At 55.5% G+C, this 134,639-nt stretch overlaps 5 protein-coding genes and 1 long non-coding RNA gene across 9 annotated transcripts; 2 read left to right on the forward strand and 4 right to left on the reverse strand.

The window, feature by feature from the left end:
* Positions 1–4,402: 4,402 nt before the first annotated feature.
* On the reverse strand, positions 4,403–25,135 carry GGT7 (gamma-glutamyltransferase 7). Of its 2 annotated transcripts, none has more exons than XM_009098777.4 (15): positions 24,827–25,135; positions 21,868–22,094; positions 20,613–20,764; positions 19,275–19,389; positions 18,702–18,769; positions 17,986–18,059; positions 17,356–17,549; positions 15,647–15,734; positions 14,478–14,605; positions 10,805–10,893; positions 9,899–10,042; positions 9,271–9,388; positions 8,632–8,769; positions 7,515–7,614; positions 4,403–6,585 (listed from the first exon to the last, which is right to left on the reverse strand). In XM_009098777.4, the coding sequence occupies exons 1-15, from the start codon at positions 25,002–25,004 to the stop codon at positions 6,422–6,424; spliced, it is 1,977 nt and encodes a 658-aa protein (XP_009097025.3). In that variant the 5' UTR covers positions 25,005–25,135; the 3' UTR covers positions 4,403–6,421. The 2 variants fall into 2 exon arrangements, with proteins under 2 accessions (XP_009097025.3, XP_018779344.1); XM_018923799.3 differs by having other exon boundaries at positions 22,611–24,960.
* A 3,581-nt stretch (positions 25,136–28,716) lies between these two features.
* Positions 28,717–34,773, reverse strand: RAB5IF (RAB5 interacting factor). Of its 2 annotated transcripts, none has more exons than XM_030232828.2 (4): positions 34,590–34,773; positions 32,949–33,052; positions 30,983–31,119; positions 28,717–30,460 (listed from the first exon to the last, which is right to left on the reverse strand). In XM_030232828.2, the coding sequence occupies exons 1-4, from the start codon at positions 34,716–34,718 to the stop codon at positions 30,399–30,401; spliced, it is 432 nt and encodes a 143-aa protein (XP_030088688.1). In that variant the 5' UTR covers positions 34,719–34,773; the 3' UTR covers positions 28,717–30,398. The 2 variants fall into 2 exon arrangements, with proteins under 2 accessions (XP_030088688.1, XP_030088687.1); XM_030232827.2 differs by having other exon boundaries at positions 28,717–30,436; positions 30,990–31,119; positions 34,590–34,769.
* Positions 34,774–38,225: 3,452 nt separating this feature from the next.
* Positions 38,226–47,019, forward strand: MYL9 (myosin light chain 9). The gene is made up of 5 exons (XM_030232609.2): positions 38,226–38,351; positions 39,289–39,363; positions 44,748–44,951; positions 46,022–46,183; positions 46,324–47,019. Exons 3-5 carry the CDS (start codon positions 44,768–44,770, stop codon positions 46,494–46,496), a joined length of 519 nt encoding a protein of 172 aa, XP_030088469.1. The 5' UTR covers positions 38,226–38,351; positions 39,289–39,363; positions 44,748–44,767; the 3' UTR covers positions 46,497–47,019.
* Positions 47,020–52,280: 5,261 nt separating this feature from the next.
* On the forward strand, positions 52,281–58,994 carry TGIF2 (TGFB induced factor homeobox 2). Its single transcript, XM_050982262.1, has 3 exons — positions 52,281–52,322; positions 53,125–53,360; positions 56,662–58,994. Exons 1-3 carry the CDS (start codon positions 52,289–52,291, stop codon positions 57,196–57,198), a joined length of 807 nt encoding a protein of 268 aa, XP_050838219.1. The 5' UTR covers positions 52,281–52,288; the 3' UTR covers positions 57,199–58,994.
* A 2,631-nt stretch (positions 58,995–61,625) lies between these two features.
* Positions 61,626–121,241, reverse strand: DLGAP4 (DLG associated protein 4). Of its 2 annotated transcripts, XM_030230910.2 has the most exons (10): positions 120,251–121,241; positions 113,438–113,655; positions 110,457–110,571; positions 106,475–106,721; positions 69,665–70,026; positions 68,279–68,370; positions 67,456–67,865; positions 65,612–65,703; positions 64,319–64,471; positions 61,626–63,241 (listed from the first exon to the last, which is right to left on the reverse strand). In XM_030230910.2, exons 1-10 carry the CDS (start codon positions 121,199–121,201, stop codon positions 63,026–63,028), a joined length of 2,856 nt encoding a protein of 951 aa, XP_030086770.2. In that variant the 5' UTR covers positions 121,202–121,241; the 3' UTR covers positions 61,626–63,025. The 2 variants fall into 2 exon arrangements, with proteins under 2 accessions (XP_030086770.2, XP_030086772.1); XM_030230912.2 differs by lacking the exons at positions 106,475–106,721; positions 110,457–110,571; positions 113,438–113,655; positions 120,251–121,241 and adding an exon at positions 99,196–99,420.
* Positions 96,491–99,161, reverse strand: LOC127060290 (uncharacterized). Its single transcript, XR_007779175.1, has 2 exons — positions 98,523–99,161; positions 96,491–96,654 (listed from the first exon to the last, which is right to left on the reverse strand). It is a non-coding gene; the product is annotated as an uncharacterized LOC127060290 (long non-coding RNA).
* Positions 121,242–134,639: the final 13,398 nt, after the last annotated feature.

The following is a 134,639-nucleotide window of genomic DNA, read 5'->3' on the forward strand; positions in this document are numbered from 1 at the left end:
GACAGAAAGCTCTTGCCTGGCACTGGGGAAGAAATGACACACGTGGCAATTCCTATTTTAGGGTAGGAAAACAATCAAAAGTCCTTTATAGGAAAAATGAAGACTGTTCCTACAGAAGCACATGTAATTCAGTAGCTTGAGCAGGTTCAGTGGCCTGAGGAGGGGTTTCAGGAGAGTGTGTGCAGCTGGAGCCAGCCCTCACATCCACCCTTGGCTTCCTGTGGAATACTGCTGGAAAAACAACATGAAAAAGGGAATTCTTTTAATTTTATTTTTTTATCTTGTAAAGCCTTTTAAATATAACAAACCCACATCTCATCGGGCATTATTGCTTGCAACATAGATAAAAACACTTTTTATGAATTCACATATAACTGCATTCCCCAAAGCCCACAAAAAAAAAAAAAATTAATGTCATGGTCAGCATAGGATTTCTCTGGAGCATTTCCTCCGCTGGTGTGCCAGGGCTGCGGGCAGAGTGCTGCTCCCTGGCTGTGCAGCTCCCAGGCTGGCACAGGGTGAGGAATCCTTCACTCCAGGACTGCTCTGCTCCTGCCTTTTTGTGTCTTCCACAGCCCCTGGGGAGCAATTCCAGCACTTCTTCAGTGTGCTGAGACAAGGGCAAAGTGCCCCAAGCCCCCGAGACCCTCTGGGATGTCAGATCTGAGGAGATGGGGATCAGTCCCAGTCAGGAACATTCCATTCATCTGATCATCCCTGGGACTTTCCATTTGCCTTCGTGTGGGTAATTCCCAGGCTTTGCCTAGCTCTGCTCCTGGGTTTTGGGACTGGCTGGAAACACAAGGAAGCTGAGTGAAAATTTCTTTGGTACCAAGAATTAACCTTTCTTTCCCAAGTGACTTCATGTTTTCCTTGTTTCTTGAGAGTCTTCTTAAACCAGCTGCACTGAACTTCCTTCTCCAGCCTCATCTTCCCCAAAAAGCAACCCCTAACACAGAGACATCATAGTGCTGCTTCCAAAAAACTTCCAAAACTTCCCACTCCTGTTGCTATTCTTGTCATACCAGATTGTCCCTGAGATTCTTGGCTTGTTTGGCTTTCTGTATTATGCACATTAGTACCAGGCACTTCTGAAATCCCTCAGCAAACAAGAACAAGCCAAATGCTATTTTCCAAAACCTTCTTTTCTGGAAGCCCAATACTCAGGTGTCCCACCAAGATCTGCTCAAGCCATCCAAATCCTGTGACTTTCTGCTCTGGGATTGAGAGATCCCACAGGGACAACTTCCCTGTGCCTAATCACAAAGGGAGTTTGCAAACAAGCCCTCCCCTCCTTAGCAGCCTGAGGCCTGCACATCCACTTCACTCTTCAGAGCAAGCTGCTTCCCATGGCTTCTGATGCTTCTGCTCACTGCTGGAAAAGACCCAAACTGCTTCAGTGTCCACATAATTAAAATTAACCCCAGTTCTCTTAGAATAGCCTTGTCACAAGGGTAAGGAAGCAAAAAGAAAGGAGAGCTGAAGGGACACCAGGGTGACAGGACACAACCAAAGACTTTTTTGAGGCATCTCTGCTGGAGACTGGCAGTTGAAGGACCCCCAGGTACCCTTGGCACCTGTTGGCAGAGGGGAAAAGGGGACGCTGTGATGTGGAGGGGCGAGAGGGAAGAAACATGGGGCAGCTCCAGACCTACCACATCACATCCCTGCGGCAGAGTGTGCTGCAGGCTGAGCTTACTACACAGCCTGGTTGTTCCTGGGTCTGCCCAGGCTCTGTTCAGCATAAACAACACAGGAGAAGCTGTGGCTGCCCCATCCCTGCAAGTGCCCAAGGCCAGGTTGGACAGGGTCTGGAGCAACCTGGGATAGTGGAAGATGTCCCTGCCCAGAGCAGGGGACTGGAACTGGATAGTCTCTAAGGTCTCCTCCAATCCAAACTATTCTGTAATTTTTTTGTGATTCTGTTTGTGGAACTCATCCAGGAGCAGACACTCAGTTTGTCTGGGATGCTGAAGCTTTGCTGCAAAACAATGACACAGAATGATACCAGAGCTCCTGCAGGGAAGGAAGGCTATCTGCACCAGAGACAAGTGTTTAAGCTGCCTTATTGTCCACAAAAGAGCACAAATGCATTTGATACCATGACAATCAAAATTGTACGTTTATTTACACGCATTTTCATATGGCAATATTTTCAAATGACAGTTATTACACAGAAAAATGACTTGAACAAAATCATTTCCCCTCTAACACTGGTACAATGCTTACTTGGAGAGAAGGAAGGGAGATGTGCTGCCCTGCAGTCACTCTCACTTTGGATCTGGTGTTTTGTTAAACTGTGAGTGTGGTGAGACAGAGAGGTGGGCAGCTGGCCACAGATGTGACAGGTGGGGCAGGGTTGCACAGGAGTTCATCTCTCCTCCTCCACTCTGAGGACATGGAAAGGTGGAACCTGCTGCCTGGGGAGTCCTGGCTGGGCCAGGAACACTCCTGGTGGGTGGAGGTCCAGGCTGCCCGGGAGCTGTTGTAACATGGGATGTTCCCCACAGGCAGCCAGGGTCAGCTCTGCCAGGACAATCTGCACCTAAAAATGCTGTGACCACTGCTGAGCCCTTCGAGGGCAGCACGTGTCAGTGCTTTGGTGCTCCTGCTCCACCTGCCCTCTACACAAATGTGCTTCATTTCTAATGGTGCCTGCCTCTCTGAAACCAGCTCTGCCTGCCAGAGCTTTCCTGAGCTTTTCCCTGCCTAGGGGCCACTTTCCATCACCGAGCTATGGAAGAGCTTTCCAAAACCACTGGAAATGCCTGGGTGCTACAGGAGCTCTTCCTGCTCCATCTGATTCTCTGCAAAACTTTACCTACCCCTCCGTGGTTTGGATGTTGATAAAAGAGACGCAGGTTTGCTCGCAGGGTGTTTGCCGAGGCCTGACTGTCCTGTCTGCCCCGGAGCAGCGCTGTCTAGCCGGGCAGCAGCGGGAGGGGACTCTGAGATGATCCAGGCGGAGTCTCCAGCGGGCACCCGGAAGGTGACCAGGCCGGCCGGCACTCAGTGGCACTTCCAGACTTGCCTCCCCAGCTGAGGAACCCCTCAGGTGACACTGCAGAGCTGCAGGACGCTGGTCATCACCCCTGGAGACCGGCATCGGGCCCTGCTGGTCCAGCAGCGGCCACTCCGTGCCCTGCCTGCCCCGGCAGTGCCCGCTGCCCCGGGCGCGGGCAGGACGCGCTGCTGGAGCTGCTGCGCTGAGGGAGCAGCCGCTGTGCCCAGGGCCGCTCTTCAGCCGTGCCCGGGGCTGCCTTGGCCTGTGCCCAGCTCCAGCAGCAGGGAGCGGCCACCCCGGACAGCGCAGCAGCTCCTGCCCCGCCCGGAGCGCCGGGAGCAGGGCAGGCTCCAGCCCCGCTCCGTGCCTGGGCTCCATGCCTGGGAACAGAGGGGCTCAGCCCAAAGCCCAGAGCATCCTCATCCTCATCCCGCTGCAGGAGGGCACTGCTAGTCCCTGCTCGCCCCCTCGGGCTGTGCCCGAGTGAGCAGCAGCCTCCAAAGCCAGCAGGCAGGTTGTCACCTGTGCTCGAGAAGGAAAAACATGGATAAACTGCTGCGACTCAATGGCAGAGCCTGGCTCCAGCTCATCCTCGTGTGAAATCAGCACACACTGACGGGGAGCACTGCAAACCTGGGCAGAAACAAGCTGGCCACATTCCAGATCATAATTTGTCAGCTTTAGTAAAGGCATCTTTAAAAAATTTATTTACTTTGTTTGTGTTTGTTTTGTTCCTTTTAAAATAGTTTTTGTTTTTCCCAGCCCCTTTGTATTTTGAGTTCTGAGCTCCTCACTAACACTTCCATGACAAAGTTTCAGGACAAATTCTGCTTCAGAGCTGTCAGATGTCTGCAAGGGCCAGGCTGAAATCAGCACAGGTACTCTGCACACACACACCTCTGCAATACAACCCTTTATTTCACAATGCCCATCTCACCTATACCGAGGGAAACATCAAGTATTTCTTGGTACCTCATGTTAAATTTATCAGATCCTAAATTCATTAGATGTTAAATTCATCAGATCACAACAGATGGGCTCAAAATACTAGAGACACTAGGCCAATTAGCAGATTAAAGGTGTCCATATTGGATAAATCTGTGCTATACTGATGCTGCTTTTAAGCAGGAAAAAAAATAGGGAAATTATTTGGAATACCTTTACTTCTCTTAGCTGAAACCTAGGGACATAGGTCTCATCTTCTAATTATTTTCAATTTTCTCTTTTTTTTTTTTTTGCAATGCAGGCCATGATCAAGCAGAACACTTCAGAACATGCTTTATTTTAAGATTCTGGATAATTGCAGTGAAATTGTAATTTGGGACATAGGAGTGCCCTTCTGAATCAAGACCAAAGTCTTTTACTCCCAAACATATACACAGCATCCAGCACCAGAAGTTGGTGAATTCAGTTAATAAGGAGAAATTTAATCTTTCAAAGTGTTTTGTGACATTTCATACAAAGTTCGAGCACATATTTTGCAGCTGTTCACAGAGAACCTCCATGCCCAAGGGACAGATCAGGGCTGGGACAGACCAGAAAACCCCAGACCATCTCCAGAGAGGTTCAACCCACAAAACTGCCTCCTTCCCTTCCCATGGAGCTTAAGAGGTCTGCTCCAAGACACATTTACAAACTCTCCATCCTTGGTCAGTGACCAACTCTAGCGCTGATGACAGAGAAATAAATAAATAGATTTGGTGTTCCTGTGGTGAAGAAAGTCTCTTCTTGGTGGCACAGAGCACGTCACAGATATAACATTGTGCTTCATTGTGCTTCTCCCATCCCAGCTGAGGGCACAGATGCACTTGGTCCAGGAAATGCTGCTGATGGTGCTGTCAGTGGGAGCTGCTGTGCTCCTCTCATGGGTGGCTGCACTTCAGCAGACCACGAAAACACCTCTGTTCTCACTCAGCGCAACATGTTTCACTGGGATCCACAGCTCCCAGGAACAATTAGTCCAATTATCTGCCCCGTGGCCTCGACCACCCCAAAACCAGCCCATGACATCAAGTGCCAGAGGGTGGCACAAACAGGGTGGCACAGGGTACTGGGGAGGAAGGTCAAGGTGAGTGGTGTGATCACCAAATCAAAGAGCAACACAACCACAAGCAGACATACATATATAATATGTACAGTGGCCATGGGTGCATTTGCACCATGAAGGCAAACATCACATTTTTAGACCACAGAAATGATCAAACTCTGTTTTTTTAGTGCCAGGTGTCTCTTAGCCAGCAAAAAGAACAGGAAATGTCCAAATGTGGGCTGAATAATCTGTTGCAGATGTCAGCTGGGGTATTCTTCCCTTCTCAATTTCAGACATGAAATGCAAGAGTATTCTTTTATTTTCACTACATGCGGTGGACAGAAAATTATCTCAGTAGTGTTTTGTCTGGTTTCTACTTTTTCTCTCACTCTCTTCAGCTTTTCCAACAGATTCACTAGGATTAAAACACAGAGCTAAGGTACAGCCATTGAGTCAGCAGAAATTCCCAAGCCTCTCTGTAGGAATGACCCAGGCTTTTCGAACAGACTGAGATAACGCAGTGGAAGGAGAACTCTGAACCCACCCAAATGCTCTCCGTGTGGTCTTCAGTCTGTGATCTGTGGGTTTTCACTGTTGAGTACTGCTAAGAATCTCCAAAAAGTGTCTAAGAAAGTTAAACCTGCTACCATTGATCTGAAATTCACTAATGAGGAGGTTGAACCTCTGTAAGAAAACTACTGGGGGGTGCACAAGTTGTTAGAGGAAGAAGTTGTTAGAGCTGGTGAAAACCATTGCTCTAGTTACAAAATCAGACTGCCAGTGAGTCTGCACAGCAACTGGATTGAAAATATTTACTGCCAAAATTCAAGGCAAGTAGTGATGTGGGCACAGGAACTTCCCTGGGACGCTGCACGCTGGCAAAAATCAGCTGGCCCAGATGGAGTGTTAGACGACTCCCCAATATTCCAATTGCAGGCACCTACAAACACTACATCAGGCTGTATTAATTACTGGCTTACACTGGAAGCAAAGAAGGAGCTTGGGAAATTCAGGGAGATGGGGAAAATCATCATCAATAATAACAGCAGCAGCAGCAGCTGTTTTTTCCCTTGCTCATGTTCCTGATCCCTAAAAGTAAGATGCTGGCTAGAACTGGGCTTTGGAAAGACTGAACTATTAGCAAGACTGCCAAAAGAAAAGTGCTCCTGCCACTCCTGTAACAAGGCTGGGGCTGCTTGCAATCCAAATGATTGAAAAATAAAAAGAGAGCTGGATGTTGCTGTTGCTGGCTCCTCTGATGCTGTCAGGGTGGGGAGTGAAGAACACCTTCCCAGCAGTATGGGGGCTGGAGAAGGGGCCACTTTGGAACATGCACATCACAGGGTTGTGTGTCAGCCTTGGCCACAGCACACGGCCCCTGGGAGCTGCTACAAGATCGTGGCTCCAGCAGCATCTGCACTCCTGGGGTCCTTCAGGCCAATGATGAAACTGTTGGTTCTCCTGGCCCCGTGCACCAGGGACACCACTGGGACTTTATCCACCTGATGGCCCCTGGCCACAAGAAATTCAATATCTTCTTCAGGAAAGTCACCTGCAGGGATTTGAAAAGAGAAGTTGGTAATTAAAACCAGTGCTGCCTCTGATGCAAAGGTCTAACACTGCTGGGGCCTGCAGTGGGGGGAACCTGCCTGCTGCTCCTTCAGAATGTCCAAACTCACAAATGAGGATCTTGTGAAGTTTCAGATTTAATTTCATTTTAATTTCTAAGTCTGCAGGGCATGCTGCAGGACAGATCCTATTATGATTTTCCTCTGAAATGGGAAAGCCCAGAAACTTTGGCTATTTGGTGTGGAATGAGAACCAAATTTCACTTATGGTTGGCTCTGGTGAAGTTTGGGGCAGTGTGAAAAACACCAAATAGACCAAGATTTACAGCGACAAGGACTAGAGCTGACAGTACAGACTGCAGAGTGCCAGCACTGATGCTGTGTTTCCAGCACTGCAAAGCTACAGCCCTTTCCAAAAGCCTGCCTTCTTCCCAGCTGCTGGAAATAAGGGACATGGACTGAAAAGTGAAGGAATATAATTTATGCCAGTGGGAGTAAAGTGCAGGAAGCTTTGAGCACATGTCTGGGTGAAGTTGAGGCTGCAGTCTTGCTGAGTCGGATATTGTCCGATCTCCAGAAGGATTTAAGGACAGGACAAGGCCACTGCCAAGAGATGAGCTGGGACAGAGAGAGGGTTGGGGAGAAGCACCTGAAAGAGCTTGGAGAGGTGGTGCCACAGGGGTCAGGAAGCATTTCCAGGACAAGAGGGAAAGGACATGGCTCAGCAAAGGCTCCAAGCTTTGAAGAAATTGAATTCTGATTTTTGTCTTCCCCAAAACGCTCCACACACCTAGGGACCCTAGAACATGGTGACCTGTGGTGCTTCCATTGCACTTTGCTAGGGAAATCCTGCTCTCTTCCTACACTTGCTGGATTTGTGTCCATTTGTGTCCCACCCACTGTCCATACTCACTGTCAACCTGCAAGGTGTTGGACTGAAGCTGGGGGTGAAGTCGACCAAGTGACAAACTTTCACTCAGATTCTTGTTGAACGTTAAAACATTTACTAAAACCTGCAAGAGCATAAATTATCCTCAATAATATAAAAGCTCTGAGAATAGGAGAAGTCAACTTCCTGATATTCCCCCAATTTGGTGGCTCCAACATCTGCACATGCAGCAGGCAAAGGAGATTTTGAACCATTTACTGAACTGCATGAACTGCTGCAGGGCTGTGCACACACTAACAGGTCCTTGGAATGTGGCCTGTTTGCTGCTGCTTGTAAAGCAGGACATTTTCAGGATAGCATGGGCTTTTTGTCACATAGTTCCTGCTAAAGCAGCAGAGTTGTATGTCTGGAACATGATGTAAGCTCTAAAGAAGTGTTTGTTACAGCCAAAAGCTCAGCATGTGACTTCTCCAAACAAAGCACTAGGAAGCAGTTCTTGGCTTTGGTTTTGCTCTTAAGAATGCCTTCCAAAAGGTAAGGAAATTGGGAGCCATTCTCAGGCTTTTCAGCAATCCGTACATGCAATCAAGCTGTTGGCAAGTACCTCACCTCCTTACAAATCATAAATTAAGAGGAACTGCCCAATTTATATTCAGTGCTGAGCTGGAAGAATTCAGTTGGGAATGCCCTTAAAGGAGCTTTTCATGTAGAAAAGGGTTATAGGGCTGCCAGTTTCCAGCAATTTGCTGATTAAAAAAATGCGATTTGCTGAATTAAAAAATGCTCCTTTTTTTCTTAATCATCCCTAACATGAATTTTGAACAGGCATTAGAATGAAAAAAACCATTATAGATTTTGGCAAAATCATTAATATAGATTTTGGCAATATCTATAATATATCTATAAAATTTTGCTTCTCCTCTACAGTTATGAGTGGTGCCACCAGGAACGGTGCAAGAAAAGTAAACTGGTAACCCTTAGAGATTTGAAATAACGCAAGTGTGGAACTGGTGACATCAAAGACTGAACCAGTAACCTGTGGCCACCAGTTTTTACCCAGCCTGGGACAATTAGGAAGGGAAAGGAGGGGACCCTACTCAACCTTGAGTGAGCAGCTGACCAGGGAGGACAGAGCACCCACCTGGACGATGCTGCTCAGGGCTCTGTCCCCGTGGTTGGCTGCCAGGCACAGGTAGGTGCCACATATCCCCTCTGAGGGCCTGACGATGGTGGGCAGCAGGAAGGACCGCGGCCGCTTCCCAGGCCGAGGGAGGTTTTGCTGCAGTTGAGAAAAGTTGCACCAAAAAATGTCAACAAGCTAACTCTCCCACAGAAGGAACATGGAGCTCATCACCCTCATTAAAGAAGCGGGTTTTACAATGGGTAGGGCAGCCCTGGAAGACACCCGTGCAGGTCTGCATTTGTTCCTTCCCAAGACCTGAAGATGTTTTCCCTGCTACTTGTTACTTTTTAACCTGAAGAGCAAATATTCATGAAGAAGCTGCTTAATATAAGTCCACATTGTTACTTAAAGTGCATCTAGGCTGCAGGGAAAGTAGGTAACGGTGTTGTTTGATAATTCTGCATTGTAAGAATAACTGATGGACATGGACCCCTCTGTTTTCTCACTTTCAGTGGCTCATAGAATGAAAAATAGCAACTTTCTACAGGCTGCTGTCTCTGTTATTAATAAGGCATTAAATAGCTCCTCTGTTGTGAAGATGAGAATAAAACTGGAAAAAGAAAAGGTAAATAAAGAATTTGTCATGTCATTCATTACCGGCCTGGGAATGGAGTGGTTCATTGTGCTATTTTGCCAGGAGAAGTCCAACATCTGGCTGTTCAGAAGGATTCCAGAGGGTGTTACTATTCCACTGCCAAAGGGACGATTCAAAGAACTGAAAAGAAACATAGGAAAATTCATTAAAATCATCCCAGAGATTTTTGTACACCTCGAGGCTTTCAGGGCTCCAATTTTCTGTCCCACCTTGTCTTGACAGGGATTCTTTGATGGCTCTCTAGGGCTGGTGAGACTGAGGAGAGACCAATGCACTTAGGAGCAGGACACAGGTATGCCACAGCAGTCTGTCCCTCCCCAGGTTTGAGGATTCCCCTTGCTGAGATGGATCTGCCTCCATCAGTCCTACATTTGCCACCACCTCTCCCCAGGGAGCAGATCCAGGCCACTGCAGCCATGTTCCATTGCCAGAGGGCTCTAAGGCTGCACAGGGCAGAGCAGCACCAGCCCACACATCTCACCCCCACTCTCCCATTCCTCTGCTGCAGGACTGACTGGGACAGAGCAACCTGGCTGATCCAGGTCTGGTCCCACCCTGTCCTGCTGAACTTACTCCCTCCTCCCTGCTCCCACCCCGAGCTACAGAGGAGGGAAGAGGCCAATCCTTTACCTCACCACGGCGACAATGAAGTCATCGGGGCCCATGACCAGGACCTGGCTGGCAGCAGCCCCGCTCTCCAGGGGGGAGGGAGGCATGGACAGGAAGGACTGGGAGTCATTGATCAGCTGGCGCAGGGAATTGGCTTCTGATTTACTTCAGCAAGGAGGGAGGGAGAGAGGAAAGCAAGCTGTGAGCCTGGGGAGCTGGAGGTGTCCTGGTGTCTCACACAGCTAGGGCCAGGGTCCCCGAGGGGCTGCACGAGGACAGGGGGCTGTTCTGGTTCACCCTGAGGATGGAAGGGGTGACAAGGTGGCTCAGTCTGCACAGAGAGGCACTCAGTCTGCCATGAGCCTCCAAAGCCTCTGTCTACCCCTGTTTGCCCTCACCAGAAGTAAACCCCTCCTCACTGGCCAAGGTGACAACCCCAGCTAATGCCAGGCTTCAGCAGGAGGACAAGTCAGGCCCAGCCCAAACACCAGCCATGGCTCAGCCTGGCTCTGAGGTGGGAAGCTGGGCTCAAACCCCAGGCTGGCCTCTCCTGCACAGCAAGGCCCCGAGCCCCATGGAGGGGCAGGGAGAGGCAAGAGAGGCAGTGTGGCCATGTCTACAGGGATGACTGTTTGTCTGACCCACTCAAAGGGAATGTTTAGAGTTGTGCCAAAGTGGGAAGAACTCTCAAGCTCAAGCTGGCTCCAAGAAAAACCTGTGAGTGAGGACAGCCTGTGACCCATCCCCAGAGCCCCGTGCCTGTGGTCAGCTGTGATCTTCTAAAAGAATGAGCCCTGGGAGGACACGCAGGGTCTGACCTTTCCTTCATAAAACAGAGGAAGAAAAAGCTCAGGGCACAGCACACCCAGGAATGGCACCCAACCTACACATCCTGCAACTTCAGCTGCCTGTCCTCCTCAGACATACCTCACCATGCCTTCTGCTGTGTGAGTGACAGACACGTCACCAGATGGGTCTCCCAGGTTGCTCGCCAGACTCAGGGCTATTTTTAGTGTCTAAAGAAAGAAAGGAGGAAAGGAGGAAAGGAGGAAGAGAGGAAGAGGGGAGGGGAGGGGAGGGGAGGGGAGGGGAGGGGAGGGGTAGGGGAGGGGAGGGGGGAGGGAGGGGAGGGAGGGGAGGGTGAGGGGAGGGGAGGGAGGGGAGGGGAGGGGAAGGGGAGGGGGGTGAGGGCTGAGGGGAGGGGAGGGAGGGGAGGGGAGGGGAGGGGGAGGGGGGGGAGAGGGGAGGGGGAGAGAGGGGAGGGGGAGGGGGGAGGGGAGGGGGAGGAGAGGAGAGGAGAGGAGAGGAGAGGATGAGGAGAGGAGAGAGAGAGGAGAGGAGAGGAGAGGAGAGGAGGAGGAGAGGAGAGGAGAGGAGAGGCAGAGGAGAGGAGAGGAGAGGAGAGGAGAGGAAGGAGGGAGAGGAGAGGAAAGGGGAGAGGAAAAAGGGGAGAGGAAAAAGGGGAGCGGAAAAGGGGAGAGGAAAAGGGGAGAGGAAAAGGGGAGAGGAAAAGGGGAGAGGAAAAGGGGAGAGGAAAAGGGGAGAGGAAAAGGGGAGAGGAAAAGGGGAGAGGAAAGGGGAGAGGAAAAGGGGAGAGGAAAAGCGGGAGAGGAAAAGGGGAGGGAGGAAAAGGGGAGAGGAAAAGGGAGAGGAAAAGGGAGCGAGGGGAAAAAGGGGAGAGGAAAAAGGGGAGAGGGGAAAAGGGGAGAGGAAAAGGGGAGAGGAAAAGGGGAGAGGAAAAGGGGAGAGGAAAAGGGGAGAGGAAAAGGGGAGAGGAAAGGGGAGAGGAAAGGGGAGAGGAAAGGAAAAACATTTATGTGGCCCTGGAAATACAACTTCTAATACTCCAAACTAGAAGAGGTATCGGGTGTCCTGGTGTGTTGGCCAAAGCTTATGGAGAAAAAATACCAGAAGTCTGGGTTCTGGGAATACAGCAGTGCAAAGGGCTGCCACATGTGGGTATGGGAACCAAGGAACCTCAGTCCAACATGGTAAACTGCTGGAGGAGCCAAGTCAATCCAGCCATATTTGTACAACCACAGAATGGTTGGAATAGAAAAGGACCTTAAAGTTCACCACATTCCATCTGCCTGCCATGGGCAGGGACACCCTCCCATGTTTCTCCAACCTGGTCTTGAATGCTCTGAGGGATGTGGTAGCCACAGCTTCTCTGGGCAACCTCTGCCAGCAGCTCACCACTCTCACAGGGAAGATTTCTTCCCTATATCCTCTCTAACCCTGCCCTCTGGCAGTAGGAAGCCACAAGTGCAACATCCCTGGCAGGACCTGATGTCCAGCTCAGTGGTTCAGCCTCACTGCCAGCCGGCACACAGGATGTTTAGGATGCCATTTACCTTCTCTTTCCATTCGTGAGTGGTCCCCACAACAGACTGAATCCCAAGGGACAGAGGTGCTGGGCTTGCTGCTGCCTTTGGACCCCAGCTCTGCTGGCCCAGCACCAGTGCTGAGCAGAAATGAGCTGTTCTGCCCTCCAGCTTCTGCCCAGCTCCTGGCTGTAAACCATCCAAACGGCTTGAACAGAAAGCATCAGTCCCAACACACGTCAGGGAATGATGGTGCAAAAGTGTAGCAGACACAGGGCCTGCTACGGCTCCGTGGAGAGATGTTTAGAGATAGGTATTTGCTGAGTCATAGGAATTGTACCAGGAGTCCTCACTCTGGTCCTCCTTATCTCTCTGTGACCCCATAGGCTAGTTTCCCTAACCCTTGCAATTGGTCAGTTTTCAATCCTCCCTAACCCTATAAAAGAGGCTGTCTGGGCCCATTTTCCCCAGAAGAGCAGCTTCACGACCCTTCGCAAGACCCTCAGAATAAACCATCGTGGAATGCTCTTGGCCGCCTTCTCCTCTCTCATTTTGTCTGCCTTCCAGGAGCCACGGCCAGCCGCAGCCCCCACAGCAAGCTGAGAGCTGAAATCACAAAAGAGCTGACTTTTACTAAGAGCTGAAATCCCTAAGCTTGCTAGGGGTCTCGGCTGTGCGGCTGTCTGGCCTAAGGCACACCAGCCTCCAGAGGGCTGAGGTGTTCGGCCTTGGGCCGCTTGCCTGGGGCGCTTACCCTGCGGGGAACCAGCTATCCAGCTGAGAAGCTAGCCCCTGTGGCTCCATTCATTTTACACAAAAGGAAGAAGAGATCTGGTTTCTCAGACATGCAGAGTCCTGCCTGAGCCAGTCCATTGAAAATGGGAAGATTCAATTTCAAAGGACATGGTTTATCCAGCCCTGGGACCACAGCATAGCCAGGGCAGAGCCATGAGGAGAGAGCTCCTCCTCAGCCAAGCCAGCCTTGAGAGAAAAAGGCTGAGCAGAAACACACTCAGCATTCAGCTTGCAGGTTGGGCCATGGTCACTCAGGATCCAGAACAGCCCACTGCCCTGCAGGCAGCCAGCAAGATGTGACTGCTGGTCTGGAATGTGCCACAGAGCAACAGCTTCTCCTGGGTTACCAGCTGTGTGGCGAGCAGAACATGACAAAGCTCTGGAGAAGGCAGCATTTCCAAGGAGCAGTGTCCTGACCATCACAGCATGACAGGGGGACAAGGGCTTGGAGGCCAGGGAAGTGCTCCATGGAAACAGCAGAGCACTTCCACCCCAGAGGTTGGGGACCTCTTAACCTTGGTCCTGGTTGTCCCTGGGCTGGATACCTGAAGCTGGCCTAGCACTGAACCTCAGCCACATGTTCAGCTGTGGGACCCAGGCAATCAGGGTTACACATCTCCTGAAGTGACTGCCTTGGAGCTGGAGGTTGTTGCTCCAGGATAACCAGCAGGTGAAACTCTTGGCAGAGGAAACAGATTCACCCAAAGCTTCCTGAAGAGAGCTTAAAAATTACTCAGGTGAGTCAACCTCCTGTGCCTCTGCACAGTGTGTGACATCTCCAGGTGCTGCATTTTTGCTGAGACACTTCCAAGCACCCATTGTCCTGTCTGCTACAAGAGTGTAGTTAATTCCGCAATTAAAATTCCAAGCTGATAAAGCTCAGCTGTGGATCTGTAAATTCCCAACTCATAAACCCCATCTGTAAAACATCAAAGACCACAACTCTGCTTACATATCAGGAGACAAAGCACTTGCTCAACCTCCTGGAAAGCTGCAAGGTTTTGGCAGGAGAGTCCTAAATACTGGAAAAATTCTCAGAGATCAGGAGTTGGGCAAAAATATAAACTTTTTTTAAAATGTGAAGTATTGGGTTAGTTTTCCTTGTCATTGCCATGTAGAGGCTTTTCTTGCGGCACACCTTGCAGTGCCCTCAGGTGCTCTGCAATGGCCAGGACCACTGCAGCTAAGAGGTGGAGGAATTGATGGGACCACCCTCAGGTGCTGTGGGGTCATTCTGCAGAGATGACTGTATACAAGAAAAGGACAAAGCCACAATTTTTTCTGAAAAAGCTCTTCCTAGGCAGGAAAGATCCTCCTGCTCAGACTCTGAAACAGTAGCCCCACTCAGTTTTACACCTCAGCAGTCTATTTGCTCATTCTCCTCTGGGAATAACATACAAACATTTTTGTACAACCACAAAATAAATAAATCATTCTCTAGCAGCACAAGCAATTCAGCCAAATATTGAACCTCCTCTTACCTCCACCATCCAGTGCAAGATATTCCCTCTGGATCCTTGCCTTGTGATGTTAAAGCCCTCAAGGATGTTCAGTGCTGAGATCAGTGCAGGACCGGCATGTGGAGGTGGGGGGGTGAAAACAAGGTGCCCTGTGGAGGGAAGAGAAGAGGAATGAAGCTGCTGATTTTGTCAGACACCATCCAGTGAGAGCACTCACCCATGAGGACAGAGAAACCCTTCCTGATTCAAGGGGAAATAATAGAAAGCAACATGATTTGAGAAGGGTTTCCCAGAACATCCTTGTTGTATTTTTCTGTTTCTTCATGAAGGATGAAGGAAGCCCAAAGAGGGATGCTTTTTTACCTCTGAAATTTAGTTCTCATTAGTTGGCTGTCAGTTTCTAGACTGCAGTATGGAAGAATGGAGATGGAATTGTAGAAAACCAGAATGGTTTGGCTGGGAAGGGACCTTAAAGCCCATCCAGTACCATCCCTGCCATGGGCACGGACCCCTTCCACTATCTCAGGTTGCTCCAAGCCCCGTCCAACCTGGTCTTGGACACTTCCAGGGATCCAGGGGCAGCCACAGCTGCTCTGGGCCCTGTGCCAGGGCTTCACCTCCCTCACAGGGAGAGATTGCTTCCTAACATCTATTCTAAATCTCTTAGTCTGAAATCATTCCCCTTGTCCTGTCACTCTCTGCCCATGCTAAAAGTCACTTTCCGTCATTTTTTATAAACCTCTTTTACATACTGGAAGGCTACCTAAAACATTTGCAACATTACAGCTCTAAGGAGGGTAAATACAGGGACTGCTAGAAAATATTGACATTTTAGAAACTTCTTGCATAAAGTTAGCTTTTTTCCCTTTGGGAACTGTCTTCAGCTGTAGGTCCAGCTTCTATTGAGATGTTGCAACAAGATATGACCATGTTGCATCTTTAGACCTCCAAGGGAAAAAACATTGCAAAGTGCTGAAAATCTCCTGAGCCACCCATGATGCATCAGTGTCAGCAGGGAGTAGCAGGAAACTGTCTAGAAGGCCTTTCTGCAGACATTTCAGCACAGCTTTGACTTTCTGCAGACATTTCAGCACAGCTTTGACTTCAACTTGTTCAATGCTGCTGCCACCCCTTGCAAGCTGAAGAAAAGCTTCCCCTGGAGCTTGCACGGCTCCAGGGTGAGGGTGTACCTCGATAGATTGTGTGCACAGGGTCCTCCACAGTGACACTGTAATTGCTGAAATCCTCCTCCACCAAGACTCCTCCGTAGCTGTGGACCTGCATGAGAGCAAAGCAGCGCACACTGAGCAGCCTAGGCCAAGGCTCTGTGCAACACACCCTCACTGTCAAACACACTCCACTGAGATCCCTGAGCAAGTGCAGCTTCCTTGGGGTACCCTGGAAATCTGTGCTTTCACAGCCCTGGGGACCTGGCTCACTGTTCAGCACAGTAGGAAGGCTCTGCACTCCACTCCAAAAGCTCACCCACCCCAAGGGTGCTCCCAGGACATTCTGTCTGCCCAGGAAGATGGGGATTGGCCCTGCCCTGCAGCCTCCCTGCCCTGGCTGGCAAACAGGAGTGTGCTAAGGGGCACTGAACACTGCCAGGATTATGGGTCCAGGAGACAAGGAGCTTGGGTGCTGCAGGTGGCCATCACTAGAAATATCAACTAAAAAAATCACTGTTCTCACCCTATTTGAAATTATTTCATCTGACAGTGGGTCTGCTGTAGCCTTGGTTTTCCTGTAAGATTCCTGTCAGAGGTACAATGTACCAGGGTTGGCACAGGAATGATGGGCCATTCCCTCCATTGCAGGTCTTCTGTGGCTGAGTCATGACAGAGATGAGGGACGTCTATCAAAGGGTGGTGGGGCACTGCCCAGGCTCCCCAGGGAATGGGCATGGCACCAAGGCTGCCAGAGCTCCAGGAGTGTCTGGACAATGCTCTCAGGGAGAGGGTGGGATTGTTGGGATGCCTGCATGCTCTGATCTCCAACCCAGCTAGCTTCCTTGGCAGGAAAACTCCTCTGGCAAAACTGAATCATTGGAGCAGGACAGCTAATGCAGGGCATGCTGTGGGCCACAATGTCAAGCAACCCCAAAGCTGCTAAAGATGTCTCTCCTACTTGGGATCCCTGTTTCCTTCCCAGAGAAAAGGCTGGTTGGACCCCAGGGCTGTGCTGTGCTGAGCCAGGACATGGCTCCCCAAACCCAGCCATTGGGCAATGGGGCACAAGGAAGAGAGAAAGGGGAAGAAATCCCAGTCAGCCACACACTGCCGACATCCCAAATTCCCAAGACATCGCTATTTTGCACCTGTGCCTGGAAGTAAAGAGTGGGTGTTTTGGAGCTGTTGATTTCACCAGATGGATGCCCTCCCTGTGCTGGAACAATAAACACTTTGTGAAGGCAGCACTTTGCTCTGCAACCAAAGCTGGAATTGTGCACTGAATCCCAGAGCTTGTCAGGATCTTTGATATGGCAACCCTGGGCCTTGCTTCCCCACAGGGAATTTGTGCTTCCCTGTGGCAGCCCCCAGGTCAGGGCAACACAGTGACAAAGCAGGGTTTAGCTGTGGAGATGCTCACAAGCTTGGGACTCCTCCTGCTCCTCATCCCTCACCTCTGCTGTAGTTCAGGTGAATTGTAGATTTCCAAACACAGAGCCCACAGATGTCTGAGGTTTGAGTGGAATGAACACATTCCAGATTCTTGATGAGCTGCTGAAGGAGCACCACTTGAGCCACGGTGGCACAAAAAAATGGTGCTCCAACAACCCCGACTGCAGCCACATAGATATAAAAGTTGTTATGGTTTGTTGGGGGCTTTTACCAGCAGAATTACTTTGTCTGTTCTGGCAGCCCCAGGCCAGCAGGTGCCAGGGGCAGTCCTGGCTCACCTCAGAGATCATCTCCTGGGTCAAGTTCCCACTGTAGAAGGCTGCCACCCCTTCTGCCCCCAGCAGCTGCAGCACGGCCGCCAGGTCCAGGCGCTGGACGAACATCCCAGGCAGCAGGGGCTGCCCACCTGGCAGGAAGAGCTCCTGGAATCGCTCAGAGTAGTTCAGGTCCTTCAGTTCACTCAGAGCTTTGGCTGCAGGTGAGAAGAGGAAGGACATCCAGAAAAAGCAGGGGTCAGGAAGGCACAAAGGACCTGGAGTCACTGTGCACCTGATGGAGATGTTGGAGGCCTGCTGCTGCCTCTGGCCCTATTGCAAAACTAGAGGGGAGCTGGACCACTGGTCCTTTGGAACTGGGAAAGAAACCCAAAGAAACCCCAGAACCCTTCCCTGCCTAGCCCTGGGCACTGCCCATGTGGCTGCTCTGCCCTGGCTCTACCCAGCCGTGGCAAAGGGCTCTGGTTTGGCCGCCACCATGCTGTCCCTGGCAGACTGTGGCTCACGCATTGCTCAGCTCCCAACACCATCCAATCTCCACGTCCACAAAACCCTGATTTCCCATGACTAACCCCCTGCATCCCCAGCTGCCTTGTACAGTGAACTGCCCTGAGCTGCCCATCAGGTACTCACCCAGGTCATGTGTGACATTAAAGCCATTCTGGGCGACACCAGCCGTGAGGCCCAGCAGCTCGGACCAGGGGAGCCTGCCAAGGGAGAGAGGACAAGGAGAAACGGGCCTTGGAGGGGTGCAGTGGGGCAGGTGGTGGAGAGCTAGCACAGGGCTTGGCTCTGCAGTCAGGGGCTCCTGGGGTGTGGGGCCAGCAGTGGCCAAAAGGAGCACTGAGCTTTCAGTGTTTCTCCTTAACAGGATCATGTCAGTGCTCCAGGATGTGCCCCAGAGAGGAATGGCAGTGCATGGATGGGGGAAGGGCTGTGCCAGCAGCCAAAGCTCAAGCCAAGCTCTGGTCGTGAGCAAGTCATTCAGATCCCTCTGTATCCCAACAGAGCACCAAGGACGGGCACACCACTTAGGGTCCAGCCTTTAGCTGGACAATGCAAATGCACAGACATGGGAGGCCATGTGCTGCAGCTCTGACAGAACATTGATTGTACATCTTCTTAGCCGACAGTTCACTTTGCAGAAAACATGACCAAGCTGAATTTTTTCTTTTGTACATGAAAAATAAGCAAAAAAACCCACATCTCTTTCAACACAAGCCTCTAAGTACTTCTTAGGTGATAGTTTTGACTGGTGGTTGAGAACATGGTCTGATGGCAAGGGCTTGTGCGCTCCCAGCTTCTCACAGGGGCCCCAGGGCACAGCCTGTGCCAGCTTCATGTCTTACCTGCCATGTAACTGGTGTGCCTGGTGCATTCCTAGGATCATGCCTGGTACCCCTACGAGCAGACCTGGCTGTAAAACAGGAAAGACAAAAAACGAAGAGAGTAGTCTCCTTTCCACTAGGACATGGGACATGGTCCCCAACTGCAACGGGAGGTGCAAATCATGTTTACTTTGCAATTATCTGCATAGTTAGGAGAGGGGAAGAGTCTGTAGCAACACACTTTACTATGGAATAAAAGGTTTTGGAAGGAGAGTGACAAATTCAATCTTGTTATCAACCCAGTTTGGTCAGGAGAGATAACTCAGCAGAACAACCTGGGATTATGCTCCTTCCTGGGGCTCTTGTCCTCCCAGCGCCCTGCTGCCACAGAGATGTACCTCTTTACTCCCCAAAGCTCTGCAGGCATTTCGGGGCTGATAAATAAGTGGTTTCCCTAGATTCCTCATGTCTGTAGGGCTCAGGATCTCCCATGACGAGAGAGACCTCTTGCTGCTTTGCTGGGCATCTGCCCCTCAGCCTGAAAGCTGGAGGGATGAGAGCTGGAGACAATGGCTGCAGGACACTGGTTCTCACCTTGGTGTCCTGCTGCAGGTCCCCTTCCAGTGGGATACCCACGGGAGCCACCTCACGGAAGTCGATCACCCAGCTCCTGTTCTTGCGGATGTCGTGGACCAGCATCACCCCGCCCCTGCGGTGAGACAGGGTCAGGGCATGGCACCGGCTGCTCCTGCAGCAGTCGTGGCCGCATGGATTGGGTGGCATTGAGGCCAGGGTGGCCCAGTGAGACAAGGGGCACTGTGCCAGGTCACCAGCCTCAGCAGGGCCACGGGGTGGCTGGAGTAGCAGTGAATGCTGCTGTCCTTGCCTAGGGCACACACCAGGACAGCCAAGGCAGGGTTGGTGTGGGACACAGGCAGCCCTGCGCTGAGCCTGGTGAGGCTGGAGTGGTCCCTGCCTGCCTGGTCATGGAGCCACTGGCTCTGTTCCACTGCCAGGCTGAGACCATCTGGGATTTTCTTTCTCATCTGAGCAGTTTTGCAACAAAAGAGGGTGTTTGCTTACAGCCACAATGGGTGGTGCAGCTGGAGCAGTGATCGGGTGGCTTCGGTTTATACAATGCTGCTGAGCCCTCCTGCAGACCCAGGAGCGCCAGGCTCATGTGGACGCCACCCTGGGAATGAGGGCTGGGACAAGGACACCCCTCCCTGGCAGCTGCCTGGAGCTGGGCTTGGACCTCAGCCTCAGGAGCAGAGCTTGTGGAAGGCAGGACTGCGGCTCTGAAAGCACTGGGGCTGAGCCCGGGGTGTTTGTAGCTCCGGCACAGCTCCCATGGCTGGGGGGCCATGTCTCCCTCTGCCCCTCACCAGCCCTCTCGAGCCTGGGGCTCGGTTGCTCTCTGCAACCACTACAGTCAAAACAATTCCCTGCCTGGGGTCTCTGTCCTGTGTTGACAGCACAGAGCACAGGAAAGGTCACTGTGACAGATGTGGACACATCCACTGCCTGATGTCAGAGCCCTGGCACCACACCCTGAGCCTGGCACTGTCACGGAGGCATTTCTCAGCTGCAGAGGGACTTTTTACAAGGGCAGATGGTGACAGAATGAGGGGGAATAGCTTTACACTGAGAGGGGGCAGGTTTGCATCGGGTATTTGGAAGAAATATTCCTCTGAGCAGGAGGTAGGGAAACCAGGCACTGGTACAGCCTGCCTCATCCCTGGCAGTGTCCCAGGCCAGGCTGGACGGGGTTTGGAGCGACCTGGGATAGTGGAAGGTGCCCCTGTCCATGGCAGGGGGTGGGACTGGATGGGCTATAAGGCCTCTGCAACCCAAACCATTCTGGGATTCTGTGAAACCACTCCATTGGGGACAGCCGAAGAGAAGAGCAGAGGGCGAATGCCCCACACTTACCCTCCCAGCCCCGAGGTGTGGGGGTTGACGATGCCGGCGCAGAGGGCCGAGGCAATGGCCGCGTCCACTGAGGAGCCATGCCTGGCCAGCACGTGTGTGCCCAGCGCCGTGCAGCGTGCCGCGTCCGTCACCACGGCGCCACGGTGGAACAGCTGCGGGACAGAGAGGGCACAGCTGGGCACTGCTGCTCCTGCCCGCCTCTGCCCCCACCAATGTGGCACTTGAGGCCTGGGGCCGGAGCCAGGGCCGTGGCTGATCCAACAAATGCCAGTGGGCACCGTGTGTCCCTTGGCACATCCCCGCTCCAGGGCAGCTGCAGGCAGCCACAGCCACCAGTTCAGACAGCTTTCCACATTTTGTGTGCCAGGCTGGGGGGCCATGTCTCCCTCTGCCCCTCACCACCACAGAGCTGTCTCTGTGTTGCAGCCAGGCAGCCACCAGGAATGGGGATAAAGCTGTAAAGGATGAAGCAGGATCCTGAGACCACAGCGTGTTCTTATCCTTGTGCCAGAGCTGTGCTAATGCAGTCCCATGATATTTTAAAGAGTTGATTTCATCCCTATGGACAAATTGCAGCATCTCAACGAGAGCCAGGCTGGCCTGGGGACATACAAAGACAGAAGGGCCATGACTACATATGGAGATGATGATGGTGACTCCTGGCTACTGTGACTCTGACAGAGGTTCTGCAGGAGGATCCAGTTCTAAGGCCATATTGTCTTGGCTGTGCAATCTAGCACTGGGCCGTGGGACAGATTAGCAGGAGGTTCACCTCTGTTTTCAGCTACTTCCCTGCTTAGTCCTAGATGAATCTTCCAGAGGTGAATCTGGGCACGTATGCCCATAATCCATAAAACTCTGTCCACATGGACAAGATGCCTACTGTTTAACTAAGTATTATTTTCTGAAAGCACTCCCATCTGGTTCAAACCACAGCTGCAGTCACAGCAGTGGGGTTTTCTGTTCCCCCCCAGCAGCACCCCTAAACCTGCCTGACACAGCCCCCGCCACTTTGGCCATGGGGCAAGCTCTGAGAGTCTGGCTCGGCTCTCCAAGCACAACCTCCAGGTGCAGGAAAAGGCTTTCAAGCCAATTTGGGGTGGAACCAGCAGGAGACTGAGCACACAGGGCCTCACTGACACCAGCCATGGCTCCCCAGTACTTCCCTTGCCAAACTGCAGACCAGGAGGAAAGTCAGGGAGCTCTCCCATCTTTGGAGCCAAAGCCCAGCCATAAAGCCACTGTTTTGTCTTACCTGAGGGTCCCCAAAATAGATCTGCATGATGAGGGCCACAGTGACACCTGTGGCAAAGGTCAGGCAGGCAGTAATGATGACAGTCAGCCCATCCTGCCGGCAGCTGCAGTCTCCTGAGAAGGGGTCCTTGCTGGTCTCCTGCAGAGGGGACACGTCCTGGCTCCCCATCTCTGAGGAGGACGAGGGCAGGCGCTGGAGACGCGCAGATTTCAGGAAGGAGTCTGGGTCTTTGTGGGCAACAGGGAGAAAACAGGTGTGAGTTATTGAGCAATTTGGGGCTCTTATTGCAGTGTTTACCCAGCACTAACATTACACTGAGCCCCTTCCAGCACGGCTATCACCTTCCCTATTGATCCCAGCTCTCAGGAGCCTTTCTGGCTCAGATACTGCTTTGAGTCATTTTACTGATCCTTTTCTTTAGCTCTGGTTATTCCAAACTGACTTTTCTGGAGATTAAGAGAGACAAGAAACCCTTGAATTTTTACTCCATTTTGGTCCATTCATCAGCCTTCAGTGACAGGCCCACTCTTATGCTCTATTTGGAGAGGTTCTTAACACAGCAAACAAGTCTATGAAATGCAGCAGGACTGAAGAACAGGAAATTAAGATATGAAAAAAGATGCAGCAGCTTTACTTGGAGCTGTTTGAGCTAAAGCACCTGAGGCAAAACAGAGGTAAAGCAAAACATTTGGCCTGGGAAGAAAAAAATCCCTCTAGGGAAGTGAGGGCGGAGAGGAGCAAACCTGCAAACTGGAGGCCTCAGAACATCCACTGGCTCCTCTGCAGGAAGGACTCTGATTTAATTCCTTGCTTCCTCTGGCAGATGAGGCCCACTGTGAAATGAAGCCACACACTGGACGTCCAGCTCCAAGATGGCAAACCAGTGGGGCAGGGGTTTGCTGGGCCTCAGCAGGATGAAAAAGTCTCTTTTGCTCTGAAAGATGCCTTGAATCTCTGAGAGTGTCAGCTGCTGCCCTTGTGCTGGGAGGACACCAGCTAAGGATGCCCTGCCCATCCCGTTGCTGCCAGGCACACGGAGCTGCTGGGGCAGCTGTGAGGTCGTGCCCATCCCTCGTGGGCCCTGAAGGGGACCAAGTAGCTCAGGGCATCATCCAGGGCTCTTGGAGGAATTTTTTCAGGGGCCGCAGTACTCTGTGCATCCATAGTGGAAAAACAGGCACCAAGTGGAAAAGACAAGATGAGAAACTTGTCCCTCTGTACAGATGTTTCCTGGGCTTGGAAAAGGAGAGGGGAGCGAGCAGGAAAGCCCATATCCCCCATCAACTGCCTGTCTGTCTGCTCTGGCAGATGCTGGGTATCACCCTTGGCACTGCTAGCCAGGCCTTGTCATGGCATTAACCTGACCTGGCTGCAGCTCTCCTGAGGCCAGGGAGGGAAGGAGTTTTAATTTCAGTGATGCTACAACCAGGAGTAAACTCCCACAGCCAGGGAATCTCCTCAGAATGAATTTAATCTCATTTGTGCTGTGGTGGTTTATAAGTGGGATTGGGAAAGGCTCAGCTCTTGCAGCCTGAGCCTCTGAGCACACACTGAGCCCCTCATGGGCTCGTCTGGTCAGAGTGAGCTGGACTGAGTGGGAAGACTGGCTGGTGGCCTCAGTGGGGGCCACAGCTGGCCTGGCAGGGGCTGCCATTGGGGTGGGATGTCACAGCCCCAGCCCCACCTGCGGGGAAACAGCAAGGAGTGAGCTGGACTCCAGGACACCATCTCTCCGCTCTGGTGACAGGCCAGCTGACGAGGAGACACGAATACCTAGGAAGCAACTGTAGAAGAGGGCAGACCACAGCCCTCCCACCATGAAGCACCTCCATTCTCTGCCACAGACATCCTGGTTTTAGTCTCTGTAATCACTAGTGTTGCATAGGGACAGCAGAGCTGCGGTGTGGGTATGGGAGCAGCTGGAAGGGGTCACTTGGGAGCAGAAGCAGCCTGCACAGCCAGTGCACAGCTGCCCACCCCAACACCAATGTGCATGCTTTGAAAAAGAAGCCACCAAATCCCACTTGGCTTCCGTGGGGCTCTGAAGGAATCATGGCTTTATGGGGGAGCCAATGCTTTGGAGAACCAGGGTCACCTCAGGTCTGGAGTTGCTGCAGAGGAGACAGCAGAGACTGGAGCTGCTGGTGAGCTCTGCAGGTGCTCCTGCGACAAGTGTCAGGAGAGCAGAAGCTCTCTTCTCCGGCCACCCCACCTGTAGGTGTTGGCACTGCCAAAACTGCACCAGATTCTAGCTGTGTGACAAGAGGCCTCGTGCTTCCAGGAGAGCTGCTCCCACACTCACGCAGGCAGTGGCTTTGCCTTGACGGTCAGGAGAGCACAGGGTGGGAAAAGGCAATGGGAGCTTCACCCGTGGGCATGAGGGGACAGGGCAGAGGGCAAGGAGAGCCTGGGGCTGTGCAAACATGGGGTTGGGGGCTTACAGGCACCCGGACTGGGAACCAGCCCCAGGGGGAAGGGCAATACCACCGGAAGAAACACGACACGGGGGAGAAACAGCATTTCTCTCAACTATGGAGGAGGAAGCAACCAGTTAAAAATAGGCAGAGGATTTTCTCACAGATCAAACTATCACCTGACTTTATTCCAGCTGAGCACCGGAGGGATGAAGCATCCCGGACTGAGGGATGTGCAAGGAGCACCCCAGGGCGGGGGGATGCTCAAGGAGCACCCCAGGTGGAGAGATGCTCAAGGAGCATGCAAGGAGGCCATGCACAAGTGGTCCAGGCTGGAAGGCCAAGCAGGCAGTGGGAGAGAACATTCCAGGCTGCCCTGGGAGGCTCTGTGCCGAACCCCCGGATCTCTGGCTGCCTTGCGGCCCTCAGGGTGAAGGCGGGGCCGGGGCGCAGGGACGGCGGGAGCCGGGGAGCCCCGCTCCGAGCGCGAGGCCGAGGGCCGGGGGTGCCGGGGGCCGCGAGCGGGCTCTGCCGCCGCCCCTCACCCGTGTCCTGCTCGCCCAGGAACGCATCCTCCTCCTTGCGGGCGCGGAGGCCGCTCTCGGCCGCGCCGCCCGGCTCCTCCTCGGGCAGCCGCGGGAAGCTGGTGATGCTCATGTAGTCCACGGGCGAGCCGGCGGCCAGGGCCCGTTGCCGGCCCGGCACCGCCTCCGGCACTGCCATCGCCGGGTCACCCCGAACCGGGTCACGCCGAGCCGGGACACCCGAGCCGGGCCGGGACCCACAGCCGCGCCGGGCCGGGCCTGGCCCACCTCTCCCGGTCAAACGGAGCCGCCCCGCGCCGGCCGGGCGGGGTCGCCGGAAGGGGCCGGGCTGAGGGGCGGCTCCTCCCCGGGGCTGGGGCGCTCCGGCAGCCCGGGCTTGTCCGGGGCGCTGCCGCCGCAGCCAGCACCGGTAGGCGGGGTCGGGCGCAGCTCCGGGCGGAGGGGCCGGGCCGGGCCGGGCCGAGCTCCGCTCCAGTCGGGGCTGCTCCGTGGCCCGAGCTCCCCTCCGTTCCTGACCTACACAGGGGGATCCGCCCTGGCCACACCGCACCAGGCGGGTTCCGGGCCAAGCCTCCGGGGAGCTGGATCTGAAATTCCTCCGTCCGCCTCCAGAAGGCTGGAAGAGTTTTCCAGGGGCTGTGCATGGACATTATGTCGCTGCCACAGCCAGCCCGTAGTAGGGGCTTGCATGTCACCCGTTGTCACGGAGCAAGGGACCACCGGCACCCGGTGGGACCATCAGCAAGAGATGCTGTGACATTGCCCCAGAGTGGCCGGGTGTCTGCTCTCCTACAGTCTCCTTCCATCGCTGGCTGCTCGTGCGTGTGGCCCTCTGAGTTGAGAACTGGATACCGTGGTTCCCTCTACAGCACAGGGGGTTTGGGTTGCCGTTTGCAGGTGCAGCTGGCCAGGCTCATCTGGCACTGGTGGCTCCCTGCTCCTGGCTCCAACAGCACTGGCACAGATGTCAGGAGGGGCTGAGGCCGCTGGGCAGCACAGGGAGCCAGCACAAAGCTGGGGAGAGACCAAATGAGGGCACAGGACCAGCTATGCCTGGGGCAGGCCTGAGCTGTGGTTACTAACAGCTCCGGTTTGGCAAAGAGTTGTGGTGGACTTACATGGGTTGAGGGGCCTGGGTTACATGGATGTTTCTGAGATCAAATTAGCTCAAACTTTTAAATTTTCCCCTGCACTTCTTCCAGAGATTGACCTAAAAACCACCAGTAAAATAACTGTAATACGGAAGATGTTATTTTTCTCCATGGTCCAAGTTTGTGAAAATTCCTTATGCCTGCAACAACGCTGGCCTCTCTCGACTTGACACACAAACTTGTCTCTTTGGCTGCCAGATCTGAAAAATCCATCTACTGCCCCAATGTATCCTGGACATCTGTTGTTTTGGGAGGCAGAGCATGTGGAGTGCTGTTTCGATCTGGGGAGGTCACCTGACAGGTATGTGTCCTACTTTCTCATCCCCCAATGAGCCAGCTAATCCCCTGCATGAGCAGCTCCACTGGCTCGGTGCTTCTCAATGCAGGGATTTGTAAATCCTCCTATGCTGAGGCACTGGCAAGGTTTTGGTTATGCCTCCAGCAGTCCGAGGGCATCATGACCATGGCCAGCTATAGTAAATAAATAAATAGGAATAGGGACAGGAGTAGGATAGTTTGGCTTTTGCAAACCAGTCTCAGTCTGCTCCACTTTCAGGCATCTGTCCAGTCTCCCTCTAGCAGCTGCAGGGGTTTCTTCCCCACCACTGCATCTTCAACAAGGTCAGGAGCTATGTCCATACTGCATCCTCCTCCACCCACTGCCTGGCAGAGGATCAACCCACCAGCCCAGCCTCTGCCTCTGGTGTTTAAGACAAACCCAAACCAACTGGCTGTGGCAGAAGCAGCCACCTCAGCCCCTCTGGCCAGTGATGTGCCACCTGCCTCGGTCATGTCATGGCTGACCAGCCTCTGGGGGTGTGGTGGGGCAGAAGGTCAGAGCCCCAGTCAGGGAAGGTTAATGTGGCTCTGTCCTACCACACATCAGATCCCACAGGCTCTGGAAGGAGCCACACTGGGGAACAGTGGAGTTGCTCCTCAGAGCTGCGGGTCAGCACAAAGCTTCTTGAGGCTGAGAGCCCTCAGCTCATTGCAGAGGGATTGTGCATTCCAGGGGACTCTTCTGAAATCTTGAGAATTTGTACAGTCAGGTGGTTCCAATTTTACTTCACAGCACGAATCTGTATTCATATGTTGGCTGAGGTTTATTTGGTTTATCTAGTTTAATTGGTTTATAAAAGAAGTTTATTTGAATATATTGTCTCAATGTTACAAGCTTCGTGACACCTGTGGGCAGCAGAAAACCAACAGCTGTGAGCAATCTTTGCAAGCTTGGAAATAGACCTAGGGAACTGCAGAGTTATGGTGACACCCCATGAAGAGGACAGAGGCTCCCTGGGGGGTGCTGCCACCCCAGCAGGCACTGCTCAGTGCCCAGTCTAGCTGGGCTCTGACAGCTGGGATTGGCAGGACTTGAGATGCCTGGAGGCACAGCCACCCTCCAACACCCTTTGGCACCCACCCCAGTGGGGTTTCTCCCTTTAACACCCACTGTAACTTGCATTAATTTCAGCACATTAAGTGCTTGGAGGCCAAGGACACCAGAAACTCCTTTACCATTCCCACCACACAAAGCACTGGTTGCTTACCTCTCAACGTTAGGCCAGGGGATCTCTCTCCCTCCTGACAGGGGCTGGCTGCTCTTTGCTGAAAGCCAAGGTGAGGTTCTGCAGGTCTGCAGCTTAGCAGGGAGCTGCACTGTGGGCAGTGCAGCCTCTGTGTCAGCTGCATGAGGATACAGCTGCTGCTGGAACTGTGTCACAGCAGCTGGGGCTCTCACAGCACAGCTCTCCAGTGTTCTCCTCGAGCTGAGGCTCTGTGGTAGCACTGACCCCCACCAGCCATTAACTCTAACCCACCAAGGAGTGCAGAGTGCAGAGCACTCTGTGTGCCAGTGCAGAACTGTGAGGGCAGGGGTGCTGCCCAAGCCCTGCTCTCCCACAGCATTCCCTGCTCCTGGCAGCTACTGCTCTTCTGTCTTCCCAGCACCAAACCATGCTCTCCGCTACACCATTCCTGTGTCAGCCTCTCAAATCTCTGCAAGTGCTCCCTGTATTTACAGTTCTCATTGTTTGCAAGATGCTCAGGTCCCTTCTGCTGGCTGCCACATTGCCTTGAGCTTAAAATTAACTTCTTCCTTCATGAGCAGGCACCAAAGATTTAGTTCTCCTGCTGACCAGCACAGGGGATACCAGCTGCTAGCCCCTGAGGCACCCCTTAAAACAGGAACCTGAAGAGAGAAAAACTTGCAGCTGGGCAAAAGCAATCAGTAAATTCTTTACAAGGAGCCTTAAAGATACCATAGGCCAATGTCTGTTCATGGTCATGATCCTCCTTGGCTCAGGTTCAGCTTCCCGCCACTGGAACTGCACTGAGCTGTCCAAGGAACTGAGCTGGTGGGAGCACAGGCAAGCAAGGAATAGAGCAGAGGGTCAGGGAAGCAGCTGTGTATTCTCTCTGCACAAGGTGCAGCAGTGCTCCAGGTCCTGCTTCAGACCACAACTGAGCACTCTGGAAGGAGCACTGGCTCAGTGTCACAGGGCAGGGACAATCACTAAAGGAGCAGAACAGCTTGAACAGGCAACACGGCTTAGCCTGCTTAGCTGAAGCATGGATCTAAGCATTAGCTACCACTGCAAATGCTTCTGGCCTCTTCTCAAAGTGCAGCACAAGAGATCTAAGAATCCCAAAAATTTTACCAAAAAATCCAACTCTGAAAGGAATCCCACACTCCCACCATTTTACAAAGCATCAAAGACCAGAGGACACAGAAGCTGCACAGTGGATTATTCAGGCAACATTTATTGGAGCATTTCAGGTATACAATGGTTTTACTGACGGCTGTAAGCAGCTAAGATGCAGACAGATGCCAGCAGGAAAGGGTAACCTAGAACTAGCAGGCTATGCAATTCTCATGGGAAGTTAATGATTTCAGCTGATAGGAGAGGAAAAGAAAGTAGCAGACTAAAAGTTTGGACAAGTCTGGGGATAGGGAGGAGAAAATAAAGAAGTTTTTGTGAGATAATTTACTTAAATTGGCCACTCACAAGTAGCAGAAGCTGTCTGCTATTGCACTCTTCCCTTGGCATCCCAAGGACCTAAAATAACCAGGGCTGTTTCTTCACCAAGAACAGACAGATTTTCCCTGGTAAGAATGGAGACTTGCTCTGGCTCAGCACTTGGAGATTGAGATCCCTGGCTTTGCACTCCCAATGAGAGCCAGGCTGTGGCACTTCCACCAGAGAGGAGGCAATGCAGGCTTGCAGCAAGAGCACACTAAACTACCAACCCCTCACTATAAGGCAGCGTTAGGTCAGGACTTTTTTTGGGTGCCTGAGCTGTTTAGAGAAGCAAGAACCACATGGCAACAAGACTACAAGGTCCTGTGACAGTAACAAGGACTGTGCGTGTTTCCCAAGAACTATTTCTGAAAGACACGTTCTTAAAAAATACCTTAAAGCAGAGACTCCCCATTGCATAAAAAGGGCATGACCTGGGAGGGACTGAGCTATGAAGTGATCAAGCACCTCCCAAACCACAGGTTGTATACTCTGCCCAGTTTGCAAGTTGGTACTTCTGCATTTAAGATAATAGCTGCCTCAATTGTGTTTTAGTGTCCTGCATTTATGAACAAAGAGCAGTTGAATTCAAGAGCTTAAAACCAAATTGAAACACTAACATTTAACAGGGTATCTCCAGAATGACTCCTTCAAGACTACGAAGCTCTGAGGTATGTGATGGCAACTTGGTATTCAGGCTGGCAGAGTGCAGTGGAGCTTCTAAGCCTCCTGAATACATCTTGGTTCACCAAATGAATCAGTTCTTCCTTGCAAAATCACTTAAAAATTTGTCTTCGGCAAAAAGCATTTAAAAATTCAGATCAACAACTGATTTGCAAGTAAAACAACAAAAAAAAATATTAGAAATGGTAACAACACAGTCTGTTTAATCAAATCAAATCTGGTTACTGCAAAAACATGCTAAGGACAGCCACCAGCTCATGTCCTGGGTGTTGCTGTGCCTTCTGCCCATGTACCTACAACTGCTTTTGAAACACTGTTTGTCTAAAGGACAACCGTGGAAGACAAGTCAGGGTTTAATGACAGATATCAAACAGTAGGGCATATATACATTAAGTTAATAGATTCAACCTTCAGCACAGGAGTTTGATAAGAGTTACTGGCTAGAGTCACAGAAAGTTCCAAATCTGAACAGTCTTGAACCACTTCAAAAAATTCCAATGGCTTTTTAATAGTTCCAATAATTCACGGGTATATAAAACGGAGACAGGCTTCTCCAGCAGAAGAGTTGGGGCTCCTCCAGGCTACCCAGACCACTGGTACAGAGGAGAGCTGGTTTGACTTCCCCACTTTGCCACCAGTCCACTAAAGACTAGGATTTATTAAAACCTTCTCTATTTATTGACAACTGATTTAACAGGCAAATGCTGCAGACTGTGTCAGTCATAGTGGATGGCAGTATAGAAGATTATCCAAACCACCTGTGGGGAGGAAAGGAAGGGAAGGTTATTTGGATGCCTCTGGAGAGGTGTCAGACACAGCAAACGAGCTTCAGGCCCTGCTCTCAACAGGGCACTGAGTTCCAGCTTCGAGGTGATCTTGGAGAGTTTTAGGATCACCACTTGCCCCAAATGGTGGCATTCAACTTGTCTACCAGCCTGTCCACATTAAAATCCCATCACAGCCCCTCCAGGGATTTAGAGGCACCAGCTAATCAAGTGATCAGACACTTGGGGGAGGGGAGTAAGGGAAAAACAAAGACACCCAAAACACCAGCCCAGGTGTAACTAGTTGGAGATGGAATAGAACTTCACCAGGGTATCTGGGACAGAGGATGGGAGTGGTTGATGCATCCTTTACTTCAGAGAAACCCCAGGTGTCAGCACTGTGTTTCACAGGCAGCAATCCCAATCACTGGCATTTGGTGCTAACACATCTGCCTTCTCTCACCACTTCCCCTGCTCTCTTCCCAGGTCTTCAGAATGTGCACCAACACAATTCACAAATCATCTCAGAGATAGCAAGATTCATTACCAGAAACAGTGCAAAAGATGTCATGAATCCCTCCTTCGTTAGCTCCCACGTCCCACCATATTCCTCCTCATCTATCTGCTGGAAGCTGCTGAAGTAGAGGTACAGAACACCAGCATTGATCAGGCAGAATCTGCAGGGAGAGGTTAGGAAACATCACTGCAGTGGTACAGACTGTAGGCATCCCAAATGCCATACAGTGAAATATCTCCCATCCACAGCAGAGAGGAAGCAAAGAGGAATTCTTTTCCTGCAATGCTTCCCAGGCAGCTCAGTCACTTCCTCAAAAGAGCCCCTCCAGGTGAGCTTGCCAGGTTGGGATGAAGTTCACTTGAAAAGGCACAACCTACTTCTAGTAGGGCTCAAGAGGCAGAAGTCAAAAGCTGGAAGTATCCTCAGATCTGCAAACCTGCAGGTTCTCCTGTCCTGCAGATTGACAGCAGCTCTGCCTCCACAGAGAACCTGGGTGTGCTTCTTCATTCTCAGGCAGCTGAGAGGGAAAACTGTCACCTCCATGCTCAGGGTTAAATCTCTGTGAGCATCCCAGGACTAAACAGGGAAGAGATAAGGGCTACAGAGACTCAATAGTCTCAGAGCCTCAGCACTAGGGTTCAGTCTGAAACACCTCGGTGCTCTCCATCTGTGCAGAGCAGAAAACAAACTTGACCTTCTGTTTGACCTTCCCTAATCCTAAGGCAGGTTTAGCTTTACACCAGCCCAGCTTGGGGCTGGGACAGGTCCGTGTCCTGCAAGGAAGGCTGTGTAGGAAGGGTGGGAATGACAACACACACACAAAGTGGGCAACCAGCAGCAGCTGGAGCAGCTGTGTCACTGCACAGCACAGAGAAACCACACACACACTTCCAGAAACTTTTGGTTTTCCACTGTACACCAAATCCTTCTGTTTACATTTAGCACAGGAATGGGCTTAGGTGCCTGAAGGTGCCTTGTCAATTAATGGTGACTAAGTAAAAACAATGAACTGTTCCTGGGGGCACTTCAGATCGAACTGTTTGTTGTAGCTAACCTGGTTCCTGCTGGAGCATCATCCCTCCCTCTTCTTGCCAAAACCAGAACATTTGGGACGAGGGACAAGATGACAACTGAATTTTGCCTAAGAAAAGCTGTGAGGCTGGAGCTTGACTATTAAGACCTTGGCTAGGCAGAGATATTTGCAAACAGAGGCTCCCCAGAGCAGATCCAGCATCTTCCCAGAGCAGATGCGCAGAGAGCAGGACTGTGTCACCACCTCTGGCGGCCCTTGAACACTTCCAGGCATGTGTCAGGACCAAAGAGGTTTTTTCTCTTCATAACTCACTGTAGCCCTCAGAAACCTCTGGGGAGGTGACCTGGCTCCCAGGGATTCAATGCACACACTTCCCCTTCAGGCACTGCCATCCCCACCCCATGGCTGAAAAGCCATGTCAGGAAGACAGGAGTACTGCCGAGCTCTGCTGGTGCCTCCGTGCCAGTGCCACCGTGCCTGCTTGGGACCTGCAGCCTTTCACGTTCTGAGCAAACCTCTTCTTCTCAGAGCAGCTGCCCCTGTCTGCTGACAGAGCCTCCTGTCTGAGCAGGGCTCAAAGAACAGGACATGCACACCTTCCCCCATGGATGCTCCTTCCTGAATGATCACAGCAGGCTCCCGGCCCCTCCCACACTTGCAGGGCACACACCAAGTCAATTGAAATGCTAGCTCCCTTCTTCTGCCATTTAATAGCAAAACAAATAATAATGTTTAGAAGTATTAATCAGGCTGAGGAGAAAGAGACTGATGGACATGTTATGATTTGGGTGAATTTCATGGCAACCAGCAATGGAATGAAAGGCTGGCTGTGAGACACAGAGCAGGCAGAGCCTGCCTTCAGCCAGCCCACTGTTCACAGCACAGCCTCAAACAGGCTCCCAGGCCAGCCCAACCGTGGGAATGTTACAGGAGACAGAAAAGGAAATGAACCTTACACTGCTATTCCCACGAATCCCTTCAGTGGAACTACTCCCCAGATGATTCCCAAAATAACCGCAATGATCTGCCGGAACCAGTAGATCACATCTAAAAACTCATCCTGAGGAGACAAAGCACAAGAAAAATGTTGGCATTTATTATGTTTCTTTTTTTTTTTAAAGCACCACACAATTAACAGGTGAAAATTCAGCATTCTGAACACTTAGTTCCCCACTCAGACTATAAAATATTGCACTCAGAACAGATAAAGCAGCCTGGGACATTGTGCACCCTGGACTTCTCTGCTTCCACATTAAACACACAGCTCTGTCCTCCAATGGGCCAACTGCAGAGGCCAAGTCTCTAGTCCCCTTATTTACTAAAGGTGCAATAATAATCGCCTGGAACAAAAGTTTAAAGAACTGTTTATGCTTTGAGAGTGTTCTACCCACGTTGGCCCAGGCCCTCCTGCACCCAAGATCTGTCAGGGCTCAGGACAGCTCCAAAGCAGAGCTGTACCTCACTCGTGCCACAAGAACTCCTGTGCTTCCTGAGCAGCAGGGCTCTGCTCATTCCTCTGTCCAAGGGTCACACTCCTGTAGCTACTGTAGCCTAACAGCAGGGCTCAACACTTTAGTAAGAATCACTTCTGCTCACATCTCTTTTCCCAGCCTCCCCAGGACTGGGATTGTCCCAGCATCCCCCCAAACACCAAGGCCTCTGTGATCCCCCAAAGCCTGTGGGATGTGCCAGCTGTTCAGCCCCTCATAGAAGATGGGAATCCATGTAAGATACAGACATTTCTTCTGGTCACTGCACTTGACAGGCAGCTCAGCCTTCAGTTCACCTCCTACTGTATCAAAACATTGGCACAGCTGTCCCTGCTCCCCTGCTGACTCTGAAATTCCAGCTCCATCTGCCAGAGGTGAGGGGGCAGGGACATACGAGCCCCACCAATTCGGGTAGCCACAGCTAAGGAAAAAGCAACAGAGATTGCTGTCTGACCCCAACGGAAACAGAGCGTTCCCCTTCCCCACGCCAAAAGCAAAGCCAGCAGCAGGGAGCAGAGAGGCCGGAACCCGCGCTGTGTGCCCGGGCACGGCAGGGCTCCAGCAGCTCCGGGCACCTGGAGGCTGTGTTGCTGGGAGGCAGCACGGGTCAGGCACCGGGCGGAGCCCTGCAGCACATGGCACACGGGCACGGGGAAATTCGAAAAGCTGCTTCTGGTGTTCCTTGAACCAGACAAGAGAAATTTTTATTTAATTCGAGAAGAGTGTTAAACCACAAGCCAAAAGTAAGGGAGGTGTCTCAACACCTTGTTTCCCTTGGCTCCACGCCCAAAGAGCAAAGAGCCAAAGAGCCGGGCCATGTGCGGGCCACGGGGGATCAGGAAACAGGGCTCCACTCAGCGCTGTGTCCCGCAGCACCCCACCGCGAGCACTCACCGCACACACGCCCCCGCCGCTCCGGGCACGGGGCGCTGCCAGCCCCGGCACGGCCCGCCCGCGACACCGCCCCAGCCCTCCGGTCCCCGCAGGGGCTTCAACCGTGCTCAGGGACGGCGGCTCCTCCGGCACCCCCGCGGGCCGGAGCCACCGCGCCGGGCGGTCCCAGCCCCCCGCTCAGGGCCCCCTCCGATCCCGCCGCCCCGGTCCCACCTTGTCGTGCCAGGCGGAGTCGCTGCGCAGCGCTTTGCCCCACACGGAGCCGCGCCCGGCCGCGCCGCCGTTGGCCACCGCGTGGTGCTGCGGGTGCGGCGGCTCGTCCCGGCGCCGCCCGCCGCTCATCCCGATCCGCCGGGATCCTCCGTCGGGATCCGCCCGCCCGGCCCGGAACCGGCCCGGCCCGCGCGCGCCGCCAATCGCCGCGCGGGCCCGCGGCACGTGACACAGGCGGGGCCGCGCCCTACGGCGGCCGAGAGGGGCCGAGAGGGTGCGGGGGTGGGGGTAAGTCAAGTCAAGTCTAGTCTAGTCTAGTCTAGTCTAGTCTCGGCCTGGCAGGGCCATTCCCCAGCGAAAGGGCCAGACAGTAGTGCTGGTGTTGCTGGCTGACAGGGGGACAGCCCTTGGCAGCCCTGCACGGCCACCGGGCCTGCAAACAGGCCGCCCCGGGGGATCCCGGTGCTCAGCCAGGCTGAGGAGGCTCCACAGGGCCGGGGGGTTGCGAGTCTGTAGGATACACAAGGTGGTGCAGCTCCTTACCTGGTTACTCACCTGAGCTTAGAGCTCCTGAACATGTGGGGGCTGTGGGGAGAGTAATCACAGGTGCAGCCCTAAAGATTTGACTCTTTTTCATGTTCTTGCCTTCCAGGAGCAGTGGTACTCAGACCAGTTGCACTTCTCCTGGAAAAGCATCCAGGAATTACTCCTGCATGCTGTGGGCAAGGGTGTGTGTGCTTGGCTCTCACTCTGTTACCTCCTCAGCGTGTGATTCTGTGGGTAGAGAGGGGCCTTAGTGACAATATTCCAGCTGCCCCGGGCAGCTGAGTGGTGCTGGTGGGGCCACCCTGGGCACTGCTGGGAGCCTTGACTCCTGAGGGGATCCTCACTGGTGCCAGTGGGGCTGAACCCTGCCGGGTGCCCTGTGCGGAGCTGTTCCTCCCTCCCCTGCTGTGCATATCCCACTGGGCACTGGCACACCATGAGCTCCACTGCTCCTTTTTCCCAGTAACAAGCCCCAGCCCGAGGTGCTGCATTTCTTGTTGTCCCACAGGCCTGTAAACACGATGTGTTGAGCATCTCCAGAGCCTGGCTGCAGCTCCAAAGGCTTCAGCAGCCTCTGCTTTGCTGCCAGCAGGACCTGGAGCCATGAGTGCAGGCTGAGCCTGCATGGGCTGTGTGGGTCCAGCACGGAGGGAACAGGCTGAGGAGTCCTTGTCCCACAGCTCTGATCACTTCCAGCCGGGGATGTAATTTAAACACAGATTATGCAATGTACTAATGGACTTATGGAGAAGTATCTTGCCCTGCTCCTGCAAGGCCCTGATTACCTCCAGCCCCTCGGGCATTTGCCAGAAGCCAGAGGCTCCTCCAAGCCAAGGAAGCCTGGCAGCATGGCCAGGAAGGGGCCAGTGTGGGGTCATCGCTGTGTCTTTGGCAGCTCCTTTGGCAGGGCCAGGCCAGATGTGTCCTGGCTCCAGCCCTGCTCCCCAGACACTCCTCAGGTGCTTGGGGAGAGTGGAAACAGTGTCCCTGTCCCCACTTCACAGGGATGGAAATGCCTGCATGGTGATGACGACCTGGGTCAGGGAACTGACCTAAAATTCACACTCTTTAAAAAAATGGCCTGTTTTACTCCATTTCCATTACCTGATTCTGAGAGAGAGAGAGAAGCAAATTAAATTTGGGCTTGAAAGAGCCAGAGGGAGACAGGAGAGGTGCCAGAGGGCACAAACAGGCCCTGGTAAGGGATGTGTGTTGGCAGACACATGGAAGGGCTGGATGGGGCTCAGAGGACAGCAGAAGTGGCCCAGCTGCAGAGGCTGCAAAGCTGGAGGAGCTGCTGTGTGACTAGAGCCACCCCTTCCTCTTTCAGGGGCTGGCTGGACACTTGTCCAGAGAAAGCAGCGCTCAGTGAGGGACAGCAGCCACCCCAGAGGGGCTGCAGGTGGGTCCTGCTTCTGCTGGGCTCCTGGGAACACCTGGACCCTGCTGAGGCTGGGCTTCTCCAGCACAGAAAACTCTGGGACCAGCCACAGGGTGGCAGCTCAGGCCGGCTGACTCCCGACTGGGGTTTTTTTGGTGTTTTTTGTATGGGTTTGGTGGGGTTTTTTCTTTTTTTTTTTTTTGTTGGTTGTTGGGGTTTTTCCCCCTCTTTTCTTATATTTTTTATTAAAAAGACAAACTTTCTGGGGCCTCCCTGTCCAGCTCACAAGCATGACAAAGGTTCTGTGCTTTCTCTGGCATGTCTCCACCCTGGCATAGCATCCAGCAGCATTTCCAACTCTGCTCGTGCATTCTGCTGGCTTCTGAGCCTGTCCTTCAGAGGGGCTGCAGGCAGGATACCTTCTTCCAACCAAGGGTCAGGAACCTCTGTGACTGCCCAGGGGAGGCAATGCCCCTGCAGATTTCATCCAAGCAGCATGGGGACACAGGTAGGATGTCCCCAAGTCAGGCAGGCTCTTGGCAGAGCAGGTCACTGGCCTTCTGCGCTGGTGGGAGCAAGCTCCATGCCTCAGGCAGGGTCTGGCCAGCCTGCTAGAGGGCACGGCCACTGCTTTTGTATCAGGTCTGAAACTGGTTTTTTTTTGGCTTTTTAGCTGTTGTTTGCAGTAATGGCCTGCAGGAGAATGGCAGCTGAAGATTAATTTGTGTCACTGCTCGTTTCTGTTCTTCATTTGTGCCACTGCAAGTGCAGCCTGTGTGCTCCATGCTGTCCCCTTTGATCAGGGTCTGGTCCTCAGCCTCATGTTCCCATGTCTCTGTGGGCAGCGATGGAGCTCCTGGGAATGCTGAAGCTGGGGAGTCCTGCTCTGGCTGCCCACTCAGGGCTGGGTCCCCAGAAGAACACTCCCTCTCAGAAGTACTACTCGTGTTTCCCTCTTCCACCTTCCTGCTCCTCTTCAAGCTCAATTCTGCCCTTGCTGTTGTGGGACCCCACAAAACAGAGGTAAATCTCTGGGATGACGTCTGGAGGGGCATCACCCTCCCGAGGATCCCACAGGACCAGGAGCTCCTCTTGGTGGCTGCAGGACTGTGATGAGGCTCTGAGTTGCTGATGGGAAGGAAATGTGAACAAGAACTGCTGCCCTGGAGAGGTGTCCCAGGGTCAGCATGAGTCCTGCCTCGGGTGGAGGAGCTCCCCATCCCTGTTTCTCCAGGTTCTTCATCCCTGCTTGGGAATGGGACAGTTCCCCAGCTGTCCTCTGCCCTAAGCCACTTGTTACAGACCCTTTGAGGGGCTGCTTGACCCTTCTGGCCACTGTTCCCTTTGCGTGGCCGCCCACGGTGCAGCCCGTGGACACTGAAAGGCCGCTGGCCTTTCCAGGGACCCCAGAGCGCTCTGGTCCTGCAGCAGCCCCGCCAGCAGGGACCTGCCCCGCCGCAGCCAGAGCTACTCCAGGGAGCTCAAAGAGCCCCGGCCCGTGTGCCCCTGAAAGTGCCACCCGCAGGGCGCGGTCCCTCCGTGTCACCTGGCTTCGCCCTCTGGTTGGCGGTGCCCGGTGCCGCCCGGCGCTGCGCATCCCCCCGCGGGACGGGGGCACGCGTGGGCCGCCGCTTTCGTCTATATAAGGGCGTCCCGCCGCCCCGGCCCCGCGGCCCCAGCCCCGCCGCATTCTTCTGCCTTGTATGGGCCGGGCCGGGCCGGGCCGGGACCCTGGACCCGCCCGCCCCGCGGAGCCGCGTCCCGCAGTGCCGCGCAGAGCAGCTCCGCACGTCCCGCAGCTCCGGCAGCGCCCGCGGCTCCCCGCTCCGGGACAGGTGAGGCGGCGGCACCGGGACTGCCCGGGACGGGAACGAGCGGCCCCGGGACGGGAACGAGCGGCCGCGGCGGAGAGAGAGGGGAGGGATGGAGCGGGAGGGATGGAGCGGGACGGAGCAGGGGGAGCAGCCCCAACCATCTCGGGAGAGCAGGAGGAGCTGGCCAGGCTGCCTCGGGGAGCAGAGGGAGGCAGCCCCGCCGTTCCTCCAGCTCTGCGGTGCTGGAGCTGGTGCCGAGTTCAGCCCTGGGGACGGGTCGAGGCGGCAGGAGGATCTCCGGTGTGCCCTGCCGGGCATCCTGTATCCAGGCAGCCTCTGGCCAGGCCCAGCAGAAATGTCCCGGCACGGGCAGATGGGGAGGGGTCCTGAGCCAAGCTGAGGGTAACTGTCTGCAGTGCTTTGGAGCTGGGACACCCCGGCTTCCCCGGGATGGCGGAGCTGCAGGAGCAGATCCTGCTGCCCGTGGCTTCACCCACCTTCTGATCTCTGAGTCTGTTCCAGTCTGGAACATCTGCTTTTCCTCCAAGTCCTTTTGCTGATGACCAGGGCCAAGATCCGGATGCAAGCGTGATGCTCCAGATATCTCCCCAGTGACCTGGGAGCCACTTCAGGCAATAAACTTCTTTAAGGCAGAAACGCTTTATTTAGCTCATTTCCTTCAGCATTAAGTGCAGAGGGATGTTGTGTTTTGTTTAGTCTTTCCCATGAAAACTTGAAGCCCTCTTGGCTTCCCTCCCAGCATGCTCTTTTGGTACAAAATGTTTCGACTGTGATAATAGCCAGGCAAGCTCTAAAACATGGATGTGTAGGAGAAGGCGGCTGCCGGAGCTGAGTTCTTTGGAGTGGAACATCCCCAAGTGTTAACAACCACCGCTGCTGACCAAAGATGGTTGGATTCCTTCAGTCGCTGGAATTTTTTTTCCTCCCTCCCTGGCAGGCTCTGTGCCGTTGTAGGAGGAGTTTGCGGTCACCTCCCCGCTCCGAGGCGCTGCGGCCACATTCTCCCGCCGAGGTGAGCCCCTTAATTCCCCTGGGAAAATAGCAAACTCCGCCCGGACACGTTCTGCTGACTGCCCGAGGCCATGTGGACCTTGTGCCTGTGGTCCCTTTCCCGGCCTCCCCGGGCATGGGAAGGGGCTGGGTGCTTTGCACACCGAGGGGATCTGTGCCAGGGCTTCTCCTGGGGAGCCGCAGAACCTGTGCTTTGGAAGGGTTTGCGTGCGTCACATGGTGAGCTCCTTGTCTCCTACACTTGGTGGGAAGCAACTAGTGCAGAAACCATCTGCTGAACTTGCAGCTGAGCCCCACAGCTGTGCGTGGACCTGGCCAGGTCCCCAGTGTCCGGTGGGAGCTGGGGGAGGGCTGGGATGAGCTCTGCTCCCCGGGGCTCTCTGCACACTTTGCTCTGACTGATGCTGCCCTGGCCCTTCCTCCCTGGCATCGGTGCTGGTGGCTGTGGCTGGACTGGAGACACAGCCCAGGGCTCAGGGTCTGGTTTCCTCTCACCTCCAGGCTCCTTTTCCCACATCTCTAATAAGGCCATAAAAGGAGCAGAATGGCAGCTGCCTGCATTCCTGCAGTGTCCAGTGGGCTGAGGATATGTCCTGCAGCTCCCGGTGCCTCTGGCTGGCAGTGGGGCTCCCCTGGCACCAGAAACCCTCCTTGGTGAAGCTGAGCAATGTCACATCCCACAGGCATTCTGAGCAGGGCTGTGCTGGAGGAAAGGGATGGTTTAACAACAAAAGAAGCAGGGAAGATGAGCTGCTCCATGCTCCCTCCCCCAGCGTGACACCCGGTGAGCAGCCCTGAGGCTGCGAGATGTGCCTGTGGCTGGCAAAGCTTTAGGGTGGAAGGATGTTCCCCCCTCCCATGCCAGGGGCATGCACAAGGCACCAGCTCACGCTGCTGGCCCTGCACCACCCTGGAGCAGGGGTGGGAGCTGCTGCCTGTGCAGGACTGCCAGGGGACTGCACGTGGTGGTGGGAGCCAGAGCTTTCCCAGCAGTGAATGTGGCTGCTCGTGGCTTGCTGGTACTCACAGCTCCCATTGGGGAGTGGCACTGGGCAGAGGTTTGAGCACAGTCCCCCCTGAGGAGCCCCTGTCCTGCAGGAGTGTCCCTAGGGACAGCCCAGGCTGCTGGAATTGCTCTTTACCTCCCTGGCCGAAAGCATCCAGCGGAGGCACATCGTGCCAGGATCCTGGGAGGAGCTGCTGGAGGAGATGTCCCTGCCCAGCTGTGCCAGGGACGGCAGGGCAGTCCCACTGCAGCCTCCTCAGCACGCCCAGAGGTGGCTCCAGCTGGAGCAGCTTCTGAACAGCCCCCCCGGGAAACCCTTAGCAGCATATCCTGGCAGATCATAGCTTCAGGATCCATGTGAACACCCCAGGGACTGGGAACAGGCTGCTGCCACCTCTGCCAGAGGACCTGCCCTGTGCTCTGCCTGCCACTCCTCCTTTGAGCCACCTGGCCTGTCGCAGCGCCCTCAGCCTGGCGGTGAGCTCCTGCCGGGACAGTGAGCTGGGGCAGCACGGCAGGAGCTGCAGGGGAGGGTGGAAGCAGGCAGGAGAGGAAGGATGGGGCTGGGACGGGCTGCCTGCCCTGGTGGCACTGCCCTTTGGCTTGTGTCCCTTTGGGTTGTCCCACCCTCCCCAGCACAGCCAGGAAGCAGCAGAATGGAGTTGCTTGCTTGATTTTTACCAAGGAGGAAACATATGGCAGTTTATATTTCTGATAACTGTGGGTCCTTTCCTCTTTCAAACGAAACTATTTACTAATTTATGAGCTCTTTAGGTCAGCCCCATGGTCCCTTGGGTCTGGCTCTCAGATGGGGAGGCACAAGCCTGGCAAGAGATAATTTTGTCTCCACTGCAGGAGGCTTGGAAATTGTTTTGGCAGGAGCAGTGGCAGAGGGACAAGGGAACAAGGGCAGCTGTGACAGGGTGAATTGGGGACCAGATCAGTGTGTGGCTGTCACCCAGCACTGACCTCCTTGGCTCTGCTGCCCAGGACCCACAATTCCTGGGCTGGGGCAGTGCTGGGATGGGGCTTTCAGCAGGGGGTGCTGGGAGCAGGACCTGTGTCCGTGCCTTTCCCTGCTGTTGAGGGAAAGCTGGAGCTTTGGTGGCTGTATCATTTGTCTGAGCTGAGGCCAGCCCAGCTTGCAGGGCATCATGGCCAGGCATTCCCTGCAATCCTCCTGAAACTGGGTTTTTGTGAATCCCAGATAGCATGGCTACCAGGGGAGCGTGGCCATCAAGCCCTTGTGCAGAGCAGGGACTGCTCCAGCTGAATCGGGTCTGGCTGCAGATCCCTGCACAGAATCCATGCACAGGAATCTTTCCCCACACTGACCCAAAAATCTCTTCCCAAGTCCCAGCCAGCCCAAGGCAGCTGTCAAACAGCAGAGATAGGATGACTGAGCTGGACCTTGGGACTGAGCATCTTTCCAGGGCACATTTTGGATCAAACTGCAGATCCATGTGCTGTCAAAATTGTACTTAGTCCTGCTGGAGAGCACTGTCTCTGTGGAGATGGTGCCAAGCTGTGCTGCTGCTAGTCACAGTCAGGGCAGGGTAAATATTTGTATAATAATAATTCATGTGGTGAGAGCAAAACTCCTCCTTATTTCTATAGTCTTCTGCTAATAATTCTGCTAATAATTGGATGTGTTTTGAAAGCTGAGCCCAGAGCCGTGGGCCAGCAGCAGAGCTTTTATTTCTGGCTCTGACTTGGCCTGGTGGTGTTGTGTTGAACTGAGCTTCCCACTGCTGTCATGGGATGTCATCGGCCCTTTCCACCTGGGGGTGTCACTGGTACCACCTGGGGGTGTCACTGGGGCTTGGTGGTGCCTGGCAGAGAGGGGCTGCCCTCCTGCAGAGCTCTGTGGGGCTGGAGGAAGCAGCAGGCAGAGATGGACCCGGGGATGAGGTCTCTGACTCAACCAGTGTGGGCCCAGCTGGGCTGCCAGTCCTGCTGCCCCCCCCTGGCTGGCTAGTGACAAACATCTGTTTCCCTGGGCACTGGGAAAGGAGGGAGAGTTCAGGAGATGTGGGGTGGTTTGGTGGCTGCTCTCAGGGGCTGAGGTCAGCACAAGGGAGGGGGCTGAGAGAGGTGTGGATTCCATCCTGGAATGGGGGGCATATGGAGGATAAGGGAGGACTCCTGGGGACATGGGGCATGTTCCCTGCAGATGAAGGGCCCTGCCTGGGTTCTGTGGGTGCTTCCACAGTGGGATGGGAGCCCTGTCAGGATGTAGGAAGAGTGCCCAGCCCCTTCTGAGCTTGGCTGGTCACTATGGTGTGTTGAGCTGCGATTTGGCACTGTCTGATGCCCTTGGAACGTCCTTGCAGCACAGCCCAGCTCTGGGAACCTGGAGACCACAGCAGGCTGAGGACAAGGCTGGTGGTCCCCTGTCCCAGCCCTTACCTCTGCTACCCCTTGAGAGAGTGACAGCAGGAAGGGGAGACCTGGAGAGTGGGTCTGCTAAGGACCCAGCTGGGAAGCAGATCCCAGAGCAGCCCACTCAGGGTGTCCAGCCCAGCAGGGGTAGTCCTGCTGCAGCTCACTGGGCTGTGTCTCCATGAGAGAGGATGTGGCTCCTGAATTGCTTCATCCCTGGGCCCTGATGAGGAGCCCAGGTCCTGCTGCCCACCAGGCATGGGGCACACAGAGCACAGGAGTGATTCTCTGCTCTTCCACTGTGGAATCCTTTCATGATCCATTAATTTGCTGTTGCCCCAGCAGCTGCTGCCCAAGCCAGACACTGGCCAGGAGGAGAGCCAGGGCTGTGTGTGAGGGAGGAATGGCTGCAGCACAAACACGAGGGCTCAGAGCACTGTCCCTTCCCTGGGCTGGCCTTGGGCTAGGCTGTCCCACAGGACCATCCCAGCCTGTCCCACAGGACCATTGCAGCCTGTCCCTCAGGACCATCCCAGCCTGTCCCACAGCACCATTGCAGCCTGTCCCACAGGACCATCCCAGCCTGTCCCTCAGGACCATCCTAGCCTGTCCCACAGGACTGTCCCAGCCTGTCCCACAGGACCATTGCAGCCTGTCCCACAGGACTGTCCCAGCCTGTCCCACAGGACCGTCCCAACCTGTCCCACAGGACCATCCCAGCCTGTCCCTCAGGACCATTGCAGCCTGTCCCACAGGACCATCCCAGCCTGTCCCACAGGACCATGCCAGCCTGTCCCCCAGGACCGTCCCAGCCTGTCCCACGGGCCAAGCTGGGCTTTGCTGCCATCCTGCTGGGCTGAGCCCAGCAGGACACCACCAGCCCCTGCTGGGAGCCCGAGGGGGACTGCGTGCCATTCCAGGCTGGGAGTGGGCTCTCAGCTCCATCCCTGTTCCTGCTGGGGACCCCAGTTCCAGCTGGGCACAGCAGCCCCCACCTTGGAAGGACCAGGTTTTCCTGCTGTCATCCTGCCTCAGTGGTGCTTGGGGTCTGCATGGTCCCTGTGCCATTCCCCATGGGACACCCCAGCCGTGTCCCCAAAGTTGGGTCTGTCCCACTGCTGCCCTCCCTTCTCCTGGCATTCATTTCCTGTAACAGCACCATCCTCATTGCCCTGGGGCTCTTGGCTCCTCTCCTGGCTCTGCAGCCTTCTGAGGTCTCCTCTCCCCTCTGCCTCTTCCCGTGGGCTCCCTGGGCAGGGTGGGGGTCACTGGGACAGGGAGAGCAGCAGCAAGAGGTCTTTAACCCACCAGGGGTGGGAGGGAGGGAGGGAGGGATGGATGGATGGATGGATGGATGGATGGATGGATGGATGGATGGATGGATGGATGGATGGATGGATGGATGGATGGATGGATGGATGGAGGGAGGGAGGGAGGGAGGGACATGGGAAGCAGTGGTATGTGAGGAATGTGCCTGGAGCAGAAAACCCCCTTGTGCTGGTTGCTGGGGCTGCTTTGGCACTGTGACACACAGGGCACAAGGGTGACCCTGGCAGCTAGGCTGGGCCTGGAGAGCCTGCCTGAAGCAAGGGGAGGTGGAGAGGCACAGCCATGGTGACTGAAGTGCTGAAACCTCCTTGCCCATGGCCCTGGGACTAGCACCCAGCTGGGTTCTGGGCTGGGCATATCTCCTGTGCCCAGGTATGTAGAGAGGATAGGCAGCAAGGGGGTTTGGGGGCTGCCTGCAGCCCTGGGTACGGTCCTGGTGAACTGCAGTGAGCACTGCCTGCTCTGTGACTGCCCATGCAACTTGTCAGAGCTCAAGTCCTGCCCATCCCCATGTCTGACCCTGTGTCTGTCTCATCTCCCTGTGTTGCCCAAGTGTGTGACAGCTGGGGAAACTGAGGCACAGCACCGGCGGTGCTAGGGGAGGTGTGTCCCTGCTCTGGCCCCCTGGCTATGCCTGTCCCCAGCCCTCCTGATGCTCCTGCCCCCAGGTACTCCCCCATCCACCAAGATGTCCAGCAAACGTGCCAAAGCCAAGACCACCAAGAAGCGCCCCCAGCGCGCCACCTCCAACGTCTTCGCCATGTTCGACCAGTCGCAGATCCAGGAGTTCAAGGAGGCTTTCAACATGATTGACCAGAACCGAGATGGCTTCATTGACAAGGAGGATCTGCACGACATGCTGGCTTCCCTCGGTGAGGACACCCTGCCCCCGTGCCCCTGCAGGTCCCTCTGCTCCCGGCACCAGCTTGGGAGCAGGGAGAGCTGCAGGGTGGCCTCATACCCACACCCAGGGTGACCTCATGCCCACACTGGCTGAGCTGGGATGTCTCAGAGCCCAGGGTGGGATTTCTCTGCTCCATCAGCTGATAGAAGGGGTGTTTGTGAGGTGTCCGAGGGCAGCAGCTCTGTGTGCTGCTCACAGGTGCACTCACCATCAGGGAAGAGAGCCTCGGAGCTGGAGAAGCTCTGACCTGAGAGCAATCACCAGCTGCAGCCATGGAGTGTTTGAGTAGTCTCACCCCAGCATATCACTGGGGCTGTCCAATGTGGAACAAAGCCCTCCCGTTGCTCTCAGCTGGGGTGACAAAGGCAGGTCCCCATGCTGGTGTGATATCTGGGCTGGTTGAGACTTGCACATCTGTACCCACTCCCTGCCCCGAGCCATTCTCCTTTGCTGCAGATCATGGCTCCCTCCTCCCACCCCCAGTGGTACCTCCACTGCACTTTGGGAGGTCTGTCAATGATTGACCTGGCAGCCAAACCTGTTCTGGAGGTCCTGCCTGACCACGGGAGGGATCTCCCTCCTCCCAGGGGGCTGGAGCTCTGGGAGCAGAGAGGGGCCAGCACTGGGGGCACAGTCCTCAGCAGAGCAGCTGAACCATCCCTGGTGCACCCACGGTGGGAGCAGTGCTGGGGACATCAGCAGAACAAGGCTTGTGTGAGGACACTGCTGGCCCTCTCCTCGGAGCTGTCAGGGGGATGGGAATAGCCATGGGTTTCATTCCAGTAACCCCCAAATTAATTACTGCACTTCCCCCAAGGCAGAGCTTGTTCCCAGGTGTAGATGAAAGCATCAGGAGAGGTGCTGAGGTGGGAGCACTGGGCACTGCAGAAACTCCCTTCCCAGGTTTGTGGGGTGGGTGAGCAAAAACCAGCAGATCAATTTGCAATGGATAAAAGCCATTCCAGCTGTTTGCACTGGCTGACCCCCCGGGAGCTGGGGAGCAGGGCCCTGCATCCACTCCCTGCCTGTGTCCCTCAGGGAAGAACCCCACTGATGAGTACCTGGAGGGGATGATGAGCGAGGCACCGGGGCCCATTAACTTCACCATGTTCCTCACCATGTTCGGGGAGAAGCTGAACGGCACTGACCCCGAGGATGTGATCCGCAACGCCTTCGCCTGCTTCGACGAGGAGGCCTCAGGTAGAGCCCGGCCCCTCTGGCACAGCCAGCACGGGGCTGGGACAGTCCCCAGGCAGCTCCAGAGTGGGCGAGGTGGGCGAGGCGCTGTGCTCAGCCCTCCTGGTGCCCCCTGCTAACGCTGCCCCCCGCCCTCCTTGCAGGCTTCATCCACGAGGACCACCTGCGTGAGCTGCTGACCACCATGGGGGACAGGTTCACTGACGAGGAGGTGGATGAGATGTACCGGGAGGCGCCCATTGACAAAAAGGGCAACTTCAACTACGTGGAGTTCACCCGCATCCTGAAGCACGGGGCCAAGGACAAGGACGATTAGAGCCCGCGGCCACTCACCCCTTCTGCCCCGTTCGTTGCACATCCCCTGCCCCTTGGCCCCATTGCTGCCCCACAGCAGACTCCTCCCCAGGAAACACCTCCCAGGACCATCACCCTGCACCAGGACACTGCTTGGAGGGGATGCACTCCCATCACTGTGCTGCTGTGTGCCCATACAGCCTTCCCCTCCCATCACCTCTCCCACCCACTGGGTGCCCCAGCCTTGCTGTGACCCCCTCCCCGCCAGCAGCCACTGACCCCCTCAAAGCCACCATGCCACTGGTCCCGGGGCTGGGGTGAGCATCCCCTGCTGACCTGCAGGGATTTGTCTAGGTCCAGCCTTAGCGAGCCCCATTCAGGGCAGTAGCACAGAGGAAACCCCCTCTCCCTCTCCTCCCACACTCCCCCTTCAGGAAAGAACCCCCTCTTTGTTCCTCCTCCCTGGCTGTTTTATGGCTTTAGAGTCTGAGATCTGAGGATTCAGGAAGCTGGAGGGGTGCATAAAGCCTGACGGGTGTGACAGACGTGTGCTGTGTGTGGCTGCCCGTGCCCCCTGTGCTGTGCCCGGGGCTTTGGAAGGTGGGTTGGGCACTGCAGCTCCTCAGCCTGCTGCCCTTGTCAGCCAGGGCCCCTGGCAATGGGGCAGCCTGGTTTGGAAGCCAAATAGCTTTCAAATGACGTAAAATCAGCTTGAGCATCATTTTCTGCCTTAGCTGGTGGGCTGAAGGTCATTCTGCTCAGTCCCTGTGTCAGGATGGGCTGAGACGCTTGGCAAGGTGCCAGCCATGCTCCCCACATCAGATGGCCCAGGATCCTAGGGGCTTGGCCACCCTTCAGTGTCACCCTGCACGGGTGGGGGAGCAAAGGGACTGAGAGGATAAGAAATGGGGAGGAGCTCTGTCCCCTTGGTTTGGTTATTTGTCAAGGGTGTGGAAGCATGGGGTGCTCCCACCTTGCGAAGCTGTGGTCTTAAAATGCTGCTTGAAGGCTGCCCTGGAGGGAGGTCCAAGTTTCCAGCAATTCTTTATTTAAAATGGGGGGACAAACCTACAAGACCTGGTGAGGGCACAGCGCACGGCAGAGATGCTGCCAGTGCTGGGAATGCTTGGGTAGGGTCTGTGGGAGCTCCATGGGCATATTCTGGGCTCAGAGGCATCAGAGGCACTCCAGACCCCAGGTGATGCTCTCTCACCTGGGAGATGATCCAAGAATGAAAAGCTTCTTGGTCTCAGTGCTCCTATTTTGCAGGCACTACCAACACCAGGAAAAAGGAAGTAAATTGTCAGATGTGAAAGGGTGACCTGTGATCTCCAGGGAGTTCCCCAGGGTCAGGGCTTGTGCTCTGCAACAGCAACCCCAAACCAGCCCAACCTCCAGCCTCAGGGGTACCAAGCTTCTTCCATAATTCACTGCTGTGCCAGGGAAAAACTACAGTTCTCCTACAGCCAGAGAGAATTCCCAGGCCTGAAGGCTTCTGGAGGCCTGGATGCTTTATAAAACCTTCACTGTGACACTGAGCAGTGTGAACATCCACAGACATCACTTTGGGGCAGAGGAGCTGATGCTGGAGCTGGGGACAGATGGGCTCCCAGGGCAGCTGCATGTGGGGGTGCTGTTCAGCCCCTCTGACCCCCAGGGATCCCCCTGTGTGAGCAGCTCAGATCCTGGCAGTGCCAGGTGCGGGATGGACTCATTGCTGCTCGAGCTGGGAGCTGCCACAGCTCCAGCCTGGGGCTGTCAGAGCTGCTGTCTCAAGCAGCTGCCAAAACTGCTGGGTCTGAGCTGCCTCTTCACTGGCGGAGCTGTGGTGGCACCGTGGGACTTTCAACCCTGAGGCAGCAAAGCAGAACAAATTTGTTATTGGACACTGAGGTATTTATGGGAAGAGTAAATAAACTTACTCCACTGGCACAGGTTTCCCAGAGCAGCTGTGGCTGCCCCACCCCTGGAAGCGTTCAAGGCCAGGTTAGAAAGGACTTGGAGCACCCTGGGGTAGTGGAAGGTGTCCCTGCCTGTGGCAGGGGGAGGAATGAGATGGGATTTAAGGTCCCCTCTAACCCAAACCATTCTGGAATTTGATGAATCTATGAAACTCCAAAAGTATCTAGGCTCATGCGAACCTCATGGAGTTCAGCCAGGCCAAGTGCAAGGTCCTGCACCTGGGTCAGGGCAGTCCCAGCACCAGCAAAGGCTGGGGCTGGCTGGGTGGTGAGTAGCCCTGGGAGAAGGACTTGGGGGTGCTGCTGGTGACAAACTGGGTGTGACCTGGCCATGGGCACTGGCAGCCCAGGAAGTCACCTGTCCTTGGGCTGCATCAGAAACAGCAGAGGCAGCAGCTGCACCTGACCTGACTCGTTTCAAAGGTATTTTAAATAGCAGCAAAAACAGGACATTCATTTCAGAAGCGTTCACTTGGGGCAGGGGGACACCAAGTTAGGTGAACCTTTTGGTCAGTCTAGAAGAGCTGCTCCCAGTGCAGAAGTGACTCCTGAGCTCAGAGGGCCCCTCCTGTGTGTCACTTTGTGCCCAAGGCCCCCGGGGCTGTCCCTGGCCCTATCCCCTCTGCAGCCTCTCCCTCAGGTTTTTATCCCCATGGATGAGATTCCCTGAGCCTGCTCTGCTCCAGGCTGGGCAGTCCCAGCTCTCTCAGCCTCTCCTCATGGCAGAGACGCTGCAGTCCCTCCATCACCTTCGTGGCCCTGTGCTGGACTCTGTCCAGTCTGTGCCTGTGTCCCGTACTGGGCAGCCCAGCTCTGGGCCTGGTCTGTGACAGCTCCCAGTGCAGCCCAGGACCCCCTGACCCCAGTGTTTGCTTTTCTCAGTGCTCTCAGCAGTGCTGTGAGCTCCTGGTGTCCCCACACTCCTCTTGCCATGTCCAGAGATGTAAATTAGAGGAACATCAGAGAGGAAAAGGGTACAGCAGTGCCTGCTGAGAGGGTCTGTCCTGCCCTAAGGCCTCCAGGAAGGAATCAGAGCACAGCTTCCATGTGGGAAGGGGCAGGAGGAGATAGAGGGACTGCAGTGCCCACAGAGGGGCTCCTTCTCCCAGGACCTGGGTTTTTTTTCCTTCTGGGGGAATCCCAGCCTGCAGCAGGTCCAGTGGCCCTGAGCAGGGAGCAGGGCCTGCTGCTGGAACAGTGGCCCCAAAGGCAGGGTGGCAGCAAACAGCCAGCACAGCCCACCACAAATCCAATTTGCCTTGCTAAAAATGCAGATCTAAGATCAGAAGGTGGGCAGAGGACGAGAGAGTATGGGGTGTCCATACCTGGGAGGCTGGCTGGGGATTCCAGCATCCCCCTGGGACTCCAGCATCCTCCTGGGAATTCCAGCTTCCCCTGGGAGTTCCAGCTTCCCCGGGATTTCCAGCATCACCCTGGGGTTCCCAGAATCCCTCTGGGTTTCCAGCATTCCCCCTCAGGCACTTGTTGGCCGATTGTTGTTCAAATTGCTGAAGTTTAGCAGTATTATAATGTCAATGGGCCCGGGCAGGGCTCGACAAGGACAAGCTCCGAGTGGGAAGGACAGGGAGATGCACCTCAGCCCCTTCCCTGGCCCCTCATCCCAGAGGCTCCTTACTCCCCATCAGCCGGAGCTTTCTGGGATGCCAGGCTGGCCTTGCCCAGGGATTCGGGCCCCTCCCACACTCCGCTCAGACACCCGATGGGATTTTTCCAAAGTTGCTTCCACACTACCAGTCCAGGGAGCAAAGGCAGGTGGAGGGACCCGGCTGGTGGTTCATGGCCCAGCCCTGGGGGGTGGTTGAGCTCAGGGACTGTTTCCTAGTTGTCTCAATTCGGTGGAAGACTAAACCAGCATTTTCCAAAAGGTGGGAACAAAAGCAGACTGCTCAGGAGGACAGTCCTGCTTGGGCACGGTGGCTGACCCCCGGGCAGTCCGGGGGTGTCTGGGCTGTCACGGACCCGGCTTCAGAGGGAGCAGAGCGGGCAGGATGAGCCCACCCCTCCCAGCGATGGCTGGGGTTCACAGCGGGCAGGAGCCAGCCTGTCGTGGGAGGAGGCCGGGGGTGCTCCCTGCCCGGAGTGACCCTGCAGAGGGTGGGAGGTGCTGCCAGGGCTCCCCACACCCACCTGTGCTTCACCAGCCCTGTGCCTTGGCATTAATGCAGCCATAGCAGCTTGGGGCACAGTTCCACTCAGGTCATGGAAGATTTAGAAGCAACAAAATAAATGATTTAATGAGTTCTCCTTTTTCTTTTGCTGTTTATTCTCTTATTGCACCACATATCCTGCTTTTCCCAGACCAAAAACAGCCCATAAAAGAAGGGGGTTTGTAGCTTTTTTCAATACATGAAGGGATTCCCATTTTTCACCCTGCAAGCAGCAAAGAGGGGAGGGAGGGGAGCTGCAGCACAGAGGTGGTGGAGCCTGGGAGGGGAGAGCTGCCCCTGGGGCAGGGTGACATCAAGCCAGGGGTTGGTGGGGAGAGGTGGAGCAGGACGCGGTGGGGTTCGGGGTGCTGTGCCCCAGCAGCACACAGGTCCTGGGGGATGCCCATGAGAGGGCTTGGCCTGGCAGGGGTGAGCATGGATGTGCCCAAGACAGGGGAGGGACAACCCAAAAAGGACATTCCCAGGAGATGCCCCCCAAGACAGGGGGCTCTCAGCGGGCAGGGCTCTGGGCTGGCTGCAGGACAGGATTCCCATGGTGGCACTTTGTCCATCACAGGCGCTGGGATGTGGCACCACTGCTCAGAGCAGCTCCTCTCTCTTCTTCCCACTGATGAAGGCACCGCTCCAGGGGACCCCTGATGGACACGTCCCCTTGGGCTCCACGGAGCACCTGGCAGAGGGTGACCGTGCAACCCAGCCCCACAGCACACCGGGGCACACAGCTGTGCTGGGGAGTTCTCATGCTCATCACATCCTGGACCAGCAGCACATAAATGGAGCAATTTGGTCTCCAAAACTCCGAAGATGACCTTGGGCTCTGCTGTGGTCATGGAGAGGCACAGGGAGAGCAGAAGGGCTTCCAGAGACCTTGGCCAGCCTGATGGCCATGGCACAGCCAAGGGCTCCACCTGGTTCCTTCTCGGTCACCATCTTTGCTTGGAAACACCTTCTTCTGTCATGGGAGCAGTGATGTGCTGGGTTTCCGATTTCCCATCTGGTAAAGACCAAACGAGGCACTGGTGGAACTTCAAGGTGCTCTTAGGTCCCCAGCGTTGTCACCCACACCTGCCCCTGCAGCTCCTGTCCTTGTCCTTGTCCCCTGCCCACAGACATCGGTAACCCCTGGGGCCCAGCTACAGGATTCAGCCAGGGGGAAGGAACTTGTGCAGTGCCTTGTGGGGCACCCCTGCGTGGATGTCCCTGAGTGGGAGTTCCAAAGTGTGTGTCCCTGGGTGGGTGTCCCCACGCTTGGCCGTCCCCACGTGGGTGCCCGTGGCTGGGCCCCCGTGCGGGTGCAGCTCAGCGGGGCCGGGCGGGTGCGGGGGCTCCGGGGCTCCCTCTGTCCCTGCCCCCTCCCGCCGGGGGCCGTGTCCGGCAGCGGGGCCGAGCCCGGGGGTCCGCCGGCGCCAGGTACCGGCCGGGATTCCGCGGGGCGGCGGGGGGGCCCCGGTGCCCGGTGACAGCCGGGGGCGGGCGGGCCGGGGCCGGGGCCGGGGCCGGGGGCGGGGGGCCCGGCGAGTTCCTGCCTCCTCGGGAACAAAGGGAACTCTGTCTCGGCATCTGTCACCGCCGCCCACCCAAAACTTTCCGCCGCGCCCGGCTGCCCGCTCGCCGCCGCGGGACGGCCCCGCACCGGCCCCGGCACCGAGACCCCGGCGCGGCCCATGCGAGCGCCCAGGCGGCGGCGGCGGCCCGGGGGTGAGCGCAAAGATGGATCCCGGGGGGCGCGGGGGGAGCGGGGCGGCCCCGCGCCTTTGTGCGGGACGGAGCGGGACGGGCCGCGCCGGCGCTTCCCGAAGTTTGCGGGAGCTGCGGCCGGGGGTCCCGCCCGGCCCCGCTGCAGCTCGGAGCTCCGGCGGAGTTTGCCCGCCCGGGGACGACTCGGCGCCGGCGGCGGAGTGCGGGGGCCGCTCTCCGGCTTCTCTCTGCCTCCGCCGCCCGGGGGGGCCGCGGCCGCCCCTGCCCCGCTTTGTGTCGGCGGCCCCGGCCCCTCGCTGCCTGTTGCGGCCGGAGGGGCGGGCGGCGGGGCCCGGCCTCAGCGCCCCGCTCAGCCGAGCCCCCGGCCCGCAGCGCCGAGCCGAGCCCCGGCCCGTGACAGCCGCCCCCGCTTCCATCCCCGCCGCACAATGACCCCGCGTGGTTCCTCTCCCACTCTCCAGCTCCGGCCTCTTTCTCCTGCTGAGATTGTTTTTGTTTTTAACTTCCCCTCCTCCACCCTACCCCACGCTTGATTTTTTTTCCCCCCTGGTGCGGTGCCCCCCGAGCCCCGTGCGTGCGCTGAGATCCTCCGCACCCCTGGGTGCTGTTTGGTGCCCCTGTTGTCCCGCCGGTGCCGGTCGTTTGTCCCCCCCACCCCGGGAGAGTCTGCCTCGGGATTCCCCCTCATGCGGGCCCGGAGGGGGTGAGACCCCCCGTTGGAGGCGGGGGGAGGTCGGTGGGAGGCCCCTTCCCCTCCCCCGACCGGACACCGCCTGAAGCTCCCTTTGGTTCCCCTCTCCAGGCTTCAGCCAGGGGGGTCCCGCGGGCAGCTCCACCATGTCGGACAGTGACCCGGGGGACGAGGACGGCGCCACATCCCCTGACCCCTCGCAGTGCAAGAGGAAGAGAAGGGGCAACCTCCCCAAGGAGTCGGTGAAGATCCTGCGGGACTGGCTGTACGAGCACCGTTTCAACGCCTACCCCTCGGAGCAGGAGAAGCTCAGCCTCTCGGGGCAGACCAGCCTCTCCGTGCTGCAGGTAGGAGCCGGGCCCCACCCGTTGGGGACACCGCTGGGGACACTGCCATGCGGTGTGGGACAGGAGAACCCCACCGAGGATCCCAAAGATCTGGGCAGGCTGGGATTATTCGCCACAGAAGGGCAGAAAGGAAGTGAGGGAAGGGATGTTTAGGAAGGAAAGGCACCTGTGTGAAGGGAGGGTCTTTTCTGGGAGAGGTCTGAGTCCTGCGGACCAGCTCTGCTGGAGCTGGAAGATGGAGGGACTGCAGTGAGAACAGGCTGGATACCACATCGTCAGCAAGAGATGCACAGGTGGGAAGGTTTTGGGGGATGCTACTTTATCCTGTTCCCCTGGACACCCCCAGCAGGATGACCACCCCCTGCACACAGAGCTGGGCAGAGGACAGCTCTGGGGCTGGGCAGGGCCAGGAGTTGGACTTGATTATCTCTGTGGATCCCTTCCAGCTGAGGATATTCTGTGATTTTAGCCAGAAGGGAGAGGCTGGGCTGCGCTTGGAGTGCCCTGGGCTGGCTGGCCCACCTGGTCCCAGTTACACCAGCTGCATTAAAAGGAGTCCTGTCCAGGAGTCTCCCTGTCCTGCTCCCCACTGTGGGCTGATGTTCTCCATGTGGCACCAGGGTGGGTGCCCAGGCAGGAGCCCTGGACAGCAGTGGGGGTGAGCAGAGCTTGTCCTTCCCACTCTGGTGTGGTCCCTACTGTGTTTGGGGTATCTGGGAGGGCCTGCCCAGCTGCTGGCCCTGTGCTCCATGCTCAGGCCTGGTGCCCTGGGCCCTGTCCCCCTCTCCCAGCCTGACAGGGTGTGGGCTGCTCTCTGCTCTCTGGGTCTGGGCTGCAGTGGGGTGCCGGCAGCAGGCAAGGGCCAGTGGGTTTGCTCCTCTCCTGGAGCTTCTTCTGTACCTCTGGCTCCTCTCCCCGTGGCTCAGCACAGTCCTGGCCAGCTGTCCCAGCCCAGACACTGAGTGTGGGCAGGGGCTTTCTGCTTGCCCTCTTCCTGGGCAGTAAGGCAAACCTGCTCTTTCACTTGAATGCATTTCTGTGAGTGCTGGCTGTGCCACAGAGCCGTGTCCAGCAGCTGCTTGGGGACAGCCTGGAGCCCCTGGCTGGGCTTGAGGCTGAGAGTGGGGGAGCAGCGACAGGCCTGGCCTGTGGGAACTGGGCTGGTGCTGGCCCAGGTTGGCAGTGCCTGGCACATGGGGGCTGCCCCAGGGCTCGGGCGGGACTGGCAGGTGCCTGGCTGGCAGTGCCCTGAGCCCCGTGGGACCTGGGAGGGGTTGGCACCCGAGTGGGCTCGTGTTGAGGTGTGGCCCTGCTGTGTGCAGGGCCACACCTCAACACGAGCTGTTCTTTACCCCATGTGCCCCCTTTACCCACTGTGCAGGGGGTCCCAGCACCATGGCATTCCCCAGTGCCAGCTTGAGGGGCTGCAGAAGGAACCCCTGGGGTTCCCTCTGCCTGCTGGGGTGGAGGCATGGGACACCCTGTGGTCTGGCTATGGGGTTCAGTCTGTGATGCTGATCTGGCCCCTCCAAAAAGCCTCTGGAAAGCAGGGCTCTTCCACAGCCACTGGCCAACCACCCCCCAGTTGTTTATTTGTGCACCCCCTGGCTGCTGCAGTGGCCTGGGGAGCTGGAGCCGTGCACGGCAGCCAGGGATCAGGGAGAGCAGGAAGCCCTGTGCCTCCCTTGCAGGAATTCCAGCGCTAGGAAAGTGGCACCTGTTCCCACTGAGCCTTCCTGGACAGCAGCAGCTTTCCCGGCCTGTGCCCTGCTGTGGGATGGATGGGCTTTTCCTCCCTGTGGAGGAGATGCTGCTCTCACAGTGCAGGGGGACAGATGCTGTCCACGGGACAGAGCAGGATGTGCTGATGGGAGGAAAAGGGATGGACTAAACCCAAGAAACTGCTTCAGAGCCAGAGCATGTCCCAGCTCTGTGACAGTGCCTGCTGTCACAGTGGCTGTGTGTCCCCATCTCTGTGCCCCGTTCTCCAATGGGAATTGAATGCTTGAAGGAGCATGGTGGTGGGGACAGGCAGGATTTTGGGGGTTCTCAGCACTGAGGAGTTGGGCTTTTTGTTGGGAGGCCATCTCTCTGGTTGGGGATCACAGTGGTGGATGGCCAGGATCATGTCAAGGGGACCCAGCTAAGGCCTGCAAGGGAGGGGGTTTGGAACAGAAAAGGGAGTAGGACTGGTGTATTTGGGAGTTTTAATGCCAAATATTGTCGTAAAGAAAAAAATGACAACTGAGATCTTGCTGTGGTTGAAGTTGTGGCAAGTTCTCTGTCCTTGGGGGAAATATTTTCCATAGCTGTTGATTTAGGAAAGATCAGACTTTTTTTTCCCCTTGATTTATTCTCTTCTAATTGTTTTCTAGGAAGAAGGCAGTTATTTAAATGCAGCATTTTATATGAAGATGCTGAAACAATCCATGGCCAAGGCTCAATAACGGCCAAGGGCTGCCAGACGTGCAGCCTCCATGCTGTGCAGTTTGGGAGAGCCTTTAGCATGAGTTGTGACACTGCTCATGGCCAGAGGCGCAGGAAGGTGTCTCTGCTCTCCCATTCCCGGCCCTGTTAGGAGCTGCGGGGCTGCAGCTCCATCACCTGATGGCTTCTAGGGTTTTCCATCTGTGCTGCTCTCCTGCCATCCATCTGCTCTGGCAGCCTTGGTGCTCCTGTCCTGGTTGGCAGCAGTGTGGAAATGGGGCTGAGCTCCAGGATGGGTCACCTGGAGAAGGAAAATCTGTCCCCAGGCCAGGGACCTGCAGGGAGACTCCAAGCTGGCTCTGTGCAATGCAATGGGCTGGGGCATGGCAGGAGCTGTGCTGTACCTGCCTGCAGTGGGGGCACAGCACTGAGCCCCTCCTGCCCTGGGGGCAGCTCTGCTGAGAACCCCCGCAGCTCCTGGGGCTCAGGGCACGGCTGCTGTGCCTGGGGATGGCTCGACCCAGGGCAGCGCAGGCTGTGCCCATTCCTGGGCTGTGATGGAGAGCAGGAGCCGTGGGGCACGGTCCCGCAGGAGGGCTGGCAGGGCCAGGGGCAGCTGGGCCAGGGCGCAGGGAGGAAGGGGCTGCCCCAGGCAGGTGGTGCCAGGCAGGAAGCAGTCGGTGTTGGGGTTTCCGTGGGTGCCAGCACTAGTTGCGTCTCTCTGGAGCTGCACGGGAAGGAGGTGCGGGGCTCAGGGGGGACCTGTGGGAGTCCGGCTGTGTGGGAGCCTCTCGCCTGCTCTGGGGGAACTGCTGCTGCTTTGAGCCGGGGCTGCAGCCCCCGGCTGAACCTGCCGCGCCCTCTCTCCTCGCAGATCTGTAACTGGTTCATCAACGCCCGGCGGCGGCTGCTCCCCGACATGCTGCGCAAGGACGGCAAGGACCCCAACCAGTTCACCATCTCCCGCCGCGGAGGCAAAGCTGGCGACGCGACTGTGCCGCGGGGCGCTGCTGCTGGCCCCGGGGTGCTTGTGGTGCCGCCCACGGGCGCCTCCAAGGTGCTGTCGATGTCGGTGTGCCCGCAGGTACTGTGCCACCCGGCGCGGGCGCTGGCCGTGGTGAGTGCCCACAGCCCCGAGTGGGAGAAGCCCCCCGGGCCCGAGGCCACGGCCAGGGCGGGGCCCGGCGGCAGCACCCTGACCCTGCTGGCGCGGGCCGAGGCGGGCAGCCCCACACCCGGACTCTTCAACACGCCGCCCCCGACGCCCCCTGAGCTCTTCGGGGACGACTTCAGCAGCTTCCAGCTGCTGGTGGAGGTGGCCCTGCAGAAGGCGGCCGAGCTGGAGCGGCAGCGGCAGGGGGGGCAGCTGCCCCTGGCTCCCCACGCCGAGCCCCCCGGAGCCTCCAAATAACCCCGGGCCGGGTCCTGCAGGGTGCCCTTCCCAGGGGTCCGACCCTCCCGGCCTCTGCCTCACCCCCACGGCCCATCCCAGGAGCGGCTCCTGCCCCCGGGGGCTCTGGTGTCTCTCGGCAGCCAAGGCGGCAGAGGAAGGCCGGTCCCACCCTGCCATCCTCCCCTGGAGATGCCCTGGCTGCTGAGGACGGTGCCCCGGCGTGTGCCCAGAGCTCAGCGCTGGCAGTGCCCTGTCCCTGCCGCATGGCCGGAGCGGGCACTGGAGCTCCCCTGGAAAACCTGCTGATCTCCTCCTCTCCTGCAAACAAGGGTCCAGCCAGCACCATTTTTTCAGGAAGACAGAGAGAACCTGTTTTTTTTTAATGCCAGTGTAAGGACTGTGGCTGAAGAGCTTTGTCTCCCAAATCTCGGATCCTTTCTCCCTGCCACCCTTTCCCCCCGGCCCCCTTTTTGTTTTTGGGGGCCTTTCTGTTTCCCGGTGCTGGCCTGCCTTGCCCAGGGAAGGGCAAAGGACAGATGAACTGGAAACATGGAGTCTGTGGCATTTTAACATGGAAAAAATAGGACCCTCCTCTTCCTTTTTAGGTTGTTGTGGATGCTGCCAGTAGAAATCTCTATGGTGCTGTTTAGCAAGTTTTTTGTTGAAACATTTTCCCTTTAATTGTGATTTATTACATGATGATTACTTTTTTTTTTTTTTTTTTTAATCTGTAAACATTTCCACACCTTCCCCCTCGAGTTCATGCCGAATGTGTGCACGCTGTGCCCGGAGCAGCGAGCCCTGGCAGAGCTGAGACTGTGAATTTTGTACCCGACTTCATTTCCTTTTTAATTTTATTTTTTGTTTTTCCATAAAACCTTTGGAAAGAGGCGTGGTGCGGGCACGGCCATGTGCGTCCTGCAAGTGCAGCGCTGGGCGGGCGGAGGATGGAGATGTCGCTCCCTGTCCCCTCCCCTCGCAGCGTGAGTGTGCGGTGCTGGGGACCTCTAGTGACAAACTGGCGTGAGCTGGGATGGCCGGGCCTGCGGGTGTTCGGGGCGCCGGGGCAGCAGCTCCTGGCTGGGTGTCGCTTGCTGTCCCCGGGCTCTGTGTGGGGCAGGAGTCCCTGTGGGATGTGGGTCAGTGGCTGTGCCCTGGCCCGGGCAGTGCCAATCCACTCGGTAATTAGCCCGATGCGGTGGTGACTGCAGGGGGTGAAGCCGCAGGACTGGGAGCTCTGCCGGGAAGGGGGAGAGCACCGGAGGGGACGGCACTGGAAGGGAAAAGCACTGATTTGGGGGACTGGTGAGTTCCCGCCCCCCATTTCTTCAGAGGAAGGTGCCCGGGAGGGGCTGCTGTGGGAAGGTTTTCCAACAGCATCACCTGGGCAGGTGCCCTGTGCAGTGCTGGGGGGCACCGGGGCGGGTGGGTGCCCATCATGTGCCTCTCACCCCCACCTCCATTTTCATGTCCAGCCTTCGTTTGCCCTTTGTCTCCTTCCCAGGGAAAGTCCTCAGTTTTGGGACTCTCACCTTGTCGCCCCCCTGCAGCTCTGTCCCTTGCCCTGGGGCAGGGAGAGGCTCTTGGGCCTCCTGCTCTCTTGTCCCAGTCAAACCCGAGTGGTTTCCTTCCCCCGAGCTGTGCCTGTGCCAGGGGCTGGTGCTGCTGCCCTGGGATGGAACACAGAGTTGGGAGGCCAGGAGTTACTGGAATTAAATTTATGGAGAAATAACAAACTACTGTAAATATATTTTTGTTTGTTTTTCTATTGTCAAATAAAAGTTTTTAGTTTTGGTTGTTATTTTTAAATATGAGCTGTGTCTCACAGTGAGCTGTGTCATTTGTGGGTTCTCCACCCACAGGAGAAAGCCCTGGGCCACCCTAGAACAGCACACTGGTGTCCCGCACTATCTACGGGCTTTGTGCTTGGGGTTAGAGATGTGGGATGGGGCACATTCCCATGGGGAGTGGGGGGCTGGAGCGAGAGCAGGGTCTGTCAGCCCAGCTCGGGGGTCGGCACTGTGACAGGGGGTCACAGCTGGGGACACTACAGCTCTGCTGCCCCTCATGTGGCCCCAGGCAGACCTCGTGGCTCCTGAGCTGCACACGGGGGTCTGTGCCTCCGGCAGGGCCAGGAGACCCCCGGGCAGCTCCAGCAGAGAGCAGCAGCTCCTGGGGGCTCAGGGACAGCGAGCTGGGTGGAGGTGCCGAGGGACAGCCTGGGGCACAGGGGGAGGCACCGCCCTGACCTGCCCCCACACCCACCTCCAGCGCCTCCCAGGGCAGCAGCTGGTGCTGGTGCTGGTCCTGGGAGCGGCCCTCCAGAAGGGTCCCCAGCCCTGCAGCCCCCCCAAGGCCCCGGGCTCTGACCCAGGCACACTCAACAGCCTCATTAATGTGACACTCCTACTTCCCAGGGTGGTTTGGGTCGGAAAGACCGTAAAGACCATTTAGGCACAGCCCCCTGCCTGGGGGCAGGGACAGTTTTTCCACTATCCCAGGGTGCTCCAAGCCGTCTAGCCTGGTCTTTGATTCTTCCAGGGATGGGGCAGCCACAGCTTCTCTGGGTAACCCATGCCAGGGCCTCCACACCCTCCCAGGGAGGACTTTCTTCCCAATATGCCAATATCCTTGATCTCTGATAACGTGAAGCCATTGCCATCTCTTGTCCCAAGTCCCCCTCCAGCCCTCCTGGAGCCCCTTTAGGCCCAGGAAGGGGCTCAGGTCTCCTCGGAGCATTCCCTTCTGCAGCTTGAACACTCCCACCTCTCCCAGCCTTTTCTACTTCTCCAACTACTCCGCCACTGCCAACCCTGCCCCAAACCTCCCCTCAAGTGGGTGGGGCTCCGGGACCCTCCCTGGCAGTGCTCCCCCATTGCTGGGGCGAGGCTGTGCCCAGAACCCCGCACGCAGCGGAGACCGCTGTGCATCCCCGAGGGTCCGCAGCCCGCGGTGGTGCCGTGAGCCGTCCTGGGGTGGCCCCGGGGACAGGCGCTGTTCCGCTCCGGGCGGGGACCCGGCAGAGCCAGCGCCGCGGGGCGTTCCCGGGGACTGGGCCCCGCGCGGAAGGACTTGGGCCCGAGGAAGCCGCGGGAAGAGCCGGGAGCGGCTCCAGGCGCCGGAGAGCGCGGGGCTGCAGCGCCCGGCCGAGACGGGGACACGGCCACGGGACAGAGGCAGGCCCAGCGCCCTCCTGCCCTGCCCGGCGGAGCACGGCGTGGCACAAGGGGAGGCCACGCCCACCGCCTCCCAAGCCCCGCCCTTTCCCACAGCCTCACCGCCATTCGTCTCAGCAGCACGTACTGTGCGGTGATTGGTTGATAAGACTCGGAAGTACTGTGACGCAGGGCCACACCCCTAGTATCCACTGGGGGCGGCCATTTTGTTTCATCCGCCATCTTATGGCAGGGCGCAGCCATTTTGTTAAACGTCACGCCGCGTTGTGATTGGCAGGCAGCCATCTCGTGACACCACCATCCCCACGTGATCTCAGGCCGTCCCGTGATTGGCTTCCCGTGTACTTTGGGCTCAGAACAGGTGAATACAAGGAGTAGGCATGAAATTATTTACAAAAGGGGTGTTAAATATCTGTAACAAATAATTCTCAAATTTATAAAAGGTGTGTCTAAATATGTATAACACATTTTTGTACACGTGTTACACTTATTTATATGTATATGCATATAGAAGTATGTAACTCTACCTCTGTATTTGTTTATGTATTTTAATACATGTAGGGGAATTTAAAATATTGTATTAATTATAAGATACAAAACCATACTAAAATTAATTAATTTTTACAGCTTTATAAATTCACTTACATGTTTAAATAAATGCACATATATACACAAATCCATATTATTTAAGACTACAAATATTATGAGCAAGCCCAGCCCAGGGCAGCAAAGAGAGCTTGACCACTCCATGAGCAGCAGCAGGGAACAGTAAATTATAAAACAAATCACTTAATCCCCACATCTCCTTGGTGTTCCCAGTTTCTCTGCCAGCGACCCCTAAAGCTGCATCCGCCCCAAAACCTGACAGTGCAACCCAACAAAGTCTTTGCCCCCATGGAGTCTTTAGGTTTGAGAAAGGCCTCCAAGAAGAGTCCCAGCTGCTGCCAAACCCCGCCATGTCCTCGCCCCCACCCCCACCAGGTGCCACCTGCACAGACCCCTTCCAACACCTCCAGGGCTGGGACTCTCCCCTGGCCCTGGGCAGCCCTGACCACATTTTCCATGAAGGACTTTCTCCCAATGTAAACTGCCCCTGGAACAACCTGAGGCTGCTTCTACTTGTCCCCTGGGAGCAGAGCCTGACCCCCACCTCCAGCTCAATTTGAATCCCAGCACAGCCAAGCTTCGGGAATTCCATGGCTGGGGCAGAGACCTCAGAGCAGTGTTCATGGACAGCCCCTGACAGCACACAATGGGCAGCAGGCATCGTTCAGGATTTCACTTTTATTTATTTTTTGCCTTCCGGATCACCAACACTCTCACTGAAACCACTGGGATTCCACCTCCACCCCTGTGACAGTAGCACACAATCTCCCAACTTGTTCAAACGTGAAGAGGGAAAAAAAAAAATCCCCAGCAAGATCCCTCAGGATGGGACAATAACCTTCTGTGTGAGAGGGTGGCAAAGAATCAGGGGGTGGCAGCTCTGGCTTCAAGGAACCAGATCGGAAAGGAGACCTACAAAGGGGAAGAAAAAATGGCCTAAAAAATATTTAGCAATCCTTCCTCTACCCAGAGAGCAGGGAGATAAGGAAAAAATAGTCATCTGCTTACACACAGGGTATATATTTTTACACACACTTGGACACACATCTAGATATAGTACATGTAAAAATATATGCTATACATCTGCCCACCCTCGTGGTGGTGTGGGCAGGATCCGTGTGTAGGAATTACTATACAGGTACTACTAAGTGTATATGTGCATATGTACACCCTCCTGTCTCCTCCTGGACACGCTTACCCCACAGCCCCCGCTGCAGCAGCTCCTCTCTCCACCAGCCGGCCAAGGACAACGGTGTGGGAATGGGAAGAGGAGGCAAACCATAGTGATGTGGCTCGTGCTCCTTCAGCTCCGCTCCTTTACCCGGAGAAAGTTCCGGCTCTCGGGATCCCCTGTGCCAGGTTTATTGCACATTTTGCTTCTGGGCTGCATTTCAACCCCACATTCCACAGCCCTGGCGTCCTCTCCCTCCAACAAACTGAGGATAGGGCCCACTGTGCCCGTCCTCCCCCACCCCAGCATCCCCATCCAAGAACACAAAGCCCAGCAGGCTGCTGGCTGGAGAGGTCAGCAGGAATGACACACTACAGGTGTTCTCTGTGGGGACAGGGGTGTCCGGACAAGGGAACCGAAACCATGCAAAGGGTGGGAGAATGGGAGCAGGAGGAGGGAAAAATAAAGGATGAGAAGGGCAGAACAGATCTGAGGAGGAGGAAGAACGCAGCATGGCAAGTGCTCAAGGCTTCATGTTTTCTTGTCCTCTTCTTGTAAACAAGCTAATAATTCTCGTGAGACAGAACAAGTAAAAAGACTGAAGTTCCAAGTCAAGGGGCTGGAGTTCCCAGGAGTCTGTCCAGTCCATTCAGCAACACCACAGCTGGGGAGAAAACGAGGGGCATTTTTTCTTTTTTTAAATTTTTTTTTGTTTGTATTTTTTTTGTTAAAATTTTCATTACTTAAAGCTGAGAGAGAAAAAAGCCAACTCAGGAGCCCTTTTCAAGGATGGCTCATTGTCTCTAGACTGAATAAATCACACTAGTTTTGAGAGAACCTTTTTTTTCCCATTTAATGACTTATAAAAGCCGCGGGCTGGCCGTGGCTGGGCTCAGAGGCGGGTCTGGGCCTCGGGGACGTAGATCTCGATGCTGTCGGCGCTCTCGGTGGCTGAGTTCTGCCGCACAGAGGCCGCGCGCTTGGCCGCCATCAGCCGCTTCCGTGCCTCCTGCCGCTGCTTGTCCGAGTCAGAGCCTTTGTCCCGGCTCAGCTGCGATTTGGACTTGGCCGGCTTCTTTGGCACTGGAGGGGGTGGCTTCTTCTCTTCCTTTAGGGAGACAGTAAGGAAAGACCCACACCTGATACAAATGTGTGCAGCTGGGTGCTGGCTCAGCCCTGGGGGGGCCTTGCCCAAGGGACTGCGATGGTGTCGGGGAGAGCAGCTCTGCAGCCAGACACCCCTCAAATCAACTGCCCTGTTTCTACAAGGAACCATTTTGCATTTCACGGAATCACAGAATGTCCTGCACGGGAAAGGACCCACAATAATCATGGAATCACAGAATGGTCTGGGTTGGAAGATCATCCTGTACCACCTCCTGCCATGGCAGGGATGCCTTCCACTAGACCCTGTCCAACCTGGCCTTGGACATTTCCTGGGATGGAAATCCACACTCCAGGGGCTGATGACCCACAACCAGGATCATCAAGTCCAACCCCTGCACGGACACCTGTAGGACACCCTGTGGCTGGGAGCAGTGTCCAAACACTCCGGGAGCTCTGGCAACCTCAGGGCTGTACACATTCCCTGGGGAGCCTGAGCAGTGCCCAGCCCCCCCTGGGGAGAAACCTTTTCCTGTTATGCACCCTAACCCTCCCCTCCATGCAGCTTCCATCATAAGGGGTTATTCTGGAGTGGCCTGGAGTTCAGAGACTGTCTGGTTCAGCTGCAGCTCAAAGCACAGCACAGGCAGCACAAAGACACAACTTGATGTGGAACTGAGAAATTTTAATAAGCCACTGTACCCTGAGCCACAGTCCTCCCTACCCTTACTGGCAGAGACAGGACCCCACCTCTCCTGCATTTTACAAAGGTTCAAGTTGTTTTTCACATTACTTGGGCACAAGGGATAGTTAAATGCATCGACACAGTGCTAGGAACAGTTGAGGCCCCTGCACCGCTCACCACTCTGGGCTCTCTCCATCCAACACATTTTCCCCTTGTACAAAACTGTTCCAACTGTTACTCAAGAGGAATGGCCTTGGTGCCTTGCAAGGCTGTCAAATGAGAAGTGCAGGATGGCAAAAGCCCTTGGGAGCATCTGCTTGTAGACAAAACCAGACCTCAGTTACCCCAAATGTGTACAACAAAGTGCTGTGGCCACTCCTCAGTGCCCTCGCTCACCTTTCTCTCCGGTGTCTCTGCCAATTGCCAGCTATTAGCTTTGAGGTGGTACAGCTCGTCAAACTTCATGCTGATGTCTTCAATGGACAGCTGGAGGAGATCCCAAAATCCAGCCAAGTCCTGGGCTGTGGGTCTGGGATTGGCATTAGGGTTCTAAAAGGGGAGAAGCATTAAAAACACCATTTCAGAAAGAACACACCCAGCAGAGCAGTGTGCACAGGACCTTCACCCTTTTTATGCCTGACTGCAACCAAACCCAGTGAGAACACTGGGTTTGACACTGGCCCTGAGCATGGACACACAAAGCCATCATTTACAGCCCAAATAATTTCTGCCAAGCTCAGGAAGCAGGTCCTGACTGCACTCCTCCTTACAGCAGAGTAATCCTGAACCAGACACCAAGTGCTGGCATTAACCCCACAGCAGGAACCTCCAACAGCAGGTGCCCAGCATGGCAATCAGAGTGACAACACTGGTTTCTTACACAGAAACCCCCACTTCAGGGGGGGAAATAATGGAAATGGATACCCAGCTCTGATGCCTGGATGCGCAGCACTCCAAGGAGCCAAACTGAGCTTTCATGAGCAAAATTATTTTGCTACATGTCTGCCAAAACAACCTGAAAGCATCAGTACTTCTCAGGCTGGGTTGAAAAATTTTAAGTAGCTCAAGTTTCTTCCAAGAGTAGGATTTTCCCAGTTCCCAGACAGCTGAACCACCACCACAGACCCTGGAAAGCATGGGATCAGATCCGAGCAGCTCACACAAAGCTCTGCTGGTGCTGCTGCTCAGCTGGGATCAGCACTTTACCGCCTCCTGCTCCTCAAGTCTCTCCAAGATTATTTTACATCTAAAGGGGAATTCACCTCTGAGGAAGTTTGCAAAATCCATATTACCATAAAGCTTGAGGGGAAAACTAAACCACAGATTCCATCAATCCCCATTAGCCAGGTCAGCTCTGAGCAAGGGCAAAGCCCTGCATTCCCTTCCAGAGATCAATTCCAGTGACCTGGGGACAGTGTCACAGCCACACACGCAAAGGGAGCATGTGTGGTCAAGAGCAGACCTTTCAAACAGTCTCCCCTATCTGGCCTAGCCTCAGGGGTTTGCCTCAAAAAGACCTTCAGAAGCAGGAGGCACCTCTGTGCTAACCCAGCCTTCCCCCAGCTGGCACTGCAGGCTGTGGCCTTGTTTTCACAGGGACTGCAGCCTGTTAACACTGACCAAGTCCTTGTAGTGCAGTTCAAAGAGAGGAATCCTCTCAGAAACCAGGAAAAAGAGATCCAGACTCACCAAGTTTTGCTCACAGAGGCCGTGGAATTGCTGGAACTTCTGTGACATTAGTAACTGTGCACTGCCCACTGCACTCAGGACTTTTCCTAATACTGTGGGGGACAAAAAAAAAAAAAAAAAAAAAAAAAAAAAAAAAGGAAATAAAAAGACCTGAATTGAACAGACTATTCATTGTAGCAATGAGTTCCAGCATTTCTGGAGCAAGGAAACACTGGAGTCATCAGAAAAGGAGTTTCAGAGATTTCAGAGATCCTGAAGGTACCAACTGCTCTCACGAACAAGATGTTTTTGCATTTGTCTGCCATTGCTCCTTCTGGCCAAAAAAGACCTGGCTGAGGACATTACAATATCCAAGCTGGCAGGGAGCTCCTGAAACTGCCCTCAGACCCTCAGAGAACCACCAGCACCACCTCAGTGAAGCCTGCTGGCACCTGCTTAGAGATCCCAGCCTGCTCTCCCAGCCCTGCCCAGGGGAAAGGTGACCAAGCTGACGCAGGGACCACTCTCCAGCCTCCCTGTACCAGCACGGATTAACACACAGACCAGGGCTTTTAACATCCAGGACTTTATGCTGCTCTTAATGGGTTTTCCAAGCAGCCTCTGGGCATGGACATGTTCCTCTGCTCATTAGAGGAAATACAGTCTGAGCTTTTCCTTCCCAGAGGCAGGTTCAGAGCCCCACGTGCCTGCAAGCTGCATCACCAACAGGGACCACTGAGTCCTGATCCTGCTCTGCTGCTGACCCTGAGCCTGCTCAGCAGATCCAGGACGGATGAGCACACCCTGGGCTCTCCCACCCACCAAGACTGTGGTTACACAACCAAGCAGCCTGCTCCTGGCACACAGAACAATGCCATGCAGATCTTCCTGTCTTTCCTTGCTACAGGTCAAGCCAGGCCAGCCCCGAGGCAGGGAGATTCCCTGCCAGGCAGCACCTCAGGGAATCAGATTAGGGATTAGCTCCTGGAGACCCAGCAGTGACAGTGAGCTAAAACTGAGCCTCACCTTTGTTTCACCTTTCTCAGGTTTTAAATCCATCAAAACCAGGCTCCACGCAAAGATCCTGCCCTTTGCAGCCTTGACATCCACTCCTGTCACTCTGCATGCACCAGAGGCAGGATCCCCACTGTAAAAAGCCCAGGTTTTGCCAAGACATTTGAAAATAGAGGAACAAGACCAGCTGGTACTGAACCACATAAAAATCAACTGGCCTCATGCTCCCTGTTCCATGCTTTTGGTGTGCCCAGCACAAATTAGTGAGGCTTTCCCATGTGAAGAAACCTCTTCCTTGATTTAAAGACCAGTTCATCAACTGAACTGAGCAAACAAGGTCCAAAGTTGTGTTACTTCTGCCCCCTGCCTCTTTCAGAGTAATGGGTAAGGCAGGGAGAGATCCCACAGCCTCCCTGAAAGCTTTTTCCATTTGACCTTTTTTAAGACTAAATCCATTTAAGCTTTTAGCAGTTTTGAGTGGTCAGAAGCCACACCATGCCCCATACATCTTTTCATGCTGCATCACAGCATTATGTTGTACTCCATTTGCTACAGCAAGCTACATTACCCTTTCCAAGGAAAAGGCATTCCTTATCTCATCCTCATCTCCATGCTCTGGCTCTGTGGGCTGTCAGCAATTTCATAGAAGCCCAGAATGGTTTGGTAGGGAAGGGACCTTAGAGCTCATCTCATTCCATGGGCAGGGACACCTTTCACTAGACCAGGCTGCTCCAAGCCCTGTCCAACCTGGCATCAGACACTTCCAGGGATGGGGCAGCCACAATTTAACTGACCCAATACTCAGCTCCAACTCCTTCTTGAGGGAGGAGCTGCTGGGTATCACCACCCACCTTCCTCAGAGAGATTGTTCTCTTTGGTCTCCTGGTCCATCTGGCGGCACCAGCCCTCCAGGCGCTCGGTCTCTGCCTGCAGCAGCTTCAGGAACCAGAAGCCGTCCCGCCGGCAGGGCCCTGCCTGCGCCGGCTCCGACGGCGACGTGGAGGAGCTCTCGAGCCAGGGGTCAGGAGGAGGGAGAGAAGAAGGCTCCAGGGCTGGGTCGTTGTTTTCTCCATAGGAGAGGTTTCTCTTAATCTGTGAGGGCTTGGCTGGTTGCCTGGTGGAGGCATCAACACCAACAGTGTTGTTGTGCTGAGGGCACTCAGCGAGGCTTCTCTCAGATGATTTACAGCTGGAATTATTGGGCTCCTGTGTGTCAGAGTCTGTGTCCTGTTTGGAGGACATGCTGCGAGAGTGGCTGTTTCTGCAGGGATCAAAAGCCATCGTTCAATAGCAGGGCTCAGCCTGGCTGGCCTTCCACACCGACAGCAAAATCCATGGCCACAGCAGAGCCCCCCCGTCCCTCCTCACACACAGACACACCACACACTCACACACAATTACAAGGTTGCCTGCTTACTGCAGCCGCCGTTCAGAAGAGAGGGCTAACGTATGACTATAATTACAGCTTGGAATTTTTTAATTTTTGATGTAATTTCAAGCTCCCATTGATTTGGCTGTTAGAGAACAAATGCTTTTTGCAGCAGGTGTGCGGGGCTCTCCGTGGGCCCCATTCAACACCACTCACTGGCACAAAGCAGGGAAGAAGGTCTAAGCACAAGTGGGGGAGGCACAATTTAAAATAAAAGGAAACTGCACAAGTTGCGTCTCACTTACCGCCACTCGTCCTCTACCTGTACCCCGATGGACTGGAATTTGGTGGCTGGTGGAGGAGGCTCCTCTTTTGCCACTGGCTGAAGGCAGTCAACCTTATTGAACAACAAAAAAAAAAAATACAGACAAAAACAGACAGAAAAACTTGTGGCTGGAATCCATGTCAGTAGACCAGGAGTGTGCACACACAGAGAGCATGCTGACACCACATGGGAGGGCTGGCTAAGGACAGGCACAAGGCTACTGCTCAGCTCTGCTCCCACCTCAGGAGCAGGGCTGTGTCCTGCCAGGCTGCTGCCACCACCTCTGCCAGGAGCCCTAGGCTCTGCATGGCTGGGGCTGTGTCCCTGTGCCTGTGGCATCCCACACAGTCAGGGACCATGGCATCTAAGGGAGGACAGCAAGGTGATTGAGACTGACAGTAAAGCCTCTCTTCCAGGGATTCACACCCTCCATGGCTCTGGATAAGAGGGTTAGAAGGTTTTAGGAAAGAAATCCAGGTGACTTAAGAACCAGCTCAGAAAAGGAAAAGCAGTGGAAAGCAGTCAGACTCTCCAGTGTGTTTCCCTCCCCTCACTGCCCACCAGCCTAGCTGAGAGCCCTTCACTGTCACCTGTACTGAGTCAGCCTTGCTGTAAAGCTGATGGAGCACTCATTCAGCACAAACACAACAGCTCAAAGCTCAGATCCTGCACTTGGAGCTGCCCAAGTTCCCCTCTGCTGGTAACCAGCACCTGGGACAGAACCAGAGCTCACAGTCACCTGTGACCGAGAAACGCATCCTAGAGGAGAGCACAGCCCCAGAGGATGCATTTTGCTGACTAAAGCACCAATTTACACTACTCAATGGGCTCTTGTTTCACTGCTTTATCCACGGGTCATTTCCACCTATTCCCACAGTTAAATGCTTCCAGCAAGGGAAGGGAACCTGCTGGGAACATGGGGTAGCAAGGAATTGCACCCTCCAGCCTGCAGCCCTGGGACCATTTGGCACTGCAGCAGCCCTTCCCACATGGACATCGAGCAGAACGGACCTCTCGGGGGAGAATTGTCTCTACAACCACGAGGGACAAGGAGCAGACTGGAAGCAACGCAGAGTACAGGGAACAGACAGACCAGCAGCAAAAGGCCTCTTCAGAGGGACTCACCCAGTTAACATGGCCCCTCTGCTCTAGAAAACATTTTAAATTTCTACTAAAATAGCTTAGTCCTTTCTGGGCTGTTAAGGAAAGTGCTGCTGTCTCTCACCCTGGGAACACAGGCAAGGCAGTGAGTGTCCCTTGCTAGTCTAAGTGAGCTCAGATGCACACCTGGTCACAGAAAAGACACATGCTAAATGGATGGGGCAAGGACATTCCTTGGGACAAAGGAAAACAAACTATTCCATACTTGTATTCCTATAGATGATAACTTTCTTTTGGGGATATTCTCCACTTTAGGCTCTTCGTTAGTCAGAGTCCCTTTGTCACTTTTCAAAGTTGCATTTTTCTGAGGTAACTCTGGAGTGTCTCTGGCCGGAGTCACGACGCTGCCCCTGGTGACGCTGGGCGTCCTGGTGCTGTCCAAGCTGTCTGAGGAATTGCTGAGCCCCGACTGGCTGGTGACCTCACTCTTGTGGTCCTGGCTGTCCAGGTAGGTGTCCTGGGCTGACTCAGTGCTGCTCTGCACAGTGACAGAGATGAACGGCTTGGACGTGGTCCGAGGTGGGACGGGAGGTGGAGTCTTTTTATATGCCACTAGGCATGATGAACCTGCAGGGACGGAGGGGGACAACGGAGAACACAGGAGACAGGTTGGAGGGAAAGAGATACAGTGGAAGAGAGAGAAAAAGCAGGTCAGTCACGACATCCAAGAGGAGCCTCCGAGCAGCAGCTGGAGGCAGAGGTGCAGAACCAGCCCACAGGCAGCAGCTCACGCCAGGGACCCACACCAAAGCATAGGGGAAGCGAAGGCAGAGCCAGAGCTAGCTTACAAAAGAAGTCAAAAGGAATACCATGATGTGTGGAAATGTGGAAATGGAGAGGAGGGACAGAAAAGCCTCCCAAGAATGCTACAGGATTTGGCAGGTGTAAGCCTCCACAGCTGGGAAATATTCTTTGGCTAAACCCTATGTTTTAGTGTCCTAGTACAGCCAAGTGTCTCAGCTCTTTGTCCCATCAGTTGACGAGTTTCAATATCTGGATCAGGGTGATGGTTTTTCCTATAAAAATGGAAAGAAGCCATAAAATTTGTTAGATGTTCATGGCAGGAACACACATTTGAAGCCCCTGACAAGCCCAGCTGCTCCATGCCAGAAGAAAAGACATTGTCTGGATGCAACAGCCCAACAGTGGTGAGGCTGCTACTCCATGGCCCCAGATCCAAGTGGCAGCAAGGCTGGAGACATGTGCCCAGAAGACACAGAACACACATATCCCACCTGATAGACAGGGATCCACTTAGGGATAGATACATGGCTGGCCACACAAACCTGGACAGCAGCCACAGCCCCAACCTGCTCCTGTCTCTGGCTAGCCAGGATGGAAGTCCATCAATGAAAATAAATGTAAAATACAAGTAAAATCCATGTGGATGCTGCAGCAGCCATGTTTAGGCTCTCAGTCTGCCCAGGATATAAAAGCCCCTGAGGCCACAGTCCCACTCCAGCTGCTGTGCATGCAGGACAGGCTGCACTGGGCAGGGCATGGCCAAACACACTGAGCAGCCACCTTCCTACACACACCTGACCCCCTTTCCCCTCCTAACCCTGCACTCAGTCTTCCCCAGGTCACTAGACTTCCTTTCTTATCCTACCTCTACCCTACCACTAGACTCCCTCTTCTTATCATTCCTGCCATTAAGTCCTGTGCAATCCCAAACTGCTTTTCCGCTGCACCCCATAATACATCCCAGCCCTTGCCAGCAGCCTCCTTAGTCCCAGAGATCTGCAGTTACTCCTCACTCCACACCAGCCTCAGCATTTCCAGTGGAGCCAGAGCCAGTTCCCAGCATCCCTGGGAGCCACATTCCCTGTGGGGCAATCAGAGCTGCTCCAGGAGCAGCTCTGATTGCTTACTTACTTAGTGTCTTACTGACACTATGGGGACATGCCTGCACTTACACATCCCACTATTTACCATATTAAGAGCTAAAGCTCCACTTCAAAGGAAGACCTAAAAGGGAGGAATTACAGAGGAGGAGATCTGTGTTTCCAGCAGCATTTCTGTGCCCAGAGATGCTGAGCAGCACCATAATGATGCTGCTGGCAGAGGAGAAGAGAGAGGCCTGTCCAGGGCTGCCAACCCAGCTGCCTCCAGCCTGGATCTGCACAGGAGCTCAGAAAGCACCTAATGCATCCCAGTTTCCTTAAGCCACTACACCAAGTCCAGCACAAACTGAGCAGCATCCTGATGGCAGGACCCATCACCCTCTGCCTCACGCGGGTGAGGGGTGGCCACAGTCCCCCTGCCAGAGCTGCCTGACGTGGAGCATCACCTCCAACAGCAATTCCTTGGCCCAGTCTCATGGCCTGACTCACACAGCCCATCTCAATGGAGCCGTGTAGGAGCAGCCTGACCAGAGCATGGCAAAGGCACCCCTGGATCAGCTGTGCCTAACCCCAAAACAACAGGTTACTCTGTTACTGCACCAGGGCTACAGCAGCCACTGGTCAGGGCAAGCCAGAGCCACCCCACCTGGGAGAGGTGAAAGCATGTCACATGTCCCTTCAGTTAAATCCCTCCACACGGCCCCTATTCTTCTCCAGGGACAGTGCCCAGGGTGCCCTGCTACCCATAGCCCCTGTGACACCATCCTGCTTGGAGCTGGACTGGCCACAGCCCCCTTGGTGGCTCAGCTGGCACGGCCACCAAGAGCCCAGCCCAGCTCCTCAGTTGCTGTGGGCACTGCAAGGGCTGGGGCTGGGGCAAGGACACTGATGGTTACGGACATGGAACAGCCTGGCCAGGCAGAACGAGGGGAGGGCACGGCAGCACAGAGCTCCTGGGGCAGATCAGTGGTGTCCAGGGCCAGTAAGCCAGACCCAAAGTCATTGTCCACCTACCAACAGACAGCACAGACACTGCTTGTGCTGCTCTGCTAAAGGGGGAACCACAGGATCCCCTTGGCATGTTCCTGGGATCCCTTCGTGCCACCTGGCTTGGCTGAAGGGCAGCACAGGCTTTGCTGGAAGGGAAAGACCCAGGACCAACAAAACACACCCCTTCTCCTGTATCTGTGCTCAAAGGGTGCACTGCCTGAGCTACTAAAGCAAGTCTAAGGCTCTAAGAAATATTGCAAATGACAAACACAAAAGGATCAGGAGCTTTGAACAACTGGGGATGCATTAGTTAGTGCAACTGCAAATTAACACCACTGAAGCCCTCTGCCAACATAAAACAGGACTTCTGACTGCCCAGCAATCTCAGAAACCACAGCTTCTTAGAAAGGGCTTCACAAACCAAAGGCAGAGCAAGCCCATCCAGAAGAATCTGTCCTTGGCCCCCAGCACAACACTGAACTAAGGCTCAGTGCTTCCTGCATCTGTGGGAGGAGACAAACGTTGAGGAAGACAAGAACACCCCAGTGCTTCCACAGGAGAAGCAGGCAGCATTCCCTCCTGGCTCTGAGGCCAATCCCACCAGTCAGGAGCATTCCAGTTGCTGACTTACCCCTCCAAAGGGCAACAGCTCAGCAGCCATGATCTGCTCTGGATTTGCTGAGGTCACAGCCTTTTATATTTTAAAATCAGCTTGTGCTGCAGTGTAGAAGTACAATTCCTGTGGGCACTGGAGCAGGATCATCAGCTCAGTTTGCTTGGGAACATCATCCCTGCTCCAAAAAGGTGTGAAACAACAGGAGAACATGGAAGTCATGCTTAAGCTTCCAGTTTTGCAGCACTAGGCTCTTCCTGCTCACAGATCTTCTAAGGCTTATTTCATCAAGCAGATGGAATTCACAGCATGCTGTGGATGACTGATATTGGGGAGGAGGATGTTTGTTTATAATCTTTCTTCTGTAATTATTTTTAGAAAGCAGCATGTTTCCAAATTAGCACCTTTCACCTGCCCTCAGGGGCTTGGGCAATGCCCACAGATGCAGCCCTGGGCAGGGGAGCTGTTTGCAGAGCCTTATACTGGAGAGTCCTCTGGAGCCTCAAAATCCAGCTGGGCATGCTGGGCTCCTCTCCCTCCCTTTCCAAAGGTGTTTGCTTCTTGGAAGACTAAAAGTAGAGCCACGAGAGAATGTGAAACCCAGCCCCAGTTCCCCCCCACCAGGCTGGTACCTGCTCAGTACCTGGCAGCACCACCATGATCACAGCCAAGGTATCTGCGGGCAGATTTAAGCACCACAATTGCCCTCAAGTGCCAGTGTTCTGCTGCTATTGCTGATTCAATACAGCCTGGTGACATTTCCAATCCTCCCAGTAACTTCAAAGACCTTCTCAAACCATACTTATTTTTATTAAATCACTTCAAAGGCCCCAGCCAGAGTCATCTGTGAAGGCAAACACCCCTGCCCTCAAACATCAGGGCCGGCTGCTATCCCTGTTCTGCTCCATGCATCCCCCTTTCCCCTTGGGAAAGGCTGGAGGAACAACATCATTTCCTCACACAGAAAGCAGAACACTCTGAAATAATCTCTCCTACAAGGCAAACTCATTTGCCTTTTAAATAAAACAGCCATAGAATAATCTTGCAGCAAATGGCATCAGTGGCATTATTCCCTTGGAGATCCCAGCTGCAGGGCTTTGGGCTGGCCTTTGCCACAGGGTGTCCTGGCTGGAAGGAGCTGCTTTGGGAGGCAGTTTCAAACAGCAAAGGGAACTGGAACAGCTGCATTCCAAGTGACCTGACCTCTGATTTTCATCAGCTTCAGGAACACTTCAAGGATGGAGCTGTAATGAACTGTAGGATGTTTTCTTTGTAGAGAGTGGCTATTTCCTCCTGAACAGCATCAATTCACTGGTGAGAGAAGCACAGAAAGGAGAGATGTCATTCCCGAGTACCCCTGCTCCCACAGAGGCTCCTCTGGGAGCAGCCTCCACCCAGCCGTTGCTGCAGCTCCCCTGGAAGAGCTGGTACCAGGCTTGCACACTGCCTTTCAGCAATCTGGCATTTTGGTACACAGAGAAACAACTTCTTAGCTTTAAGCAAATGGCCTCCTCCAAGCCCTCCCTGAGCAGCCAGAGAGGCTGTCCCAGCACTATCAGACCTGTGCCAATGGTCTTTGCTGCCCAGCTGGCTGGGAGACACCTCCAGGTGCTGCTTGGAAAGGTTTGTTACCCCTTGCTCCTGTTCAGGTCCTGGCCACAGCACTCCTGCACAGCCCAAAGGCTCTGCTGGCAGGACAGTATTTTATCATCCATGTATCCATCTGGTACTTGGTGTCAGGAAAAAAGGGACTGCCCTGCACTTGCCTGACCACTCCAAGTACAGCACGTTCCTGTGCATCAGTGGAATGAAAGTACTGGACATATCTGCAGAAAAAGGACCTCAAACTCAAGGGAGCATCTCTCAAATGTTCCAGTCAGAAGCAAATGCAGAAGCAAAGGCTCCCTCTGAATATCAGCTGTGTGTCTGTAGACTAACAGTAGAGCTCTCATCCAGAAATGCACCACAAAATGCTCTGTACAACCATTTGTGCTCTCTGATCAGCCTTGACAGAGATGCCCTCAGAGAAAGCTGTAGCCCTGCTCACCTCAGAGCCACCACACAGGGTGCCCAGGGATGCCTGGGGCAGCCACAGGGGCACTCAGGACTGCATGAGCCCCAGCAGCCAGCTCCAATCACAGATCCAACCACAGACCCAGTCCCTGTACTTTGGGAGGCAACATTTCACCAGAGAAGGAAAGGCTGAGGGCTGTGAACTCTTTACATGAGGGACTTTGGATTTTTCAATGATTAAGCATCACAGAGATGCTCCAATTCGGAGTTCCTGAGCACAGAAATGATAATAAGCACTGATACACTGAGAACTACTAGACTGGGAAGGCAAGGTAGGTTGCTTATTTAAATAAAAAGCCTCTGACTTGTAGAAGGTCACCAATTTAAAAGAGGCAAGAAGCAACAGCAGACACCCCCCAAGAATGCTGGGGTTAAAAATAGGGTACCTCACACTGCTGGCTCCTGACAGATCTGGCCATCTCTCCTTTCAGCAGAGCCTGCTGCAAAGTCAGCAGGGACACAGCGGATGCTGCAGGGGATGCCAGGCACAGGCATGCCCAAACCCAGCTGCAGCAGCTGACACTGGGGCTGCTGTGTGTGCTTCAGGAGACACTGTCATTTCTCCCCACCCTCCCCAAAGTCATTGTCAGGGGTTTTTAAGTGAGTTGAAGCCATGGTGAGCAGCTCCACCCTGCTCCAGCCACACATATAGCAAGTGTTCCTTCTGTGCTGGGGGCTCAGACAGGTCTCCAGCCCAGCCAGCACAGGGCAGCAGCCCAAAGGAGCATTCCCTGCCTCTCCCTGCCCCGGGGTTAATTCATCAACAACCACCAAGGCCCTCAAGCCCAACCATTCTGCCTCAGGGAGTCACCAGGTAGGAGGAGAAAAGCCATGAGCCCGGACTCTGGAGGAGCAGAACTGCATCTCTGGGTGAGGGTGCCTGATCCCTAGGGATGGGTGCCTTGCCAGCTCAGTGCCCATTCAGTGCTGGCACACACTTCTTCCACAGAGGGGCTGGGCTGAAGGGATGCTCCGGTTCAGCTCCTCTGCTCTGTGCTGGGCCTCAGGATGGGCTGATCCCCTCAAAAACCCTCACTAAGGGTGAGGGCTAAGGCTTTTCACACCAAAGAGGTGAAGCAGCACAGACAGTGGGAGCCCTGGCATCTCTGATCAACACCACACCCCTGGTGTGCACCAGGACCCTGCACCAGCCCTGCCAGGTGGGCACAAGAGAGTCACCAGTGACTCCTCCTGCTGCCACACCCTGCCTGGCTCCTCCAGCACAGCCAGGGCTGCCAGAGGAGCTGAAAGCCCACCCAGGCAGCCTGGAGCTCAGTCCTGGTGGCCAGGCACAGCCCTTCCCAGGCAGACCCCTGCACACGGGCACCCTACAGCACTGCATGGTAGGCAGAGGCCATGGGGGCAGGGCCAGTGGAATTCTGATCTCCTGGCAGGTTTTGTAGGAGTACAAAGCTCAGGCAACAGGAGCCCAGCTGGGCTTTAAGGCCACACCATTTCTCCCTGCTGGCCTTTGTGCAGAGGATGCAGAAGTGGGGTCTCACAGTATTAAGGAGCCACCAAGTTGTGAGACTCTGGACTTGCTGCACCACCCAGCAGCCTGTTTGCTACAGACTCCTCCTCCTCATTCCAGGCCCTCCTCACTCACAGCCCCAGAGGGTTCTGACCCTGGCCTAAGCCCTGCCAGCACAGGGGGAGGGAGCAGATCCCTGGCTGCAGCAGTAGGGACACCAGGATGGAGGGGCTGGAACCTTTCTGTGCACACAACTGGAACATGGGACTAGGGAACACTGAGAGTTCACAGTGCTGCTTTTCCTGCCTCTGCAGAAGGGCAAGGAAGCCCTGCAGATACCCTGCCTACACATCTGCACAGAACAGCCTCAGCAGTCCTCTTCAGAGGACCATCAGGAAGGGTCTCAGCTCTGAACCATCCGTGCCAAAGAGCATTTCTAGAGAGAACAGGCACTTCCATCAGCCCCTGGCATTGGAACAGGTCACATGGACCTTCCTGCAGCCAGTGGCAGCTAAGAGAATGCAGGACTGGACAGACTGGAACACACAGCACCTCACAAAGCCTGCCCAGCAGCTCAGCACCCACCACTTCCAGGAGATACGAGGACCACTTCAGAACTACAAGGACCACAGCGCGTCAGCCAAAAGCTCCTAAGACAGTGAGACAAGCTGTGCTGAAAGGAGCTGCCACAAGAGCAGCAATCCTTTCTGCTGATGCACTGAAGCACCATCCACTTCATCTGCCTGATGCAGGGTCCTGTGCCTGTAGCATCTCATCCAGCTGAGGCAAATAAAGCTCAGCAGCAGCACAAGGAAGTGTCCACTGGACTCAACCACACACACAGGTGGTCAGTGCAGCAGCACGAGCACACAGTGCCCAGGGCAGCTCTAACAGCATCAGCCAGCAGCTCAGAGACAAGAAAGACCTGCTAGCACAACAGGAGAGGGAAAACACAACTGAAGATATGTAGAGATTTGCATTCCAGACAGTATTTCCCAGGAGTGGCACTTATTGCAGGCAGGGCCCATCCCTCCTTGCTTTTAAACACTTTTAAACACTTTTTCAATATTCAGTGGTAGTCCCAAAATGTCGATTCTGTCACTATGGGACTGCAGGGTCTGTTCTGGCAGCTGCACTCTGCAGCCTTGTGTCTGGGCTGGTTTGGGCTCTGCAGGCTTGAGTGTCTCTAGGACATGCCAGACCATGGATACCAGATAGAGAGGGGAAGGGAACTGGGTGCCACAGGATTCCTGTCCCACAGCAGTGACCAGTCCCTGCATCCTTCTCCCTGTTCAATGCTGCCCTTTCTGCATGGTTTGCTCAGGGTTATCCAACACAGACATGAAATTAGGGCATAAACGTGAACCAGACAGGAATTAGCCAGTGCCACCAGGTCACAGGCTGCTCCCCTAACCCTCCTCCATGTGGGACGGCTTCCAGCTGCTCTGCAGGGAGGAGGGGACGCTTTGGGAGGAGACACTTAAAGAATGATGGCAAATCCTCCATGCACCCAGTACTGCAGCCACTCCTAGGTGCACCGAGGCTATTAGCATTAATCATCCATGTTTAATGTAATTAGGGAGGTCTTGTTAGTTTTTCTCTAAGCTAGCAGTTTCTAGAATCTCCTGCAGAATAAGTTCCACCAGCTAATGATGCACTGCATGAAATATTCTCTCCCTTCACCATCACTTCACTTCATGCACTGCCACATCACTTGGAGGATGGCATATGTAGATGCTTTAAACTCGCTTCCCTGCCACTCCAGAAGTCCAGGGAATCTCAACACACCTCCTCAAAGTCACAGCCAGTCAAAATCCATATGGCCAGAAATGGCTGGAAACCATGGCAAATCAAATATCTTCTTATCTGTGTCAGAGCTCGGCAGTTAAAACAAGCTATTTTAGGTTATGCTGATTGCTGAAGCCCAAATCAAGTCACTCGCAAGCATCTGCTCACGTGTCACAGGAGACACATCTCAAGCTCTCCATGCACAGGCAGCGAGATGCACCTTGAACACAACAGTAAGTGCAATATCCCATCTCAGAAAGGTGAGTGTGCCAGTCCAGCATGGCAAAACAGCACCGAGACTCCCCACACGCCTCCCTCTCAGCCCTGGGACCTCCCCAAGCCCACCAGGAACCACTATGCCCAGGACTTTTTGACAGCTCCAGGAATGGGAGTTGCTGCCCGACAGCAGAATCACCCCCAAAGCTCTGGGACAACCAAGCCCACAGCAGGGTCCACGGAAGGTTTTGCAAACACCACCCAGCTGCTGAGGCATTATTGGCACATTCCCACTTCTGGACAGTCCTGGAAGCAGGGTGGAGGGGTCACCATCATTTTAAGTGTGCCACTAAACACTGTTCACAGAAGAGCTGGCCAAGAGGGTGCTGAAAACACTGATGGCAGCCAGCAGCTTGTCAGCACAGAGTGTGATAACAGGAACAGGCCTGTGCTGATGGCAGCAAGCACTGAGCTCCCCAGCACAAATGGGGCTCCCAGGGAATTGCTGCATCTCTGAGAACACAAGCAACCAACAGTCCTGCAGCCTACCTAAAATTCTGAGAAATTGCCACCATCACTGCCAGCAAAACCCCCCCTCAAGGTAAGAATTAATTTCTCCATCACTTTGTTCAGCATCAGGATTTTTATCACAGTTTTCAGTTACTGTATCCCAAATTTTACCCGATGCAGGAAATCTGCTACTCTCCCTTGCTCACGGGAAGATATTCCACTGTTTTAGGCAAGGACAAGCATTAAGTGATGCCACCAGGAGCAGCAGAGGTGGTTTTCCCAGGACATTATGAAAAACCCTCCCTCCCCACACCCAGATGACAAGGGATTCTTTGCAAGCTGAAAACAAACCCCACCCTGTAGCCATAGGGCCAGGGAAAGCACAAGTGTCAGCAGCTGAGGAGACAGCACTGAACAGCCTCTACACCTGGGAGACAGGAAGGCATCAGGCTGGACTCATCTCACAGTGAAAAATTCCACTCTTTAGTCAACACTCTTTCCACTTGGACAGTGGCTGTCAGGCAGCCAGCACCCAAGATTTACATCTTCAAAGCTACAATCATCAAGAGGTTTTAATAGCCAGATTCAGTTGAAGCTATTTCCTCCCTTAAGTATGTACAAACCAAGATGTGGCAACATTATGCTAATAGTGAAGAATCAAAGTCAAAATTGCTGGGAAACTTCTGTTGGCTGAGGCACAGGACAAGCTTTGCATGTTAGAGATACTCCATATTCTATTTCACTGTTTAACATGGCATTATCCATAAGATTAAAAAACAAATCACATGAACAAACACAGAAAAGGCTGCAGCAGGCTGCTCCCTCTCCATTAGCATTAAATTTGACAGTGGTTCAGCTATTGCAGCACAGTCTGGTCTGGTCTGAAGAGGAAAGGAAGTCCTCAGACTCAGAGCAGGCAATTAAGCAAATATTCCAACCTTTTATTCCCTTTCGGTAGGGTGCTAGGAAGCTTTAGAAAGTTGTGCTCATTGCTTGGATTGCCCAGGGCTCCCACCTGAACTAACCATGGACTCTGCAGAGCACAGAGATGTCCTCCCTGGTGACAGAGGCACACAGAGGAGCAGAGCCATGTGTCCCCAGTGCCACTGCTCACACTGCTCTCCCAGAGGCCAAGAGTCCCCAGCTCTGAGCACCTGAGAATTTCAAGTATCACAAGCAGTCCCTGAACAATGAATGCCCCAAGGGAGGGGGTATCCAGAGCAAATCCAGCACTTTCTGCAATGCCTCATTTCAGGAATTGAGCAGGCACTGACAAAAGAGCCACTGTGCAGCCCCAGCTCTGAAATCAGAGAGCACAGCAGACCCCAGGTGTGCATGCAGAGCCTTCTCCTGGGGCTCCAGGACCTGTGACCTACAAAGCTCCCAGCCACCATCAGGTCCTCATCTTCACAGCTCGCTCTGCTTTTCCTGCAGGCTCCAAAGCACCACATTCCTGGTTCACAGGCCTCAAGAGTCCCCATAAGCTTTCAAGTTCAGAACCCAGACCACCACTTAGCCACAAGTATGGGTAGCAGGTCTGGATTCAGGGGTGCAGGACCTGTTTGCCCACGCACCCGGCCCCTCCAGCCTGCAGAACCTGCCATGAAGGAATGCCAAGGATCAGAGACTTTGCTAGGAAAGGGACACAAGGGAGAGGCCAGAGCACAGCTCTGCTCAGCACATCCAGTGAACAGACTCAGTTCTAGGCCACAGAGCTGAAGGCACTGGCTTAGTCATGCTGTTCCCATGGTACTGGGACCTACTCCCTTTTGTCCCCTGTCTGGAATTCAGGATGTGACAATGACTCCCTGGCCTTCCAAGGAGGGTCATCAGTAAAGCCCAGCCTCCAGCAACAGCATTAAACGTCACAAGAGCACTCCCTGCTGCTTTCAGGAACCTGCTCACTGGGGAACAGACCATTCTCCTGCCTTGGCAGTTATGTGCCAAAAGCCTTCTAGGCTTCATTTCCCACCTTACTTATATTTATTCCGGTTTCCAAATGAGTGATCTCCTCTCCCTTCACTCCTTTCAACTTAGCAGTTATCTAACTCCAGCTACAAAATAAAAACCATCCACACCAAATTCAGAAATCTCAGGGTGTTCTGCAGGATATTCCAAAGAGCTTCCTCCCAGGCACCTTTTCTCCTTCCTCCCTTCACCTGTAAACACCGAGTACCAAACAGCAGGTGAAGAGGTATTTTGGCATTTCCTGATCAGTGGCTCAGCACTGGATGGTAGAGGGTGAATGGCAGGATAGGAAGCAGGTAACAAGTGATTTAGAGTGGCTTAAGAAAGGTGATGAGAATGATCCAGGCAGATCATGTTTTGAAGGGGCTCCTGAAAGAGACAGTTAACCAGAGGCGTCTCTGGAAGAAGCCACTCCTTGCTCAAGCAATAGAACCTTCCCACAAAACAGTGCTTACTTGGTCTCCCAGAGCCTTAAGAGCCTCCAGAGCCTGCTGGAAAACACCAGCCCAGCTATTCCATAGTCCAAGGAGCTCCAAACAGATCAAGAGCAACCTTGAAAGAAGCCTATCCACAAAGCTCTCTCCTCCTGCTCACCTTCAGCTCTCCCTGCCAGAATGTTCCAGGTGCTCTGAGGCACCTGCACCCACAGCAGGCACCACAAGGAGCACTGGGGTTCTCAGGGATGCAAAGCCCCTGCTCCAAACAAGCCCCTTTGTCAGTTTTGAAGTGACCGAGCCAGGAAGCACAGTGGGGCCACAGCAAAAATGTGGGATCTGCTGTAGTCAGTTTAACAGAAAACATCAGTCCAAGGGACTTTCCAGATAGGAATTTATGGGGCTTTGGTTACAGGCCTTCAGAGCTACAACCCTGCCTAAGAGCTGTGTGCCAGCCTTTGAAGGCACTGAGAGATTCAGCAGGCTGGTGATGCTTAACCATGTCCATACCCATCCCTTCCCTTGCAGCTCCAGCTCCAAAGCACACAGGGCAAGCTCTTCCTGCAAGGGCAGATGGAGGCAACAGATCAAACTTCTCCTTGCAGACACCTCCTGACCCAAACAAGGCCAAAATGGTTTTGGAAAGAACCAGCTCAAGATTTCTGACTACCAAGAGCTGACACACCAAGGAAAAGAAGGTGCCATCAGTTTTCCAGGAAAAATCCCATCTCTACACTTCTCTGAAAATCCCAGCCAAACTGCAAAGATTGCCCAAGGCTGGAGTTGTTCCTCCACTTGGACATCTCCCCACACTTGGCCTGGGAACAATTTTAGACTTGGAATGCATTACTGCATTCAAGCAGCCACTCCTTGTCATGCCAGTCTCCAACCCCCAGACCAGCTGGAGGATGAAATTCCTAGGAGCAGTGAAATGCTAATCTTTGGATGCAGGGCTTTCCAGGGCAGCCATCAGCTCGGCCTCTGCTGTGGTCAGCTCCAAGGCATTGCTGAGAACAGCTCCTGTGACCTCCCAGGACAGACTGACTGTGTCAGCTACTTGGGGTGAGTCCAGCAAGTGCCTTCACCTGAAGTGGCCTCGTGAAGTAAGAACCACCAGCCAAAAATAATCCAATGGTGAGCACCAACACAGCCCCAGAGCAGCACTGAGCTTGTGGGATACAAGGGTGGCAGCAAGGAGCAGGTCTCCAACTGTCTGCTCAAGGGGTTTGTTTGCCAGGAGGAATCCTCCATCAGACTATGGCAAAATACTCCAAAACATGGTGCCACTGTCGGGGCACGTGGCTGGGAAGGACAGGAGGACACTGCTCTGCCCTTGTCACTGCAGGGGGAAGCACAGAGCATATCCAGGCACGGACCCTCAGAACACATAGTGGTCCCAGTGTCACCTGTACAGGGACTTGGGGTCACTTCTAATGTGTGGGACACCATACTGGGAAACAAACCCACTGTATCCCTGCTGCTACATTTTCCTGGAAAGCACTTTCAAGGAAACATTGGGGTTGTTTATGTAGCAGAGGCCCAGCTGAGGATGAAGAGCTGCCCAGTCATGGTTCTTGGATCTGGGCCCCATCAAAGGCCTCAAAGACAGACACAGCAGATACTGACTGAAGATGAAGGTCAGTGGAACAGGATGACTCCCCAAGACAATTCCTCTGTAGGGCTCTGGCAGCCAGGCAGGACCAACACTGTGAACTTGCTGTCAGCAAGAGACTGATCCAGCAGGGAGAAGTCCAGTCCAGTGCTGGAAAGAGAGAGGGCTTGAACTCTCACTGCAGCCCAGGTTACTGGAGACCTGGAGCTCATACTGCAGGAATAACTGTCCTCTTCTATACACCTAAAAGTCTGCTCTCAGCTCTGTCACTATATGATAGCAAGTGAAAAAAAGTCCTTTATCCAACATTCTTTCCAAGGCAAAAAACAGCCACAAATGCTTTTGAAGATTAATGGTAAACTGAAGGAGGCAAAGAAGTGGGACATCAATGAATAAGCGCATTAATTTTCACATCTGACTTCTCTTGCTTCCAATGGCACAGAGCTGGTGAAGAGCTGGCAGATCCTGGACCCCAGTCTGAGAGGGCTGGTGCATCCCAGAAACGTGTGGGGCCCAAACCCCTGCTGCCCTGCAGCCACTGCCCCACAGGACACCCACACTGCTGCTGGGTGGGGCTCCTCCTGCTCCAGGGGCATCCCAAACCCCCTGGAGGTGGCAGCTGCTCTGGGATCAGCCTCTTGTGGCCTTTCAGGGAGGCAGAGCAGCTTTGCCAGCCCTGCCCACAGTGGCCATTCTCCAGATACTATGGCTGGTGCCCCCAGCAGCACCATCACACCAATGAATCCCCTTCCCAGGGGTGTTTCTATTCCTGTCCCAGACATGCAGCAGACACAGGATGCCTATGAGATGACAGCAGACAAGCTTCATACCTACAAGCCCAAGGCCTGAGTTGGGGAAGACAGCTTTGCGTTAAAGCAGCCATAGGGAAAAAACCCAACAACCCCCTTTTAGCAAGAGTTTCAATACTAGTCTTTAGCTGTAACTATGACACACAGCCCAGCTGAGGAAACAGAACAGCAACACATTATTTTGGATACTGCTTTGTAAACAGATGTGTGACCAGTTATCTAACTGCGGGAACATGGACGTGAGTAGGCTTGGAGGGAGCAGCAGAACACTTGCAGGGTTATTTCACTGCAAGCTCACAGCAGTTTGCATCATCTCCATCAGGAAATTTCCATGGACTGCAATGTCAGCAGCTTTGCTGCAACATGCTTGGGAGAATCTATGAGGTGCCACCTCCCTTGGGTACCACAGGACTGTCCCCTCCTACTCTGGCCACTTATAGACACAACCAAGGAGACAGTTACAGGAGGTATTTCCTCAGCTAATTGCTAATTACATTAATTGACAAGATATCTGACTCAGCTGCTCTAGAGCCTGGTGGAAGCTGGGCCTGCTTCTCCCTGTAGCAGGAATGCATTATCCATGGGGACAGGGTGTAACAGCAGTGAGTCACCTCACAGCCACAGCAGGCCACCACAACTGGTGCCACACAGCGTCCTGACTGCAGGAGGATGTGTCTGCCCTGGCAGCTCCCAGCAGGCAGGCAGTGCTGGCAGGGCTCCAGCACCAGCACAGGTGTTCTGCACAAGGTAACACAGGCAGCATGCCTGTGATGGCATCCATGGACAGAGGACAGCAGCCAGAACTGCTGAGCTCAAAGGAAAAATGGAAAAAATAGTCCAGGATTAGGGTGGCACAATACAGAACATAAAACTGTGCCTGCACTCTGCACTGCCACACAGTGTCACAGTCACGGCGGCAGAGCTGAGAACTGCAGAGCCAGGGCCCTTTTCCCCCCACCTGCACCTGACTCCCCCCAGTGCTGAGCAGCCCCTGCCCATGCCCAGGTGCCAGACGGACACATAGCCCCCCCCCCCCCAGCCATGGGGGGCTCAGGTCTGAGCTCTGTTAACATCCCACTCATGCAGGACAGAAGATGCAGGTAACTTCTGGTTTCTCTAGGTCTGGAACCCCACCAAGCATGCTCCAATTTACAATACAAATATCAGTACTGTGTTAAGTACCAGCTGTCCTGAAAGCCAGGATGACATCCCAAATCCAGCACACCCTCTCAGGCTGCTCTCTGGCAGGACATGTGCCTGGCACAACAGTGTCTCCCCCAGGACTGTTCAGCTGGAGTGTTCAGAAGTGCTCCCTGCTCAGAATTCAGGGAGAGAGTTCAATGCTATGGCAGTGCTGAAGGAAACATCTCGATACAACTCTGCTGGGAGTTTTGGCTAAGCTGGTAAATCTCCCACAGGGGCAACAGTGCACACCAGTTCTGCAGGCACAGATATGCACACAGCATTTCGGGGAGTGGTCAAGAATGGACTGGGACACAGTGTCCCATTCTAAACTAAAAATAGTCTGGAATTTGTCTTACAGACTTCAGTCTGAGCTTTCTCTTTGCTCACCTCTGCCATGATTTTGTAGCACAAACATGATTTAGGGGAAATTTTAACAGGGTAGGAATTCACATGATCTCTGGAAGCCCTGCCTTAGCAGGCTGCCTTTTCTTCCTTCAGCTGCATCCCAGAACGCCTGTGCCCCGCGTCCTCAATACATGGAGCACTCTGAACACAGAGGAAGGCACAACAGCACTTCCTAAAGCTAGAGAGGGGCTCTTGTGACTAAATGATCCTGCACTTCCTCATCCAGGCTGTTATCAGAGGAATAATGCTGTCAGGAATCTAAGCAGAGAACTGCTTTATGGTTTGATTCAGCAGCCCCTGCCAGAATGAACCACTGTGCTTTAGGCTTTGGTTCTTGCACACCAGATGCCAGGTTTTGAAACCCTCAAGTTTAGATTTCCCCATACACCATGTATTCTCTGTAAGGGTCAGAACAATCCTTAGTTACTGTTAGGTGTAAGAGCCATAAAGTGCAAAGAGCAATGCCAAGGAACAATAATTGCTTCTGCAGTATGGGAGCTCTTGGCCTGGCTGTGGCAGGTTTCAGTCAGACTTTGTCCTGCCATGTCCCACGGGCATCCCCCTGGATGAGGGATGTTGACCTGCTGGCTCCCTGAAGGTACCAGGGAACAAGAAGACAAACTGAGCAAACAAGAAGGCTCAACCTGAAACTCTGGAGAGAGAGCACACCACAAAAATTCCCAAACCACTACTAAGTGTAGGTTTCCCTCCCTTAAGATGACCCATCCCTGTTCCCCTTCCAGCCAGTAAGTACTGTGGGGATCTCTGTGCAGCCCACCAAAGTGAGCAACAAGCACCTGCTGCCCCTCAAGACCTGAAACAACCACAATACCAGCACACACCATAATGCAGCTGCACTCTGAGGAGCAGCTGCAGAGCTAGAATTACACCACTTGAAGAGTCATTTCCCATATGAGAACATGGGCCCAGATTTTCATGCCTTGGTGCCTAACAGGATATCAGGGAGTAGTTCAGAGGTGTTAAGCCCTATGCTTTATCAATACCAGAAAAATCAGACCTCCCAATCAGAAACTCCTTACTAAGGAAATTCACCCGCTTGTCTTATCAGTGAGAGTTCACCATAAAGCCAGCTAAGAAGTTTATTCACAAATCTCACCTGCAAGAAGAAAAAGGAGTTCTACCTTCAGCTTTTAGTTACTGGAACATGCAGAAACTGTGCAGAGACCAGAGCTCCCACATGCTGAAGTTCCACTGCAGAACATGCAGAGTTCCCCCTTCAGCAGCTCCCTGCTGGACTATTTCCTTCCTACAATTCTCACTGTAGCTACTTGAAAACCCTAACTCTGACCTTCCCTACTTATGAAATGGAGGAAAACAGCAACCAGGAGTTCAGAACTGCAGTCAGTGCTTCCCAGCAAGAGAACTCCGCTTGCAGCCTTCTGAGCCTGTGCATTGGACCTTGACATTACACAAGGCCAGCTCCAAATCCAGGCAGCCAAAAGAACCATGGTCCAAGAGCAGGGCCAGGTTTGGCAGGAATCAGCTGTGGTCCTGATGGATGGCTCAGGGAACCTCAGCACAAGAGGCCAATTGAACAGCAGCCACTACCCCTTCAAATAAAGAAACCTGCGGGTAACCTGAAGGCAAGCACACAGAGAACGGGCAGGACAGCTGAGCTCAGGTGTGCCCATGGTGCAGCACAGCACACACAGGTATTCCCAAACCAGCACAGACCAGCCTCCCCCTGAATACATTCCCTCTCCAGGAAAACCTCAAAGGACTTGGAAAACCTGGGCATGGGCACAGGTTATGGCTTCTGGAGCTTACTCAGAATCCCAGAAAGATCTGTCTGGAAGGAACCTTAAGGGTCATCCAGTCCCACTCCCCTGCCACAGGCAGGGACACCTTCCACTAGCCCAGGCTGCTCTGCGGCCAGCTGTGCAGGCTTCCCAGTTTACCAGCCATTCCCAAGTTTCTGGCAATCCTGCCAAGAGGATTAAGCACCAGTCAGCCCAAAGAGAGTTAAACTGTCAGCTCAACTTTCAGCACCAGGAGCTCAGAGGTGTCTGACAGCACTGCCAGCTGTGCTTCCCTCCGAGCTCCAAAGTTTCTCACAATGTTGCACAACACACAGTGCAGCAAGTCTGCCTAAAATATGCAAATATTACTGACACACGAGTGATTCACAGCCTGAAGTTTGTCACTGGCTGTACAAGGAGATCTTTAAGACTGAAAAGCAACCAACTGCCACCCTTGGCCACTCTGGGCTTGCCCCACACCAGTACACAGAGTCAGGCACAAGTGCCTTGGCTCACTGACCTATCTTCCTTCTGCTGAGGGCTTAGAGAAGCACAGACAATGCAAAGAGCAAATGCATTTCTCTGCAAAGCACCAGGAAGGACTCTTTTCTTTTACTGACCAGTTACCAAGAGGCAAAAAGACACCAAGGGAAAAATCCTGCCCTGTGTTGCAGCTTGTCCAGATGGGAACCTGAGGCTTCCACACATTCAGTAACTTCACTTTTCTACTCATCTGCCAGCTCTGCAGCCTCTCCTTTTGTTTGCTTTGAGCACAAACCCATATTTGTTAACCTCCATCTCTGGGTGATGCTTGCAGGAGCCATCACCTGTATATGAGTACACAAGGCCATGGCTGCAACAGGATCAGGCAGCTCTGGTTTCACGGCCTTTATCTGAGATCACACACAACAATTTGATGCCTGCTGCAAGCCAGGACCTGGAGACAAGCAATCTCTTGCCTTGCAATCTGAACAAGCACTCAGTGTCACAACGCTGAACCAGCTCCTGCTGCAAGAATGAAGGAAACTTCAGTGGTGGGAAGATGCCCAGAGAGACTTGTAGCAATTTGCGCTACTTTATCTTTCAGGCAAGAACACCATTTCCCTGTATCTTGGATATTTTTGCAGTTTTTCTGTAAACACTGTCAGTGTCCACTCAACTCTTCCCTTTTAAGTCTGGACACTGTTTACCACCCTGTAGGTGACCCGCTTCTACAAAGACATATTTTAAAGGTTGTTTGAATACCGGTCTGAAGTTCAGAGAACTAAGCAGAACACCATATTCATTTGCAGAATGTTAGGTTTTATGATTCTGTTCCCATCCTCAAGCACTTAGCCTGCCTTGGTTGGCACCTCAGGTTTTCCTTTTCTTTTTACAGAGGCCAACTGAGCTCACCTGAGGGCTTTTCGGAACCTGCAAGTCCTGAGGGAAGGGGTTTGGCACAGGGGAAAGGACATCAACCAATGCATTTGCAAGGGTAAAACACTTGCACTGCAGCCCAGGGGGGTCTGTGCAGCCCTGCAAGGAAAAGCAGATAACAGCTAATCCTCTAGGGCTTAAATCTGGGGGATAAGGAACTCCACACAGTCCTATTCTGAGAGAATAAACCATTTCACAGTGACTTGCTCATGTAATAAAGGAATTTGATGAGGTTAACTGTTTAGACAAGTCCATGAGTAAGGACAGAAGCAACCTACTCATAGCCTTTCACGGAAATCTCCAAATACTTGGGAAGTAGTTGTTTTGCTGTATTAAGGGAAACTTCTTCACCCTTCCCCATGGATGTAGTTCACTACACACATTGAAAATGGAAAACATGCTACAATATAGCTAAACCTACAAAGCATGCACAGTTTGTAGGTGAGGTTTTAACTCCTTTCCTGAACAGCCTCTGTCTGTCCACTGCAGCCACAAACAATGTCAATCCCAGACCTTCATGCAGTTCTTTTCTCCTCTACAGGAACCTGAGTCCTGGAAGTCAGAGTCAAGTGGCCTTGGAATGGCCTTGCAGCCACCAGGACACATGTGACCAGCGTCAGAAGAGAATGAAAACATCTCCTACCCTCTGTTTTTTAAAGCAGTGCTGGTTAAAAAGCAGATTTTAGCATCTTTAGCCAGACACCAGCTGCTTTAAAAACAGCAGCAATATAAATTAATATGATTCAAATGCAACTGGCCTTTCAGTAATTTTTCCCTTAAACAGGATGCATATCAAATGTTTCAGGGGAACAGACAAGGTGAAAAAAACCTTTGTCTTCATGCTAAGAGCTGTTGTAGCCTTTAGCCTGAAGACCCAGCAACTCAGAAGAAAAATTAGGAAAAAAAAAAAGGATGAGTCTGTCAGCAAAACTGCTGGAAAACAGTTCTGATCTTTACAGGAAAACGGCCAAAAATTTCTCTCACACTGAAGAAGTCAACTTGTTTGAGCTTCCACATTACACAAAGTTTTGTCCTTTTTGCCTGAATACAAGGTTGCTTAAAGCAAGCAAAGCTCAAGGGAGCTGATACACTTGCCAAGGAAGTGTCAACCCTGAGAGATGACAACCTGGAGCAGTCCCAGCCAAACTGTGCAGGTTCCATGCTGAACAGTGGGAGGAGGACACAGCACCCCAATCTCACCCAGAGACACCCCACAAACAGGGGAAATCTGCTTGTCCATCCCCCAATATCAAACATTACAAACAGAACAGTTACAGGTATCAAGCTTCTGTGATGGGTATGACAAAGCCCTCTAACAAATACAAGAAATAACTTGAAAGCATCAGCTCCCTGCTTGCCAGGCGAGGCACTGACACCACCCTGCCTCCCATTAATCAGGAGGAAGTTAGTTAATATTTGAGTAGGCTATTACAGCTCAAGGCAGAGGAGTGAGTACACCGTGCCATGCTCTCATCTACACTCCTTACAAAACAGTTAAAACAAGATAAAGCTGAACACAGCAAAGCAAAGACTGTACAGGGCAGGATACATCCTCACAGTGTTTTGGTGACAAATCATGGTATTTCAGGAAACAGGAAGTTCCCATGGTTTTGGCAGAGTAGAATTAGGCCATGAAATAAGCCCAGTTCTCTGTTAAATCCCTGCCTCTGCTGAGCTCACACAGACCATGCTGGCTCTCCTGGTCTCATCACCCAGCGCATCCCACTGGGTGCTTTCCACAGAGGAGACAGCTGTCCCAGGAGTGATGGAAAGGCAAGAGGCCCCCAAAAAAGCTCATCCAAGTCACACCCTGGTGAAACACCAGCTTTTCTAACTGATGTCAGAGTTGACACAGCTCGGTGCACCTGTCCCCCAGCCCAGCAGCACCATGCCCAGGGTGTGGCCCAGTGCGTGCCTGCATTTTTAGCACCACAAGCATTTGACAACAGGGCCCACAGCACAGCGACTGTGGACATTTGGGGCTTCCTGGCATTAATTTAAGTGAGTTCAACAACACAGGAGGAGATGGAGACAGTTTTGAGAAGGAGGGCATACGAGATCTTTTCTGCCACCACCACTCTGGTAACAGCCTTAAAATCATACCTGTAATTCAGGCTCATTTCAAAGCCCCCTATCTTCCCTGAAGTCTATTGAGCTGTTCTGCTTTCTGCTCCAGCTATTGATTACTGGGGTGGATGGGGTGAGGGGGAACATGAGCCACTGCCTCCCAGCCACTTCTCAGTGATGCCACATCTTGTGACATCACGACTGTCTCCATGGTGACACAGCAACACAACTGAATTGAAACAGGAGGAGGCCAATTAGAACAAGAAAGCTCTTTTGTGGCTGGAACCATAGAAATGAGCAAAAATAAGAGAAACTGTTATTAAAAAGACAAGGTTGTAATAATAAAAAGCTTGCTTTTAGCTTGCTAGGTGAGCCCCAAACCATATCTATATGTAAAATCCCTTCTAGACCAGGAAATCCATGACACCACTAGCTGCATTCCCAGGTCCACAGAACATTGAGCACAGCCTGGATCCAAGATATCACTTTTTCATCTCCCCTCTGTCGAGTTCTCCTCTCCATTGGAGCCTGCTCACATGTTCAGGAGGCTGCTCAGCCCTTGAGCTCGAGCAGAGCACCCAAGCTGAGGTGCCTTTCAGCCTCCACAATTAGCACACACGTGTGCGTGTGCAGGGGCACACACAAAAGAATCCAACCCCAGGCTGCCAATGCACAGTGACTCAGCCAGCGAAGGCTCCACCCTCAGGGATGAAGCACACTCAGGGTTTGGAATGGATGACATGAACAAGATCTGGACTCTCTAAATATCCGATTTATTTTCAGCCTCCAAATGAGAGACAGACACACAGGAACATCTCAGCCAGAGCCAAGTCCGACTCCGGCTGATCCGCGCTTCCCATCCTACAGCGCAGGTTGGCCAGGAAGCACTTGCTGCAGTCCCACAGATGAGGCAGCTGCTCCATTGCTCCAGAGTGGCCAGAAGCAACACACAGCTCTAGGAATTCCCCAGGGAGAGCAGCTGCCTGGAGTGTTCCACAGTCAGGCTCTCAGCCTGAAGCACCTCCACTGTGGCCATGCACTCAGCCCATTAAACACCAGTGACATGCCATACACTCACCAGATTTTTTTCTCAATCAAGCCTGAAAGCTGCAGCAGGTGGGAACAAGCTGAGCACAAACTTCCCAAGAAAGGAAGCTTGAAGGTGTGAGGCACAGCACAAAGTCAGGGAACCCGGAGCAAGGAGAGCAGCAGCCAACAAAGCCACTTGAGCACAGCAACTCTGCACACACTGGAGGTTAAACCTGCATGGGAAACACTGCCTCCCACAGCTCCTGGGAGCAGCCCTGTTGTGCTCCTCTCCTGCAATTCCATGGGAAAGTGAGGCATGCAATGCTGCCAGGGCAGGCAGAGCACACAGATCCCTGGTCCTGGCACACTCATGACATAAGGAGGCAGGGCAGCAGCTGCTTGGCAGATGCTCTGTGATAAGAGGCACAGCTGCCCAAAACTGAGTCACCTTAGAAAAAAAAATGCTGAAAAACATCATACAATAAGAATTAGCATAAATTTGATTTAACGGGTGCCCTCAACAACCTCTGCAGAAGCATTTTTTTGGTCCTCATCCATTCAAGTGAGTCTTTGTACATAACCCTTGTATCAGCCCCTTACAACTGTCAGGTGAGGTTATTTCACATGCAGCAGAACCTGAGGTAAGGCACTAACAGTGACAGGGGTTCTTGCTGGGATTCGCCATTAAAAATGAGCCATTCTGTGACACACGCCTGAGAAATGGGACAATGGGACTTCCTCAAGCCACTGTCACTTCTGAACACAGCTGGTTCAAGTACAGCTTTTGGCACATGGCTTCTGCAGAACTGCACCTGAGTGGCTCCAATTTCCAAATGGTGGAGACCCTTCAAAAGGTTTGTGTGAATGTTTTAGTACGTTCTGGACCCTGTGTTCCTGCTTTACCAGCTCCTTCACCCAGATCTGCAATCACATGCACCTGCTGCCTGCACACACCAGCACCCACACCCAGAGGATGTTGGCTAACAAGAGCAAGAAGTAGCACAGAGCAGAAAACATGATTTTCTGTGTGAACCAGGCATTGCAGCAGTAGAAAAAGCCATCAGTTACAGAAGGGAAAGAAACAGACAGAGGCAGAAAAAAGGGCTTTGGAAATAACCAGTCTCTAAAGTTATTTTTAGAGCTGCCTCCCCAACATCCAAGATATCCAGAGCCGTTCAAAAAAAAATATAAATCAAAGGTAAGTGCACAAATAGCACTGGCAGGAGCAGGCAAACAGTGCTTCAAAGTTACTGCTGCCACCAGCAGCAATGGCTGGCCTGCTTCTGCTCCATTCAGGCAGCCTCCTCAGCCTGGGCTCTGCTTTGCTGTGCCACAGCGAGCTCAGGGCACCCAGCCCAGTGTATTGGGCACTGCAGACGGTGCCAGCCGGGCACTGCTGTCTCGGGGGAAGGACAGTGCCTCCATCCCCCTTGGACAGCACATTGTGGTACAGAATCAATCAGACTGAGTCCAGGCTGTGACCGAACATCCTCCTATCAACTAAACCACGGCTGAGCCCCCTGAGCCGCCTCCTCTCCAGGCTGAGCCCCCCCCCAGCTGCTCCGGCTGCCCCATTCCTTTCCCTGGACAACGGGGGTGACAGTCTGGGGCTGTGTCCCTGCGCACTGACACAGCCCAGCGCACTCTCGAAGCGGCAGTCGGAGCTCACCCGGCCCAGCCCCGGCCCCGCGGGCAGCGCCTCAGCAGCGGCCCGGCCTGGCCGGCGCTCACCTCGCCCTACGGCCCTGGGCCGGCGCTCACCTCGCCCTACGGCCCTGCTGCAAAACGCGGCAGCCGCAAAGCGCGCCCGGCAGGGCAGGGCACGCAGCGCCCGGGGCCGCGGCCTAGCGGGACCCCCCCGGCCCCGGGACCTCTCTCCCACCTCGGCCCGCAGCGCCCGGGGCTGCCCCGCCCGCTCCCGCTGCGGCCCGCGGAGCAGCACACAGCCGTGCCCTTTGCGCACCCGTGGGAAATCTGCCCTGGGCCCGTCTTGCGAGCAGGCACTGAGCATCTCCCAGCTCCAGCTCCCGGGGCCCAGCCGGCTCCTGCTGTCACTGAATCACTTGGGCTGGAAAGCACCTTTGAGACCACCGAGTCCGACCCATGACCTATTCTCACCTTGTCACCAGCCCAGAGCACCGAGTGCCACATACAGTCCTTCCCTGGACACCTCCCAGTCCCTGGGCCAGTGCCTGACCACCCTTTCTGTGAAGAAATTCCTCCTTATGTCCAACCTAAACAGTTTAAGGACAGCGCCCTCTCATCCTGTTGCTGGCTGCCTGGGAGCAGAGGCTGGTCTGCCCTGCTGCCACCACTCAAGATGTTCTCCCTTTTATCTCTTAACCTGCACATTTCATCAGTCCTGATGCACTACAGAGAGGAACTAAGGCATCCCACAGATGAACACCTAAAACACAGGGATCCCTTCTGGCTGGGGCACACACAGGGCCCTGGTGTGTCAGAGGGAATGAGTGACTGTCAGAGCTGTTCAGCAAACCCTCACACGGCTGGGACAGGGAGCAGCAGTCTCAGCAGCAGCCACCCGGGCACGGTGACAGCAGCCACAGCTCCATCAGGCCTTTTGGCTGCCCTCCCCAAAGCCCTGATTCCCCCAGGCAGCCCAGTTCAGTGCTTGACTCGCGTGAGTACAGCTCCTGGGAGGGAGCAGGGCCTGGAGGGCTGCTCTGGCAGTGTCCCCTCAGCACCTGGGTGCTCTGCAGCACTCATCTCCAGCAGGGCCCTCAAAGGAGCAGCGATAAAAGCTAATGTGTGGCACCACACTGCTGGTCGTGCAGCAGTGAGGAGATTGCAGGGTGACAGCAACACGGACACTGAACCTGTGCCAAGAACAAAGGCCAACAGCAGCAGCATCGTGGCCAAGGCAACAGGCTGCTGGTGAGCAGGGCTCTGCTTCCCAGCATCCAGGATTCCCTGCTCAAGGCCTGGCGCTTGGCACGCTGCAAACCTAAGCATCACCGAAACCCAATACTTTGGAAATAAAGCAGCTACTTTGTCCAGAACCAGGAGCTCAGGAGGTGCAAGCACTGTGCAATACCCTTGTACTTCCAAGGGATCAGACCAAGCACTGTTTCAGGCACCGGAGAAATTTTCCAGCTCCATTCCACCAGTATCCATCTCCCCGAAGCCACCTTCTCCCCAGGAAAGCACCAGCCCAGGCAGTACAAGGCTGGGCATTACAGCAGTCTTGCACTGCCAGGGAGCTTGCTGTGCTCAGAGCAGCAGCGCTGAAAGGCCAGAATTCCCAGTCTGGGCCTGCTGCTGGAGTGGCAGCTCAGACTGGCAGCTCTGGCAGCTGCTCAGCGGAGCACATCAAAGCCTGGAAGAGTTCCTGCACAGAAATGTAGTAACCCCATGTTGGGGCACACCAAGGGACTGAAAAGCCTCAGGGTTCAAACAAGGGAAAGGAGGGCTCTCAACAAAGCAGCCACTGCAGTGACCTGAGAGCCCTGGCATGGCCCATGACGTGTCCTGCACACACTGTTCTCCACAGAGCAGCACTGACCAGGCTGGCACAGACATGGCTCCTAACGAGGGCCTGCAGCAGGGTCCAGGCACTCCCTCAGGGACAATTCCACAGCAGCCTTTGGGACACCTTCTCTGGCTTCAGATACAGGTACCTGGCTCTTGTGTGTAAGGCCTAATAGGGATGTAGCATCCACAATTTAACTTCCCAATTTTAACTTCTAATTCAATGTAGCTCTAGATATGCTCACTCTGGGTATGAACTTTAGGCTTGGAGATCCCTCCTGCACACAGCGGATGCCTGGCTGGGCGCTGTTCAGGTAGATCTTAACCACTCCCAGAATAGAAACAAAACAAGACAAATAATACTTAGAAGTTTGACTAATCTTATGGAAAAAACTTGTAATAAAAATTCCCTTTTATGAACTCTTAAATAGCTTTCAGCTTTCATCAGACATCACCTTGCACTATGACAATGCATCAGGAGAAAGGCATAAGCAACTTCTGATCTCCACTTAAATTCCAGCTCTGACAGACCAGCACCACAGGTAAGAATTTACCTTTGAAACATTCACCACTCAAGTTTCTTGGTCAAACTTCAAACTGAAGAGACAAAACAGCAGCTTAAGCTTTGATCTCTTGGAACTAGGTTCAGAAAAGATTCCACCACAGTGAAAAGATTTTCACTGCAGTGAAACCTGGATGTCTTAATGAAGAGCACTAAATGGGATACACGAGACTGCCTGTCAGCACACCCTTGATGTAAATATGAGTGCTAAGGTTTAAAATGTATGTACATTCCTTTTCAAGTACTGCTGTCCAATGCACCAAGCCACAGCCTGGCTCCGGTGAGACCCCTTAGAGACTGGTTTCATGTTCTTGGTTTTCCCAGAGAAACTGAGAAACTTCACCCCCCCTAGACCCTGCAAAGCAGAGGAGATAACCCAGTTCTGCATGCACTGTCTGCTCAGGTGATGCTGCAGCACCTGTGCAGGCATCAAGCAACCTGCCTATGCGCCAGCAGGTGCATGTGCCCCTCTGCCTTTACTGGCAATTCACACTGCAAGGCTAAGGAGGAAGGAAGGAGGAGAGAATCAGAACTCAGCTGTCTTTCTAGATATACAGAAATTTGGGAAGAGGCCTAGCAGTGCATAACCCACAGCCCTGTCCCCTACAGAAATGGAGCAGTCTCCAGTCCTGGGGGAGCATTAACTGACCCCAGCAATGCTTGTCACCTGCTGTGACAGCAAACCAGCCGCCACATTGAGCTACGTCAACACTGGGACTGGCCTACCTAATGCTGCCCATTTAATTAGAGATCAGACTCGTGTGGGCAGGTGGATCTGAGCACTTACCTCGCTGTTTTCAGTGAAAATCACAAATACTTTTGGAATGGTGCCTTTTGCATTCACCAGCCAGACCCTAGCAGAGCAGAAGTAGTTTCCTCTTGCTTCTCCAGGGGACAGAAGGTTGGTACTTAATGCACCGATCTGCACCAAAGGGCCAGCAATTATTAATTCTGCAAGACAAATTGAAGTGGACAGAATTTCTGAATATTTTCTCCTCTCCTAAACTGGCCCATCTGCAAATAGTTTAACTTTTGCCTGTTTAAAGGCAGCTTATGTTAAAGCCTGGTGTCATTCTGCACCCCACTTCTTCTCTCCAGGTGGGAGACCAGGAGAGAAGGGAAAGACACTCATTTTTCCATGAGCGCTTCTGGAGAGACCCAAATTCACCATTCCCAACTCCAGCCCTCACAAAACTTTATCCAACGCCTGAACTCTAATCGCCTTTCACAGCAAACAGCAATCATACTTAGCACTGCTCCCCTCCCTTTTAAATCTGCTCTGATAGAAAACACACTGACAACTTTTCACTGCAGAAATTACAGGGGATTTTTCTTGAACAGGGCCACTCGCCTGCACAGCCTTAATCCTTCCAACTCACATATGTCCCTGTAACTTGCACTGCTCTGAATCCAATTATGCCTCCTCAATCCATTAAAAATATTTGAGGCTGTTGTGCAGGTTGCACAGAGCAAGAGTATCAGTTGAAGAGGCACAACCAGGCCCTGCTGTACCATGGTTCTGCAGGTGTGCATGAAGTGGGTTATGAGAAAAATTAAAGTGTCACGGTGACTTTCACACAATCCAGTGACTAGCTCACTCCAGACCACCCCAGTCTGGGCTCAAACAACAAGAAAATCCATACAGGAGACAAGAACTGACACACAGCTGTTTGTAAATGCCCAGCTGTCATTAGTTACCCATTAAAGCTTTCACAGTTCTCTTGCTCTGGCAGCATGCACAGCCAGGAACGCGCTCACAGAGCAGCAGGTTTCCCGTGCATCAGGCTGCAGCAGCAGAATAACCTTGAGCTGAGCAGTCAGAAGTGTCCACAAACCCAAACTGCACACACAGATCAAGCACCCAACCACTGACACACAGAGCTGTGAGCAAAACAAGCTGACACCGTGTGCTGGGACACCAGCTACATCTCCACGCAGGGTCCTGTGGGGCTCCCAGCACATTGGAGTGCCAGATCCCACTGGACTGTACAGACAGACAACCCACACTTCATAGAAACCAAGTTCTTCCTTTATCACCTTTGCTACCCAGGGTCTCCTTGTCCTTTCCAGGCTGGCACAGTGCACAGAAGTTACACTCCAGCACTTCCCCAGATCCTGGGGCCCTCAGCTGCACCCCAAAGTTACACTGCCATGACAGAAGTGGGACGAAGTAGCAAGCTGGATGCAAAATTACCACGTGGCAGTTTGGTGTTTGCACCTTAAAGGTGAGTTCTTAGGTTTTCCACACCTGCCAACAACAGACAAATTCTGCAGATAACCCTCCTCCAAGTATCTGGGTGCAGACACACATCAATACTTATCTGAAAGACAGAGAGACTGAATTTGATGAACAGTTACAATCTTCTCCACGCCTTCAAGAACATGCAACTTCATAGCACCAAATGCCTGTTGGAAGAGCAATTACCAGCAAAGTAATTTGGACCCTCTGGAATCAAGTCTGCCAATTTACACGACTTGGCAATATGGCTTGTTATCATCCCACATGATTGGAATTTATTTTAGGATTCAATGCCACATGCTGTGGGATTTTTTTTCCTCCCTTCTTTTCCTCTCCCAAGTGACAAGCAACAGCCTAGGATTCAGAGGTCCTAATTCCATTCTCATCTCAAAGACATTTCCTGCACAACCTGGGGTCAAAGTCTTTGCAGAATAAGTAATATTAGTCCTACCAACAGCATCCGACAAACAAGCCTCTCAATCAAGACTGGAGTAGAAATTAAGAGCTACATCTACTGACTGCTCACAACCAACCATAACATCCTCACGGTCCTGCAACGCACACTAAAGCCGGGTTGCACCTGCAGTTAAATCCCGAGGGGTTCAGCCTCAACTCCTGCACAGGGCGAGCCTGGGCTGCCACACCAGGTACCTTCAGCCAGGACCCGTTCTCCCAAGCTAAAAAAAGAGACTTTTCAGAGCCAGCTCTGGGCGGGAGGTGCCAGCTCGCTGCGCTGCGAAATGTCAGCCTTCAGCTCCGTGCCTCGCCCAGACAATTCCCTTTTCTTCTCCAGGGGAGGAAGAATCCGAACGCCTCTCCAAAGAAAGGGCCCGAGTCCCCCGGCAGGGAACCCATTTCGTGAAGCTCCGCTTCCCTCCCTGCGGCACCCAGCGACTCCGTAAGGGCCTGAAGCACCGGCCCGACCCCGCGCGGCCCCAGTGGACGGATCCAGCGGGGCTGGCAGCGGGCAGCGCCCACCCCCGCCCGGCCCGGCTCCCCGCGGCGCAGGCGGCATGCGGGGGAGGAGGAGGAGGATGGAGCGGCCCCCGGTGCCCAGCCCGGCCCGGAGCCGAGCGGGGCGGCCCCGGCGCTCCCACGGAGGCCCGGGACGCGCGTGGGAAGCGGAAGGGGCGGCGGGCCCGGCAAGCGGCGGAGCAGCGGCAGCAGCGAAGGAAGGAGGGAGGGAGGGGGCGGCACCCCCGCCCGCAGCCATGCAGGGCCCGGCTCGGCCCCCCGCTCGCGCGGTCACTCACATTGCCTGAGGAGCTCCAGACACAAAGCCATGGGAGACACAAAGAGGGGCGGAGGGGACCGGAGAGACGGGGGGGGCGCGGGGCGAGGGCACTCGGCCCGGCCTGAGTCCCGCGGAGGGGAGGAAGAGGAGGAAGAGCCGCCGGCGGGGCCGCTCGCGGTCCGGGGCCGCTCCGGCTGCTCGTGCGGCCGCCGCTGGAGAAGGGAGGAGACGCGCGGAGCCGCCGCCGCACTCACCGCGCCCGCCCGCCGCTCCGGCCGCGCGCCCGGGCGGGGCCGCGCATTAAACGGCCGGCCCGCCCCGGGACCGCCCCGCGCCCGGGCACCGGCACCGCCCCGAGCCCGCCCCGCCGCGCTCCCACGGCCGCGCGGGTCCCTCCGCCCCGCCGGACACGCGGCGGAACCCCCGGCACTACCGAGTGGGGTCGCGGGCGGCGGCGGCCGCTGCCTCAGCGCCGCTGCCGCGGGGGAGCCGAGCGCTGCTGAACAAAGCGGGTGCCGCTCCCACCCCACGCAGGAGCTTTGTCTCCTTGTCGCGGCAGCCGCGGTGACATCTTCCCCAGCGCGGCCGCGGTCCCACCTACGGGCAAACGTGGGTTTGGCTGATAGAGCCCTCCCGTTTTTACCTCTCCAGCCGCTCCAGTCGCGGAGCGGGCGCGGTGGGACCCCCGTGGGCGGCGGGTGCAGGGGCGCGGCGCTGCCGCCACGCATCTCCTGCAGCATCGCCGAGAGGAACCCTCTGGTTCAGAGGGAAATACATGGAAAATGAACAAGTGGGACGAAGAGGGTGGGTGTTTTCCCCTGGTCCCAGATTGCTGGTGGAGTTCTGCCCCGCTGGGCGTGGGGAGAGGGAGCGGAGGCTCAGCGGGTGCGGGCGGTGTGTTGGGGCTGTGCTTTGAGCCTCCCCTGGGGCTGCCAGAGCAGGGCTGATGGAGGATAGAGGTGTGGAGGAGAGCAGGGCTGGCACAGCGTGCGGGTTGCGGGAAGAACCTGCTGGGCAGAGCCACCCGGGTCTGTGCCCCGGGCACAGCCACGCTGGGTGCTGCAGGAGCACCCAGCTCTATCCCTCAGATCCTGCGCTGACACGCGGAGCAGATGAGCACAAGGCTCCCCTGGCCCGGGACAGCTTTGCGAGGCCGTAGTCGCTCCGTGTGGCGGTGTCTGACCCAGACGGGCAGCGGGTGCCCGCCAGCCCAGAGTGGTGCGGGCACTGGTGGTGCTGGGCCCTGGGCAGGGCCGTGGCCGTGCGAGCCCCGGTGCTGCCCCGTGGCCCCTGCCAGCCGAACGTGTGCTGCCCCGGCCCCGCGCTGCTTCCATCGTTCCTCGGTGCTGGGATTGATTGATAGCTCGCTGGGCTCCCAGCACTCGGAGAAGGGCTGGTCTGCAGCAAGGAGCGATCAAAGCGCCGTGGGAAACAGCGCGCTGAGCTCAAGTGCTGCCGGCTCCGGAGGCAGGACCGAGCCGCCGCCGCCCTCGGCGTTCAGCAACAGAATCGCTGCGGATTTGCTGCTTCCGCTCTTGGAAGCAGCAGCACAATGGGACTGAAGGAGAATTTGGTCAGAGTCAGTCCTGAGCCTTGGGACCCTCAGCCTAGGGCCTTCTCACTCTGCTGCCCAGCAAGAAAAAAAAGGAAACTTGCTTTCAGTTCAGGGTCTCCCAGGTAGCTCTGAACTGCCAGTCTCTTTCTGAACCCTCAGAAATACCCAGGTCATGGTTCAGTAGATGGAAAAGATAATGGGAAAGCGTTAAGGAGAAGAAAAGCAACACAAACCAAGACATACACAAAGAAACTCTCATTTGCCTGCACTGTCTGACATCCTGAAAATGCTCCAGGCTGTTCGCAGAGCCTCACTCAACCCCACCCAGCCCTGCTCTCCTGGCACAGGTGTGTCTGGCTCAGCTAAGGCTGTCCTTGGCTGCTGCGGGGACTTCCCCAGCAATGGCACAAGCCCTGTGGCCGTGGGGAACTGCAGAGGGGCTGAGCATCACCAACAGGGGGGGACATAAAGGGGCACCTATGGCTGTCTGGTGTCAGGGCAGCTCTGTGCTCACCTGGGTCACAAGGACAGCCAGCACGTGGGAATGCCACCATACCCCTTGGCCTGAGGAGACCAGGAGTTTGTGTACCTGGCACACTGCCCTCCAGCCAGCTCTCCTCACGGGCAGAGCACAGCGCTGTGCACGGACTCCTGGTGCTGCCCTCCCAGAGGCTTTGAGTGAGCCGAGGCACCCCTTGGTGCTTTGGCTTCTCCTCTCCCACGAGGACAGCACCAACTCCTTTTCCTGTTATCAAAGCTGATAAAAGCAAGCAACAAGAAGGACTTGTCTTTCTGATCATGTCAGCAAAGGGAAATGCTGGCAGCTGCCTTTGTTTCTACTCCTTTGTAGATGGTCCCTGCTGGGAGAAGGCAGGCTGGGCCAGGACCTTGGAGCTGTGCTCACCTCCCGTGTCTGTGCCAGCACAGCATCCCACAGTGTGGCTGCAGCTCCCTCTTTCCTGGGGACCTGGGCATTTCTGTGGCCTCAAACCCATTGCAGCTGGTTCTGCGTGCTAGCCACATGCCTGCAGCAGGCAGCGAGCTCACAGCCCGGGTGCTGCCCGTGGGAGTGTTGAAACCTGGCAGCAAAGAGCACTGGGCACATAAAGACAGGGATGGTTTGGGTTTGGGGGTGGAGCTGGGAGTGGGGCTGTGGCCATGGCACGGCTTCCGAGGGAAAAGGGAGCGCTGGCTGGGCACAGGGCTGTGGTGGAGTTTCCATAATAACAAGGGAAAGATCAGAGGTGAAAAATGATTTGGCAAATGTGGACAGAAACAGCTGTCATTAATTTCTTTTTGTCCCACAGACACACGAATACATCACAGAACGTGTGTGCGTGCCCTTTTTTCCTCTGCAAACACTGATGGAGCATGCAACAGAAATCTTTCCCTGGCACACACATAGACACACACACACACGGTCTCCCTCTAATCCCTTTCCTGCTTGTATGTCAGAAAAAGCTATTTCTGGAACATGAAATCTAGGTCAAAAAGAAGGAGAAAATCTGAAGGGAATGATAGCAGTCCCTCCCAAAGGCTGTGCGGGGTCAGCTCAGGCCGATGGGATTAGTGAGGGGCCACAGTGGTGCTTCAGCCCCGGCTGAGCCACGGTTCCTGGCCTGGTGTGAGCTCCCTGTGTCTTCCCATCACTGCTACTTCCCCACACAGGAGAGAAGGCCATGACAGCCAAGAGGAGTGCAACAGAAATCGCCTGCCTACACAGAGCTCAGGATCATGGCACACGAGGAGGAGAAGGAGGAGGAAGATAAACGACTTTCCCAGAAGCCGTGGAAACTCGTCCCACAGTGAGCCTTGGAGGGTGCAGGCACTTTGTCCCTCCTAAGCACAGCTCTGCAGCCCTTGCAAGAGCATCAATGCCAGGGGACTGTGTGCCTTCCCCCAGCACAACCATGGGCCCTGAAGCCAGCTCTCTAATTTAGTCATAAACAGGGAAACAAAAGCAATACAAAGAAGACAGGAAGCAGGTGGGAGACAGAGGGCAGTTGTTCTCTCCCGACCTTTGGGAGTATCTCTTCCAGGCAGTGTTCTCCTGCCCAGCCTGAGCTTGGAAAAGTTCTGGTATATGGAGGGTACAAGGTGCGTGCAGCCCTGACCTCCCTGCAAGAGATCTGGACACAGGATAAGGAGCTGGACACCTGAGCTTTTCGGGAGTGGGCTGCTGAACCCCAGGGCAGGATGCTCTGAGCAAGGGTGCTGTTACCAGATGGCACAAGGAGGACTGGGAAGAGCTCGAGTAGAACTGGCTTGGTGTGAGCTTTCCCTGCTGTATTTGCTTGCTCACCTCCGCTTTCCTGTTTCCCCTGGACATCAAATACTCTGCTCTGCATTGCAAGCAGTCTATTAAACAAGTAATTCCCTGAGCTGCCTCTAATAAGCAGGAGCCGGGGCTGGGGAGCCCTTTGTGGCGCTGGGAGCGGGTGCGGCTGTCACTGCACGCCTAGCAATTAGAGGAAGAGGTTCCACTGGGGCTTTTGAGTCTCTGGCTGTGCAAGGCACAAAGCTTTGTTTAAGGCTGATCAAGGGCAGCTCATCATCTGTCTCGCTGGCTGTCAAACGGGAGCTAATTGCCTTGTAATGTGCCGGTGACACAGGCATTAGTGGGAGGAACTGGCGTGGCAGGGGTGTGACAGCTGTCAGAGCTCTCCCCCGTGCTCCCCACACACCCTGCACGGAGCTTGCTGCCCCTCCTCCTGCCCTCAGACGGTGCCCAAATCCCTCTGCTTCAGCATCCAACCCCCACATGGCCCTCAAGGAACAAAAAGCCTGAACAAAAAGCACCAGAACTGTTGCTGCTGGTGCCTCTTTAGGACGTGACCCTGCACAGACAAAAGCGTGGTGGTTCCCATTGCTCTGGGCTGGTCCACAGATGTTGGATGAAGGAAGGTGTCCCTGGGATGTGTCTGGGTCAGAGCTCTTAATAGTGTCATCCCAGAGCCCTGCGTGGAGCAGAGGCCATGAGTGACCATTACACCTGCAGGTGACAGTGCACCCACCCCTCTCTGTGTGTCCAGGCTTATGCCACCAAGCTGCCACCTGCTGCTTGGAAGGCCCCTCTCCTATACCACCAGCCACTTAGAGCCTCAGGGATGCACAGAAAAGGCCCTGGGGGTGCTGCTCAACAGCAGCTGAACATGAGCCAGGTGGGCAAGAGGCCAATGACACCTGACCTGTACCAGCCATGGGGTGGCAGCAGGACCAAGGCAGTGACTGCCCCCTGTGCTGGGCACTGGTGAGGCACCTCACGAGTTGTGTCCATTTGGGCCCCTGTGACAAGAAAGACATTGAGGGGCTGGAATGTATCCAGGGAAGGAAATGGAGCTGGGGAAGGGGCTGGAGCCCCAGAAGCAGCTGAGGAAGCTGAGGGGCTCAGCCTGCAATAAAGGAGACTCAGGGGGGACCTCACTCTCTACAACGCCCTGAGAGGAGGGTGCAGCCAGGTGGGGATCAGGCTCTTCTCCCAAGTAACAAGTGGCAGGATGAGAGGGAATGGCCTCAAAGATGCACCAGGGGAGATTTAGATTGGATATTAGGGAAAGGGTGCTCAGGCACTGGCACAGCTGCCTAGGGAAGTGGTGGAGTCACCATCTCTGGGAAGTGTTGAAAAACTTGTGGACGTGGCACTTGGGGACATGGGTTTCTGGTGGCTTTTGCAGTGCTGGGTTAACAGTTGGACTCAATGATCCTAAAGGGCTTTTCCGATCAAAATAATTCCATGATTTGCAGGGGAACTGAGCCCAGATGGCTGATTAGAGGTGTGAGTGCTGCCCAGATGTGTCTCCTGCCTCCCACATCCTGTGCATGCACAACCACAGATGCTCCTCTCTCCTCCTCAATCCTCCACCAAAACTCTTTCCCTCCCCAAGGCCCAGCAGCCAACGTGAAGGGCTGGGGGATGCTCTGGGAACCAGCAGAACTGTGCTGGGTCATGTCAGAGAGAGGTGGCACCTAGGCATTTTGGAAGCCCCTTCTGTGTTGTGCCTGCTGCTGCTGCCTGGTGTCAGCCTGGACCTGTGGCAGCACCAAGATCAGCAGCACTGAGCCAGCAAGGAGAGGGCTGTGGGACAGGGGCAGCCAGGTGGGAGGAGTGGGACAGGACAGAGCAAAGAGGGTGGGCAGGAAGTAGGGATATCCTCCCAGGGAGGGAGGGCAGGGATGTCCTCCAGTTCCTGCCTCATCCTGCAAACCTTGACTGGGATGGCTTTGCAGCTCAAACCACTGAAGGGAGATGTTCTATGCCCATATCCCTGGGGCCTGCAGCCAGGCAGGAAGGCTGCACTGCCTCCTCCCCATTCCCCACTCTACCCAGAGCTGGGATGTGCTGTCTCCCACTGACAGCCCATCCCATCCCATCCCATCCCATCCCATCCCATCCCATCCCATCCCATCCCATCCCATCCCATCCCATCCCATCCCATCCCATCCCATCCCATCCCATCCCATCCAGCCATCCCATCCCCCATCCCATCCCATCCATCCATCCCATCCCATCCCATCCCATCCCATCCCATCCCATCCCATCCCATCCCAGTGCTGTGGCAGCTTTGCCCGCAGCAGATGAGCTGAGGCTGCTCTGAACCTCCCTTGGTGCCAGGGCTGGTGCTAAGAGGCCCCGTCCTGCTGGGCCTGACCCCAGCCCCATGGGGATGGGACGTGCTGCCTCCACAGACAGCCCTGGGGAGGCTCTGCATTCCTCCTGCCTGCTCTGCCATCTGCCTTGCACCATGAACAGGCACCACCATGTTCAGGAACATCAAGGTATCACCTTTGCTAACCAGTTCCCAAAGTCATCCCCAGGATGGGACTTTTCAGCTCCTCACGCCTTGTGATACACCTGAGCCCCATCTGGAGCACTGGGGCTGGCCAGAGCCAGGAATGGCAGAGGTGGCCTTGGAGAAAATGATGCAAAGTGACGCAGATCAAGTGACTTGGAGCAGCATGGAAATGCTACCACAGCTCAGCACAGGGATGCTGGGCTCTGGGGCTTGGCAAAGCTTGTTGGTGCCTTGAAACTCAGTGCAAGATCTGTTTGTACTCCACAGCCAGGGATGTTGGGTGCTCTCTATGTGTCATTACAGAGTCACAGAATGCTTTGGGTTGAAAGGACCTTAAAGCTCATCCAGTCCCACCCCTGTCCTGGGCAGGAACACCTTCCACTAGACCAAGTTGATACAAGGCCTGTCCAACTTTGGATCAGCCTTGTCCAGCCTCAGACACCTTCAGGGATGGGGCAGCCACAGCTGCTCTGGGCAACCTGTGCAAGCACCTCACTAACCTCTAAGGTCTTCCTGGAGCCTTCTCTTTTCCAGGTTGAACATTCCCACCTCTCTCAGCCTATCTCCAGAGCACAGGAGCTCCAGCCCTTGGAGCATCATCTCCATGGTATCCTCTGGAGTTGCTCCAGCAGCTCCACATCTTTCTTGTGTTGAGGGCCCCAGAGCTGGAGTCAGCTCTGCAGGGGGGGGGGGGGGGTCATGAGAGCAGAGTAGAGCAAGAGGAATCTCCTCCCTTGACCTGCCCAGAGCCTGTCTGCCATTCCAACACCCACATCCAGCTTCTGCACATCATCTCGGGCACACGGTTAGCCCCAACACGCCCCAAAAGTCACGGTCAGCCACGGCATGGGATGCAGGTACCCGAACCCAGCGCCTCGCATGCTCGACAGCCCCCAGGCAGCGCCAGCCGCGTCCCTGTCCCCGCCGGCCCCGCACGCCGCTGCACTCACTGCTGTTGGTGGGCAGAGTCCTGCTGCCGCTGAGGCTGCCCGTGGGCGGCGGGGAGATGGAGCGGACGGAGCCCGTGTCGTCCTCCTGGGAGCAGCCCGCCTGGATGGCGCGTAGGTAGCTGTGGCTCCGGGATCGGAAGTAGCTGGGCAGAGGCAGGTCCAGCACCTCCGCAGCCGCCGACTCGGCCTCGCTGTAGGTGGAGTCGCAGACGGGCTCGTACTGCTCCCCCAGTTCCGGCTCGGGTGCCTGCACGGGGACAGGGCAGCCCCGTCAGCCCCTGCCTGCGGCCGCCCTTCCTTTCCCGTCCCTCCACTCCCGTCCCGTCTGTCCTGCTCCTCGCGCTCCGGCCACTCTTGCAGGTCCTTCTCACGGCAGGGGGGACGGCAGGTACAGTGGTCAGTGGTCAATGCTGCTGGGTACAGGGTACCCGGGGCTCTCTGCTGAGAGGGAAGAGGGTCCCTCCTTGGAGAGGAGAGGGTCCCAGCTCGTGGAGTAGGGGACACTTACCAGCGCAGTGCCTGTGAAACAGCTCTAGTGCAAACTCTGCCAGGGCCCCTGTCCCAGCACAGCTGGGATACCTCAGCCTCGATGTGAGAGCCCACCAGGGCACCTTTGCTCCTCGGGGGGGTACGTGGGGAAACAGCAGGGGAGAGCTGTGGGCTGGGGGCAGCCCCCACACTTGCTTAGGGTGGGTCTTGGAATCCACTCCAGCCTTATCCCTGGTGAGGGCCAGGAGAGGGCTTGGCTGTGGCCAGGGGTGAGCAGTGCAGGGGCAGCTCTCCCACTGCCCCCACTTCCTCCCTCCTGCCCACAGCCCTGCCTTGCTGTCCTGTGGCAGCTGCTGGACAAACATGGTCTTGGGAGAGGCTCAGCCAGGTCAAACCAGACCCAGCCCAGAGCAGACTGTTCTGAAATACTGGTGAGAGATGCTGAGACTGGCCCTGTTGCCCACATCCATCACTCCTGGCCCTTTCTTTCTCCTGGCCCACAAGGACATTGTTCCTGCCCTGCACTGGCATCTGAGCTCCATGAGGTTTGGCTTAAAAAGCTCATCTGCTTTCCCCCTAAAACTGATGGTCCCTAAGCCCCTACTGGGCCCAGGACTCAAGCTCTCCAGCTGCCTTGCAGTGCCTGGGTAAGGAGTGCTGTCTCCTTCTCCTCCTCTTTTCCTTCTGCCGCTGGCCTGGGCATGGGGTGACCCCAGAGCCCACCTCACACCCTGCCATGGGTGTCCAGGCTGGCCCCAGAAAGCTCCATGAGGAAGGATGAGAGAAACACCAGTGGGACAATACCTGCTCTCCATGGGTAAATATCTGAGGGATAAGTGAGGGGGTTCCAAAGATCTGGAAGAAAGAGTTGGAGAAGGTTAAAGGCCAAGAACAGGGAGCCCCTCACACAGACAGTCACTGCACAGGGACTGAGCACAAAGGGAGCAGGGGGCTGTCCCCTGGGGCCACTGCTGCTGACACTTCAGCACAAACTGCAGAGCTCGTAAAATGCCAAGCGAGGCCACACGCCCCTCAGACAGTGGCAAAGACACGGCAAAGCTCCACAGGACACCTCAACCACGGAAGAAGCTGCTGAACATTCAGCCTGCTGGGTGCACCATATCCCTGTACACCCCCAGGGGACTCTGGGGACACCGTGCTGGGACACCCCTCTGCACATAGGGGCAGCTGCACAAGGTGGCCATGGGCACCTCTGGGTAGCCCCCAGAACTGGCCAGCACCTCAGAGCCCACAGAGCCGTGGGCAGTCCGAGTGCTCTGTGTGGGGGGAGCTGCTCTGAAGCCTGCAGGGCTGGCCTGGCCACCTTGCTGCCGTCTCCCCACACCAGAAAAAGCCACACAGAAGCTGTTCTGCCTCCTCAGCAGAGCAAAGCCACGGCACACACTCGGCATAGGGACAGAGCCCTGACAGACACTGCGCTGCCCGGGGGCACGGCTGTCGCCTCCTCCTCCTCCTCTCCACCCTCTGTCTGGCACCACCTGTCCTGGATGACCCTCTCGGGGAGAATCCACATTCAAAGTGGGCCTGAGGGAAGAGGCTTGACTCTGGGAATGGGCCTGGCCCTCTTGCATAGGGCACAGCTTATGGGGGGGCTTGGCAATGTTGGGGTTACCAGCTCTGTCCCCCTTGGTGTGACAGGGGGTGCTGACATGCCCCTGGTGATCCCCGGAGTGCCAGAGGTGGAGCTGAGTGGGATGGAGCAGAGGAGACTTGTCTGTCAGAGCTGGGGTTGTTATCATGTGGGAAGACACTGGGGTCTGGCTGGACACACAAGGAAGGCAGTGGAGGTCACACCAAAGTGAGGGCAGGGCAGGAGCTGCCTCTGGCACTGGGATGGATGAGAGCAGCAGACACTGGCGAATGAACCAGCTCCATCCTGGATCAACAGACGTGCAGTTTGTGGGAGGCCTCTCAATCCTGACCAGCTGCAGCTGAGCTCTCTGGTTTTCAGGGGACAGTGGCAGAGTGCACGTGAGTGGGTGCTGTGGCAGTTGGTGTGCCCCCAGCAATCCCAGTGCCACCAGCCTGGCTCTGGGCTGGCTGCCTGTGCAGCTCCTGGCACATCATGGGCTGCTCAGACCCTTCAGCTCCAACACCCTCCTGATGTTTCCATGGGGGTGCTGCACTCAGCTCCTGGAAACAGCTCTGGACATGGATAGAGCACAGAGCCATGGACTCCTGCAGGGACTTCAACATGGACTGACACGCAAAGGACAAGGCAATGGCGGTCCTGACCCCGCTGTGCACTGATACACTCAGTACATTGCTGCTGCTGCTGCTGCTGCTGTTGCTGCTGCTGCTGCTGCACATGGGTAAGGACTGGCCACAGGGAACAGGAATGCCCAGCAATTCCCTTGCTCCCCCAGCTCCCCTCCAAGGCCTCCGACCGCTCTGGGACAGCAGGAGACTCCAGCCAAGGGGCTCAGTGCCCCCCACACCTTGATGGCAACACAGGCAGGACATGCCCTTGTACGCCCTCCCCCAGGATCCTGATGCCCACCCTGCTGCTCTGGCCCCCTGCACACACAGAGCAGTGTGGGGGTGCTGCCCATGCAGACACACAGGAGCAGATGGGACAGAGGCCCGGGGTGACAGGGCTCGCTGGGCAAAGCTGTGGAGCCATCACTGCCCTGTGGTGGAAGGGCTGAGATGAGCACACGGGACCTCTGCTCGTCCTGGCACCAGTTATCTCTGGTTTGGGAGGCAGCTCCAGAGCAATCCCAGCCCCAGGGAGCTCCAGAGCAATCCCACAAGCATAGCGTGGGAAGTTAGACCTATTTTGCATCAACTGCATCCCAAATGTTGTGGTTGGGGCATGAGCTCACCTTGTGGCAAGGGGTTTGCCACCCTCTGCCAGCATTTCACAGGCATCCTTGGCTTTGCCATGGTGCCCAGGAATATCCAAAAGGAGACATCCCAGATGGCTGGCAGGACAGCTTCCCCAGCTATGGGCTCCTTGTTCCTAGGTCCAGTCTGCTGCACAAGGGGCGAGGTCCTGAGCTGAGCAGGGTGACTGTCCCTGGTGACCCTGCGGGGTCCTAGGCTGGACATCACCAGGCGAGGTTGACCCTGGCTCTGGACCAACCCAGTGGGCATGAGGGGCTTACAGCAAGGTTGAACAGCCTTGTAGATGGTTCTGGAGGGTGACACAGTAATACCCTGCACCCAGAGCAGCCCTGAGCTTCCCCCAGCACTGTGGGGCACCCTCTGGGTTACCATATCTGTGGCAGAGGGGTTTTAGCTGACCACCAGTGTGAGAGGAGGCAAAGCTGCAAGAAGGAGGTCTAATAGGAATCCCGATTAAAGAGCTGGCCATGACACTGGTAAAGCTTCCAGGGAACGGCCTGTGCAGCTCCTGGAGCACAGCCAGTGCCTTGGTTTGAAGAGGGAAGAAGATGCTCCTTCCCCCCTGAGCTGGCCTCCTCCCTCACTGCCTGTGCCAGCACAGTGGGTCAGCACTCCAGCACCTCACCTGGTTGATGCAGCTGGACTCGTTGGCACTGTCAGAGATCTGGTTGTATTCTTCCTCCCAGGTGGGGAACTTCGGAGGTAAGAGGATCTCAACAGAGTCCAGGCGGTCCAGGCTCCTGCCAGCAGAGAGAGAGTGTGAGGGTGTCCCCATGGCAGGGGCAGCACTGGGGCAGAGCCAGACACCCCTGCCCATGGCCAGACCCCCTGCCCATGGGCCCTCTGCCAGGCACAGCAGGCATGGCAGCACTGAGGTGATGCTGGGCACCGTGCCCACTGCTCAGCTGTGGAGAAGGCAGCTCTTCCTCACCCTGCTGGCCCCTGACTAGGCATGGCACACAGGGAAAGGAGAGGGCAAGATTTCAGGTCCTGCTGCCCCAGGAATGTACTGCAGATGCCAAGTTAGTTCAGCAGAGCCCCAGGGAGCATGAGGGATCTGTGCCAGCCTGCAGCCACAGCACTGCCTGATTGCTGGAAAAGGGGGGAGAGGAAAGGTGAGAAATGACTTTTAATTTGTATTTTGTGGACTTTAAAATTGGAAACAACTGCAAGATACATATATTTACATTTGTGTAGATTATCTGGAAGAAGTCCAACGGGAACCTAGCTGGAATGACAATGCTGCTTGAGCAGGGGATCAGTATTTCCAGTAGAGCTTTGCTGGGAGAAACTGCCACTAGGTCCTGGAGCACAGCAGCAGGCTGTGCACAGGAGGAGAGCGGGGCTCTCACTGAACGTGACCCAGCCTAGAGCTCAGCTGAGACCCAGGCACAAGGGGGCAGGGAGGGATGGGGAAAGATGGGGCTCCCGTGGGGCTCTGTTCCACCACAAGACCCTGTGTGAAGGAGTCCTGGACACAGGCTGGGTGCACATGGAGGGGACATCGCCAGCCACAGTGGCCCACAGGACAGCTGTGGGGCCTCTCCCTCTGGAATGGCCTGTGATCCCAACACAGGCCCTTGTGGTGCCACCTCCCCATGTCTGCCAGGGCCGTGGGTACAGAGCTCCAATTTGCCACCTGCCTGGGCACAGCAGAGCTGAGGACACAGCAGGCCCTGTGCAGCATGCGGGCATCCCACAGGGACTCTGAGGTGTCCATCCCAGGGTGGGATGGGAGCGGGGAATTGTCCCTTCTGCCGGGGAGATGGAGGAGACACCACTTGGAGTGTCTTGGAGACCAAGGGCCATGCAACACCCCTAGCCCCGAGCTCTCTGCTGACTGCCGGGTTTCCCTGATGCTGAGGTTTTTATCCGTGAGCTCACACCATGAGCCAGCCACATCCTGGGGTGGGCAGTGTCCCTGTGCCACCCCGCCGGCCTTCACCCCACCTGTCCACGGGGAAACCCAGTCACAGAGCGGCCAGCAGCCCTTGGAGGGGCAGAGACCCTCGCAGAGGGACGGCTCTGCGCCTTGCCCTGGCTCCGGCTGGCCCTGCGGCCCAGCCGTCCCAGCCCCAGCCCGGGGTCCCTCGGCTGCAGGGGCTCGGCGCTGCGCTGGGCGGCGAGGGCCGGGCACCAGGTGGCGGCCGCGCTCCTCTCCCGGCTCCGGCCGGGCCCCGGCCCCATCCCTGGGTCTGTTCCCATCCCCATCCCCATCCCCATCCCCATCCCCATCCCCATCCCCATCCCCAACCCCGGTTCTATTCCCGGCTCCGTCTCCGGGCTCTGGCCCCATCCCCGGTTTTATTCCCGGCTCCGTCGCCGGCTCTATTCCGGGCTCCAGTCCCAGTGTCGCCTACATTCTTGGCTCTATCCCTGGTTTCAGCCCCGGCTCAGTTCCCGGCTCCGGCCCGGACAGGGTCCGCCGGGTCCTGTCCCGTCAGAGCTCCAGTAGGGCCGAGCCGTGCTCGGAGCCCTCGCAGCCGATCCCTCTGTCCCGACCCGCTGCGCTCCCCAGAGCTCCCCCAGCACCGGCTCGGCTCTGGCTGAGCCCAGTGCTCAGGGCAGGCCACGCCCCGATGGACATGCTGCATGGGCAGAAGGAGCCCCAGCCTCTCTGGCCAGGTGTTTTTCACCAGAGACTCCAGGACCTCACCCTGCTCCCCTGAGGCGAATGTGAGGGCTCAGAACAGGGATGGATCCAGACCAGGCATTTCCAGGGCTTCCCACAGATGATTTTGTCACTGTCTCCCAGCAGAAAGCAGCACCTGGCCTTGATGCGAAGGCTCTGTGAGGCGTCCCCACTGCTTGCACCCCACTTCCCACTGCCTGCTGAGCCTCAGCAGTTCATCCCCAGCAGCTCCTGCTTCTCCCGCCCCTCTGTACCAGCCACAGCTGCCCCTGCTGCAGCACCTGGAGCACTGAGAACCCCCCAGGTGCCTTGTCCCAGCATGTGGAGCAGGTGCTGAGGACTCTGCATGGCATCACTGCCCAGCTCATGCAGAGTCCCTCCTGCAGGACCAGCCTCTGGCCCAGCAAAGCTCCTGCCCCGCTCCCCGGCTTTGTCTGTCTGGCTCAAACCACTGTGGGTGTTCCTCCTTCAAAAACCTCTCGGCTCTTCAGGGTATCATCCAGCCCAGTGTGCCACCTTTCTGTTCCAGAGGTGGAACACCTGGAACACCTGCACACCTCTGGAGCAGAGCAGCTCCAGGCACAGCCCCAGCAGTGTCCTCAGCCATGCTGGGTGAGCAGCTCCCATGGCTAAGGGGCCTCTTGGGGTTGGTTGAGGCCAAGGGGCCTCTGCATTCCCCCAGAGCAGAGGAGGCTTGGAGAGGAAATCCCCACAGCTCCGTCAGAGGAGTGCTCCCCCCTTGGCTGAGGGGACAGGGACCTAAAACAACTCCTAACACCAGGGCTCCTGGGAATCACCAGGATGGGGTGCCACATCTTCTGTCCTGCTGTCTCCTCATCCCTCTGTTAGAGCTGGGGTGCAGGAGCCCTGCTGGGCTCTGATGCCACACTCTGTGGGGTGCTGCAACCCAAGGACTGCTCCCAGGGGTGGCCCTGAGGGCCTGTGCAGAGCTCCCAGAGGAGCTCCAGCATTACCTTTGTGTGGTGCTCTGCTCACTCAGGGACTGTTGTGTGGCCTTGAGGTAACTCTGCCTCCGAGCTGCAGTTTTCGGGGATGGTTTGGGGCTGGTTTCTGAGTCCTCACTATCATCATCCCCCATGGCTTTGATGTAGCTCCCGCTCCGCATGCGCCGGCACGGGATCTCGCTGTCCTTGTCCCGGGACAGCGTGCTGTTCCACTCCCCGTGAGGCACCTGCAGGAGGAAGGGCAGCATGAGCAGATGTCAGGGAGGGCATAGCCCATGATCCTGGGACCAGCAGGATCGTGGGGAGCTGGGGAGACTGTTGTACTTCTGCTGTGGTGTAGTGGGAATAAGCAACACAATTCCTTCACAGCCCTCCCTTATCAGTTCATGCCAGGCAGCCCTCGCTTTGGTGGCCTCTGTTTGATGAAACAGCACATCACAGCCATTCCCTGTCGCTGGACACCTCCATCCCAGACATGCTCACACAGCCACGACAAGCTGCACCAATGCCAGGCATCACAGGGGGAGGAGGGGATGGTCTCACTGGGCCTGTGTGGGGCACTGGGACAGGGCTGGACCCGGGTGTTCATCTCACAGACCATGTCACTGAACATAAAAGTGCTGCTGTGGAGCAGAGCTTGGGGCTCAGAGCCCAGACCTTCATGGGCTCTTTAAGATTTTGAGTTGAATGTGACCCTGAGTGGCTGAAATTACTTTCTGAAACCAAGTCAAGCTCTCACAAGTCCCTCTAGAGCAGCTTGGGCACACAGACCTTGTGCTGGCCTTTCTGCTGAGAGATGAGCAGCACCTTGGGTATGAAAAGCACTTCTAACCCCAGCAAGATGACAACTCCACAATAATTTAAGGCAGACACAGTTTCTTGCTCCTCACTAGACAGGAGCGAGCTGTTGGTCCCACAGGAGGCCCGAAGCACTGAGTGGCCACAGCAGCCACCACCCTGCCTGTTCATCCTGAAGGGTGAAGGGTTTGGGGCGGGGGGAACAAGAAGCAGAGCCAAGGTGCCCAGGACTGACCAGGATGAGCCACATGTGGTGTGGGACAAGTCAGGAGAAAGATGGGGAAGCCCAGGTTTCCAAGAGCAAGCCTTGGCTTTGTGGCTCACTTGGATTGCTGCTGGCCTTTGTCCTGCCCTCAAAGACATGGCCAAGGAGCAGCCAGGCCAGATGTGAGGATGCAGCAATGTCCATGCCACGCCAGTGCCAGGGCAGCCCAGAGCCACCCAGACTGGGACAGCAGCTGGGATGCTATGGGGACTAGAGCCAGCTCTTGTGCTGAGCACAGCTTGTGCTGACAAGAGATTCCAGCTTGGCTCTGCTGGATGGAGCTGCTGGACCTGCCCTGCTGCCCAGAGAGCCGTGGGGCTGAGCAGCCGTAGCTCACACAGTGAGCACGCAGGGCTGTGCTCAGCTGTGAGGAGCCAGCCCTGCAGTGCCTGTTCCCATCCCTGGTCCCAGCAGGGCTTCCCTGGGAGCCAGAGCCAGTTTGAGGCTGTGTCCGACACTGCTGGGGTTGGAGCGCCTCAGGTGAGGCTCAGATCTGCAGGCTGCAGGCTGTGTCCAGGTGCAGGCTCAGTCCACAGCCCACGGCTGAGGGCTCGTTCCTGCCCAAAGCAGCAGGGACTCAGCCCATGTCCTGCCAGCCTGCTCCATGTGCCCACTCTGACCCCAAACAGATCCCAAACCACCCCTGGGGCTGCTCTGGGGTCAGGCTCCTGCCTGAAGTGCACCCATGACCCAACACCCACATTCCTGGGTGTGGGGAACAGAGCCAGGGCTGATCCAGGTGTGTGAGATCCAGCTGGGACCCAAGTGGAGCGAGTCCCCCATGTGAGGCACACATGCTGGCTGGCCAGGCCCCCCTGGGCCCATTGCAGCTGGTGTGGATTCTCCCAGCTCTTTCCACTCTGCTCCTGCCATCTTTATGCTTGGCCATGGCTCCCAGGCCAAGCTCACACCACTGTCCAGCTCAGGGTCTGTGGCTGTCATCTGTCTGGTCCTGATAAATGCAAGAGCTGAGAACTCTTTCCCTGCTGGGTGGGAGTGCTGCCTCTGTCTGTACTGGTGGCTTTGAGGCCAGGAGGGACCCCGCTGGCTCCAGCTGAGTCCTGCCACTGGGAGGATCCCACAGGTCTCTGGGATGCCTGGCTCTGACCCTTTCCAGAGGAGACAAGAACCCTGAGAATCACTTTTACATCGATCACCTTGGTGTCAGCTCTGACTGGAGACTGCATTTTGCTGCCTGCCTCCTCCTCAGGCTGAGCTGCACCTCCTGCCTGTGGGGTCTGGGCCAGCACGGGGCTGGAGAGGGCAGGAAGGGCTGGAGAGGGGCAGGTAGGGCTGGTGAGGGGCAGGAAGGGCTGGTGAGGGGCAGGAAGGGCTGGTGAGGGGCAGGCAGGGCTGGTGAGGGGCAGGAAGGGCTGGCTGCAGTACCTGGCTGAGGAGGGCAGGGCCAGCCAGCAGCCAGGTGTGCCATGCAGGCATTGCCTGGCTGTCCCTGTGCAGGGCCAGTGCTGGATGGTGTGGGGCAGTGAGGGGTGCTGAGCCCAGCCCAGGACAGCGGGGGCTTTCAGACCTCAGGGTCCTGCAGCTGCTCTGCTGCCACTGCTCGAGAGCATGGGCTGGGGGCTGCTCAGTTCTGCCATGGCTGCTGCATTTGCCCCCTGGCCTCGGGCTCCCTGGGCACAGCAGCACAAGGGCCGTTCCAGTGCCTCTCTCTCTGCTGGGGCAGCCCTAGCACTCCCTGCCCCACTGGGACCTTCCCACTCCCAGGAACAGCCTTCCTGGGGCATCCCAACAGCGCCTGGCCCTCACCAAGCTGCCTTAATCCTGCTTTTCTTGCCTCTCCTCTGCTCTGTGCCTTGGCAAGGCAGCAGGACACAGAGCTGCTCTCAAGGTGCTCTGCATTCCAGCTCAGCAGTCAAGGGAAGGAAGGCGCTTGGGAGGACACCCCTGAATCCCCTGCCCCACTTTGGAGCATGTCCCACCTCTACCTGCACAGGGTCCGCAGGTGCCACAGCTCCCGCGGGACAGAGAGCAGGACAAGTGTTTCCTAAATTTCACACCTGCAGAGACAAGCAAGTGCCCTGGGGGCCCTGCAAAAGCAGTGCAGGTCCTTTGGGTGCTGTTCAGAGTCCTCCGGGCTGCTTCTCTGCAGGATGTGAAGAGCCTGTCTCACAGTCTGCAGCTGTGCCATGGGGGTGACGAGCCAGAGCACCTGCTGTGATCAAGGACAGACCTGACAGTGGCCAGTGCAGCCCTCGATGGCAGCAGAACTCTTGGCAGGTGACACCCGGGGCACAGACTGTCATGCCCAAGTGGGCATGAGGGCACCCAGGTCAGGCACAGAGCAGCTCCTCACAGCGGGTGGGGCCCTGCTGCCCTTCCTGCTGCTCTGCCAGGTGCAGCCTCGGCTCTGCCCATTGTGCTTTGGGTGCTGTGGAAGGAGTGGGACCAAGAGGATGCCCAGGTCCAGAGACTTTATGGGGACTTGAGGACTGCAGGATGTGAGTCCTTCATTGTGCTCAGTCGTGGTCCATGTGGTGCCAAGTGATGCAGGGGTGTGGGATCCAGGCACCTGTCCACCCCTGGAGCTGGGCTCCACTGCTGCCACCACACCGCACTGTCACCAGGTGCTGCACGGTCCCCAGCCAGCACCGCCATCTGACTCTGCTGCTCTCCTGCCATGAGCTGAGCGTGGAGGGAAAAGGGAAGGGCCATGGGGAGGTTTCCCTGGGAGCATCCCCCAGTCCCTAGATCCCTAACAGAGCAGGCACAGGGGGGAAGGGGAAAACTCCCCTGCTGGGCTCTGGCAGGAGCTGCAGCGCTCCCTCCCCTCAGGGCAGGTCAGGGGGAAGAGACTAGAGGAGCAAACAGGATTTCCATCACACAAGTGCCAGCTCAGCCATGCACACACGGACATGCAGCACAGAATGCCCTGCTGAGCACTGCAGGGCTGCAGGGGCCATGCACAGGCTGCACTGCTGCGGGCACAGCGCTGCTCCCTCGCCGGCGGTATCCCTTGCGCTGTCCCACAGGATCAGCCATGTCCTCGAGAAGCAAGCTGGAGCCAGGCTGTCCCTCTGGCAGGCCACCCTCTGGGAGGGACCTGGGCTGTGATCCTTCTCCATGGCAGCTTGGTGGGGCTGGCATGAGGCACTCAGCACTGTGGAGTGGCTGGCACTGATCAGGCCACCCACTCTGGATGATGAATTATTTTCAGGGCTCCTGGGGGTTAAGGAAGCTCTGGGATGGTCTGGCTGTAGGCGGGGTTGGGGAGGCTGGTCTGGATGATGTATCAGGTTAATGGCGACTGTCCCCTCTGAGCCACCACACTGCCCGTCCCTTCGGTGCTGTCTGTCCATCCACACCTCCTGCTCACTCCTGCCTGGGGCATCTCCCACTCCAAGGAGCTTCTCAGCCTCTTTCCTTGTACTCTCAGCTGCATATGGGGTCCATGGGGACAGGGGATGTGGAGCACAGCCTCCCTCCTCGGAGGCTTTGCTCTAAGGATGGAGCTGTGTCATCCTAGCGACTGATCTGAGAGACCCCTACTCTGATGGGACAGGGCTGGACCTGGGGCTCGGCAATCACCAGCTGCATCTGGGTGTGGATGTTTTCAGGGCCTGGAAACATCACGTGGACCCCCAGTAGTTGCTGATGAATCCCCAAAATACCCAGACCTTTCAAATGGGGCAGGAGAGGTGAATAGCTTTGGGGACTGGGCTGTCCTGTTTGTTCCCATCCCAGTCCTGCCCTCCCTTGTGTCCCTGCACTTCTGGTACCCACTGGGCATTTCTGCCTGGCAGCAGCTCCCTCTGCAGCAGGGCAGGGCCCCTGTGTCCCCCAGGCACTGGGAAAGCAGACCCTTGCTGTTCCTCCCCCTGGCACACAGAGGGAGTGGGCTCGCTCTGTCCCCAGGTGTGACAGGGGACATGTGGCCTTGCAAAAGGACATTCCCCACACACAGGCTCCAGAGGTGACTTCTCCATTGCCTCTCCTGTGCCAAGGAGGGGCTGGGATACAACGACCCCATCCTCCCGTGAAGTCCCTGAGCCCTGTGTCCTGATCTTTGGGGATGACATTGAACACCTGGGGACAAGGTGAGCCCAAGCACCTGTGCCCTGTCAGCTTGTGGGGGCACCAGGCCCCACATGGTTTTGGGACTGGGTGCCCAGGGTTTTGGTTCTGGTGGTGAACCACTGGTGAACCAAGCACAGGGCCTGCCCCAGGCACTGGGGATGTTGGTCACACCCTGGTGTCCCCTGTGCCCCTCCTGCCACTCCAGTCGTGGCTGTTGGTCGCTCCCTGGCCGCTCCAAGTCCGGTGGCACAGGCTGAGCCCCTGGCCAGTGGTCCCAGGAGGATCAGAGCAGGAGGAACTGGGCAAAAGCTCCTGCTCAAAACAAGATCCCTACCTGGGCGCTGCCTGCGTCGGTCGGCCCGGGGCTGAGGGGCTGGTCCCAGCTCTGCAGGGCAGCCGTGTCCTCCCAGCCGAGCGGTGGGGCTGCCCAGCTGCTGGCCAGGCCCGTGCCACCCAGCGGTGCCCACAGCCCTGCGTCAGGCTGTCGAGAAACGGAGGCTCATTACATGGGGGGAAGGAGCAGGGCAGCCTTGCACCCCAGAGCCCAGGGGCTGTCGAGGCTGTCTGCTGGGCTCAGTGCTGCAGCGTGAGGGAATGGGGCCCTTGGAGAGCTTGGCTGTAGCTCTTTAACCTCAAAAGCCTAACGGGAAGGAGCAGGGGGGAAGAACAAGAAACCAGGCCAAGATCATTTTCCCTGCTGGTGCTCCTGATGCGGTCAGTTCAGTCCCTTGGAAATTTGATTTGCAGCCATGGCCAGCGAGGTATTGGAAGCTGAGTGTGCTTCAATAATTCATCTGTTTTTAAAGCCTCTACCCGGCTGGGCACAGCCAGGGAAGCCCCTGGCACCTCTGCATTAAAAGGATGCTAGAGATTTACATGCACAGGCTGGTCCCCTCCTCCCCCCATCCAGGCCTGGCTTATTTGTCTTCATTCCTCTCTCTCGGGCACAAACAGGTTCACGCCGCTCCAGCGCCGCTTTTGGAGCCTGCCGCAGACCTAGAGCAGTAGGTGCCAGGGTTTCAAACCAGCATCAGCCATGCAGGCCATGCAAGTGGGGCTGGCACTGCCCCGCTGCCCAGCCCTGCCCACGGGCGAGCAGAGCAGCGAGGGCACCGCGGCTCCTACCAGTGCTCCGGGGAAGCTGGGCAGGGTGGGGCTGGCCGGGCTTGGCACATCCTTGTGATGCGTGGAGACAAGGGGGGAGCGTTAGTCAGGGCTGCTGACCTTCAGCCCCTGGCACAGGGGTCTCTGTGGGGGCCTGGGGGGCTGTGGCGGGTGAGACGTGGCCCCTCAGCATTCCCGTCCATGTGGGCACTCGGGGGGACACAGTCACATGGGGCAGCTACGTCCCCATCTGCCCAGGAATGTCCCCCAGCACCTGCAGGGCTTGGGCAGGCACTGGGGACCCGTGGGAGGCCCGCAGGAAATGGGGTCACACCCAGCAGAGGAGGTGGGGTGGTATGTCCCCTCCTCAGGGACTGGAAGTGCTGGGACTGTGCTGGAGCCGTGGGAGATGGACCCCGTTAGCATCAGTGTCCCCACAGGAGGAGTAGGGGTGTGTTCCCAGGGCCCTCCCCAGCCCTCTCCTGGCAATGTGATCCGAGCTGGCAGCTGAACCATCTGGAGATGCTTGTTAAGGTCACATGGGTGCCCACCGAGAGGACGTCCCCGAGCTCCTGTGCTCTCCCTGCACGGAGCACCCCGTATTTCCCCGTGGCACCCACCTGCAGGTAGTGGTAGGCCAGGTCCTGGTGGCAGGACTTGGATTTGAGCAAGGCTTTGTCGATGGTTGCGGAGGCCTTCTGGCACACCTCCCGGGCATGGCTGAGTGTCAGCGTGGACCAGGAGCCCCGCTTGATGTAGTTGGAGTCGTTGTTGATGGGGATATTGGTGCAAGGAGTGACCTTGAGGTCGTTATTGCTCTTGGAGGATTTCAGCATGTGCTCGCTGATGGTGTTGTAGGCGTGCATGAAGTACTTTGGCTGGCTGTGGTCGGGCTGCCGGCCCAGCGTCATCAGCCCCATGGGGTTGCGGTAGCTGCAGGTGTCGCTGTCCAGGTTGTCATCGGAGCTCCACCAGCCCGAGATGTTGGACCTGGTCCTGCGCTTGGGCTCGGAGGTCTTTGCCCGGTCCTTGCTCTTGCTCCTCCGGTTTTGCTTGGCGTCATCTGCCCCCTTCTTCCCGTTCACGTTGCCCTTGGCGGGGCCCTCCAGGGACTGGGACTTGGCAAAGAGCTTCTGCACGGAGTGCACCAGGTGCCGGATGCGGCCCGGGCTCTCGCTCCGGTGCTTCGCATCACTCCGTTGGAACTGCAGGGTGCTGAAGCCGTCCCTGTGGATGGGCAGCTGCTTCTCAAACTGGTCGAGGAGGTTGGCAGGCAGGCGGTTGATCTTTGTGGCTTGGGCATGGCTTGGAAACGGGTTATCATCCGGGACCTCGAAGTGGGAGTTGTAATGGATGCGGGGGAAAGTGCTGCTGTTGGAGATCTGGTTGTTGAGCGGCAGGAGACAGTCACCGTGGACGGTGTTCTGGGCCGGGAATCGGGGATCCATGGTGAAGGAGTCGGTGGGGCTGAGGAGATAAGGGTTCCTGTCCTGGGGGGCATAAAGAGAGTCTTGAGGGGAGTCCAGGTTTTCAGAGAGATGGCGGCTTCTGTTGTCTCCTAAGCCCTTCATGGTCCCAGTGCTTCCTAGACCATGGCTCGGGTATGGTGTGGCAGAGCCCTCGCAGACCTCCCTGCAGCTGGAGGAAGAGACCAGATGTTGAGAGACCACTGTGAACCCCTCTGGCAGCCCACTCCTCACTGGGGGCACATCCCTGTCCCCCTTTGAAAGCAAATGCCACCACGGTTAAGGGACAAAGGAGAGAAGCAGGATGGCAGAGGCAGGAGGGGGGGTGGGAGACCAGGGGCTGGAGAGAGCAGGGCCCAGCAGAGGAGGGGCAGGATTCACATTCCCACTGCAGCTGCAGTGCTCGTGTGCCTCAGTGCCTAGCCACAGGCTGCTCAACAACACTGCTGCTGCTGCTCTGGTGCTGCACATGGGATTTAACAGCATGACAGAGGCACTGCCAGCAGGTCCCTGCTCTGTCCATCTGCTCGGGAACTGGAGGAAAGGCTGCTGTCAAAACCCAGCAGGTCCTGCTGAGCCCAGCCACTCTGGAGCCAAGCACCCCAGCTTTGCAGGGTGCCTGGTGTTCCCGAGGTGATGGATCCCAGGGCTGGCACAGCTCCCACAGCTGTGCTAATGTCACATGATGGCAAACACCTCCTCTCCAGCCAGTGCTGCCTTCCTGGCAGGTTCTGTCCCAGAGCACAGCGTGTCAGTAGCTCCATAAGAGCTGAGGTGTTTCTGAACTCTCAGAGCCTGACCTGAGAAGCTGTTGACTGCTCAGACGAGGATACCTGCTGGGCTGCACCACGCCAGGGGAGCTGTGTCACCTGTGCCACCCTCCCAGCCAGCTCCTCTGTCTCCTCTGCCACAATGAGGGGATGGGGTTGGTTCTTTCCTTTCAGCAGGTATGGGATCCCTGTGGGTGGTAAAGGCAGCTGGGACGGAGAGATCCCCTGAGGGATCCTCACTAAACATCTCCCCAGCGGTCTTGCCCCATATTGCTTGGTTCAGAGGGATCCTAATCTTTACTGTGTTATACAGGGAAAAATGACAAACCTTTTGGGTTTGCTTAAAAGAAAAATCAATGAACGTTTATATGAGTTGAGCTGTCAATCAATAAGTTGATTTTCCATACTCAAAACCTACTTAAAATCACCGAGTGTATAAATGAACTCTTATTTCCTGTTACATTTTAGTTTACTTTCTTAGTTCCTTTTTGATTTAGTTTGAGTGTTGCTCAAAAATGAGAGAGTGACTTTTAACACATGCAGATGATATGTCCCTGTGAGGAGCACAGGTGGCAGTCTGTGCTCCTGGCTTCTCCCTTTCAGCCATGAATGGGTCTCCAGTCTCCTCGAGGAACTTGTCCCCCAGGTGCAGCGAGGCCAGCAAAGTGGTGTGGGAGTGGAGTCAGTGACCACTGCAGGGTGGCAGGAATTGACAGGCTTTTTTTCCTCACTCAGGGAAAAATGTATGAATAATGAAAAGCAGCCAGAGCTTTAAATAATTGTTTGGAAGCACATAAAGAAAAATAAGCGGAATTTATTCCATGGCTTGATGGGCTTTGCAATCTCCATTTAACTCTGTCACTCCCAGCAGAACCAAGCTGGGCTTTCTAAAGCTGCAGAGAGCACAGCCTGGGCTTCCCATCCTGCTCCAATGGAGACCCCAGTCCCCCTCCTCTGAGCCCTGCTCTGAGGGTCCTGCCCAGGCTGACCTCAGCCCACCTGCCCTGGGCATTGCCCACTGCTCCCTGCACCCATGGCAATTTCCCAGCACCATTCCCTGGGCATCCCAGCGCCCAGGGGCTTGTCCTGACCTGGGCCCCTGCAGAGGCTGCATGGCCCCATGGAGTGGCTGCTCCAGCAGCCTCCACCTCTGAGCTGTGCCCTGCCCCTGTCGGGCTGCACTGCTCTGGGAGTGAAGATTGACCTCTCCCCCACACACAGTACTCAGGCATTTTAGGGATGGGGACATGGCCTGAGCTGGGGAGTTTTGAAACCAAACCTGATCTTTCTGCCCAAACACGAAATGCAGCTTTAGTCTTGACTGGGGCCCAGCTGCTTCTGGTCCCTGTGGGAGCAATACTAATCCCCCTGTAATTCCCCTGTGGGTGCAATCCTCATTCCCCTGGGGGTGTGATCCTAATTCTTGCTGTGCTCTCCAGCAGCATCAGCCCCCTGGAGACCCCTGCCCATGGGACCCACTGGGATGGTGGATCTGGATGGTGCTGGCTGGGGGATGCCAGCAGGGAGGCTCAGGCTGTGCCAGCTGGCACCCACAGTGCTCACAGAACAGTGACAGAGAGCCCCAGGTGATGTTCCCAGAGGAAACTCTCCAGGCAGAAGGGAAGGATGGGGCATAGGACAGGCTCCAGGCTGAGCTATTGATCTGAATTCCAGATGGCTTTGGATGGCCAAGCTCCACCTGCACACCTTGGAGAGGAAACCCTGCAGGAGGCAGAAGCTCAAATCCTCCCTGAGCACCAGCCAGGCTCAGCTCTGCCTGCCACAGCCACTCTCCCTCCCCTCCTTCCCCCCACTTTGGAATCCTAGTAAAATCCTTCCCTTGTGCCCAGGGCCCTCCTGGCTCCGAGGGATGCTGTGGAACCAGGCTTACAGGAACCCCCACAGGAGCCAGGCTCCCTGAGGAGACTCCACTCCCTGATCTGATTACAAAGGGATGTCTCTGGATATTGACAGTAAATACATCTTTGCCTTCTGAGAGCAGGTGATATTTGAAGCAGGAATCTCCTCCTAAGGCTGCCCATGAGTGCCTTGTGCACGCTGGGCTCCAGATAAACCCAAACTGCCTTAGGAATCAAAGGAAGTAGGGAAATGAAATGGAATGAAGAAATGCAGATCAGTGCCATGCAGTGGAGGGCTGGTGTGCACAGGAGGAGGAGAAGGGCCAGGGCCAGGCTGGCTCCAGGTGCTGGAGAGGCAGTGGGGCAGGGAGGAAACCCTGAGGGGCTGGGGGATGAGTGGGAAAGGAGAGAAGAGAAGGTTTTAGAGGGGCAGGAGCAGAAAGGGTGGGAAGATGGGAGCAGGGGAGGGCAGGGAGCTCCCTCCCTCCCACAGTGGTTTCCCCCTGCCAAGGGTGGGCACTCACCTCTGTATGGCAGAGTTCACTGCTCCCTTCTCCTGTGGGGCTGCCCCAGGTGCTGATCCTGCTCTCTGTCCTGCCAGCTCCAGGATCCCTTCCCTTGGCAGCAAGGGAGGTGTGAGGTGCATCCCTGCTGCTGGGCACGTGCTACTGCCCACCATGGTGTTTTTGCTGCCTCCTCTGGCAGCTGGCCTCACTCTAAGATGAATTAAACTGTTTTCCTACATTTCAATCACTCTCTGCAATCCTTGGCACTTTGTTGAGACATGGGGACAGGGAAGAGAAAAGTCCAGCAAGATCTTCCCCACCATCTTTTGGATTTGGAAGAAGGGAAAAAGCTTGAAACTAAATCTCCAAAATCCAAGATCCTGCAGCTCACTGGGCTGTGTCCTGGGATAGGTGTCCAGTGTCCCTGATGTGTCACCCTTCCCTGAGCCAGGCACCCCATCAGGGGTGGTCAGCTCTGCACCACAGAGGGGGCACCAGGGTCACTGCAGAAGACCTGTCCAGCAGAAGGTCACAGGGCTGCCAGGGCCAGGACAGGATCCCTGAGCCCATGGAAAGGACTGGTTTCACCCCATTACCCCTGTTCCCCTCAGTCTGTTTTCTCAGGACTGCTCTTGCTCTTCCCAGTGGCTTTGCTGATGCTCAGAGGGGATGAAGCAACCTGACCTGAGCTGATTTTTTGTGTGTACCAGATCCCATCCAGAGGGAGCTTCTTGGGCCTGGCTCACAGCCTGCAGGTTTGGGTGGGCTGCACCCAACCCATCTCCAGCAGCACCTCCAGCAGCTCCAGACACCAGGCAGGGCTTGGAACCACAGAACAGAACTCCTGGGTGGTTTGGGGTGGAGGGACCTTAAAGCCCATCCAGTCCCACCCCAGCCATGGGCAGTGACACTTTGCACTAGACCTGGAAGGTTGCTCCAAGCCCCAACCAACCTGGCCTTGGACACTTCCAGGGATAGGTCTCCAGCCAGTGAGGGACCGCTGGCTGTGATCAGCTTCTGTGCTGGGGCTCTGCACCACAGGGGAATTGGGCAAACCCGTGCTACTGCCCACCACGCCCCCTCCTCAACTTCCGGGGTGGCATGGCTTTCAGGTGATGCTGCTCTATTTCTATTGTCTTCAGTGCTGCAAATCCACCTTAAACCAGTTTACCTGAGGGCACAGAGAAGGCAGAGAACAGGGCAGACTCCCTGCCCTCTCTCAGCAAGGAAAGGACAACAGGAGGAGCCTCACCCGACTCCTCTCTGCTCCCCTCTGTTCCAGGATCTCTCTTTGCAGCTGGCTGGCATTTGCCAGCCCAAACCATGGCAGAGGCCCTGGGCAGGGCTCAGTCCTTCTCACAGAGGCTGTCAGATCCCAGGGAGCTCTGAGAGCACACCACACTCACCCAGATTTCTGCTCCTTGTATGTGCACCTTGGGACTGCAGCCAGGAGTGTTCCACAGGCGTGTGGACGTGGCACTTGGGGACACGGTGTAGTGGTGAAGGTGGCAGTGCTGGGTCAATGGTCAGACTCCAGGGATGCCTTTTCCAACCTCACTGGTTCCATGGGGGCACATCCAGCTCCATGTGGCTGTGGGGTGTGTGTGACACAGTGCTGTGTGAGACACAGTGCTGCGTGACACGTGGTGGCTGCCCAGGTGTACGGGCTGTGGGGGATGCACCTGAGACTGGGGTGCCCTGGGTGTTACAGGGCTCCTGCAGAACCAGGGAGTGCTGGGCTGGGGGCTCATTTCACCCTCCAGGACAGCTCTGTGCTGCCTCCCTGCTGCCTTTGCCCCTGCCCTTGGCACTCACATGCCACTCAGGGACTCCCTGTCCCCTCCCTGGCCACCCCACTCTGCTGATGCAGCCACAGCTGCCACAGCTGAGCGATGCCTTGGCCCAGAAAAGGGCACTTAAGGAGCTCTCCACGTGGAGCTGAGGCCCTGGCACAGGGTGCCCAGAGAAGCTGCAGCTGCCCCTGGATCCTGGAATGTCCAAGGCCAGGCTGGATGGGGCTTGGAGCAGCCTGGGACAGTGGCAGGTGTCCCTGCCCATGGCAGGGGGTGGGACTGGATGGCTTCACGGTCCCTTCCTACCCAAAGCATTCCAGAATTCTCTGGTTCCCTGATTCCATGTACTACTGAGGCAGGGCTGACCAGAAAGGGCCGGGAGCCACTTTGGTGATGCTCAGGAGGGGCTGGCAGCACATCAGGAGATGCAGCAGCCTGTGAAATGGGACTGCCCAGAGCACACATCCTCCAGGAGGAAGCCACCCCAGGGCTGATGGGCTGAGGGCACCCTTCGGGGTCAGCTGGTCCTGCCTCTGCCCATCGGCTCCTCCAGGGCCGCACATCTCCCGGGCAAAGCCCAGCCCAGCCGTCCAGGCTGGCTGCAAACACAAGGTGGCTTTTGTACCTGGAGCCAGCAGCACAATAAACATGGGCTGCAATCCAGAGAGATGATTTGCCACCTGCAGAGGGAAAATGCCTCCCTCTCCTGCTGCAGGAAGCTGAAAGGATCTGCGAGCTGTGCTGCAGGTGACGTGGGCCTGCCCACGCGGAGCCCAGCATTCCCTGAATTAGCAGGAGCTCTGGATGTGCTGCTGGGGCCGCTGCCTGCCAGAGCCCTGCATTAATGATGATTCAGAGTTCACAATCTGATCGTAGCCGACAAAAATAGCTGGAACAATTCCTTACACAACAGAGCCCCCTCCTGCCACACTGCTCCTGGGATGCTCCCACAGCTCCATCCTGGGCAGAACCGTGCCCAGGGAGGAGCAGCAGAGAGCACTGCCTGTCCTGGGATGGAGGCAGGGGCTCCTGAGGAGGAGTTAATGCCATCCACCGTGACAGTGCCACCAGGAGAGCCAAGCACAGCAATGGAGGGGACAGTGGCTTCCAGCAAGCCAAGTATGTCACCTTCTTGGGATTCCTGCTTAGGGGACAGGGAGTCTTCAATGGGTCTGCCCATTGCCTGAGGGTGTCCAGGGCCTCACCCTGCCCATCCTCACCCTTGCCAGGCAGGGGAAACACAGCCAGTGCCAGCCTGAGCTCGGCAGTCTGATCCCTCAGCTGTGTCCCTGGGGAAGGATTTCCCCATGTCCCTCCTCATGTGGGAATACATGGCTGCTGCCCTTTGAATGTACACACAGCTCCTGAGGCCCCATGACAGCTGAACACCAGTGGTCTCCTGCTTGTTCTTCAGGCCAAGGGGTGTCTCTGCCCACTGGTGCTATCTGGGGTGATGAGAGGCATGGGATCTGACTGGCACCATCCCAAAATGACAAAGAGTAATTTATCTTTAGTAGTTAGAACTCTAACTACTACCTCTTTTTTTTTTTTTTTTTTTTTTTTTTTGTTGGTTGGGTAGGGGGTTTTTTGTTGTTGTTGGTTTTTTTTTTTTTAAATCTACCAGCAAAACCAAATGCTGTGAAAGTCAAAGGCTGTGATATGAAAAAGATTTTTGACTTCAGGTGTTGTCTAAGCTGAAGGAGCAGATGAACTCCTGAGAGAGACAGAGAACTTATTTCCATGCAGATGTCACTGGTAATATAATCAACTCTCCAGGGAGCAAAACCCCAGAAATTCTGCAACCTATTTGTCTGTCCCTAAATAGAAGTTTCACAAAGTTCTCCGTGAGATGGGATTTGCTCTGAATCAGGAAATGCAAAGCATTAAGTAGGTCAAATGAGACAAACGAGACAGATAAGAAAGGGAATTTTCAGGAAGGGAGCAGGACAGTTGATGAGGTGGCTGGAGGGGAAGGACCAGGGCAGGGAGCTAGATTGTTGTCTTTGAAACCCACCTGCAGCCTCTGCTGCCTTGCAGAGCACTTGGGGCACAGGCTGTTGACCACATGGGGCAGGTTCCAGCTTGGCTGGAAGAGCAGCTAATGAGAACATCCTGGCCCAAAGCTGACCTGTTCTGGCCAGTGGTATTCAAGGGGTCTGGAGGGGGTGAGGGGTGTCTGCACAGCCCCCATGGAGCAAGCGCGGGATGCAAAGCCCTGGATGCAAAGCCCTGACCACAGCTGCCCTTGAGCTGTATCTATCCTGGCTCCCAGGGTTGGAGGTGTCCACCCTTGAACTGGACACAGACAAGACAGAGACACTGCTTGGCCTCCTGTGCTGCCCAGGCCCCCGCTAAGTCCTCCTGCCTCTCTGTGCTGCCAGAGCCATCAGCAGCCCCAGGGCCACGGCCCCAGTGCCCCTCCCAGGGCACAAAGACCACGCTGAGGAGGAGGAACTTCAGCCTGGAGAGGAGGAGACTGAGGTCAAACTTCATTGGAGTCTTCACTGGGGGAAGGTGCTGAGCTCTGCTCTGTGTGACCAGTGACAGGACAGGAAATGGCTGGAGCTGGGCCAGGGCAGGCTCAGGCTGGAGATCAGGGAAAGGTTCCTCATCCAAAGGGTGCTGGCACTGCCCAGGCTCCCCAAGGAATGGGCACGACCCCGAGGCTGCCAGAGCTCCAGGAGCCTTTGGACAGCGCTGCCAGGCACGGGCTGGGACGGTTGGGGTGTCTGTGCAGGGTCAGAGCTGGATCGATGATCCTTGTGGGTCCCTTCCAACTCAGCCATTCCATGATTCTCTGTATCCTGGTCCTTAATGTGTGTGGCAGTCATTACAGGATGCTCTGAAAGGCCGGGGCTGTCGCTGCTGCACCACCAGCTGAGCAAGGACCTTTCTGTGCTCCAGGGCAGAGGCTCCTGCTCCCTAAATCTCCACACGAAGCCAGGCAGGGCCCTGCCTGCATTTGGGATGCAGGCTGCAGATGCTCTTGGCATTGGCTTTGCTCAGTGTCACAAACAAAGCAGCTCCTGTAGCCTGAGGGTCCCACGGTGAAGAGGAGTAGGTGGGAGAAGGCAGCAGCTCCCTGTGCCCTCCCTTTGGAGCCGGGCTGGGCCCGTGTGCAGCTCCGTGCTCGGAGCTCAGAACATTTCCTTTGTCTCAAAGTGGGTCAGGCGGAGGCGTGACGTTACCATAGCAATGGGCAGCAGATTTCATAACTTTATTTTATGGGGCGTGTCGCAGGATTCGGCAGGAGACAGAGGAGGGTTGTCATTGAATCACCCTCCCAGCTTCCCTTTCCCAGCCTGCTCCTGCAGGAGCCCCACTGCCCCTTGGCCACACGCACAGAGCCAGGGCTGTCCCCCCCGGCCACCCCAGGGCCATCCCAAAGCCTCCCCAGGGCCATCTCGTACCTCTCAGCTCGCTGGGCTTGGCACTAGGCCAGACTCAGCATCCTGAGCACCGTGTGTCCCTCTGGGCTCCAGGGCTGTCCCTCATGAAGACCTGCAGGGCAAAGAGAAAAGGGGCTGTGTCCTCCCAGGGATCAGAGAAGTGTCTGTGATCTCTGTGATCAGAGTTCATCTCCCTGACAAACATCCCAGGCCACAATCCAATGCTGCAAACACTCAGCTGCTCTGCCTGATACCCAGGCTGTGTCCAGCAAAGGGCAAATGGCAGAGGGGGAGGCAGAGGCAGTGCCCACAGGACAGGGAAAGATGTGGGAGTGGGTCCTGTATCACTCTGGTGTCACATGGACTGAGAGGATGAGTGGGAGATCAGCCAGGTGGGGAGGAGAGCATCCAAAATGCTCCTTGCTGGGGGCTCAGAGCCCCTTTGTGGGAAAGGGCTTTTTGTCCTCCCTTCCCTTGTTTGTTCATCGTGGTCTCACCCCCTGCGGTCCGTGGCCAGGCTAGGAGCCACTGAGCTGGGCAGGGGGATTCTGTCACCCTCTGTGCCTCAGCCTCTGGGCTATCCCCTTTGAGCTGAGCCCAGGTAGGCAGAAAGGACAATCCTGGGGACAATCCCCCTGCCCAGGGTGGCAGATGGCACCTCTGGTGCTCCCCTTGCTGTGTCCCAGCACAGCAGAACCTGCTCTGACTGTCCCCTCCAGCTGCTCATGGCAGCTCCCACTCAGCCTCTCCCATCTGGTCATTAGGTGCTACTGTGGTGCAGCTAAAGCCTGCTGGTTCCTCCTTCCCTGCCACCCAATCACGCTGCAAACCATGGCAAAAATGCTCCCTCTGTGAAAAGCCAGCTAAATAAATCTGGGGAAAACCCCCCATGTTTCTTAGTGTCCCCAAAACCCTACTGGCCCACAGAGAACACAGCCTGAGTTACCTACTCAGTGGTGTTGGGGCTTGCACTGATGAACACCCACAGCCTGTCTGTCCTGCACTGGAGCTGTTGGGGGCAAACTGGGCAACTCCTGCTGCAGGGAAGGAGGGGTTGGAAATGGCATGGGAACCAGAAGTGGAGTTAGCCTTCCTAGGGCAGCTTTTTCACTCCTACTTGAATGGAGGAGGCCATCTGGGTTTGAGAAGGTCTGTGAGAGCTCAGTGAGGGGTAAAAATAGGTGAACCCCAGCTTCTCAGCTCAGATGGAAGGCTGGGACAAGGACACAAACCTCAGCAATTTTTCTACGAAAGCCAGATCCAGGTGCTGGGCTTGACTCCCCGGCTGGTGATGCAGAAGATGAGCAAACCCAGAGATGAGGCAGCAGCTCTGTGTCCCCAGCATGGAGAGGTGGGCACTGCAGTGCTCCTGGGACCCCACTGTGCCTCCTGCCAGCACCCAGCCAGAGGGGCTTTTCCTGCCTGGGGGCACACACAGCCCGGGTGCCTGGCTGGGGCAGAGGCACTGTGCTCTCCTCAGACATGCCCAGCAGCCCTCCTAGAACCCTTCCCAAGGAAGCAAAGCCTGGGCAGATGGAGAGGCACAGTGCAGGCAGAGAACAAGAGGACTGTGTTCACTCCAAGGCCCTCAGGGGGGATATCCCAAGAAGCAGAGGGATGGAAAGCCTGGGCAGATCAGCAGTCTGGCCTCCTAAACTGGGTACAAACGCTCATCACCTTCCCACTATGGCCCAGCACTGCAGAGGGAATTGCTAAAGCAAAGGGATGTGTCCTGGGATGGCCAAGCAGGGCATTTGCATCTGAGCTCCAGAGCTCCCCTGCCTCCTACACGAAACACCCCCCACCCTCTCCTGACTTTCTTGCTGCTGCTGGGCTGTGAGGTCAGAGCCTGAGGCTGAGACAGAGGTGAGGCACATGTGGCTTCACCCAGCCCGAGGCCTCTGCTGTGTCCTGAGGGACACCTCCCCACCCAAAGCCAGACATTCCTGGGCTCAGGGGTGTCCCTGAGGTGGCAATCACCACACTGTGTGTGCCAGGGTGAGCTGTGGCAGGGCCAGGTGCCAGGGACTGCACTGCACAGTCACTGCACTGGCACTGCCTGGCCCTCTCACAGCTCTCTCCATGGGAAAGGGAATTCCAGCACTGGGAGCTGTGTTGAGTTTGAGCCCATGATACAGACAGCAGAGTCACCAGCACAGCCAGGATCCACAGCCAGTGCTGCCCCCAGTGTCAGCACCCACCTGTCTCTGTCACCCACTGTGTGACAGTGCCCTGCCCTAGTGCCACCAACGCTGGGATGGAGGGCAGCACCACTGGAGCCACCAATGGCCACCATGGGAGCCAGTAGCACCTTCTAGGAATGCCCTCAGCACCCTCCTGGCTGCACAGGCACCAGCACCAGCATCCTGTAGAGCAGCAGTGACCATTGGGATGGAAGTGCCTGTCCAGAGCTGGCACCACCCATCACGTCTGTGTGTGTCACCAGCACTCTCTGGGTGCCTCAGGCGCCCAGGAACAGCCCAGTCCTGGCACCCCCTGGCACATCCAATGGGGGGGAGAAGCAGGGCCTTGGTGCCAGGCCTCCCCTCACCCAGCAGGTTCCTCCAACTAAACAAGGTCATTGAAGCTCTGGAGGAAGAAGCATTTTGGTGTGGAACACTGTTTTTCCCTTTGCAGGCTGTTCTTGCACAGAGAAAATGGCACCATAATTGCTTTTAATTAATATCAGTATCAACACCCAAGGAAATGCAAATGAACAAATGTGTCAGCAGCCCAAGCACCTGATGTTACCGACCATCCAGACACCTCCAGTGTCCCTTTCCTCCTCCCTCCACCCAGACACCTCCAGTGTCCCTCCCCCCTGCCTCCATTGTCCCCCTGTCCCTGCCATGCTCAGGGTGCAGGGCAGCAGGGTGCTCATGGCTGGGGTGGGATGGAAGCTGCTGCATGGAAGGACAGGAGAGGGGCTGGAAGCTCAGGGAAGGGGACTGCAGACCAGTGAAAGGGTGGGGGAGCAGGGGCCAAGCTGGGACCTTGATTTTCCAGGTATTGAGGGCACAGGATGCCAGAGGAAGCAGTCAAGGGTCCATCCAGGACCCTGCTCTGCTCAGGGGTGTCTTGCTGATGAACTGATGCCCCTTCAAGACAATTTTGGTGAACGGAGTCTCAGATATTCTGCAGCCAAACCTCACTGGAGAATCAGCTGGAGATTATTGTCCTCTTGGGCTGAGGGAGAAGGCCACAGCCTGCCCTGCTGCAGCCTGGGTGGTTCTGTGCTGCTGGAGGAGGCCTTGAAGGGATGGATCTGGTGTTCCTGGTGCCACCTCAGAGGTGGCTGTAGGTTGGTGATGAAATATGAAGCATCAGTGTCTGCTGGGGCCTCCTGAGGAAGGTAATGGGGTTTCAGCCCAGTGAGCTGAAACCAAGTGAGCAGATGAGGAGGGCAGGGTGGTCCTTCCCCTTCTGCCACACTAGTGTGGTCACAGCCAGGGCACAGCAAGGCCAGCAGAGCTGGGCAGGTGCAGGTGGTGCTGGGATATAATTCTAGGGAAAATCCTGTGGAATGTTACAGCTCAAGCAGCAGCATCTTGGGATGGTCTCTGTGAGAAGAGAGGTCCCTCCTAGGCTGGGCTGTCACCTCCTGCTCATTCCTGTTCTCTTCCAGATTTGGATGAGCCTCAGCAAACCACTCACAGCTGCTTTTGGTAAAAATGAGAGGAGATGAAGCCTCCATTCCAGGGAACAAGCACAGTGACCTGGCAGCCAGCCCAGAGCTGGACCCAGAGCTCTGTGAATAGGCTGAGAGTCCCTGTGGGATCCCATGAGCACAGCAGGGATGCTGCAGGGATGGGAGATGAGCAGGCCTGGCACAGGGGCAGAGGGGAAAGGGCGAGGAGCAGAGCACAGCTCCACAGGCAGGTGCCCAGCGATGGCAAGGGCTGCTGAACAGGGGCTCCTTCTTCCTGCTGCCACCCCTCCTGCTGCTGTCCCCAGACTGAAGCCCTGTTAACACTTGGATTTACAGACTGTAACATCAGGTACAGACATTGCCAACCCTTCTGAAACTGGCCATAACACCATTGTGTGCAAATCCAGCAAAAGAATGAATGGAAATAAATATATGTGTGCTCTTGTAATCTCTGCACCATTTCTCTGGGCAAAACAAATGCATTGAGCTCCTTTGGGTATCCCAGAAAGAATTGCCATGGAGGATGTTTGGGGCTGAGCTGGGAGCAGCACCTCCAGGGAAGGACAAGAGGCTGCGTGGAGAGAGGGGTGAGCACAGGTGAGGTATGGTTGAGCATAACGCAGGAGATTTGTAGGAAGGATTAAGATCCTTCTGAGGAGGCACAGAAGGAAAAATATGTGTGTGAAAACACCAGAGGGAACAATGGAGCAAGGGTGGGAAGGGTGGAAAGTCCTGCTGAGCTGTGAGGAAGGTGCTCCCCTCCCAAGGCCAGAAGGCTCCCACGCAGATGCCTTGTCAGCAGGGTCCTGTTGGGGCAGGGCAGCAGGGAAATGAGGTTATAGTACATGGAATGGGCTGTTCCTGTTCCTGGCCCTGCTCTCCAGACAGGAGAGTGTCCTGAGCACAAGGACAACACACACTGGTCCTGCCAAAGATGGAAGTTGAAGTCAGCAAGAAGCTGATACAAAAGATCCACCCTGACAACTCCTAGAGGTCAAACCCCACATCAGTGTCAACTGAGAGCAACCTTGGGGACAGAGTGGGGACCTGACAGTAGCACTCCTTTAACTCTGTACACAGCGGTACCTGCCAGACCTTGGAGACATCTCCTAAAGGAGGAAGACTTTGCAGAGAGTGACTTTGAGTGCCTGAAATCTGTTTGATTTGACAGAAACATCACCCTCCCTTCTGCTAAGGTCTTATATTAAATTTGCTGACACCAATTTACTAAATAAACACTACTCAACTGGCTCAGATTAGGTATTAGACAAAACAGTTCCACTGAAAGAGTGGTCAGGCACAGGAATGAGCTGCCCAGGGAGGTGGTGTGGAAGTGTTCAAGAGCCCCTGGGATGTGGCACACAGGAATGTGGTTTAGGGGTGGCTATGGTGGGACGAGGTTGATGGCTGGACTGGTTGGTCTTGAAGGTCTCTTCCAAGTTGAGGATTCTGTGAGAAGAGAGCGTGACCAGGCCAGCAGCCCTGGAGGGCAGGGGAGGGCACTGAAAGTGGGGGTTACCTGTTCTTGGCATGGGAACAGCAACAACACCCCTGAGATCCCCAGTGGAGGAATGGGG

This window comes from Serinus canaria, chromosome 20, assembly GCF_022539315.1.
Source record: "Serinus canaria isolate serCan28SL12 chromosome 20, serCan2020, whole genome shotgun sequence".
In the NCBI taxonomy this organism is placed as follows: Eukaryota; Metazoa; Chordata; class Aves; order Passeriformes; family Fringillidae; genus Serinus; species Serinus canaria.

Excerpts from the sequence above, each read along its gene's own strand:
- GGT7 (XM_009098777.4), bottom strand. The coding sequence starts at position 25,004 with ATGGCAGTGCCGGAGGCGGTGCCGGGCCGGCAACGGGCCCTGGCCGCC. Across the intron at positions 19,390-20,612 it reads CACACCTCGGGGCTGGGAGG|GGGCGGGGTGATGCTGGTCC; the intron begins GTAAGTGTGGGG and ends GTCTCACCGCAG. Across the intron at positions 6,586-7,514 it reads CAACACCTTGCAGGTTGACA|GTGACTTTCCTGAAGAAGAT; the intron begins GTGAGTATGGAC and ends AAATCCCTGCAG.
- RAB5IF (XM_030232828.2), bottom strand. The coding sequence starts at position 34,718 with ATGAGCGGCGGGCGGCGCCGGGACGAGCCGCCGCACCCGCAGCACCAC. Across the intron at positions 33,053-34,589 it reads ACTCCGCCTGGCACGACAAG|GATGAGTTTTTAGATGTGAT; the intron begins GTGGGACCGGGG and ends TTGTCTCCTCAG. Across the intron at positions 31,120-32,948 it reads GGATTCGTGGGAATAGCAGT|ATTCTGCCTGATCAATGCTG; the intron begins GTAAGGTTCATT and ends CTCTCCCTGCAG.
- MYL9 (XM_030232609.2), top strand. The coding sequence starts at position 44,768 with ATGTCCAGCAAACGTGCCAAAGCCAAGACCACCAAGAAGCGCCCCCAG. Across the intron at positions 44,952-46,021 it reads CGACATGCTGGCTTCCCTCG|GGAAGAACCCCACTGATGAG; the intron begins GTGAGGACACCC and ends TGTGTCCCTCAG. Across the intron at positions 46,184-46,323 it reads CTTCGACGAGGAGGCCTCAG|GCTTCATCCACGAGGACCAC; the intron begins GTAGAGCCCGGC and ends CCCTCCTTGCAG.
- TGIF2 (XM_050982262.1), top strand. The coding sequence starts at position 52,289 with ATGCGAGCGCCCAGGCGGCGGCGGCGGCCCGGGG. Across the intron at positions 52,323-53,124 it reads GCGGCGGCGGCGGCCCGGGG|GCTTCAGCCAGGGGGGTCCC; the intron begins GTGAGCGCAAAG and ends TCCCCTCTCCAG. Across the intron at positions 53,361-56,661 it reads CCAGCCTCTCCGTGCTGCAG|ATCTGTAACTGGTTCATCAA; the intron begins GTAGGAGCCGGG and ends CTCTCCTCGCAG.
- DLGAP4 (XM_030230910.2), bottom strand. The coding sequence starts at position 121,201 with ATGAAGGGCTTAGGAGACAACAGAAGCCGCCATCTCTCTGAAAACCTG. Across the intron at positions 106,722-110,456 it reads AGTCCAGCTGCATCAACCAG|GCACCCGAGCCGGAACTGGG; the intron begins GTGAGGTGCTGG and ends GTCCCCGTGCAG. Across the intron at positions 65,704-67,455 it reads GAACAATCTCTCTGAGGAAG|TATTAGGAAAAGTCCTGAGT; the intron begins GTGGGTGGTGAT and ends TGTCCCCCACAG.